At 40.6% G+C, this 111,062-nt stretch overlaps 3 protein-coding genes across 4 annotated transcripts; 1 reads left to right on the top strand and 2 right to left on the bottom strand.

The window, feature by feature from the left end:
• Positions 1–6,305: 6,305 nt before the first annotated feature.
• Positions 6,306–13,675, bottom strand: cnmd (chondromodulin). Its single transcript, XM_089002684.1, has 7 exons — positions 13,551–13,675; positions 13,339–13,464; positions 10,272–10,412; positions 10,053–10,166; positions 9,793–9,946; positions 8,166–8,341; positions 6,306–6,728 (listed from the first exon to the last, which is right to left on the bottom strand). The coding sequence occupies exons 1-7, from the start codon at positions 13,611–13,613 to the stop codon at positions 6,483–6,485; spliced, it is 1,020 nt and encodes a 339-aa protein (XP_088858810.1). The 5' UTR covers positions 13,614–13,675; the 3' UTR covers positions 6,306–6,482.
• Positions 13,676–16,095: 2,420 nt separating this feature from the next.
• Positions 16,096–20,103, bottom strand: pcdh8.2 (protocadherin 8, tandem duplication 2). Its single transcript, XM_089003359.1, has 3 exons — positions 17,433–20,103; positions 16,804–17,002; positions 16,096–16,734 (listed from the first exon to the last, which is right to left on the bottom strand). Exons 1-3 carry the CDS (start codon positions 19,866–19,868, stop codon positions 16,421–16,423), a joined length of 2,949 nt encoding a protein of 982 aa, XP_088859485.1. The 5' UTR covers positions 19,869–20,103; the 3' UTR covers positions 16,096–16,420.
• Positions 20,104–21,140: 1,037 nt separating this feature from the next.
• On the top strand, positions 21,141–80,313 carry pcdh8.1 (protocadherin 8, tandem duplication 1). 2 transcript variants are annotated; one of them, XM_089002742.1, is made up of 6 exons: positions 21,141–21,186; positions 26,080–26,172; positions 76,512–78,806; positions 78,890–78,960; positions 79,261–79,391; positions 79,851–80,313. In XM_089002742.1, exons 2-6 carry the CDS (start codon positions 26,128–26,130, stop codon positions 80,189–80,191), a joined length of 2,883 nt encoding a protein of 960 aa, XP_088858868.1. In that variant the 5' UTR covers positions 21,141–21,186; positions 26,080–26,127; the 3' UTR covers positions 80,192–80,313. The 2 variants fall into 2 exon arrangements, with proteins under 2 accessions (XP_088858868.1, XP_088858866.1); XM_089002740.1 differs by lacking the exons at positions 21,141–21,186; positions 26,080–26,172 and having other exon boundaries at positions 76,402–78,806.
• The last annotated feature ends 30,749 nt before the right edge of the window (positions 80,314–111,062 follow it).

Genomic DNA, 111,062 nt, shown 5'->3' with positions numbered 1-111,062 from the left:
TCAAGCTATAATGGTCACTGCGTAGAGGTGAAGTTGAATCGTGGACTTGTCGCTTCAACCCCAAGTGTACCTCCTATGAATGTGTATGCTGTTTATCAACCGACTTCAACTGACAGTGAGGACCGCAGAAAAAATCAGTGGCGGCGCTCTACCCATTTTCGAGGACTTGCACACTGCAAGAATCAAGACAAGAGCCTGGAAAATCATACTGGAGCTTCCGCACACCTTTTCCATCTACTCACTTGAGGCAGGCGCTATCGATCCATGCGCACCAAATCCACCAGGCATTTACACATCTCTTTCCCACTAGCCATTACCTCTAGTCTAAACAGTAACCCAAATATAACTGTATAGTGCCTTTGGCAGTTTTGCACCAGCTCTGTACTCACTTGAACCACTGTCTGCTTGATACTTTGCACATTGTCTCACAGTTGTTCCTGAGCGGTACCACTTACATTCAGGAATTCGATTAGATTAGCCTTTATTAGTCTCCTCCATACTTATTTGTCATGTCTTTTGTATGATGATACTAATACAGTGTGTTCTACCGGAGACAAATTCCTTGTGTGTTCTGCATACTTAGCCAATAAAGATGATTCAGATTCTGATAAGGTGCATATAGATACCGCACACCAACCAATTGTGTTTCATCTCTGATAGCAACATTGCCTTCACTGCGTAAAGTTGAGGTTATTGACACTTGGCTCCAACGTGCCAAAAAAGCTTGCATATTAGATATCGGGGATGAGAGAAAACTGCAGGGGAGAAAGGGGGACAAGGGGAGTCTCGAGTGGGCTCTCCTGCAGATGTTCAAGAAATACAAAGAGCTCCCAATGTCAGACTCATTGGCCGGGCTGTAAATGGTCACTCAACCATGGGATTAAAAGCATTTAAGCCTTGTATCACACCCCATCTCCTTTTTTTCCTTTTTATTTCGGACCATTCAGGGGAGAAGGAAATGGAACAATCATTGGTGTTTGTGTGTTTATTGCTGGTCCAAAACGTGAGTCGCTGGGAATCTCAAAGTGCACCACGGTGTCTTCTTGCAGGAAAAAAAAATCATAATGAGCAAAGCTTAAAAGGGTTTCTGTGTTGTGGTTAAGGTGCAAAATGGACTGTCACTACTGTTTATTTCATTCATGTCTGGATGTAATGGAAAAACATGCAATCAAATGTAGGCTGCCGTGACTAGCTGAGTGCCTCACTTCACACTTCTAATACCTCCTGGTCAACAGCGGGCATATTTATGAGCAACTATTGACATTTTTATAAGCACCTCGAAAGTATTGGGGGGGGGGGGCCTTGATTGGAGCCTGCCACAAAGTAAATCCTGACAAGAGGTGTTCAGATTGGCTTTTTTAATTCAGTTGTCAGCTGCAGCAGTCCCCCGCCTGCGTTTTCTTGTTTCACAGTGATGAAAACGCAGGTGGAGAGTTGAGCGAATTCTGCCCTGCCGCAGGTTTTTTTTTTTCATGCTCTCTTCGCACACAAGTGGTGGTTTGCAGTGTGGCCGCTGGGCACAGTGGGTCAGTGCTCACAAAGCTTTATTTGTTCCGTGGGGCTGCAGGGCTGCCTGGGTAAGCGTGGCTCCAGAGGGATGCACCGTCTCACACGCTGAGCACGATCTCAAACGCATTCATCTCCTCTCCTCAATAGGGGTTTATATGTCTCCTCTTATGAGTCGAAGAAGGGAAAACAAGAGTTTCTGCAAACAGGGCCTCAGGATAACAGATTCCAATGTTTTTGCTCCCTCTTTTGTTTGTATGCCATTTTGCAGTCATTGCTTGTGGTGAAATGGTGGGCTTTTGGTGTGCTGTTGTTGGTTTTGTTCTGTCTTTTGTTGTGCTTTTCATCTTCTTTTGTCTTGTGCCGCTGTATCAACATATTCCAAGAAGGTGGGAGATAGTGCTGAGATGAGGAAATAACTGACAGTAAAAGGCACTGATGCTCCGTAAAGCCACCACAAAACATGCCACTGCGTTGTTCATTTCGCGCATGGGTATTTTTCTCTATTTTCTTCTCTTTCATGAACAAGTCTCATTTTGATATTTTGAGAGCAGTGCTTATGGTATACCCCGCTGTACTGCCATGCAGTCACACGGTTCCGAGTTTGAATCCCATCTCACAGCTTTGCTTCTGTTCTTTCTGTCACATTGTATGGGTACCCATACAATCTTCTGTCAAAGTATGAATTGGCTTTGTGCACAGTCTGTATTTTTCAAAACATTGTATCTTTTGGTTTCTACTTCGTGGGTCATTCAAATCAAGCTTGCTTTGACAAAACCTCTTTAACAGATGATTTTGTTGCTGGGCAAATGGCCTTGGGCCACCGAGTCCATCTGTTTGTTTAATTTGACAAAAAGAAAGACTGAGTAAATGATTCCTATCTTCCCAGCCTGCCAGGGCTACCAATTACATGCACGGCAAGTTTGAGCTGTGAATGTGATTGCTTGTTTTTCTTTCATTATGCTGCAATTTCTTTGTCAACCATTCCTGAGTGGACCAAGCTAAGCTGGCAGCGTCTCGAGCTCCATCACGACCAAAATGACAGGAAAAAAAGATTAAAACATTGATTTCATGGTTGAGAATAATCACTGAGTAAAAAAAGAGGATTGCTAGGTTAGCTCCTAGTGCTAATTACTATGTAGCCACCACCTACCATGGCAATTTATTATTGAACTGTTGTGGGATTTTTTTAAAATCATCTGACTGTCAAAATTCCAAAAAAACATTGATTTTAATGTTATTGAATCTTCTATTGTCCATAGTATTTTAAATGTGGGCATTCATGTATCCAAAGTTTTAATTGCTTCAACATCACTGGGGTAGCAACCCGAATATGGACAACAGTATCAAAAATATTTTATTGGGTACCACAATCAACATGAATTATTTCATTCATTTGACAAGCACAATCTGTGACTAATGATACTTAGAGTATCACTTCTTATCCAAGACGCTTCGTCAGCGAACGTCGCTGACGAAGGCTCTTGGATAAGAAGCGAAACGTCCGACAACTTCAAAGAAGTACAGATTACGGCTGAAGAAACATTTTCATCGATTGACCACTCCTGTATGACTGAGAGCTTACACAGACGATACTTAGCTGTCCATATGTGGTCAAAATATGTAAATTATTTAGTATCAGAATCAGAATCATCTTTATTGCCAGGTATGTAGAACACACAAAGAATTTGTTTCCGGTAGAACATGCTGCACTGGTATCATTATCAAAAAATTGCAAAGAGGCACTCTTATCTGTCGGATTGTGGTACAACCGTGTTGTTGGGACACTACCAAGACTTGACCCTACAATTCCATTTGCCCTAGTTTGGGCAAGACATGATTTCACCTTCCGGAACACCTTTGAAGGGATCCCCTCACGTTGCTCAGGTCCGAACAGGACTGTTGTTGTGGGCGATTTCAATCTCCAGTCCGCATATAAGTCAGTGATTGAATGGAGCCGCGTGACACTCAGCGGGATGATTTAGTTTAATGACCATGGCAGTGACAGTGCTGTGATGGAAATTGGACTCCCCCTACAAATTGACATCACTGGAGGCTACTTCGGGGGGGCTTGTTTGGCCGATGCCATGCAGAGCACGAGTCGTCAGGAGGTCCTGGATATGTCACACTTGTCACCTTCCTTTAAGTGTATGTGCAGAAGTGGGAGTGGGATTAATATTATATAGCCTACAGAAGCACAGAGGATGTCTTATCGGCAGCGCAGATGTGATAAGCACCTCTACCCCCATGAAAACCTGCACAAATCTCCCACAGAAGAGACAAGCATCTCTGTGTCGTTTCCTCACACTGCTGAGTTTCAATGTGTCTCTACGTGTTGGCTGATATGATGCAATTTCACATCTGTTGTAGTTTGATGTGCCTGGATCACACTGTGTGAAATCATCCTGATCGCAACACGGCTCCTCTCAATTATTTAGAGACGTGGCATATGGCTTTGGAGATCCTAATCAGATTTCTTTAGATTTTTTTGGTGTGTTACACCTATTCAGAATAGCCGAAAAGCTAAAACAACAACGGTGAAATAAAAGTCTGTGATCATATTAGTGGGCCTCTCAGCGTCCACACCCTCTTCTCCTTTCACCGGGTGAAGAAAAGAAAAAGGTTTAATCAAAATGTCAATGTTTTAAAGAAATATTTTCCATCATCGCCACGACACTCATCTCACATTAGTTCACATCAATACAGATGTCAGCATGCACAAATTGTATTGCCTTCAAACACGTTGGAAGCTATGAATGGAAGCTGCAGCAGACCTCGCTGTCACTTCAGTTTTATCGGAAAAGTACAGAGTGGAGCCATGGAAACAACATGCGACACATAAAAACACATCAAGGCCAGCCAATACTTTGATGACAATCTATTGGAAATGCTGCCCTCACAAAAGTGACATGATGTCATGCACATGCCTGTCGGTGCAACACTTTTTTTTTCAGGCTCACTAACAACAGATTGATTAGTTAATTGTGGAAACTGTTCTATTATGTTAGCTTAGCGCATGAAAAAAGATATACTCCTTTAAAAATAGATACAGCAATACAAATGCTGGAGATAACGTTTCCCTCCAAAGCTACTCATGAATGCTGAGAGACAATTCAGCGAAGCTAAAATGTCAAGAAGAAAAAAAGAGATCACAGTCATGCAAATGTAACGATTTGTCAAGGCCTCAAATGGTATCCACCAATTGTTCATCCACCCATGCAACCTGTTGTCCTTTCTTGTGTCCAGCTGTCTTCCCGATTGCAGTTTTTTGCCTCTCCCTTCATTCTGATCGCAGCCATGCAGTTGTTTGCAATTGAAATCGAGCGTACAAAAATAACCCCGGGCGATGAACCACCTGTATCAGAATGCTAATTGCAAATATAGATATAGGTTCACTTTAGGTCGTCTGCATTAATAAATGCTGCGAGCTGCAGTTACTTTTTAAATGTTTCATGCAAAGACTTCAATGATGACTCCTTTCGCAAGCAGGCATCAATGGAATATGATGGGACACTTTGGAAGTGAAAAAAAAATGTCTTCTGGAGATGTCATAAGTCAAGCACACAGAAGGTGAATGATCAAATTGCTCTTTTTGGATTCATCAGTGGAAATCTATCAAAATGTTTGAAGAGAAATTGAACTAACATTTTGTACTGAGCTGAACAAACACGCTTCTGCGAGTCGACTAATTCACAGTTTTAGTCGTGGTATGTGTTATTACCCAGTTAGTGAAGAAGATCAGCGTGAGCGGATTTATTTTCACCACCAGCTGTGAGGCAACATTCAGCTTCAAACCTGGTGCCGGCAGCTGGCATGACAAGACAAGCCTGGGAGTTATTTTATGTATTTTTGAGAGTGCACAGTTCCCACTTTTACAATAAGTACTGCACACGTGTCATAATTGCGCAGTGGTGAGCTGTGTTTACAACCTTTATATTTTTTTAAATGACTAGGCCATCAAAATGGGTCTGACTGGGTGACTTTGTGACACGAGAAAGTTGGCGGCCACTGATTACGTGAAGACATACTCCCTTTTTTATTGATTGACTGTGGCTCATTCTGGCTCGTTGGAGTCCAAATTGGCTGCTTCCAGGCAAAATGGACAGTTTGCTGTTGAATCATGGGCATGTATCCTGTTACTTTACACATCCAATTTCTTACTAAGGCGGTGTGCTAGGGGCTGAGTTTTGGTGTGTTCATGTAAGGAAGGGGTTTGGAAAAAGATGGTTTTGGCTCACTTCGGAGTTCGTATTCCCTTGGGGGGGGGGGGCATTCCATGACAGTTGAAAACACAAACATTTCTAATCGACTCATTGCATTATTATTTGTGCACAACAGATTATTAGATTACCAGCTTTGAAATTGGTCAACTAAAATTTTATTTTCAATTATTGTTCACGTGAGTGTTAACATGAGAACAAAATGATGGAAACATCTCTTTTCTTATTTATTACACATGACTATTTACACATATTAGAAAGAATCATGCCAGCTGACACACATGATTTGCTTTCACGGGCCACATATAATGATGTGGCAGGCCGGATTTGGCCTGCGGGCTTTGAGTTTGACAACAGTGATATAAGGGGAATCCTAAAATACCAAACAGTGATGCAAGGTAAAATTGACTTTTTGGGGGGATGGTGTCACCTACATAAACAACCAGTGAGCTATGGGTTTAAATAAAACAATAATAACAACAATAATAATAATAATAATAATAATAATAATAATAATAATAATAATAATACACTTTTTAGGGGGTGCTACTAAGGGATTAGTAAACAGACACTTTTGAATTTAAAATGTTTATTCTTTATTCACTGGTTGTGTAAAATTAGTTTCTCAGCAGTTACGGTATTTGCATATCCCGCTTGCAAGTTGTTCTCTGCTCGCCTAACTGAGATAGGAAGTGTTGCTTCACGCAAGCACAAAGTTTAGAGCCCTTTAGGGTCTTGGTTGCGTTGCGTGCGTGCCTACAAGATGCCCAAGATGCGTGCCATCCACCAGCGACAGGGCATAATGACTCTGCAAGCTACCCGGCATCCTTGGTAGTTGTATGGCCAGGGCCAGTAGCCGCGTAGAGGCTCGCATATTCTCTGACAATGTGTGTAGCCACGCTGGCATTCGGCGCAGCAGATCCCCTGGTGGTCGAGCATGGAGTCAAAGGTCATGGCCCCTTCCTCTCCGGCACCATCCACCGTCCCAGTCTCTCCGCCGCGCTGCAAGTTTTTCAAGCGGTGTTAATTTTGATGAGCGATCTTTTCTAAAATTCATGCTCATTTGCAATTTAGATTGTCTGAAAAAGGAAAAAAAGCTCTCATCTGGCCAAACATATGACTGGGGTGCTCTTAGGCAATATGAATTTTTATAAGCAATGGGAGTTTTTGCATCACTTTTATAAGTTCAACAACTTTGGGTGGCAGGGTTTCCCCAGGTGATCTGGAGTTTAGGTTGCTTGCACCTCACTATCACCCACTTGATGCTAAGTGACATACAAAATACTACACTTTGATTTATTTACATTCTCTGTAATTTTGTATCTTGCTTTTTTTGCTGGTTGTTGCCACTTTCTGTTGTTAACGCATGTTCCTGTTTGTGCCTTGCAACTGAAACTCATTTGTCTTCTTCAGACGGGTTTATGATCTGTCCACCTACCTGCCTATCCAATCTGTCTGTTGTCTCACCATTATGTCCTACTCACCTTTCATCATGTGGATCCCACCTACTTTCCCCCAACTCAATATATGACCAAACCTTTGCCCGTTTACCTATCCAATAATCAACCTCATGATCTGTTTACCTGCCCCTGTCCACCCTCAATCTTCCGTCACAACCACTCATCCCCTTTTCCATACCATATGTACTACAGTCCTTCCTTCCATCCTTTTGTCTTTCTGTCCGTCCGTCGGTCCCGCAGGGTTGTCATTCAGGAGTCTATCCACACATATTCTTGCCTGGCTTGCTAATCTTTGTCAGTTTGTACTAAGCCATCTTTTATTATCCATCCATTCTGTATGTTCTTCTATCTCACAATCATCCATATAGTTTGCACCTGACCCCGACTAACTGCCTTTCCATCTGACCGCCATTTACACGGTGCCTATTGTATCAAGGTTATTCGATGAGAAGGTTTCTTCAGCCGTCATCTGTACAAAAGTGAAGGTTTCGGACGTTTCGCCTCCTATCCAAGAGGCTTCGTCAGCCGCTGACGAAGCCTCTTGGATAGGAGGCGAAACGTCTGAAACCTTCACTTTTGTACAGATGACGGCTGAAGAAACCTTCTCATCGATGGACCACTCCTGTACGACTGAGAGCTTACACAGACGTATCAAGGTTATTGTTCCATCCAGCCATCATTATATCTTTCGTCTCCCTTGTCTTTCCACCATCCATCGATGCATCCATCCCTTTCATTCCCCCACCGTTCTGTCTCCCGAGTGTTTTGATAACTGGGCTATTTCTTTGACAACATTCTTTGTAATGAGGCAAGACACATGCAGAGCAGTCATGTGAAAAAGTGTTGACAAAACAGCAAAGTTTCATTGGTTGATGTTGGTTTCAAGGGTTGCTGCAGGGCTCTGTAAAGGCCTCTTTGTGGCTCATGTAAAATTCAGTACCTTTGAAGCCTTGTTTCAAGTACGACGTGCTCGACTCACATGATACGGATTCTCAGGGTTGAATCCCGATCCTACATCCGACTGAATCCCCTCCTCTCCTCTGTGTTCCCCCAATCTGGAGGAGTCCTCCTTTCCCGTCACTTCCAACAAGTCCTCGCGGGATTGCCGCTTGGCCCGCTGTGAGTCCCTCTTCCTCCTCTTCCTCCTCACCCCATCTGTCAAGGCGGCCACAAGAGGCGAGAGTATTGGGTCAGTGTTCATAAGACGCCCACTGTGTCCTCCCAAGTGCAATCGTACGTGGGCCCGCACTTCCTCAGACGTGGTGAATAATTCAATTAGCAGCAGTGATATGAAGTGGCCATGCATATTTTATAAGTATTCTTTTTTCATGCATCAGACTTTGTCGTTGTGTGTTCACATGTGTTTGACTCATTTTGATTTCTGGCACATGTGCGTCAACATATAGCATAAGGCAATCCACCATCACAATCCATCAACCACTCAGGTAGAGCTTCACCCGAACAAAACTACAATTCAAATGGAATAAATCGTGTGATTATTTTGTTTTTTTATTTCAGCAGACAAAGAAGTAGAGATCAGCCAAACTGTGTGGATTGCTATTCCTGGCTGACATTAGCTGGGGGTGAGTCAATTAATGAGATTCACATCATATTAAAAAGTCACGTCAGTCATTGTGTACATGAATGCATAATTTATTTCATTTTGGTTTGGTTTGATGTGTTGCTCTTGTACGGTGAGTGATATAATAATGTGATATTTACACACACACACACACAGATATATATATATATATATATATATATATATATATATATATATATATATATATATATATATATACATATACATATATATATATATATATATGCCCACATTTGTAATTTCTGTAAAGTCCACTTTCATCTTTGGGTATGTGAAGAATAGAAGAATATGAAGAATGCCAATCATCGAATCAATTCATCATGGTTGGCAAAGGAATTTTTATTGTGCTCCAGAGTTGAAATGCGTGAGGTCAGCGTGTCACACAAGCCATTGATGCACCACAGAAAACCTCTTTTCACACAAGATTAATGCTTCATTTTTGAATGTTTCATTTTACTCGTGACGTTTATGTATTCTAACAGAAGATAAGCATTTGAACAAACAGCAGAAACCCATCAACAAGGTTACCAAGAAATTACTGGACTTACATTCTCGGCAGGAAAAAGACTGCCTCATTACTTTTATTCTGTGTTTCTGAGCTTCGATTCCTGATTTTATTTGATTAGTTGTTACTTCCTATTTTGTTCCATTACTGAGACTCAGTGGATCCTAACCGATGCGAAACAAGAAATTGAATTAGGATCTTCCGTCATTGCTTCGTTGCACTGTTGTTTTATGAGCAGGCTTGAATGGGAAGACAGACCTCTCGATTAACTTTGAGCAAAACCCGTCAACAAAAATTTCAGATTGCAGTGTGGTCCAACGTCTTAAATGCCAAATCAAGAAAATAAAAACTAAAAACGATCTAATGAGAAATTTCCCCATCCAAAGTTCAACTGGGATAAACTATGAAAGACTTTTGAAATAGACCAAAGTCAGTCAATATCAGGTCAGTTTTTCCCTTGACTGTAGAATGTTGTGAGTCACTTTTCTGAAAGCAAACCTTTGGGAGTAAGTGTTTGGAGCCAGTAAATAGGTAGCTCTCCGCACAGAGCCAGAATCTTGGGGCTCAAGAAAGTGATGTCCTTCAGTGGCTGCTCCGAAGAAACCCAGATGAGGAACTCTTCATCAAACCTCACTGGAATTTCTTCATCAGTCTGCCAGGACAAGCAGAAGAAATCTCTGGGAAAAGGCGGCAGGACTGAAAATTGTCTGATAAAAAGTGGGAATTGTGACATTTAAGGGAAATCGACGGGCATATACCGGGTCAGACATCAGTGAGTCTTTGTTGTGAGCTCCCAGGCGAGGAAGGCTGCCTTTGATTTGGGATTTTATGTAACATTTGTCTCCCCCGAAGAATCGGATTGCAGTTATTCCCTGCGCCAAATCACAGAGATGCCATGTTTACACTCACGGCTCCACAAAAGCACACAGACTGAACGTCGGCTCATCCTTTTTCCCTGACGGTACAAAGTCACTCACACTATGAAAGTCCCGGATCTCCACGACCTCCTTGTCTCCGCTGCCCATTTTGAACTTCTCCACATTGTCGGCAGAATCGATTTCGACAGAACCCTCCCTCACCTCACCGTTAATGTTCATGCTGTAATGAGTGCTGTACACCTGTGAGGATTCAAAACAGGACGTTAAACGACTCATTAGTCGAGTGTGAAACGGTTGGAAATGCAACAGGGCAGGGAAACAAGCACAGTGCTGCATTTACTTTGATCGCGTTGGCTTGGATTCTAGAAGTGTTGTGTGCTTTATGCTCAGCAGGAACTGAGTGAGGGGGCGCAGTAGGGGGGGGGGGGGGTGAAACCTGCCACTGATCTTTGCCTTACAGGTAAGCTCATTAAGATGTGAGTCAATATAGAAATATGTGGTGGGATCACAAGCATTTGATGTGCTTTGACAAACATTTTATAAAGCACATTTTGCATTTGCATAGATGTGATTGACAGGCAGGCCTCATTATCATTATTTTCAAGAAACATTGCGATCTGCTGCGTTTTACATTGTTGGTCTGGGACGTGCCCGACTAGAAAAACAAATATAGATGACGACAAGGCAGTTGGAGCTAGCACCTTTCCATGTATATTTTTGCAACACTACTTATCACCAAGGAAATGAATGTGTATGTGTATTAAAAAATTACATTTGTGATTTAGCGGCACGTGTCTGTCTGGGTTATATTCTTGGGATTGGAACTCATTCATTCATTCGTTTGTTCGTCGTTCGTTCATCTTCCTGACCCTAACCCTAACCTAAGACCTAACCCTAACCCTAACCCTTACCCTAATCCTCACAAGGGTTGCGGGGGGTGCTGGAACCTATCCAAGCCGTCTTCGGGAACTAGGCCGGGGACACCCTGAATTGGTTGCCAGCCAATTGTAGGCCACACAGAGACAAACAATCATTCCCACTCACTGGAGAAAACCCATGCGGGCCTGGGGGGAAGATGCAAACTCCGCACAGGGAGAATGGAGCGGGATTTTAACTCACGACCTCTGCACTGTAGTGTGAGTGTGCTAACCACTTGACTACTGGGCCACCCTAGGATTTGAACTCATTTGGGAAAATTCGTTAAAGTTGGAGGTGTAACATTTGGCGTGTGAATGGTAATCGAAAACCATTTTGTGTCTGTTCACAGACGGACGTAATAATCTAATGTCACAAATTCCTAAAAAAAACAGAGAGCAGCCATCTTATATTTCCACTGTTATATCTTCTCTCAAATAATGATGTTCAGTATATTATCTCAGTTTCCTGAATTGTCACTGACAGATGTTAGATTTACATTTATATCATATTTTTTGGGTTAATGGGTTTTGCTTCCATTTATTGATGGCTCTGAAATCAACAAGCAGACAAATGTGTAAGTAGCACTCACTTATAAATCATTTTGATCGGAATGGAATGCCCACATAGCGCTACTAGTACTTGTACAACCACATGCCATATACGGTGGCATTTCTGCAGTAGAAAGAGAAAATAACGACAGAAAAATCAATGTCTTCATGTTCGGCAGGCCGACGGTGGCATAAACTCTGGACAGCGAGTAAGTGGCATTGTTAGTCCAAGCATATATTGTTCCGTAAACTGGTGTTTGCAGTTAATTTTGAACTTTCCAAAGAGTGCAACCCAAAAAAGATAAACATTTTCACAATTTTTGGGCATTTTTGGTAAATTTGGATTTTCGGAAAAATCAAAATAAACATTGATTTGAAAAGGACCTTGTGCCCTGAGAAGCCTTTTTTCTAGCTCAAAATGTAATCTCACCTTCAGACTTGAGTCAATGTAGTGGTAAGGAGTGGGTTGGCAGCACTTGAAGCAAGTCAAGGATTTGGCCCCGTGAACAAAAGGACCCGCATCATGGGTCTCATCTGTTCTATTCAGTGCTGAGCTTTTTGTGGCACCGTATTTCATGGTCTTTTTAGCAGAGTTGAAATGAATAAAAACAATTCTGAGTTTGGCTTGAACATCACACTGTCCATTCATTGATGAGAAGGTTTCTTCAGCCGTCATCTGTACTTTTTGAAGGTGTCGGACGTTTTGTCCGACACCTTCAAAAAGATAGACCACTCCTGTACGACTGAGAGCTTACACAGACATATTTCTGTCCATTCATATACACAAGCATAAGGCTAGTGTTCTCAGAGGTGGAAAATGATACCATGACTTTTAAAGTGTCTATTGTGAAATGAAGGCAACTGTAAAACTACCAGCTAGCTGTAGTCGATCCCAGCTGATTTGGGGGTGAGAGTTCAGGTTTTATTTTATGAAGAAATTGTCCTTTTCCTGCATTACATGGAGCTACATTCTCCTTGTTACTTCTATTTTTATGACTCCATTTTTGCTAGTGCAGTTTCAGAGTTTCGGATTGTCATAGTCTTTCAATTTAGGTGCTGACCCGATGGCTTCACTGAGCCAACTGACCTATTATTGACATAAGACTCCAAGTGAGCAATTAAACGGAGCCAATCAATCACAAGTGCACCCAAAGGATGCATGACTTCAAACAGAAGTTATTAAAATGAGTAGTAAATGAGTTCACAAAATTTGGTCAAAACGACTGAGAAAAATGAGACATCAAATATCTCTCTTGAGTATCATTTGTAGCAATGCTACTCTTGTCTGACTACTATTATTAGCTGTGCAATTGAGACCGTTTCTCGATGAATTTGAGTCAATGTCAACAGTGTTTCATCTATATTAAAATCAGTACTGTATGTTTTGATATTTTCTTCTGCAAACATAGTTCAAACCAGTGTTTCTTAACATTTATCGAACCAAGGCACACCTTTTACATAATGAAATATCTCACAGTCGACCAAAATTCTGCAAAATATGGACAGTATTTAGGTACACAAATTAGTCATGTACCGTAGGTTTATTCTATTTAATTGGTTTGGATGTCACTACACATAAATGGCAATGATTGATGTAGAAATAAATAAATGGAGTCAATACATATTTAAAGCAAGCTTTCCCTGCGTACTTCAGTTTCACTTAGCTTTATCGTTATTGAAATGACACAGTGAACACTCACGTTCCTCTCGTTATCCTTCCTCAGAAGGAGAGCAGTCATGGAGGCGCAAAGCATCAACATGGCACCGACGGAGAAAGCTACAGCTCCATATCGCAGCAGCCGACCGGTCCCAGAGGGAGTTTTGACCTTTGCGGATTTCCAAAGAGCCAAGTGAGACACATCAGTTAGAGTCTTACATTTGTAATACCCATGAGGGCTGCAGTGTGTCTTACCCAGTGTGCGAAAGGCCCATAATCATCACTTTGTTGAGTTTTTTGGTGTCCTTCCATTGTCATCCTGCTACTTAACTCGACAGCGCTGAAAATTCTGCTGCTTTGCTTTGGAGACCCGCGCTGAGCTCCACGGTTCTTTTTGACACGTCAGTGTGATTGACGTGCACAGGAATTCTTTCCTTCTTGATGTTACCTGTGGGTTTGTCGTGTGGTAGTGCTAAATAAACTAAAACCTCTTTTTTTGGTGGGGTGGCAAAAAAAAGGTCTGAGCTGAGTGATAAGTGTCATCAATGTGGAGGTGGAAAGCTTGTTTCAGTTTGTGTGCTCCATTGTGATTAATGCTGCCTTTATCCTCTTAATAGTTTAATGAGCTCTGTGATCCGCAGCACTGCGTCGTAGCCTCACCACGCACAATCAAACACAAGCACAGGGCTTAATTCATTAAGGTGGCACTTGGAAAGCCAGCTTGGCGGTCGGGGCCAATCACATGATCTCACCCATGCTTCAAATGGAAAAAAAAAATAAAAAGGAGAAAAAAAACAAACAAACAGGGTAAGGGAGTCAAATATGCAGTGCTGCTGTTGCTTGGAAACAGATTGAACCTCATTTTCTGGATAATTGTTATGCTGGAAGGCAATCAGAAAGGTGATGGAGTTATTTGACCTTTGCAAAGAAAAAAAATCTGCAATTGTGAAGCGCATTTGATCAACAACACAGTATTTGCATGCAAATTGAAGGCGGCGTACAGAACGACGATGACACTGTTTTATGTATGTTATCAGTTTAGCACAAGACACAGTCAGGAGCCAGATGAGGTTATTTAGCCTATTTTCACAATCATTTTATGGGATTTCTAATGCAAAAAGTAATGAACTGTAATCGTTGGGAAATGGACATTTTCAAAATGAATCATTACTGCAATAACACATTATGGCATTAGTCATTCGTCACTGGGTGGGAATTGCATTGAATTGAAAAAAGAATGTTCAATACGATTCATTTTTGTTTCTTTTTTATGCATTTAGGTTAAGGTATGCTAGAGCATTTTTGCTATAATTGATATTTTTGGGCACCATTTCCTCAAATGACATATATTACAGTGTACGTAACATCTCCCTTTATAATTACTGGTACTGTAAATGGGATTGAATTGATCACTGTTTTTGCCAATACATCGATCCAGAAGCAGCTTTTCCTGTAATTAGTTGAAAGGTTTGTCCATGTAGCATGAATCTCATAGATATGTTTTTCATGTTTGAAATAAGAAGCGATTAATTAATTAAACGAGAGAAACACCAATATCTTTTTGGTTGCACACTGACACATCCATACGCGATCAGAATAGAATAATTATCATGATGTATTTTTATTCTGTCATATAATCTCGATGTCTCACGGTATATAATCTTGGATTACTCATCAAATTTTCGACAAGTGTCAGCTCTCTTCTGTGTGTTTTGCATCCTGCTCTCTGTATCGACTTTGTATTTCGTAGATGAACAGTTTTACTTTTCAACTTCAGTGTCATGTCAATTCCTGGGTGTTCATTCCACTACGCACATGACGGGGTACAAATTTGCACAAATATGCGACCCATGATGCGTGGGTCTTTTTTCTGACAGGCACCAAATTCTTGACCTGCTGAGTGCTACCAACCCACTCTTTACCACAACGTTCACTCAAGTCTTTAAGTATGATAACTGTACACAGGTATTTACACCAGTCTCATGATTATTTGGTGGGATACAAAAACCGAACAGGCACTTTGGTATGTCAATTTTATCAATGTTTTGGCACAGGATATGAGCCATATTTGAGGGATTTTAATGAGATTTGGATGAGCCTATTTTCGAGAGCAGTGGGTTAATTTTTTTGTTCAGAAAGTGTAACCATTCAAACATTTTTAAAGGTTTGGCAGTCAATGTCAAGGAACATTTAAACTGATTTAAATTCATGGCCATCTTTCGTCTTTTTTTTCATTATTTTTGTCTTTTCAATGCCATGTTTGAGGAGCATGTTTGAAAGAAAATTTAGGAGGATCTTATACAGAAACAAACTTACTGTAATGACTGTTATATTGACAGGCAGGTTTATTTTGTAATTCATGAAAGTAAACAAATAAAAAGAATTTAGATTAGATGAATAATAATAATAATAATAATAATAATAATAATAATAATAATAATAATACATGTTGCTTGTGTCGTATGCCCATTTCTTGAGATGAGAATTCAATTTTTTATAGATGTGTTGGGATTGGTTCCAATTTGGGTGTGTATTGTTGTTCACTTCTGCGAGTGCATTGGCACTGGTTGGTGACCAGTTTATGGTGGAGTTCGCCTTTTGACCACAGTCTGCTGGGATGGACTCCAGCACCCTTCGGTGAGCCTGTTTAGGATAATTGGTTCCGTTTAAATGTCATAAGATGAATAGCAGTGTGGCGGTCATATTCGGAGAGTGTTTTTGGGTCATTTTGAAAAGAATATGATTAATATCTGATTGTGTAAATATCCCAGAAGACTATATTGACCAGTAGGACAAACACTAATTTTTCGATTTTTATTTGTGCAACAACGTGACCAAGAAAAAAAAGTACCACTAACATTGTTCATATTGATTGTTTTTCACAGCAGAAAGAGCCCACCTGATGCCCCATGTCCCTTTTAAATAACACATGCTTTTCAAAAGTCATAATAAAAGTCAGCATAATTTACACTGAAGCCTTATGAAAAATATATTATTAATGTACAAAATTTTTGCATAATACACATAGTCTTACACATAAAACAGGCCCACGGACAAATGACACACAGCCAATCACAAAACACGGTCGAGTCATTTCATCAGATCTACTGTACAATGAAGAGGTTTTAAGAGTTTGTGTACTCTGGAATGGAGATCTCATCAGTTTCCTGTATTCTGGCTGGTGTGGGTGGGCCGACAAGAATATAATCAAACTCCTGGTGTTGGACTTTTTCGTACACGCTTTGCAGTCCATTGCCTTTGGTGACATGCGACGGATAGTAGTGTTCCCTCCTGCAGTCCCGGGGAAGCGAAGCTGTCTTGGAGAAGGTTGAGAGGTTGGACCCGGAGGCGATGCTTGTGTTGGGCCTGGTGGCTGATGGGCTCCAGCATCTGTCCGAGTGGCCCAGCACTTTGCACTCACTCGTGCATGCCCACAGAGCTGCTGGGAGAAGGACATTTATTGTTTGACCTTGATGCGAGATAATTGCCACGATACCACGATGCTCACCGTTTGTGGGGGGCGAATCTTTTTTGTGCACTTCCCCACTTATATCTGAATCGCTGTCGTTAAAGTCGCTGTCCCCTTTGCCGCTGTCCTTGCCGCTGATGTGAGGGTCTCTGGCTGAGATGGTCGTGAATGAATTACCCTTCCATATTGTTATTGGTCTGACGCCTTCCTTCCCATAGCCAGGAAGAGTTGAATAGCCCTGAAAATACAAAGAGAGAAGAAATGATCCCAGAAAAAATAGCAAGAAATATTTTCATTCAATCTGGAATCCAGTGATTTAGCCAGTGGTAATTTCAAGTTGACTGGTGATCTGGATATATCTCAGCTGGGTAAACCCTCGACTGGTCCCAGCCAATCGCAATCCCATATAAAGACACATTATAATTCACAGAAATCAGGGTAGTTAACCACGACCAGTGATGCCGTGCATGTATTTCCATCCACAGTTCAGAGTTGAGGGGAAAACTGACCCACACACTTGACTTTGAAGTCAACTGTGCAGGCCTACTCACCAGTCAATCATATACTGTCAGGATAAAAACATCACTGAGTGGTAACTCCGCCTACATCAAAGTCAAGCGAATGTACCACGACCCAATCAAATACTTAATGTCCCATCACTGACTAACCTTTAATTTGCTCTCCACGGCCCTGTTGTTGGGATCAAAGCCGCCGGCCGCCTGGTGCCTGTCCTCGCACGGCATCTCAGTAACGTTGCTGGTGGCCACGGGCGGCTGCTCGGGGTAAGGGTGCGGCTCGAAGGCTTTGCCAATGTGACCGGTGATCAGGGTGTCCACGTGAGCACTTTCCACGCTCTCTGCCTTTTTGGGCGCCTCCTCTCTGTCATCATAAGACTCTCTCGTCTCCTTCCTCCGACGGCTGCAAATGGTTGTGATGAGAATGATAGCCAGCAGAAGGAGGGAGCAGCTCCCTGCCAGGACGATGATAACGGCGACGGATGTGTCCCACTCAAATAGATAGTCGCCGTTGTCCTGAGAGGATGAGGGTACACTGGGTACGGTACCTTCGATGAAATTAAAATGTATGATTGCAGTGGAGGTTAGTGAAGGGGAGCCATTGTCACTGACCGAAACCACCACTTTGACATTGTCCGTGAGGTCATACGTCAGCTGTCGGCTCACGTGGACCTTCCCAGTGTCTTTGTCTACAGAAAAACCCAGGAGTCCCCCCTCTGTGATCTTGTAGAACAACTGTGCGTTCAGGCCCTCATCTGCATCTGTGGCCTTTATGTGGGTAACCAGATAACCCGCAGGGGCATCTTTAGGCAGGAAGACATCAGCAGAACCTTTGTAAAGAGGCGGTTCGATGATACAAGGCTCATTGTCATTCTGATCGACTATTTTTAACCTGATGACAGCCGTACTCTGCAGCTGTGGAGAGCCACCGTCGCTGGCTTGGACGTGCACATCCAACTGCCTCATGACTTCGTAGTTGAAACTACGTAGGGCGTAGATGGACCCCGACACCGAATTGAGTGAGACAAAGGTGTTAACAGGGGACCCCATAATTAGACTGTCCAGAAGTCTGTAGTTGATTTTGCCATTGTGGGCCAAATCCGCATCTGTAGCCTCCACGGTGGCCAGGTAGGCGCCCGGAGCGTTGTTTTCCGCGACCGATACCTCATACACGGGTTTGGTGAAGTGTGGGGTGTTGTCATTCTCGTCGCTGATTCGGATTGTGTACTGGGTGATCTTTCTGAGAGGGGGTGACCCAAAGTCCTCGGCCATGACTGTGAGATTGTACTCACTGATTCTCTCACGGTCTAATGGGGCAGCCGTCACTATCATATAGCTGTCCTCGTAGGCTTGCCGTAGTTTAAAGTGTTCATGGCCGTAGAGGGTGCAGTGGACCTGGCTGTTGACCCCAGAGTCCAGGTCCGAAGTGGTGACCAGGGCCACTAGGCTGTCCTTTTCTGCTGCTTCGCTAATGTGCGCCGTGCCTGTGGTGATGGAGGTCATGGGGGTGATGCTAATGCCCGGCGCATTGTCATTGACATCGCTGACGTGGATGACGATTTTACACACCGAGGGGGTCGGGTTGGGACCTAAGTCGATGGCCTGCACGTCCAGTTCATACGTACGCTTGTCCTCAAAGTCCACTGGGCTCCTCAAAGTCAAGCGGCCCAATTTGGTATCCACGTGGAAAAGATCCCGGATCTGTTGCGAAACCTGTTTTCCAAAACCGTAGATGACTTCACCGTTTGGACCCTCGTCTGCATCCACCGCATTCAGGTCTAGTATCACGCTCCCAACCGGCGCATCCTCTGGCAAACTCACAGAGAAACTATTCTGATCAAAAACAGGACTGTTATCATTAAAGTCCATCACTCGGACAGTTATCTTGGTTGAACCGGACCTGGCTGGGTTCCCACCATCAGTGGCCATCAGATCCAAAGAGAGCGATGCCCGGGTCTCCCTGTCGAGCTCTTTCATCAGAACCAATTCTGCATATTTTACCCCGTCTGCTCTCTGCAACACATCGATGGTGAAGTGACTGTTGACGGAAATCTGATAGCTTTGGATGTAGTTGGAGCCCACGTCGGCGTCCACCGCCGGGTCCAGAGGAATATGAGAGCCCACGGCTGCATTCTCGGAGATCTCCACCACAGACTCAGCGCTTGGAAACTCTGGGGAGTTGTCGTTGATGTCTTTTAATTCCACCTCGACATGAATCAATCTGTACCGCTCTTTGGAGAAATTGACCACATCAAAAGTGACGAGACACTGTGGAGTGTGACGGCACGTTCTCTCGCGATCCATCCGCTCGCCGACACTCAGCTGCCCGTCGCTCTCCCTCACCCGGATGAACGAGTCATTAAACTGCCTCATCATCCGAAAATTGGTCCTGGAGGAGTGGGGCAGGCTCAAGGACATGTCCTTGGCCAGGTTTCCGATAACGGTGCCTGTCGCCTCCTCCTCATTGCACTGGTAGCGGATCGTATTCCCCTCGGTCCGAGCCAGAGAGGTGCAGAGGAACGGATGAAAGGAGAGCACAAATATCCACCAGTGGTAAGAAGTCATAAACAACATCTTGATAGGTTCCATCGGGACGGCAGAGACAAAAACCTGTCCACCTTTGGAGCGAACCCGCCGTGTACTGACTCTGAGAGCTCCGAGCGGACTGCGGGGACAAAGTTACTTTGCGCCTTTACGCACACGCAGCAGCCAGTCACGGACACGCGTGTCTACGCGCCCCCGACACCTCCAATTCCTGTACTGGCGGGGTTCGGAGCTCTCGTCGTGCTAATAAGACCAAGTGTGACCAATCCGCGTCTTTAGAATTATATATTTATATTGAAGGAACGCATACACTCGAGCCTGTTGTTGGGGCGCAAGAAGGTAATTTAAATACGAACACAATCATTGTGCGCCGCTTTGTTATAGTTTCAGTCCTCGTTAATCGCCTCGTTGCAGCTTTTATTTTCTGAGAGAAACACACACACACACACACATTATTTCTCTCTTTTGATGTGCTCTTATTGTATTGAACAACGAGCGATCGCGCTTGTGTGCGCGTGCGTGTCCGCGCGCCCTCCATTTCACGTATCTCTGAAATGAAAACATTAGCATATTTGACCAAAGTGAAAATAAATTATTGTGGAGCTATTATGTTGGTTCATACTTTACTACCGTGCTATATCAATTACTTTAGATTTAAAACATAAAACGAAAAAAGAACTAAAATAAGGACAGATACATTTTATTGAAGGGACAGTCACTCACAAGGTACTCATCAACACAGAAATTCAATACTGTATGAGAAAACTTATAAAACCAATATCTTCATATACTCTGTCTTCATGATTGTATATCACAGTGTTGTTTTTTTTTCATGATAAAGCAGCGTGTTCTACAGGAAACAAATTCCTTGTGTGATTCTGATTCTGATTCTGATAAAATATGTTACAATAAATTGTGGTGTGTGGTTGGAAATGATAAATGGGTAACAGTTCATTTCAGTCTGGAAAATCATAATTGAAAATGCTTGTTATTTTGGTATAATGCTTTAACGATCAAAAATAAAAACACATTAACACATGTAATAACTTCTATTGTCTCAGTCTTTTGTTTTATTGATTCGTGTACTAAGTGAGTGTGTCCGAATTCCGATCTTAACTTCATATACCACGTGGATCAGGAGAGTCCACTGACCCTCAAGTTGTCATGGTAACAACATAGTGGGCAGCGCTGACATTTGTGAAATAGCCATTCATATGATGAAAAAGCTATAAAATCATATTTGGGAATTTTTACTATTTATTTCAGATTCATCAAAATGACATTGCGGGCAATGTGTGCCTCAGCCAAGTGGAGAATGTGGAGGGTGATACTGCAGCATCAAGAGCCAAAGCAAAGCCACAAAGTAAGCATTTATTACTCTGTTTATATTTCTGTCATTACAAGCCACAAAACAGGTATTAATCACAAACAAATTAATGTCAACAAACATCCACTCAGGTCTGTTTTTGAATATAAGGTTAAAAAATGAGTACAGTACTGTTGGGCTAAAAAAATATCGGGCAATGGAAGTTAGAAACTATCCTTGCCAATTTGATAAGTAGTGGGCAAGGTCTTCGATTGAAGACATGTTTTTATAATACAGGGGTATGGTTTTTACCGCCATAAACAAATGAAGAACATGTGAATTTATACAGAGAAATGTCCAGACTCAGGGTATTTTTGTTGTGAGCCATCAGTGCCAACCACACAGTCCCCGTGATTAACCTTTGAACAATGAACACTTCCCACGCTTTCTTTTGGTCATGGGACTTCCGTAGCTACATATTCTGAAAGAAAGAACATTTTGCATTTTAATACAAGGTCAGGCTAGAAAAGTCAAAAGACAAAAGTTGCTTGTATTTTTTTAAGTTCAGTTTGAAAACCTCTGCATATTCACACCTCGTTTCACAATTCATTATTTTTTTTCTGAAAATGCTTGAGATACCGAATAAAAGAATGCCAGATGTTGTGGAATACGATATATAAAAATTAATATATCTTATGAATCTACTCAAGGCTGTATTTACCAAGCATGTATGGTGTTCCCACATTGAATGCATTTAAATTATTCTTTTGGACTATATACAGGAGTAACTCTACTAAGGAACGTCTCTTCATATGAAATGTTTAAGTTAGGAAATGCCTCCATGTGAAAATATTGCCCCAAGTTACAAAAAAAATCCAAGTTGCAAAAGGTAAAAACACATTATGGGCAGTGAATCGAAGTTTCTGAGTTTCCTGAATGGAACATACTCATAACTGCTCTGCCATTGGCTACTGTCAACCATCATTCTGGCATTCCATAGGCTAAGAGGGACCAATACCTAATGTGCCTTTGTGTTTAAAACAGAATAAATGGGGATGTGTATATTTAAGTGCCCTCGACATTCACCTCATGAGGTGTTCCGATAGTTTTACGTCAATGTGAATCATCTCAGAAAAAGTTTTCACCAATTGGGCATTTTCGCTCACTCTGCTGATGCTCACTTTGGACATTTTAGAAAGATTGTCAAAAGACAACAAAAGCAAACGTCCTTGGATAAGTTCTTAACCAATCTCCACGCAAAAACCACTTTTGAGGGAAAAAAAGAAACCAAAAAGGGCAAAATGTTGAAAACTCAGTTAAAAGTTAAATAACCATCCAATATTTTCATTTGTTCTTTGTTTTTTTACACTGTGCACAACTCTTATTAATTGTGCAATAATCTATCTGTAATTGTAATGTGTATTTGTTGCAAATCTTGATACATTTTTATGCTTTTGAGAACACATATGTCTGAATTTTAGGGATCTTGGAATGGAGTAGGATATCATGGAAAATATGTTTCTAAATGGCTGTTTACAATTTAGTTTGACATTCATCCACACTCTCAGATTCACAAATTGCATCAAGATGTGGTCAGGTCCATAAATGTTGACACATCATCTTGTAAAAAACACCACCATGGATTTGAAATACAGTAAAGTCTCGTTATATCGATATCGGATATATCGATAGTCCCGGTTATATCGATACTATTTCTATGCACGCACGGAGAAAATTACATGCAAACAGGGTCGGATATATCGATAGTCCCGGTTATATCGATATTTTTTCGGACTCCCTTGAATATCGATATAACGAGACTTTACTGTAAAACAGCAATAAAGGCTTTATAGGCAGACATGAAATTTTAATTTTTGGGATTCAAATCAGGTGAATGTGTTTGGAAGATATGCTTCCCACGACTTAATATAAAAAAGTAATGGAAAAATGAATCATCATAAAGCAGCCTGGTAACAAAAGCTGGCGTCTCCATTGGTCCAGCAGTATATGGATTGGGCTGTCCAGTCGCACTGAGCTGCCATTGCAAAAAGACAAATTTAAGCAAATCAAGAAATGGAGCATGGCAAGTGTAATACAATTCCTGAACTTTGGGGTAGGTTGCAGTCATTTTGTAGAACACAGAAATGCAACACATATGACAACTAATCAATATTCACACATCCTCTCTTATCAAATGGGATCATGTTCCATTATTCACTATCTGCTAAACTGGCAGGGCCCGGTTATTACCAGTAATTCAAAAAATATTCATTGACAAGGTGTTTTACCTTTTTTAAGTTCGCAATTGTGCTTGTACTAAAGCTGGTTTTTTAGGTTTATATAACTGTCCATAAATTGGACACACAAGCTCAGCTCATGTTTGTAAGTGCACACTGTCATATCTGGGAAATGCACCGATATTCTGTCAAATACTGTATTTTTCACTCTACCTCCTCTGTTTTTTTTAATCATTTTGGACTTATGTCAGAGAGATGGGCTGAAAAGAATGGCAAACAAGAAGCATTTTTTACCCCTTTAGCCTCAGCTTATTTGCTGCCCATCTTTATTCACACATTTTTTTTTCCCACGTCAAAATCTTTGTCTGCTATACATCTGAATGAAAAGATGTTGCGGATGACAGATTGTGTCCATTTGGCTGCGAGTGATCCGCCATCAGTCACGGCGCATGCACACTCACCACGTAAGACAAAGACTTTGACAATAATGAAGTGAAACATCGGGAAAAGCCCAGAGAGGCACAGTGAAGTGGAAGAGGATGCAGCTGACAGCCGTGTGTACGAGCGGTGTTACGCTCGCAATCTTCATGTTCCTCAAAGAAAATATCACACTGGGAATAAAAATGTTTTTGGAAAAGCATTTCACACTTGTGAAGTCCTACGCAGAATGTCATTAATTTATCACCAGCTCCAACTATACAGTGTTGGGATGTATATATTAATTTTAAAAGGGGACTCTAGTACCATTCTTCGATAGTATGAGTTGAGACTGAATCAACAGCGCCTCTGCTGGCTGCAAACAAGTAATGCATTCTATTTTGGCGTACAATTAACCATGTACTTCACGCAAGCAGCAGAATTATGAGAGTTGATAATTCTGACTATATTAAGAATTCACCAGCGCAGATGAAATTAAATCAAACACAGCAAGTACGTTAACACAAATAAACAGTCTTAACCTTCACGACTCATTACAATGTGAAGGAAATGTCAAAGTTGTTTTGTAGCAATTACTGATAATTATCAAACAAAAGCTTTGTGTGTTGATGTTATTTTTCTTATAAACAGTGATGGACCATTAAGGCCTGCAAACCCTTCTCTGCTGGCTTAAAAATATCGTAATAATAATAATAATAATAATAATAATAATAATAATAATAATAATAATAATAATAATAATAACAATAATAATAATAATAATAATAATAATACATCGAATTTCTAAGCGCCTTTCAAAACCCTGAAGGACACTTTACAGTCACAGGATTTTTTTTGTGTGGGTGAGCAGCGGCATGGACTAATATTACTTATATTTTGTCAATGAGTTCTTATTCAATAATACCTAACTATTTCTCAGATTCCTATCATTACTTTGCCCTGTTGCGCTGCTTCCAGACGTGTGTTTTCGTATCCACGTATTCAACCAATCACATTTCGGCTATCATTTGTTACCAGGGTAAAACAATCTACCTGTACGCCTTCACAATCAATTCTGCGGGCCCTGTCGCATCAACTGTATCGATCAAAACTGTTACTTTAAACAATCGGATTCCAAGTTGGCACCCGAAAAGGGGTACCAGCGCCTTCTTGCAGGCGCTGCGCAACGTCAGATTGGCTCGCCAATCTGACGTTGCCAATCATGGCTGGCAAAAACTGCTCTTATCACTAGCGGCTAGTGACAAGAGCATACTGGTCAAAGCATACTGGCCAGAGCTAGCACACTGTATCTGTAGCGAGCTGCATAAGCAAATATTAATAGCGGTTTTGTCAACACATAATGGCTGAAGGAGGAGACATAATGGATTTGGATTTGGTTGCCAATATACTGTGCCATTTTCAAGAATAGGTGGACCTCATTAAGAAAGCTAGCAAAAATAGTAGGATTACTGGGTAAAAAAAATTGAAGAAAAGTCATATTGTGTGGGAAGTTCTTTTTGTATCACGATGCAACACAGGGAAGCAATCCAAAATTATCTTTGCTCACTTCTGCATGAAACGGCAGATATTGTACTGTACAGGGCAGGCACACAAGGTCTTCTGACAAGTGAACAGCCACTTGGCTTATAACACTCGCTGACAGTTAGAAGAGAACTTGAGGGAATAACCTTTCGCAATGAACTACACGCTGCTTCTAAAGACAAAAACCTGATTTGCTCATGTTCCACTGGTTCAATTTCAGATTGGGGTGACGTGTCAGAGGTTTCCTAGTACGGGCGAAGCTATTTTCTGTATGCTTTTAAAATGAGTTTTGATTCCGATCCTGAGGTGAAATTAATTAATTTGTCCAGAGGGAAGCTTCACATTGAATTTAATCAAAATGAGATTAAAGTTATAGTGGTAAGCACATGCTTACGCAGAAATGTGAACTCCTCAGTTGTTGGAGGTAATTTTGTGAAGCTTAACTGTGGGCAAACATTAAGAGGTGATGATGATGACATGTTTTATATTGAGTTCATTCGCTCTAACACACTGAGGTCACGTGTCATATAAACATATTATTCTCACGGTAAACACGATCCTTTCACATCACATGATTTTATCTTCAAATGAACAACTGGGTGTACGATACAATGAGACAGCTCCAAGGTCTGACTGCAGCCATAGTATATTCAACCCTGGAAACTGATCCTATTTTGAGAATTGGCAATTTATTGGTAAAAAAAAACAACAAATACGAGAGTCTCATTTTGTTTTGTTTCCTTTTTTTCTTCAGTATAACAGATGTCCTTCACAGTGAGCTGTCCTTGCTTTTGAAAACACAATGAAGACCCTGGCCCACAACATCTACAGTTACCTTTTTTGCAAGGTAAAGGAAAACACACATGTACACCGGGAAAAGGAGTATTGCATTTTGAGGAGTGATTCAACAACAACAAAAATGACATTTAAAAGCACATAAAATCGGTGAGAGGTATCGTATTTTTACATGATAAGGCGCTTTGAAGTTACTGGCGGACTGTCAAGGCCTGCAAAGACTTCTCTGCTGGCCGAAAAATATCTGAGTCACAGACTGATGTTAATTATATTTTTCTAAATTTGTCTTTCAGCTTCCTTTCATTATTTTTCCCCTGTTGCACTGCTTCCAGATTTATGTTTTCATATTTAAGCATTTAATCAATCACATTTCGGCTATCATTTGTTACCAGGGTCAGAAATCTACCTGGACGCCTTCCCAGTCAGTTTGCGGGCCGTGTCGCATCAAAAGTGTCGATCAAACTGTTGCTCTAACCAATCTGATTTCGAGTTGGCAACCCAAAATACGTACCAATCAAATTTGGTATCAATGACGTTTCAAGGAAAGTGTTCTTTGAGGATTCTTCATGTATGTCGGGGAGATATTCTTCGAAATGAAAGTTGTGAAATTTAAATCGAGGACTGAACGTTCTCAAAATCACAGCCACTCAAGCCAGTTTACCAAGGTGTTGTCTACCACTGAAAAATTTCATCCGGATCAACACACCTGCCAGATATTATGAGGGAAATAAAGCAAAACAAAGTAGGCACCAAAGATACAAAACAAATTTGCACAGCATACTTGGACCTTTTATTAAAAAACTCCTTCACTACGACATGATATACAAAAATGTGTCCATTCCACTGCCAGGGTTTCAGTCATTTTCACCCAAATTTCAGAATATTGAATTTTAGGAGCACACAGACATTCAATGCAACGTAAGAAACCTTAAACTCTCTTCTTTCATCTGAAAAAATACTTCATGGAGTTGCAAGTGGGGGGACGGCTGTACAAAAGGCAAATGCTGCCCCCTCGTGGAAGGGAAAAACATTGCCAGAGGTCTGACCAGCGCTTGATTGGCACCCCATTCGCAAGAAAAACCAAAACCCGAACACATTTGGGAATGGTACTGTACAACTTATTTTCAATTCCCAAATAAATTCGGGAATGGCAGTAAGTGAGATAATGGTAAACATATTACCGGCAATCATTTTACATCTTCCCCAACGTTGTCCTGCAACGGAAATATATGGACACCGCACACTACCTGCACAAAGTAGCCTGCAAAAAAGTGTTTTTCAGGAAGTCTATGACTTCTTGTTGTCCGTATTTTCTACTTAATTCGGCTTCCTCATTATAGCTGCGGGTCAGGTGAACCTATCCCAGCACCTTGGAGTGACTGCCAGTCAATCTCAAGGTTCACACCGTATAAACATCCAGCAATACAGACCGATAGCCAATTTGGAATCTGCACTGAAGCGAACAAGCATGTTTTCCGAATGTGGCAGATAGCACTGAGAGAGAATATCGAAACGACACACAGTTAGGCTAGTGCAGCGATTCAAACCCTGAGCCTCAGAATTCAGTCAGCCATGCGAGCCACTAAATCACCGTACTGCTAACTGTCATTCCATACATGAAAAACAAATCCTATAAAACCGACCTGCAATAGCAAGAGCTTCATGTAATGTACTTTTAATGATGTAAATGAAAGAGCAGAGTGCATTGCGGATGGCTCATTAAACAGGCTGATAGATACTCGCTGCTTGTTTCACCGCCATTTAAAGGCATACGTTACGTAGGCTGGTTTTTATTTTAATGAGAACAGCGGTGATTATAGCTGCGGCGTAGCCGCGTAGGTGTTCTTTTTCTATGGAACACATTGAACCGGGTCAAACGGCGCCGGCGATGGATTATCACACAACAATAAAGCATTATTGTTATTTATCTATTTTTACCGGCACCCTGAAGTAGTTGTGCATGGGAATTTAGGATGACGGCATGACTGTTTTCGGATGAGGAGAAGCCGTTTATCAGATGGTGGTGTAAAAACGGAGTCTTTGACATTAGCCTTATTTGCATATTACTTTTGGACTCTTGTTGCTCAAAAATGCAGATGTTGAGTTTTTTTATTTTATTTTTGAATGCTACAATGTTCATGATGAATCGTGACTGAGTCTGACACAAGCAATAATTACAATGTGGGGAGAAAACACTTATCATAAATCATTAACCGAGTGAATGTGATTTTTTTCTTACTTTCTGTATGCAGCATACATTAGGCTTCATTATGATCACTGAAACCATTTATCCAAATGTTTAGATTGTTCCTGGGAGAGGCAGCCGTCCTGAAAATGAATCCAGACATAAATGTGCCAGAAAAGAATGTGCCAGTACTTGCAATGATCCTTCATATTTGATTGCACAACTTGTCGCTCTTTCCTTGAAAGTGAGTCCGATCAAGACACATGACAGAACTAGTTAGGGAGTTAAGCAGCTAATGGAAACTATAGGCTAATAAAGAAGAAAAAAATATCTTTCAAATATACAGTTGTCTCACAGACACTATTCCACATTTAATAGTATTGTAAACGCATTCGGTTTCAAGGGCTTTGCCTTTGCATTTAGAGTTGTCTAATCACAGCGGTCCGTAAAATGCCTGAAGAAATGCTGTGATCGTCTGCGCTTGTGGAGGGCACTCTGCTGCACGCTCTCTCACTGCGATTAGAACTCAGCAGCATATTACAGTGCAGGGGCTCAATTGAATATTGCTCCCTTGGGAGTGTGCTTGCTCTAAAGAACTCAATATTCTGGCTCTTTGAGGTGCTATAATGCTCTCCTTTTGTACATCTGTCTCCCACTTACGTGCCTCTGTATGGGCCTTCAATACTACCTCTTTTCTATGCATTCTATAATCCTTTATGGTGTTCAGGGTAAGGGTAGCAGTGTCTATTGTATGGTGCAGTCTATGGTATAGGCCAATCTTTTATTTGTGCAAGGAAATTCTGATCAAAACTCACTCATTAAGGAGCACTTAGGTCTTTATTTTGTTTTTCCTGCTGGAGGAAACAACAACATGGTCTCAAAAGCATCCGAAACTCGAGGCCATCGTGCCCGAGCAGCAAATAACATACGGATTAGCTAAATTAATAAGCGTCTGGCTTGTCTTCGTACAACGTCTGTTCCCTCCAAAACAACTCAACTTTAAACACCAAAAGCTTCCCATTCGCACTAATGCAGTGGGACATCCAGAATTGACCTCAGTCTGTCTCTTAGTGCTGTTTGTCTTGAGAGTTGTTGGAATTAAAACAAAATGATTTCTCGGGCCACGTGGTTCATCACTTCCACTGAACATTCTGCATGCTACCGCGCTGCTCATCTTCAAAAAAACGTCTCAAAACTCACTTGTTCTCTTTGGCATTTGACTCAGCAACTTGATCTTGGTTTCATTCTCTCGTATTTTCGACTATCTTTGTGACTGCTTTATTTCTTGTATTTGATAGCTGTCCATGCTATGCGCTTTGTTACAGCTTCAGCTGATGTTGAAGCGCGATATAAATCAATATGTATTGTATTGTATTGTACTGTATTGTACTGTATTGTATTTTACTGTATCTGTCTGAATCACAGTTGAGCCAAGGTTGCTTGTAGGGCCCGACTGACACATAAACACACCAATTCAAACAACCAATATTTGCTCTTTTAAAATTATCCATCGATCCATCCATTTTCTGAACCACTTTATCCCTACAAAGTTGGCGGTGTAGCTGGAGTCTAGGCCGGCTGTCTTTGTGCAGTAAGGGGATGACACCCTGAACCGGTTACCAGGAAATCGCTATGCACTCACACTCAAACCTAGGGACAATTTGTAGGGTTAAATTAGCCAGCCACACATGTTTTTGCAATGTGGGAGTAGAAAACTCACACAGGCACCAACAGAACATGCAAAGTCCACACATGAAGACCAGAGCTCGAATCAAACCTCGTACCTTTGCGTTACGAGGTCAACTAAACAGTAATCACAAACCGCCCTCTTTTAAATATTTTTTTTTTGCTATATGTATTTTTTTGTTACAACACAGAAAGAATAACATTGAAGTGTTTTTGTGTTGTTTTTGTGTTTTCTTGTGTCACTTTGTGTTGTTGTGCGTCGTGGAAGAGATACAGATCGTTTCTGCAGCATTTTTGGCCACGGCATTGAACAAGGAGGAGACTGTGCTGAGTGGTTGCCCCTTTTCGGCAGCACAAATATGCACTATTTTTGATTGGTTGGTGCCATTTGACTGTCATCGCTGGACAGCTCTGGGGCGATTGTGCTTTTTTTTGCGGCTGTAATGGGCAGCATTTTCACAGCCCCGCTTTGTTCAGCAGAAACGTTGACGCTGTTGGACAGTCTGCATGCAGTAGCCGCAATGAGAAGAAAGAGGTGTCAGCGCAGAGCGCTGATGCGTATGTGAAACTGTCGCAGCTTGGAATTGAAGCAGATTGACATAGGACAGGAGATGTGAGACAATTTCTTTTTGTCAATGGATGCAACAGCTTCGCGTTTGCTTTCAAAACTTTCCTTGTAGCAGATGTGCACATTCTGCCATTATCGAGTGGGGAAAGAAGGCTTTGATCCTCGCCTCTTTCATCTAAAATAGCTTCATGCAACAAAGAGGGTGCAGAAAGTGTGAAATATTTAAAGGACAACCGACGTCACTTTTTTTGTTTCCTAACTGACATCAGAAAAACGTTTTATAGCATCTAAAATACCCAAAACACGCAGTATGATATTTTTAGTCAAATGCAAAACACCAATAAAAATGACTTAAAGTTTCTAAAAAGTACTTCAATTTGAAACCGGAAGTGGCCAGTTTCAGAAGGTCCCGCCCCCATGTTCGTGGTGTCACGGCAAGACATCTTACCTTGCTCGAGAATCAAAACAATGGCTTCAGATTCTGTGAATATGCTCTCTTGTTACTCATCCAGTTATGAATATGATTCAAATAGTTCTGGAGAGGAAAGCATACATGTTTGGAATCGATTAAAGAATTTATTCCGTGTCATTTTGAGGCATCAGGGGTGGGAAATGTCGCACCGAAAAAAGGCAGAAAATGGTGACAAAGCCGTGTAAGGAATTAATCAGCCCGTTTCCACAGGCTGATTAATTCCTTACATGGAGCTTTGTCCTCCTACATGACGTTTTCAGACCAAAGTACAGCAAAATGCATTGACGTGATGGAAGGACTGCTACAATGTGTCCTTTTTTTCGCTCAGGGGAGTTCCTTCAATGACGTAGGGTGAGGACTCGTCACCAACTCAAAAACAAGACTTCTGGAATATCCAGCGCGAGTGTTATAACATAAAATATAACTATATGCGGTGGAATCTTTGTAAAATACGCTCAGTAGAAGTCATTTTAAGCCATTTTACAAATTATGGACACAACTTGTCCGGAGACGTTGGTTGTCCTTTAAGACTGTCTGTGTGTATTACATTGTGTCACATTATATATTTGTTCGTTTTTTTTTTTTTTTCGTTTTTGACTTCAAGATGGCGCCATGAGAGTGGCTACCTTTCCCGCATCTATTTTGTTTTTGCTGCTGCGAAATGTGAATAAATCCACTGTGAAACGAGTAAAGGCTCATCCAATCTAATATAATTTCATTTTTGTTTCTGTTTTGTGGAACAAATAATAAAGGACAATGTGCTGTAAAACAGCCAAATGCTATAATAATCATTCTGATCTTTTTGGTGCAAGTATTAAATACATTAATTCATAAACTTTTTAAATTAATTGGTTATTGCAATTGTATTGACCAAATATCCAAATCTGCATCGGCCTTATATAAATCGACCGTGCTCTAGTTGTTGATCTATTTGTGCATGCGATGGTCCATACACAGAGCAACACATTAAGCATTTACACTGCAAAGGTCAGATAGCAAAACATTTTCCTGTGTCAATAAATTACAAGATACTAGGACGTTACTGAACTGAAAAATAGCCTCTGTTGTTAATTGTGTGATAACCTGGGGTTGTGTAAGAAGAGATGTTGCTTGCACTTTTCAAGGTTGAAATGAGAGAAAGTTTCCCGTGGATACAAACCTTCGAGAAGGAAGGCATCTCCAGGTGCCGGCTTGACAGCGGTGACCTGTTACTTCCCTGGCCTACTTTCATCCATCAATCATCTGCAGGTGGAAATCTGTTTGCAGTTAATTAGAAAACCATCTGTACCCACTCCAGCTCATCTCAATATGCATCCGGAATGTAAAAGACAATAGTGCGCACCAATCTTGCACTGAATACAAAGGTAATGAGGAGAGCCACATCCACTGGCTGGGAAACAAGGCGTCTGTGTTCACTCTCACAACGGTACTCACTTCTGTTTTTCACACATTTCCCATGCCTTGTGTTTGCATGCCGGCAGAACATTTTTTCAATGCAGAAGAAGTTTGTGGAGAGTTCTTTGGCAAAAAACCACTATGAGTTGCACTACACTCTTTGCCTAAATCAGAGGTGTGCATAATGGCGACTCTGATACGGGCAGGTACCCAGAAAGACTACATCGGAATAAAAAGGGATTTAGTTTGTTTCAGTCTAAAGCGACTTACGTAGTTAAAGTCTGCCAATTAATCATGAACATAAGAGAATTACAACAAAATTCAAGACAACTTACAAATTCAAAAAGAATGGGAAGGTGTTTGCGGAATCACTTAGTAGCCTTTTATCAGTCTGGATGGATTTAACCGAGGCTGTGATGTCCGAGTAATGATGGTATTTGACTCATTTTGTAAAATGTGTGAAACAACCACATCCTTTCCAATATGGAGATAAAAAACAAAACCCACTCTGACTTCATTTTTATAGTATATCGTGCCCTTGACTTTATATGTTAATGGTTTGAACTTCAGGCTTCATTCGACTGTAAATCGCTACATGACTCTTGTGTGTCTTGCCTAAGAGTCATCTTTTCATTGCAAAATGTAATTTGAATCCATTTTCTTCCTCGCCCCCATTCTCAATCTTAAAACAACACTTTTTATTTGCAGTTTCTTTGTCGATCAGGAACATAAAACTGGTGCATAAATGAGGTAATGAAGATTTATTATAGATTTGTCTCTATAACAGTTCCCTGGTGGCTTGATAAAAAATAAATAAATGAACATTCTTCAATTTTTTTTCTGACAAATCTGTTGTTTTCTTACTCATGGCATAGACACGTCTAATTTAAAAATATTTTGTTGCGCCCTTCCTGTGGCACATTGATGCCGCATAAACCATGTTAAAATTGAAGCGAGCAATTTGATCCTCTCCTCTTTCATCTAGAACTGCTTCATGTCATCACAAAGAGGGTACAGAAAGTCGTGAAGAATGAATGACTCTCTGTCATATTGTCTTTGTTCTGTCATATTATTTGTTATTTAGGTTTTTTTTGTTCTTTTGACTTCAAGACGGCGCCGCGAGAGTGGCTGCCTTTCCAGCAGCTCATGTATTTTGTTTTTCTACTTTCATTCCTTTCATCACTTTGCTGCTGTGAAATGTAAATTTCTCCACTGTGAGACTAATAAAGGGAAATCCAATCCAATTTCATTTGGGCAAGCCAATGAATGTCATGTAATACATAAATAAATAAATACATACATAAACAGATAAATAAAGCCATCATTTCGTGTCATTTATATGAAATTCAAAACCCTCCAGGATTAACGGAGTCCTCATCAGTGACTCCTGGACTTTTTCAAGTCTAGAATTAACTGATTTATCCAGAAACAAAAATCACTTGGTCAAAAATGCCGTTAGGCTAAGAATATTTCACTCGTTTCACTGACTGTTAAAGCTAACATATTATTTTTGTTCTCGGACAGTATTCGAAATGAATTCAAATGTCAACAAGTAGTCGAATTGGTCACAAGTCACTTGATATTTTTTTTCAATTGACATTAACTTTTGTCATGCAATTTGATTGATTGACTGATTTATTTATTTATGATTATTATTTTTAAATTCAGAAAAAGAGTTTTCAGTTTTATTCTCTTCTGAACTATCTTGGAATAATTTTATTTTTCTGACTCCCTTCTTTTCCTTTCGGCTTTTCCCTTCAGGGGTCGCCATCTAACCCGATTTTGTGCATCTTTTTCTCTTACACCAGCTCCCTTCATGTTCTCCTTCTCTTGGACAACATCCATAAACCTCCTCTTTGGTCTTCCTCTCGGTCTCCTGCCCGGCAGTTCAAGGCTCAGCATCCTTCTCCCGAAATAGTCACTCTCTCTCCTCTGAACATGTCCAAACCATCCGCCTCTCTGACTTTCTCTCCGAAGCCTTTAAAAATATGAGTTGTCCCTCTGATCATAGGATCATTCCTGATCCTATCCAACCTGGTCACTCCCAAAGAAAACCTCAACATCTTCATCTCTGCTATCTCCAGCTCTGCTTCCTGTCTTTTCGTCAGTGGCAGTGTCTCCAATCCAAACATAATGGCTGGTCTCACCACCGTTTTATACACCTTTCATTTCATCCTACCTGAAACACTTCTATCAAACATCACACCTGACATTTTTCCCCAGCCTTTCCACCCTGCCTGGACACGCCTTTTCACCTTTTTTCCACACTCTCCATTGCTCTGTACAGTTGACCCCAAGTACTTAAAATCCTCCACCTTCTTTATCTCTTCTGCCTGTAGCATCACTCTTGTACTCGTGACATACCTGTTCCCGGCTCTCACTACAGATCACAATGTCATCTGCAAACATCATCGTCTAAGGAAATTCTTGAATAACATTGTCTGTCAGCATGTCCATCATGATCGTGAATAAGAAGGGTCTCAGAGCTGACCCCTGGTGGAGTCCCATCTCCACCTTGAATTCCCCTGTCTCTACGACAGCACACTTCACAACTGTCATGCAATACCACAGTGCTTCTCTGGGTACTTTTCTGATCCCACTGTTAATAAAACTGTTCATATCATACTGTATCATCTCCCCTAATTCCCTGAGTTTTTTTTTTTGTCTTCTACTGGTCACCTACTTAGCCAAGCCACTGTTTTAAAAACACGGTCGCCATTGTTAATCATCACCATTTGGCTTTGTAAACCATAATAATGGCCAGTGCTGCTCAAATGTAAACACGTTAACGCAGAAGTTAAAGCACATTGTCTGTCAATACTACAAATATGTGTGTGTGTGTGAAGTTGCCCTGCGGGCGCTCTGATCAGTATGTGGTGCATCTAACAAGCGTAAGTGTTGTCACCTTTTTAAACTGCTAATTCATTGCTATATAATCTGTGGTTGCTTGTGTCAAAATCCATAAAGAGGAACATAAAAATAGTGGCAAAGAATTCCAACCTACAATCTGAAAATGATCACATGCAGTGACTAGTGAAAATATTATTTTGCATTCATTCAGCCGAAGTATTTGGGCCCGATTTTATATCTGGTAATGGAAAACAACATTTAGTCCAGATGAAATGAGGTCACATCCCTCCGCCACCATCGCTATTTCCTTTGTATTTGAGTTGCATCTATCTGGTGGGGGCATTATCCCCTATTGTACTCTTGCATGAGGATTTGGCATCATAACACGTTAAAGGTTTAAAAACTTGCTTGTGTAGTTACTTAAGTCAACATTCATATATGTTTTTTTTCATGAACATTTCATGTGCATTTTACATGCCAAGGGCATGGATTGGGACATTAAAATTCAATGGTGCTTATAAGAAATGGGGGCGAAAGAAGGTTTTGCACAGTCAAAGCAAACATGATACACTGCCAAATTGCCTCAGCTTTTTATGGGCTGTTGAAGTAGTCTCTTCAAAACATGCGTTTAAATATGGACTGTGAAATCTCCGATGGCTTTGCATCCCAGAGGCAACATCAGATCTTTTTGTTCTGAAGATACACTCGGCTGATTAATTCACACATCAAAACAAAACTGCAGTTTTTTTTCCCTTCATTTTTTTTTGACTAAAGCCTTCAACGTCACATGAGGGATTCAAACCCCAATGGAAGTCTTAAACTCAGAAAGAAGCAGACGTTATGTTTTATTGATTCCTCTCCAGGAGTTTGGAGACAATAAAAGATGGAGGGTATTTTTTTTTGTGTGTGTTAGTATGGAGAACCGTGTTTCAGTGTTCAAGGTGTGTCTCTAGACATGTCCCGTAGCTGCCATAAACAACCTTATCGGCGGAACAAAACAAGACAAGCATGTGTTACAGCTAGCGGGGTCCTTTTGCTAGCTGTGAACGACAGATGCTCTGTAACGATTGTTGCAATTACTCTCGAAAATATCATGAATCTCGCAACAGTATGGTGACATATAGCGAGAAAGTCTCCCCCAGAGACTAGAATGATGGATAAGTCAAACAACACTTTACCTGGGTTCCGCAGTTTATGACTGTCCCGGCATACGGTCGGTGTAAGGATAAAAACTGTGTGTGGTGTAAGATTGTTTTGTCATTGTCATCAGGCATAAGAAGACAGACTAGATAATAACATTTGTTTTATATTGACACCCCCAAAGGTTTTTTTTGTACACATACACTACACACATAAAGTCAAGCATATTTGGCTTACTGGTAAGATTTCCAAATGAACCTAAATGCAATATAATGTTATTACATTTACAGGTAAACATATTTTGACCTTCTCGAAACTCTTCAATTCGAATATAACTTTCTCTTTGCTTTTTTGCATAAATGGCACTTCCCTAATGTGAAGCTGAATAGCAATATTCACAACACGTCTTTGATCAATTCAAAATTCCAAGGACTTCATGCAGCTTCTGTGACTTTCTGGGACTATTCTATTCTCTATGTCACATTAAAAGCTAGCTCAGTAGGCACTTCAGTCTGAGAAGTCTCACACAATTGTTGTTGATCAATTGTTGTATTGGGCTAAAGATGTCAAAATTTGACCAGACTGATGAAAAGGACTGTTTCATATCCATTACAAATGAATCAGAATTTTTATTCACGGCTCGCACTGCTGTTGTGACTTTTGCCATTTTTCAGTTTTTCAAAAAGGGGAACCATTAAATAGTTAGGCATGTAGAGAAGGTCAAATTTGGTTAGTCTTTTTTTGTGGGTGTGTGTATTTTAGAATCATCCAGAATTTCTACCAAATTCTGACTTTCCCGCTGTGTCACACATACGTACACATTTGTGCTGTATGCCAAAGGTTTCACATTTGCAAAGCACTTTCCAATATTTAACATGACTTGACTCAGTAATGCAAGTCCACATTTTCTTGTCCAGAACCACGATTATTTTAATAGCGTCACTCCCTCTACCAAGGTGATAACAGTTAGGCCCTAGAGGCACTGGGAATGGGCCAAGGAGGGGGGAGGATCCCCATTACACAGTCTGTTATGCTTGGCTTTTTCTTTTTTTCTTTCATGTTTTCCCATTCAAACCATTTCTGGTAAAGTGTCTGGTGTGATGTATAAAAAGCAAGAAATGTTTTCAACACAACACTGCAGAAGAAGTGGGCACTGGGTGTTCAACATTATTCACCTGTCCTGGCATTTCATGATCCTGTTTTCGGTTCAAGTCAAAGTCAAAGTCAGCTTTATTGTCAAATATGCTAATATGTATGACATACAGCACTGATGAAATTACTGTCCTCTCGGACCCAGCATGCAAGGCACTTATTATCACTACTACTACTACTTATATTCTGTATACACATAGGGCGAATCGGACAGTGTTGGTACTGGTTTTTGTTTTCCACCCTCCCAACCAAAAATGTCATGCGCCCTACTAAGTTATAGTATATCATACCAGAATTTCTTATATGATTATGTGAGGTGTGGATGATTGAATATTTCCTGATAACGGGATCCAAAACAGGTCAGGTCCGACAGTCTTCAAACATGAAATGTGAATAATTACCACCAAAAATCTTCATATGTGTTATGAATCAGTGAATCATTGTGGTAAAATAGAATATAGCACCCTGAGACTGACAAACAGGGAAGCCACAAATTGATACATACTTACATATTGTGGGTTTCAATTAATTCTCAATTTTTTTTAATTGGTTTGTGATGCAAGGAAAGACAACAAGATTATTAACTCATTCACTACCAGACGATCAAAAATGTGTCCACTCTAGTGCCAGGGTTTTTGTCAATGTCACTTTAACTCCAGGACCCATAGAATATTGAGTTTTAGGACTACATAACTATTCAATATAGCGTTAGAAACCTTAGGCTCTCTTCTTTCATCAGAAAAGAGTTACTTTCTTAAATATATGGGTCTGAAGTTATATGATCTTGAAATGAGGGCGGCTGTCAAAAATACAATGCAATACATGCAATACAAAGCGCTAACATGGACGAGCAGGAAAGAAAAAAAAACAACAAGAAATTCGGGAATGGCGCTCTACGTCATATATTCAATTCCCAAATAAATTTGTGAATGGCAGTGAATGACTTAAAATGGCATATGCCACCGCATTCAAAGCCTCGGGGCCGTGGCTGGCCCACACAACATTTTATGAGGCCCGCAAAAACAGTTCAAGCATATCAACTTCCATGATGCATGCAAAAGTCTGCATCAAAATTTCAAATTCTAATATATAATATTGACAATGTGAATAAATAATCCATTATACAGATAAAGCTTGGTTTTTGAAGCGTCTCGGTTCTCGATCAATTCAATTTTCATCCAAAAGTTTCAGGTTTTTAAAGCCTCGGTTTACAATCGAAAATCTGTTCGACCAAAGTGAGTGCACCACTTGACTACTCTGCGCCTCCTTTATATGTCACTTCCATGTGTGGCATCTCATTGTGACCGACGCATTATCCTCATGCTGTGTTCCATTGTGAACAGGTGTGTTTGTTTTGTTCCATCACGATAAAAAAAAAGACAAAAATAAAAAAAAAACGGATATTGATTATAGTGGGAAATGTTGAGGTTTTTGACCAAATGTGTTTTCAAACAGGTTTCTGGAACGAATTATGGTCGAAAACAGAGGTTTGTCTGTCCTTGACGCCTGATGTCAAAACCAGTTAATATATGGAGGTGGTTAAACATAAATGGGTTCACAAAACTCACCGTCATAACAACGCTCTAAGGGAAACCGTGACTCCAATGTGATCTGCGAATGTGACAATCCTGGCATACACTATAAGAATTTGAGCGACATCCGCATCTCGCCCTGGGGGGGCGAACAACTCACACGGAATCAAGAGTTTGGAACATTGACATCGTTCATGAAAAATAATGATTGTCAATCATAGAAATACCGTATATTAAAATACCCATCACTATTATGAATTAAAATGTAGCATAATTGAGCCTACATCAAACAAATAATGTACAGGACGTCCAAAGCTCTGTTGGAATTTAGGTCTTGTTTTTTCAGCTTTCCTTGTGTGTGTGGCAATGCTATATACTTTAAGAGCAACCCAGGCAGTTATGTGTGTGCACAGATTGAGGGCTGGAGGTGATCGCCATTCTATTATCATCCTTCCCCAGACTTCATCAGTGATTGTTGGGAAGTTATGTGCAATAGTGACACATTGCCCTTATAAGCTTTTTAATTCAGATTGCAAGTAGGCAGATTTTGTAGGAGTTGCTCAGTCATCAGATCTCTTTGTATTTATGCGACGGAGGAAAATTCGTGAACATTTCGCATTGTCACTCATTTTAATACGCCTCCATGCACCTCACGCTACTCTGTGGCTAGCAGCAAACATGTTAAACGCACGTGCGTCACAAAACCAAATGAGATAGAATTATGCAAATTGCATTCAAAGAATTCCGCACCAACTCAGGTGGAATGGATGTGTCAACAAGATGTCCGTGTAGACAGTTGACAATTTGCTAATTAAACCTGCCACAGTTTGTCGCCTCCACACCTTGAGCTTATTGAGCTGTTGCGGGATGCTCTGTGGGGCAAATCACATTCTCCACTGGAAGATAATCTTTTGGGGAATAGAGGATTTCGCTTTGCCCCAAGCAGGGTTCAAAACAAGACTGTAATGTTTTGCACAGTGTTGACTTGTGTGTAATGAAAGTGGCTCAACTTCAAACAACGTTTCTGCACGGCCGCCTTGTCGATGCACCACTGAACAAAGAAGAATGATTTATTATGCCGGTTATTTGTCTGCCTCCCTAAATGCTTGAATTCCATCTGACAGCTGGAGTAGATAAAGTACTCTGGGCCGACACATGAAAAGTGAAGCACCATACCTGCAAAGTAAAGATTAATCAAGTCCATCAGGAAACAACTGAAACACAATTTGGCCTATTTTGTGAGCCATATTTCCCCCCACTCAGCCAGCCAAGCTATTGTCAACGTCAACATGCAGTGAACGGGTCGGGCCTTCGGGATGAAGGCGGTGGTAGGGTGGTAGTGGAGGGGTGCTGAAGTTCCATGTTCCCCAGATGGGGTTGAATTTCTACCGTGGGTAAAGAACAGACACAACTAATGAAGGAGAAATGAGTGGTTGGAGGGTCTGTGAATGACACTCGGGCACTGGTGAGAAATGAAAAAAATGAGTTTAGAAGTTTTCTTTTACCCCCACCTCCTTATGTTTGCCCAAGATGAATTGGCTTTTAAGATTTAAGAAAGTCTGCGGCAGAAATACAAAGAGGGGCTCATATATCAGCCCCTCGAATAGTGAGAAAATCCGCTGTCTGAGTGTGTGAAAATGGGGAGGAGGGGTAGCGGGCTCAGGCAAGGTATGTTGTTGGTCTCTGATTAGACCTTGGGCAACTTCTACGTCGGGGCTCACAGCACAAATATTACTCCTCACGTCTTCCACTTCAAATCCTTGGGACCACTTGAGACACGCTCTTCACAGTAAGCCTCCCTTTTAAAGATTTGCTTTATCGAAAGTGCCAGCAAGCGTGCGTCCACCGCAGCAACGTATGCACTTATTGTGCAAAAAAGTCCCGTTTGACTCAGTTAAACTTTTAAGTATGCTCCATTAAGGTTGGCATGATCAAAAGAAGAATTCCAAAGATGGCGCCCGAGTAGGCAGCCGTCAGCAAGTGCTCTCATGAGCCTTGCTTTTTGTTGTTGTTTTTGTCTTGTTTTGTGTTTTCTTTTGTTACTTTGTGTTGTTGGGCGTCGTGTGGAATGGATACGGATTGTTTTTCAGCATTTTTGACCATGACATTCATCAAGGAGGAGACTGTGCTGAGCGGTTGCGCCTTTTCGGCAGCATGAATATGCCAGTACTGTTTTTGAATGGGAGGAATGTCGGTGCCATTCGACTGCCATCGCTGGACATCAAAGGGGCCATTGTGGGTTTTTTTTGCGCCTGTAATGGTCAGCATCTTCACAGCCCCGCTTTGTTCAACAGAAAGGTCGATGCTGTTGGACAGTCTGCGGCTGGATGGATGCATGGCTTGAGGAGCCCGCAATAAGAAGAAAGGAGTGTCAGCGCAGAGCGGCAATGCGTATGTGGAACTGTTGCGGCTTGGAATTGAAGCAGATTTATGTGGGACAGGAGATGTGAGACAATCTCTTTTCGTCAATGGATGCTACAGCTGCGTGTTTGCTTTCAACATTTAGCTTGTAGTCGACGTGCACATTCCACCATGATGTCCCTGATCCACTGGTGGAAAGACGCTTTGATCCTCTCCTCTTTCATCTAGAACTGCTTCATGTCATCACAAAGAGGGTACAGCAAGTCCTGAAGAATGAATGACTCTCTGTGTCTTTGTTTTGTCAGATTGACTCTAAGCAGTCATATTATTTGTTATTTAGTTTTTTTTTGGTTCTTTTGACTTCAAGACGGCGCCGCGAGAGTGGCTGCCTTTCCAGCAGCTCATGTATTTCTTTTTTTCTACTTTCATTCCTTTCATCACTTTGCCGCTGTGAAATGTAAAATTCTCCACTGTGAGACTGATAAAGGCAAATCCAATCCAATCCAAAATAGCAACACCGATGTTTGCGGTATAAGGATTCCACATGTAATCTATCATACCCGTGAGAGCAAAGCAAATCAAATGGAAACAGAAATGTCCAATTTCACACAAACATTAGCAAGATCAAAGACAACAAACATCAATACAAAGAGAGAGAGGAACACAAACATTTATGACAAGATCAAGACTTCTAGAAAACACTTGCTCAGGCGCAGCAACAAGGTCAATAATCAGACGGGGACATGGAATCTTGCCATGGTTGCATCATGATGATCAAATTGGTAGTGGGTATGCATGTTGGAGGAGACGTCTTCCACTTCCACCTGCTGAAGAGACACAAACGTGGTCATGAGAGTTACACCATTTAGTCGGGGCTTTTTTATGCTACGATTTTAGATGATTTTTTTTTGGTTTTCCATGTATTTATTGATAAAATGTCTCAGTGGAACTGATTGTGTGACTTGTGTTTTGACCTGCAACATGGGTGGGATTCAACATAATCCAAGCCCCCAGAAAGAACACCTAAATTTTCACAAAGACAGTCAGTTTATCTATCTGTGGGTGTCTTTTATTCAAGGTCAAATTTTGGATGGAGCCACAAGGCTCAAGTTATAGCTCAATCTCTGGTGTTAACATTGCCTTCATGCGATGCAAAAAAAAATATTTGAGAAAACACACGTGTGTTTCGTGTTGAGGGAGCAAATTGCTTAGTAGCACAATGGAATGAAACCGTACAGTTTTTCTGTGTGAATTGACTCCACCCATTTATTATGTCGCTTATTCAATTGACGGTTGCAGTGAAGCTGATCCCAATCACACACAGTGTACAGTGTCACATTGCTACTTAAGTAACTTTTCACAACTGCTTTATTGCACACTAACTTTTAAAGAATTGTTTTTGGTCCGAGCAAGCAGCAACATTATTCTATGAGATTGGGGCACAGTGTGCTCACTCGTTTCATCTTTATTTATTTTTGCTTGGGTACATGTTCGACTCCATTTGACTAATCAAACAGAGCTGGACAATCATATGAACGGACACAATCCCAACACAGTACGTTTTAAAAGTGCCAACATTTTTGTAAAGCTCTGAAGAAATATTTGATTACCACTGTGTGTGTGTGTGTGTGTGTGTGTGTGTGTGTGTGTGTGTGTGTGTGTGTGTGTGTGTGTGTGTGTGTGTGTGTGTGTGTGTGTGTGTGTGTGTGTGTTATGCTATGTTTTCTTTGTCCGCCTATAACGTTCCACATTTCAGCTTATTGAAGTCAATTTGTTACTTGGGAAAATACTAAAGGCTGTCTTTGTCCACAATGGCAAAAATGAATACTCTGTGGAATAAAACTAACAGGTCAAACAGAGCGTTAATTGCAGTTCAACCAACACTCCCAGATCCATTGATGAGCAATGTGATTGAATCCACTTTTTCGTAGATGAATATAATTCACATGTATAAAATGACATACAGTAAAGTCTCGTTATATCGATATCGGATATATCGATAGTCCTGGTTATATCGATACTATTTCTATGCACGCACGGAGAAAATGACATGCAAACAGGGTCGGATATATCGATCGTCCTGGTTATATCGATATTTTTTCGGACTCCCTTGAATATCGATATAACGAGACTTTACTGTAGTTAATCAACTCTACCCTGAACTTGTTTTGCTGTTCCGTGAGCGTAAACCAACAAGTCACATTTTTGGCTTTTTTTTCTTGCGGTTGAATTCATGTTGAAGTTGCACATGCCTCTTTTAATGTTTTTTTTGTGAAGTTTGATGTTCGAGGCTCAAAATAGAAAGAAAAAACATGGAAAGAAGTTAGTCATCTCTTAAGTACTAGTTTCTCTAACTCTTACTGTCACAAAGGGAAATTAAACCCAGGCTGTCTTCATACAAGCATAACGAGTAGTCTAACCTGCTTTACCATCAATGACTTGGTTGGGAATATATTAAGTGCTTAACCAATCATGAACATTTATTGACTCCAACTAAGATCTATTGCCTTGATTTGCTGATTGGAAACTGTTTGCCTCAGTTGTTGGTTGACCTTCATGATGAGGACTTTATTTTAAGCAAACCTCGGGCTTCAGTAATCACAGGTAAAAACAAGTGTGCGAGCGCACTTGCATCAATCAAACACAGAGTGAGTCATTCCTGATAGTGAGTTGGAAAAAAAAATATGGTGTTAAAATATAAATTGCCTGACGTACCTATGCCCTCTCCACACACAAAGACAGCATAGCCAATTACACCCCAAGCAGTGTAATAGAAAGCTTTTATGGTGTTTCTGGGGTGTCAAGATCTTAATTTTTGATGCCTCTATGTGTGCATACGAGCCGCTGGAGTTTTTTTCTTAAGTGATAAGAAGTAAACACCAAAAACCAATAACGATCAGCCTGACGTTAAATCAAACTGACACTTCTCCAAAAAGGTAAAGGCATGAAAGATGAATGGGCGGGAAATCTAGAAGAATTGTGCTGCATTATCTTTGCTGGCATGAGCAGGTGTTTGTTTACACCGCGGTTCCCTTGAGTTTGGGCCTCTTCGCAAACAATTTAGGCAGGAAACTCTTTACTGTGGGTAAGTGAGAAGCCTATATGAAACAAGAGATCAATAAAATATTCAACAACACTACTATACTTCCTTATTCTGCAGTCTGAAGCTTCAACATTGAAATAGCTTGTGCAGAAATGCCGGCGTATTCTGATTTTGTCACTGAATAAGCTCTGTGGACATATTTAAAGGACAACCGACGCCTCCCGACAAGTTCTGTCCATAATTTTTAAAATGGCTTCAAATGACTTCTACTGGATTGGATTGGATTTGCCTTTATTAGTCTCGCAGTGGAGACATTTGTGGAGCGTATTTTACAAAGATTCCACTGCATATAAGCTATATTTTACGTTTTAAGACTCGCGGTGAATATTCCGGAAGTCTTGTTTTTGAGTTGGTGACGAGTCCTCACGTCACGTCGCTGAAGGAACGCCCCTGACCGAGAAAGGACATACTGTCGCAGTCCTTTCATCACGTCAATGAATTTTGTGGTACTTTGTTTAGTCTGAAAACTTCGTGGTGATCCGTGTTGATGGCGAAATTAGAAGGAAAACACATAAATAACGCGATGGTGAATCCTTGTGTGTTGCACCGAACATCTATTTGATATTCGCTGACAAAAATTGTAAGGAATTAATCAGCCCGTTTCCACGGAGCTTTGTCGCCATCTTCTGCCTCTTTTGGGTGCTATATTCCCCCTTCCAGATACCTCAAAATGACACGGAATAAATTCTTTAATCGATTGCAAACATGTATGCTTTCCTCTTCAGAACTATTTGAATCATATTCAGAACTGCATGAGTAACAAGAAAGAGAATCTGGAACCATTGTTTTGATTCTGGAGCAAGGCAAGACGTCTTGGCGTGACACCACACAAGGGGGCGGGTCCTTCTGAAACTGGCCACTTCCGGGTTAAATTTGAAGTAGTTTTTTAGACACCCAAAGTCATTTTTATTGTTGTTTTGCATTTGACTAAAAATATCATACTGCGTGTTTTGGGCAATTTAGATGCTATAAAAGTTTTTCTGATGTCAGTTAGGAAACAAAAAAGTGATGTTGGTTGTCCTTTAAGTGACCAGACTTGCACTGGTCATTAAAACAAAGCCCTTTGTTTTGAATGGTTTTGTTCCTCTTTCGTTTCATGATTCCTCCATGCATTTTATTTAGTCCAAAATATATTGTTGAAGAATATCAATGGTGTCATATTTTTTTCTACAACCACAAGGCACACATTTGCAGATGTTTTCTTTCCACTGATGCATATGAGGAATGTAAGGATACTCACCCGGACAACGGGAGGTTTTTCCTTCCTCAGAGTTTTGTGCTTGGTAGTGTGGGGTTTACTATATTTTCCTGTGTGCGACACCTTGAGAATACTTTTGCAACAAACTGCCGCTTAAATAGAATTGGCTTGACTTAGGGCAACCGCTAAAGTGACAGTGATTTGCAGTACACATTCAATGAATTGTACATACTCAGTGAATTCTCTTTTTGCTTTCTCTTTTGAATTTACGTTTAGGTAGTGTTGTTTGTTAAAATATTCGATGCAGCTAGTTCAGTGTGTCATTTTGCACCCTCGTAAATGTTTTTGAATTTGGGGGAAAAAACACAAAGCATTCTGTCCATACATGTATGAAACTTGTAGGGTTCATGGCTCTAAATTATCCTAATGCGAGTGTGAACAGCTATTCCCGCAGCACATTGAATGGTCTTTCCTGACCTGAAATGGAAATCATTGGCCAAAAAGAAAAAATGCATCTTTAAATCCTGTATATAACCTCTGGTCACACTACCTCCCCATGTTTTAACCTAAAGACCCATGATTGGAGAGTTGAATGATTTTTAATGGCTCAGTTAGTCTCCGCAGTAGCTTGGGTTCAAGTAAACGGAGACAGATCCTGACAGAGCCGGATTGACACTAAATCCTTAATAGTTATTGGGTAGATTTTAAAGGATTACACCACTATGAGTTGCTGAGCCCAAATGATCTGTCAAACTTCCTCTTTGAGATTATCACGTTACATGCTGATGTGTCAAACCGGCCCCTCTGTACACACTGTAATTCTCATCAAATTGTGTGTGTACATTGCTGGTCTGTAAATGTAGTCGAAATTTGGAGAAGGGGGCACTTCATCGCCCTGACACATGTAGGTCTTGAGTGGCTCGGCTTTACCTCGTTCTCGGAGAGCAATCGCGCAGAGATTGAGCAAAGGTGCGTCCGCCTTAAACAAGTCAGCCAGTTTGCGACGTGTGAAGCAACAGAGTGCTGCGGCACCGCTCACAGCTCATGGCCTTGGGCCTCGAGCTGTCGGAATCGGAAAGTCACGCTTGAGAGCTCACCCGGAGATGGAGATGTCGAAATACTTGATGTCTTGCACAATGAGGCCATTTCATAGTAGATCAGGGTAGAGTCTTGCTGGTGGTGAAGGCAGTGGAAAGCCACTTTGACAGGCCACTGAAGAATTTATTGAAATGTCCTGTGGTGTTGAAATATTTGCATGTCCCTTCAGAAAAAAGTAAGCTCTGTGTGTGGGGGTTGGGGGCAAAGGGGGCAAAAAAAATCAGGCCAGCCTTCCTGGTTTGACTGCACAGCAACAGATAATTCATGTTGATGTTTCTGAATATCAGTCTGAACTCTCATTGCGATTGTTCATGATCATCGCTGAAGTGTGCTTTGATTCGGAAATAGTCTTTATTTTTCTTCAGATGTTGAGAAGGGGAGCAAAGGACAATTCTCGCAGGAATTAGTAACACATCATGTGTCGTCGCGCGTGACGACAAAACATTTATTCCCCTTCAGTTTTGAATCCTATGACCTTACTTTAGTGTTTTGCCTGTTGCATCTTTATTGAAAGGCTAATACAAAGAGTCATAAATTAACTTCAAATGTGACAAGTTCATGATAGATTTGCAAGTGGACTTGGTCATTATCGACTGATGACTTCACTTACACTTCGGTAGACTCGATACTCAAAATGCCCCAAAATGAAGCTGTAAGACGCTAAGAGACTGTCAGGCGCCAATCAAGTGATGTGAGCAGTGGGCAGAGAAGGAATCCTCGTTTTGGGGCGGACAAAATGATGCCTGCAGCATTCAATTGCGGAAGCACCAATTGCCTCCTAACATTATAACCCTGGCATACAAAGATTTAAGCTGCAGGATTTAGCCTGTTAATGTTACGTAAAGCTCATACAAGAGGGTTTGCATAAAGATGAGCTGGCTGCTGGCCAAGTGGCAACATTATTTAAGAGAGGAAACAAAATCAGACTTTTCAAAAAGCCTTCTTGTTTTTGTCTGCTTTAAACCTGCAATGACATTGAATTTGTAAAGAATACATTTAGGCTGGGGCTTGAATATTTGCAGAATAGTAAATGGTTTCTATTCCGCCATGGTATTCTTACATAAAATAGGTCTGGCAGATTGAGTAGTAGGTTTATAGTTGTTTGTTTACTATACCTCTACAAATAGTGGCTGGCATAGTCATTGGGCTTTTGGTGAGGTGTTGTTTCGGGAAGGAGCACGGCTTTATTTCATACAAACACATTTGTGTCATGATATGTGACTGCCAGACTGTGTGGAACAAATAAATTGCACCATAGCTCCCTGGATGGCTGGAACATAAAAAAGTGGGGGAAGGATCGAGGAGAAGATGCACACAACATAGTAAAGTGACCACGTCAACGTTTAATTTCCAGGGCATTGGATCAATCTTCATTCCGGACTGCTGTGTTTGACTTAGAAAAGATTTCACCTCTCATCTGAGGAGGCTTCTTCATTTCAGCCAAAAGGGCTGTTTTAGTCCAATTAAGCCAACCACATGCACTCCATAGATGAGATGTGAAACATCTTCTCAGACAAGATCATTTTGTTTTTGTCAAGGAAAAACAAAGTGAGGCAAACTGGGTGAGAGTTAGTAAGTCTGCCGCACAGTTTAAAAAACTAGCATGTCTGCTTTGTTGAACCCCCTAAATCAGAGGCGGTGGCCCTCAAAGGTAAATCTTTGTATCAACTTGCATGATCCTTGCTATAATCTTGACACATGAAGAATCGACAAAAAACACAAACAATGTTTACGTGACTAATTTCACAATTAGTAATCTGGCAATAGTTTGTACAAGTAATAAAATAAATAAATTGGATTGGATTGGATTTATCTTTATTAGTCTCCTAGTGGAGAAATTTACATTTCACAGCAGCAAAGTTATGAAAGGAATGAAAGTAGAAAAACAAAATATATGAGCTGCTGGAAAGGCAGCCACTCTGGCGGCTTACACATTAAACATTTAGTTGGTTCCACTGTCGTAACTGCAAAAGACAAAATGTGTTTTGACACCCCCCCCCCCCTCCCAAATAAAAACTGGATGTATGCAATCTGTCGAGTGACCCTGGTATGGTTTTTTTGGCGTTGTTTTTTTCTTGTCACTGTGTACCGGGTGGCTAAATGCTCAGTAGCCACTTCAATCCATCTGGGAGCTGAGAAAGGCAGCATTTCTCGAACGTGCTATTGAAATTGCATGTCTGTGAGCTTTTTTGTTGAGTTTTCAGACTGCAATAGGACCTCAAGGCCACACAGACCTGTGGCTGCCTCGACTGGGTGAAAATCTGTGAAAGTGACAGTATGTACAAGCCAGGAGGCATGTGAAATAATTTACTTTCATGCTGTACTCCTGTCTAACAGTCACTGCCTCTTAATTCCGCTCTGCCGCATATTATAATCTTCTAAATAGTTTTTAAGCATGGTGCTGGGGTCTTTAATATTTTAAAGCCTGCTCCAATGTTGGGTTTCCAGTTGGCACACTGTTGGTTCACTGGGGAGACTTTCCATTTAGGGCTTGCACACGATATTGACTCGCGGGGACGTGCCTGTGTGTGTATGTGTGTGTGTGCCTGTCTTTGTGTGTCTGTGTCTGTCTTTGTGTGTCTAGATGTTTATTTGCACCAATCATTCAACCTCAGCTTGTTGGTTTTAGTCCTTGGCCTTTGACATTACCTTCTAGGTTACTGGAATGGAGAAACATACAGTAAGTTCCTTTAACCCTTTCAAGGACAGCGTGGTTACTGGAGAGGTCAACTATTCACACGTTGTTTTCTGTTATATGAATTCATCTTCATGTCGCAGTTGTGCATTAACCACTACAACGGACCCTTATGTGGGTTGCCATTCATTGCCATTATTTTTTTTCATGGCTTTTCACTAAGAAAAAAAACACACTTGAGAAAAGAAATCCTGATGTAAGTTATTATTTGTTCATGAAATGGTTGAAGTGAAATTATATCATACAGTACAATACACACGAGTGCAAGCATATTGCAACTCTGTGGAAAGGATATTAAGTACTTGCTACTTAAGTAGAAGTGCATATACGAATTGTGTCCCCTTGGATTTAAAGCCTCCACTTTATATATGGACGGCGGATTCCTTTTTCATTGATTGGTGTTGTAATGTAGCTACAACATGTATGGTCGTGTCGTATCGACTGTTCATAACAAATATGAAAAAAAAAATTAAAAAAAATAACTCGCCCTTTCAGTGAATATTAAAAAGTACTGCCGCTAAAATACATTTAGCTATGAAATTAAAGTTTATTCTTCCTGTCATTTAAATACACCACCCATTTTCAAAACATGACAGACACAGAAAAAATGAACTTATTTTCTGGCGCACCCAAAAGCCTTGATTTTCTTCAAAAGATGTCCCTGCGCCTAATACGAAGATTCACATTATACGCAGGTGCGCCTTATATGTGAAGTAATATTCAGCCACAACAGTTCTCGCAACTACTGTCAGCAGCCACAGACTCCATTTCCCCTGTAGAACAAGGAGTGCACAACCCCAGCCTCTATTGTATTGCCTCATAATATGATGTGCGCAGTATTTGGACACAATTTATGTATTGATGTATTATATTTGGAAAACGTTTGTCGTTCGTTGAAGGTGCATATTATACTCCGGTGCGCCTTATACATCGGAAAATCGGGTAATAATTCTCAGGCCACAAAATAGTTATTCTGTTTTACTGAGTTGAATCGATTACAAACAAAATCACTCCGACACAATCTAAACATGCTCCCACTGCTTTGCGAACATTATTAACTGTCTAATAACAACACACAAACACAAAATTTCGACAACACTAACACCAAATGACAGGCCATAGCTCTTTTTTTTGTTTTAGGCAGTCACAAGCCTCAACACACTGTGTCTATCACAAATCATTCACAACATCCTGCATATACTGTATCTGTCCATTTCTAAAACAATTTATATAAAATACATCATCAGGTTAAGTACAAATTGTTGGAAAACTCAACTTGTTTGCCTATTAATGAAAAATGCACGCGTGTTACAGTAAAGTCTCGTTATATCGATATTCAAGGGAGTCCGAAAAAATATCGATATAACCGGGACTATCGATATATCCGACCCTGTTTGCATGTAATTTTCTCCGTGCGTGCATAGAAATAGTATCGATATAACCGGGACTATCGATATATCCGATATCGATATAACGAGACTTTACTGTATTTCCTTTCACTGCCAGACGGAAACTGCAAATGTTATATTTAACAATCGCAGACGCGCTTGCTTGGTCCCCGAGCATTTCTCCACACCCACTCGCTCCCACAGGTGTACTTCAATGACCTGCTCGGATGGCTTGGAGCGTCTTCTGAAACTCAGCTTGTGTCCTGCTAGCGACGCATCTATGGCCAGATTTCAGCTAGTGGCAAACAACACGGGCAGCCAATGAAATTACTCCAAACAAACATCAGATTGTCAAAAAAAGTACAAAACAAAGTCGCCCAGTGCAGCAGTAGACCAAGCCACTGAAATAAGACAGATTGTACAGTGCTTCTCAGTTGTCCCTTAAATCTCGAGGTATCGTCATCATCACAATATCGGATCATACTGCATCACAGTAAAACAAAACCATGCGATGTGCATGCAAAGTGTTGCACATGGGCGTTCGTCCCTTCTCTTCTCATGTCCACATTCTATTGATTTGTCATTATTGATCGATTACCTCGAGCAGCAGACAGATCATGTAAATATTCAACCAAACCTAATTTTCTGTTGCTGAGAATGTGAAAATGATTTCCCATTTATCACCATTCCTCCATATTGGTTAAATGCATTCATTTGAGCGGTATGAGACTGTTCTGAAAGCGGATTCACCAATTAAATCCAGAGTATTTAAATGACACCTTTTACATATTTACATTTACATATTTTCCACACACTCCAGATGAGAGAGAGAGAGAGAGAGAGAGAGAGAGAGAGAGAGAGAGAGAGAGAGAGAGAGAGAGAGAGAGAGAGAGAAATAAAGAAAGAGAAAGAGCTTTGCCTGTGATTACTTCATTGTCCCCGTAATGCTTACTGGTGTACTGTATATATTGGGCACTGGAAACTGCATTTCATGGAGGGGAACCCGGCATACTGAATTTCAGCACTTGGGTGGCAACTATCCATCTAGAAATGAACAAATAACTTATAAATTGAAGCCCTCCACCAAACTCGATAAGTGAGTTGGAAAAATGGGTGGCTGGATGTCCAGTGCTCTCCTCTACACGTTTGGGCTGAAGAAATTATTTCAGCTTGCCCTACATTCGAGGGTCTGTGTCCAACAGAGATGAATACTTCCCTTAATGTCTTCTCTCCCGCTCCTTCTTCTAGGAGTCCAGGTGTTTTACTAGGGCAGAGCTGGCCCCCTTTCATCAGCCTGTCCAGTTTTTCATGAAAAACGACTTATGTTACTTTGGAGTCATAAAACGACACAATGAAAAAGCTGTGAGCAGGTTGTTGAAGTCATACCTTTGGGGTTTGGCTCTTGGACAACAACACTGCCTTCCATGTTGTTTTTCTATCCCTTCCATATGCACATTTGAAGTAATGAACGGATGTGGAGAGGCTTGTTTGCACTTGGACTCATTACAAAGTGCAGTTGTATAGAAAATATATTGAAAGAGGTTTCTTGTTGGAATGTAAGGCGAACAGCAAAACTACCATATTTTCTGGTGTATAAGGCACACCCAAAAGCCTTGATTTTCTTCAAAATATGGCCCTGCGCTTTAGATGTTGGTGTGCCTTGTATGTGATGTACATTGTACAAGTATTACTTGTACAAGTACAAGTAGTTGCAGGTCTGCAACTACTGTCAGCAGCCACGACTCCATTTCCCCCGTGGAAGTCGTGTGCAACCCCAGCCTCTACTGTAGCGCCTTATAATGTGGTGTGACTTATATTTGGAAAAAAATTATATATTTATATATGCTATTTAGAAAACAGTTTTCATTCATTGAAGTTGCGCCTTATAGTCCGGTGCGCCTTATATACTGAAAAAGTTTGAAAATAGACCATTCATTGGAGATGCGCCCGATACTGCGGTGCGCCATATACACTGGAAAATACGGTATTTTAATGTCGGGACAAACAAGGTTTTGGATGTGTTTTTATTTTTTTTCTATTGGTTTGGATGAACTGATCTCACCTTGGATGTTTTGATTGGATGTCAATCAATCAAGTAGATTGCGAAAAAGAAACAGCAGCCAGTCAAAGTCAAAAGTCAAAGTCAGCTTTATTGTCAAATATACTAAGATGCATGACATACAGCACAGATGAAATTAATGTCCTCTCGGACCCAGCGTGCAAGCCACTTATAATGTGGCTAAAAGAGACATACAATTGACAGACAATACATCTAATTTGTATGTAAAGTGAGGTAGTGTCATATGTAAAGTGAGGTAGTGAAGTATGTAAAGTGAGTTAGTGACGTATGTAAAGTGAGGTAGTGTCATATGTAAAGTCATGGTGGTCTGTGTGCCATTTAGTGAGTAAGATTACAGTGCACTTTTGCTTTTTTTCCCTCAGTATATATTTGTTAACAGCAATGTTTTATGATGGGGGTCTGATGAAACACAAAGGCAAATCTTGACATCAATATTCGTAACATAAAAACAGTTTCATTATATTTAGCCTACCATATTTTCCTGTGTATAAGGCCCACCAGAGTATAAGGCGCACCTCCAATGAATGGTGTATTTTCAAACGTTTTTCCATATATAAAGTGCACCGGAATATAAGGCGCACCTTCAATGAATGAAAACCTTTTTCCAAATACTGTATAATGTTGTACTGACAAGTTTTCAAAATATAAGGCACACCACATTATCAGGCGCTACAGTAGAGGCTGGGGTTACGCACTACTTCTTCTACAGGGGGAAATGGAGCCAGTGGCTGCTGACAGTCGTTGTGAGACCTGTTATGGCTCAATATTGATTCACATATAAGGTGCACCGGCGTATAAGGCGCTGGGTCATCTTTTGAATCAAATAAAGTTGTGCCTTATACACCAGAAAATACATACTGTACTTTTGTAGGCATTTAAGTAACTATCATGTAAAAGAATTATCAGTCTTTTAATTACATCCACATAAATTTTAAGTACTATTTGAATACATCCAGCAGCATTTCAGTCACATTTTATATGGACACTTGAGCCTTTCAACACAGCTGTAGTTTAATGTCGGTCATTATGGTGGTACTCGATGAGCAAACATCATTTGAAGTGGTACTTGGTGTACAAAGTTTGAGAAGCGCCGCTTCAAGGTGGGCCAGGGGAGGGCTAGCTAATATTTTGCGACGCCGGCCTGTATTGTAACCTCATTTCTGACGTTGTTGCTTCTTTTTCATTATGGATGTTGTCATGCAGTAACTAACTTTCCCTGCGCTCCGGATTGTTGTCACTCCTGTAACTGTGTCACATTACACATTCAGATGGAGTACTGCAGATAAACTTGATTGCGTGCTGGGAACAAAATGTCATGGCGGCGAGATGCAGAACACATTCTGCTTTTTTCGTTTGCCCATTTTCACTTGCTTTGCATATCAAGCCTTGGCGGTGTCCGCCACGTCTTTTTTTTTCCAACAAGAAACCAAAACAAAAAAAAAACAAAACGTGGCTCCATTTGTAGATTTGTTAAACACAGTGTTTTTGGCTCCAGATTCAACATACTAATTAGCCCCTAGGAGATTCGACGAATAGTTTGTTGTCCCCACCCCTCCATCCTCCGCCCTCCTTTCCCTTCCTGAGTTTTAATCAGCCTAATTTCTCTCGCCAGCGCGCAGGCACGTTCGACGGTATATGCGAGAAGCCTCTGTTTGCATAATGTGCTCGCGGTATGCTCCTCGGAGACTCAGCCCTGTTTGTGCATCTATGTGTTTTTTTTCCATGTGTGTGTATGTGTGTGTGTGTGTGTGTGTGCATGTGTATTTGTGTGTACAAATTCATTTGTATGTGTTTGGGGAAATAGGTTTCGCCACCTCCCTCCCTCCCCCACCCAACCCGAACCCTCATACCCTCCTTTAGTCTGCCGCCCTGGCTGCGTCTCAGCTATGATTGCTCTTATAATTCATCAGGAAGAAAAAGAAGGAAAAAAAAAACACCTTCTGCCAGAGTGTTTCCTCTGTTCTCTTATGGAAATGAGATTTTCCATCTCACTTCATCTTCAGTACTTGAAAACCTCTTTGCAGCGAATTGGACTGTCTCATGTGTTAACACATTTCTTTCAATGGAGGGGCTTTGTTGTTGGACGCAGTTTGGTCGAATTTAAGCTCGTCCGCCTTCATCCAGAAATGTGATTTTCCGCAGATCATATAAAATATGTACTATTCTATTAGGCCCGTGTTAAATGCTCTCTAAATCAAAATTAGTGTTTGTTGTTTTGACGGCTGCACGTCCTTTTTAATCCTTTGCAGTCACATCTTATCATCCTCGCCATTCACTTACGCATACTGGCACATTATGTTTTGCAGCCTTCAAAGTAATGCCCTAGTATTTCCCATTCCCACTTTGTAGTTTAAAGTTCCTCACTGACTTCGGGTGACAAAAAAAAGTGAGCCATAAAAGTTAGAACGCACAAATAAAACATAGGCTAATAGAAATGTGTCCGGGGCAATCTTACATACCCGATTGTGACTGATTGGATTTCTCAAATGGTTTACATGCAAGTACACTGCCTTTAAATCAACGAGCAACCTTTTGCCAGCCTCCTCATCTAAAAGATTTACAGCTCTGTGTGTGTGTGTGTGTGTGTGTGTGTGTGTGTGTGTGTGTGTGTGTGTGTGTGTGTGTGTGTGTGTGTGTGTGTGTGTCTGTGTTACTGTGCCTCTTAGCTAGGGTTTTGTTGAGTTTAACCCGCCAAACTTGCAGTGCAACATGCAATGAAGCACGCTATTTACGATGTCTACACAGTAAAAACGAACAAACAATCAAACAAAAAGATAATACAGCAAATAAATTAAAGTTCCATAAATAAACAAATACTCTTAATGCTGCATACGTCTGTGTATGCTCTCAGTCGTACAGGAGTGGTCCATCGATTAAAAGGTTTCTTCAGCCGTCATCTGTACTTCTTTGAAGGTGTCGGACGTTTCGCTTCTGATCCAAGAAACTTCGACAGCAAACTAAAGTTTTCCTGGTAGTTTAGGCCCTATATATATATATATATATATATCCCTACTGTCCAGACATGGCGGTGCCGGACTCTGCTATGATAGGTCCCTGCTCTCAGGTTGGGGTGAGCAGAGGACTACTGCCTGCAGCTGCTCCCCTGATAGTTCCTGTCGTTCTGACTAACGACTGGCCTGATTGCCCCATTTCGACCGGTATCACTTTATCAGTATTACTAATCCTATGCTGCCTAAGAAGGTTATTGTATGAACGATCCAAATTGAACCTCACCCCACCAAACCGGTTTAATGAAGGATTTAGTTGTTTTATGAAAATCGCTTTTACTCCCCTTTCAAACCATCTATGTTCTTTCGCTAAGATTTTAACCTCATTGTTGTAAAATGAGTGGTTGCTAGCTTTTACGTGCATAAAAAACAACACTGCATTTAAAAAAATAGTAAACAAATAGCCAAATATGTAAATAAACGAATAAATAAATAAACCATCTTAAGTCCCAAGCACCTTCAGAGCGCTCAAATTGACATCAGTGGAGAATTTTTTCCACTGTCTTTCTTTAACTTACTGTATATTTACTTTGCACCAGTGGCGGACCGTCAAGGCCTGCAAAGCCTTCTCTGCTGGCCTAAAAATATCTGAATCACAGAGTGAGGACGCCTTCACAATCTGCTCTGCAGGCCCTGTCGTGTCAAATCTGTTGATCAAACCGTTGCTCTAATCAATCAAATTTCGAGTTGGCAACCAAAAAGGGCTAGTCACCTGATTGGTTAGTCACTAGCCAATCATAGTTTGCGAAAACCTCTCTGATCACAAGCGGCTTGGGAAAAGAGCATATTGGCCAAAAATAGAACACTGTATCGGTAGGGAGCTGCATAAGCAAATATATTGTGTTGATTCAATAGCAGTTTTGTCAACCCACGATTGGGGAAGGAGGAGAAAAAATTGACTTGGTTGGAGATTTACTGTTAAACCCCTTTTCCAGACGGACTTTTCAAGAAAAAAATGGACATCACTAAGGTCGGTAGATTAGTTCTTGGCTAATGGCACCCTCTAGTGGACTTGTAGTAAATCTACTACTGAAGGCCTAGCGTGGAAATCCGCGGCCCTGCTTTGCACGCCCCAATTTGGCGCACAGACGAGACTCATGAGTCTCTCTGTGCTGGATTTAAAAGGATTCAGAATCAGAATCAGAATACCTTTATTCGTCCCACAATGGGGAAATTTGCAGTCCACAGCAGCAATTGAAAAGGGATGGGGTAGGGGTGGGGGTGAAAGGATAGAAAACAAGATAATCTAAGCATAACAAAATAAAGTGTCAACTGTATACTGTGCAGATGTAAATGTGCAAAACCGTTCCATAAGAAAAACTGTACATAGTGCAGAATCAAGAAATGCATTTTGATATATTGCATAACAACCCATATTTACAAGTGTCCAGTTTTTTTTTTCTTTTTTCACATGTGATCATTGAGAATTGTGAAGCCTGACAGCAGTCGGTAGGAACGAGCGGCGGTACCTCTCCTTCTTGCAGCTCGGGTGTAATAGTCTCTGGCTAAAGGAGCTACCCAGTGCTGTCAGGGTGGGCAGGACGGGGTGGGAGGGGCTGTCCATCGATTTTAGTCATGTGCAAAACATCAATAATAGATCGATTGAGCTTCGATTGGCCGGGAGTCACATGCACTTCTACCTACAACTGTCCTCTCATAGCTATGCACGACCGGCAAACTATGAAGACTAAAAGCTCCACCTATAGAAACAGTACGACTCCACGTTACGCTACATTCGTGATCAGCAAGAAAATAGGGCCTGTCAATTTTACGAAGTCCTACTCTTGTTATACAATGCACACGTCTTCGTGCAAATCTGTCAAGGGCTCAACCACTGTGAAAACATCAGTAGTTTCTCAATGTGGCTCTTCCGTTGAACATCCTCAATGCTTGATCCCCATTCCTCGACTCACATTTAAGACAAATGAGATGCTCCTTGATTTGGTAGAACGAGAACAACTTCCAAGTTGCGATTGAAGCATCAAGGCACGAGGAGAGAAGGGACGTCGCAATTAACGGAAATGAAATTCGCTCTCGCTATGAGTGTCTGGGCATGGGCCGACAGAACCTTGTGTGTCTCAGTTGGCATACCGTAGTTTCATATAATGTCAAAGTTGACAGTGACTGAAGATACATTTGCAAAATATTTTAGTGGAACAACAACTTTGTTTGCAATGAGCAGTAGTTGACAGAACTTAAATATAAATAATTAAATAAATAAATAAATAAATAAATAAAAAGGGATTCAATGGGAAAAAAATAAGTAAAAATCAGCAAATGCAGTGAAAGGACAACTTTCAGTTTCAAATGTGTTTTATTTCTGTTAGTTCAATAAAATATTCTTGATAAAAATACTATACAATACATATATTAATATTGATTAATATAGCACTTTAACAACAGCTGAAGCTGCAACAAAGCGCTTAGCATGGACAGCTATCATCTACAGGAAAGAAAGCAGTCACAAAGATAGTAGAAAGCACCATGGAGTGAAACCAAGATCAAATCAGAATCATGCTGAGTTGAATGCCAAAGAGTACGAGTGACTTTTGAGACGGGTTTTAAAGATGTGATTATATGCTATAATTAGAATGCTTTAAAAACAGCTCAAATTGATACAGAAGGACTTCTTTAATTGATTGCAAACATTTATGCTTTCCTCTTCAGAACTATTTGAATCATAACTGGATGAGTAATAAGAAAGCATCTTCTCCGAATCTGAACTCTCTGAAGCCATTGTTTTGATTCTGGAGCAAAGCAGTTTGTGACCCAAGAGATGTCACGAACACGGGGCGGGACTTTCTTAATCTCCCCAGTTTCGGCAGTTTTGGGCCACTAAGTCATTTTTATTGGTGTTTTGCACATGACTAAAAATATCAGCCTGCGTGTTTTGGGTATTTTTGATGCTATAAAACGTTTTTCTGATGTCAGTTAGGAAACAAAAAAATGATTTGAAGCTACCGTATTTCCCGGTGTATGAGGCACACCCCAAATAATGGTGTATTTTCAAACTTTTTTCATATATAAGGCACACGGGACTATAAGGCGCACATTCAATGAATGAAAAAAGTTTTCCAAATACAGTATAGAATTTTTAACCCATTTCCAAATATAAGACACACCACATTATAAAGCGCAACAATAGAGGGTGGGGTTACACACAACTTCTTTTATAGGGGGAAATGGAGTCTGTGGCTGCTAACAGTAGTCCCAAGACCTGTTGCGGCACAATATGACTTCACATATAAGTTGCACTTGCGCTAAAGGCGCACAGTCATCTTTTGAAGAAAATCAAGGCTTTTGGGTGCACTATACACCGGAAAATATGGTACTCGCAAGTCCGGCTGAGCGTCCATGTTTGAATGCAGCATTTTTACAGTAAATGAATTGGGTTTTTTTAAGTGCAGACTTTGTCAATCATCTTATTATGAATTGTCTATTGTTTTCTACCTACAGGTTCTTAAGTGCATATAAATAAAGCCCGAACTTTTATTTTCATGACAAAACAATAACAGAATCAGAATCAGAAAACCTTTATTTGTTCGACAATGGGGAAATTTGCAGTCCACAGCAGCAATTTGAAAGGGGATGGGGTGGGGGGTGAAAGGACATAAAACAAGATATTCTAAGCATAACAAAATGAAAATGTCAACTGTATACTGTGCAAATGTAAATGTGCAAAACCGTTTCATAAAAAAAACTGTACATAGTGCAAGTATCAAGTAACAGGAGTGTATTTCCGTGACAAACCTGCTGCACCTTACCTAATGTAGCTTGACGTAATATGAAACAAGATATCTATACACAACCTAATTAAAAGGCATAGTATAATCCAGTATCCCTGAGTATGTTGGTTGTATTGTTGTGTCTTAATTGAAAAGCAAATGATAGCATCTCGGCAAACAGATGTCATTGGCTCACGACATGAAAATGGATTTCAAAAAAATCAATTACACTAATCTGCCATTCCAAACAAACAAAGCAGACACTGCAAAACGTCGCAGCTGCGCTGGAAAAGAGAATTTCTTAATCGGAGATAATTAATAACCAGGGCGCTTTAAAACATTTTTCGCTTCCTAGTGTGTGGAATTCTTTGAAATGCACATCGACGCTATTCTTTTACTTTGCACTGTGCTGTAAAAGCACAAGGGTGATTTTCTTTTCATTGAAATAAAACGTACAGTATTCTATTCATCGAGACCCTTTTAGCAGCATTCGTAATGGAGGTGGCATCTGATTAACCTCATCGCATGCTGTTACAATGGCGGCCTACTCTGAGACTCAACGCCTAATGGAGTCCACTATCACAAAGCACACTCCAAAACATTCTGTGAACCGCAGGACTCAACAACCAGATTTGAGTCCCTTAAATCCAAACCCACCACCACCACGCACACCTCTCTGCCAGCCCTCCCCCCACCCCTGCACTCAGCAGGCTGAAGAAGGAAACAAAACTGCCTCCCAGCTAACACCCCCCACCCACCCTACATGAATCTATCTCCCAGCCTCCATCATGGACTCGCGCACGCACCCCGGGCGCCCTCTTCAGCGCCTCAGTTTGCAACTTTTTATTTCTAATTAGAGATGCTGGTGTGTTAAGTTTCCCACAATAAGACAGCTTAAACAGCTTCAGAATTATCTATAAATGTGTGCTCATTAGGGGGCCTTTTACAAAACACTGTTTTTATCTGTTTACTGTTGAAAATAAGGTCACATAAATGGTCCTCTTTTACCATCTGAATGATGAAAACGGTAATCTGTGAAAACAACAGTGCTGCTGTTGTTAGCACATTACCGTGTGCAACACATGAATTGCATCTATCCATCCTTCCATCCATGCATTTTCTGTAGCGCTTGTTCTTAAGAATAGCGGACTGGTTGCCGAGCAAACACAGCGTAGATGGAACAGAAGAAGAATGCGCATTGAGATTCACCTTGTGCAATATTGAGCGTGTCAATAACCTAACATGCATGTTTTTGGAATGTAGTAAGAAGCTGGAGTACCCTGAGTAAAAACAATAGTTTGAAAGCATGCAGAGAAGATATAAATCCCACACAGGAAGGTTAGAGCCAAGTTTCAAACTTGGTACCTCAGAATTAATGCGGCAAAGCACTGTTCAATGGTAATACTTGAATACTTCCATGCACACTGCTACCTGATAACAATACAATAAAATAAATAATATATATATATATATATATATATATATATATATATATATATATATATATATATATATATTGATTTATAGAGCGCTTTAACAACAACTGAAGCTGTAACAAAGCACTTCACATGGACAGTATATCATATATTGGAAATAAAGCACAAAGGCTCACAAAGTTGGTAGAATACACCAGGGACTGAAACAAAGATCAAGTCGGAATCATGCTGAGTCGAATTGAGATGGGTTTTAAAGATGGGCAGCGAGGGGCCTTGCCGAATGTTCAGTGGTAGGTCATTCCAGAATGTGGGACCAGCAAGGGAAAAGGCTTGATCGCCTCTGAGCCTCCCTTGAGTTTTTGGCAGATCTCATAATGTCTGGTCAGCAGACCTGAGGTGAGGGGAGGGTGTGTAGGGGTGGATAAGCTCTGAGAGATAAGATAGAGCGAGGCCCTTTAAAGATTCGAAAACAAATACAGTGAGACCTCAACTTACGAACTTAATTGGTTCCCAGACAGAGTGTGTAAGGCGAAAAGTGTGCATCTAAAAAAAAATCCCATAGGAAACCATTAAAATGGGAATAATCCGTTCCCGGGTTTCCATAAATACTTTTCAACTAAATAAGCCTTAAAACTACACACAACATACCTTATTCTATGTATAATAAATGTGTTATTGTATTGTAATGAAAGAAATACACTGCATTGTATCAGAAAGTCACTTTATTTACATTTGTGATGGTCATTTATGGCTTGATGGAATGGCGTTGGAGGTCGAAGGTCAAAGGGAATTGCTGTTTGGAAAGAGAGGCGCATTACATGAGGACTGTAATTAAAGAAATAAACTGTTCTGTAAAATAAAGTTTTATTTACCTTTTTGATGGTCGTTGATGGCTTATGGAAGGAGAGTCACCTTCCATGAGGACTGTTGGTAACTTAACCTCTGGTGCTGTTCGGTCGTGTGCTTCCGCCGAAGTTCACTGCGCCAGCCGTGGTGGGTGTGTATTATGAAAATAGTGCTTATTATAAGGTTTAATTTTCATAAATTTGACGTTTGTAGGACAAAAAGTTTGTAAGTTAAGGTGTTTGTAAGTTGAGGTCTCACTGTAATAAGATCTTGAAAAGAACTCTAAAATGTATAGGGAGCCAGTGAACGGCTGCCAGAGTTGGAGTTATGTGCTCCCTCTTATGAGTAGTCGTCAAGAGGCAAGCTGCAGCATTCAGGATCGGCTGGAGACGCTTCATGGAGGATTGGCTGACTCCAAAGTAAAGTGCATTCCAGCAATTGAGCCGAGATGTGACAAAGGCATGAATTACTGCTTCAAGGTGCTCATGAGAAAGGCAAGGTTTTATTTTAGCAAGCTGTTGATTATAAAAGTCATGTTAACCTGTCCACTGTCGGAATCGCTTTGCCTGGAAGGGTTCATATTTCTAAGTTATACATCCTTGTACATCCTTATACTAGCTAATTTGAAAATGAATGATGGATCATACGAATAATTACTGCAGTAATTGCGTCACAGTAGTTGTGATAGTCCTCTTTGTTCCTGTCTGTGTGAGAGTTTTGCCTTCCAGTGGGCAAGGAGGGCTTGAACATCATAACTCACTCACTGCGAGACATGTGCAAAAATGTGTCCACTCCAGTGCCAGGGTTTTTGTCATTGTCACTCGAATTCCAGGACCCACAGAATATTGAGTTTTAGGACAACATAAACATTCAATGCAGCATAAGAAACCTTAGACTCTCTTCTTTCATCGAAAAAAAAAAGAGTTAATTGTGAAATTAAATGGGTCTGGAGTTATATGAGCTTGAAATAAGGGTGAATGTAAAAAATACAATGCTATACATACATATTGGTTTATATCGCGCTTTAACAACAGCTGAAGCTGTGAAAAAAAGCGCTAACATGGAAAAGGGGAAATGCTGCTCCCTTGTGGAAGGGAATAAACATAGCCAGAAGTCTCGCCAGCTCTTTATCGGCACCCTAGCAAAAAAAAAACACAAACCCGAATAAATTCGGCAATGGCGCTCTATGCAACATTTTCAATTCCAGAATACATTTGTTAATGGTAATGAATTAGTTAATGACACGTTTATCTGTATCAATGAGGAAATATGATTTGGGATGTATTGCTTCAGTTACATTATGGTCATAACTGTACTATAGTGACTTTGTTTTATTGAAATATGTCGTCACTCTCAGAAAATGAATGTAATGCCTTGAGCAGATGAAAGTATTTCACTTAACTATGTCAGATTGAGCCATTAAACTATGGATTGTGTTGCTTTCAATGTCAACCATCCAATTTTTGATGACATTGAGAGATTTGCCGAGACATAATTTGCTATAAGTTTTGAGGAACATCAGCAGTTATTTTTTTTCTCACGAATGTCCAATTAATATAATGTGTCATTAATATATGTGCACGTGTGTCCTGGTTTGGCTTTAGAACATTTGAAAACGGCATACAGGGATGGCTGCGGAAAGATAGATTTACGTTATCGGTGCTAAAGCCACCTGATAAAAGGCCTTTGTGGTATGATTTTATGAAATACTTTGCTGTAAAAGATTTTATGGGTAGACCTCCTGGGGGCCTAGGGGAGAGGGTGGGGGGAGCGAAAGGTGGCGGTTATTGCTGGACGGCGCTGATAAGGTAGTTTTTATTTATTTAATATACTCTATTGATTATCTTTCCACCTTGTTATATTTTGATCCGCAAACAAGGAACAGTTCAGAATCAGAAGCATCTTTATTGGCCACGTTTGCAGAACACACATGTAATTTGACTCTGGAAGTATCGCCACCACTCGCATCATCAATAACAAGCAACTACGAAGAACAAAGTCAAATATGGAAATAGTATCCGTGGTGTAAGTACTCTATTGTGTAGATGTAACACCTACTGCCAGCTGTGCAACAATTTGCAAAGTCATCGAGTAGAGATGAAGCGATCAGTTGTGCAACACGATCTGATGACAGTGGTTGAATGGGTCACGTCAACCGTATAGCAGATTGGTGGTTTGGCGACTTCCTCAAAAAGTTTAAATCACAGCTAAGTTTGACCTCTTTATGACATCTGTGATATTTTGACGTTTTCAAGCAAAAAAAAAAAAACTGTGAATTTTACTGACATTTACACACGGATTTTACAACATTTATGCAAATTGGTTTGCATCGGTCCACATGGGGAAAGGATCGTTTGCAGTCTGAAGGACCATCAATTTGAAATGTAACATCATTTTGCTGTCTTACAAATTGCCATGACTCAGACAGATCTTCACTAGCTGTCTCTGCTCTGAGCCAAATGAGGATGAGACTCTTCCCCCACCTCAATGTTGCCATCTCCTGGCCTAACAGGATTAAACAACATGCTCGCAGAGGCCTACCATGCACAGCTTGAAGCCAAATGAGCAGTAATTCCACTCCTCACTTGGCCTCAGAATCCTTTCCCGGCAGCCAGCCCGCTTTGGACCGCTCTGACCGGGCAGAATGTCTCTCAGTAAGGAGCCAGTCCTCTCATTTTTATTTATTTCATTTTTGTGCTCGGCGCCTTCCTGGGCCGTGCCAATGGGAAAACGTCCTCAGCCATCAGATAATGGCTGAGGGGAAATTGCTTCAAGGACAGTGACATTCTGGAATGGCAATATGAAGATGTGAAATATATTCAAAGTGGAGTAGGAGAGCGGCCTGGTGCTTGAAAAGGCGCAAATTAACGGTGACACACACACACACACACACACACACACACACACACACACACACACACACACACACACACACACACACACACACACACACACACACACACACACACACACACACAGCATCACTTTTTTAATGTGCACACACACACACTTGCATACACGCAGTCCATACTTCATCTTCCCTGCTTTGAATAATATAAATGTCCAAGTGAGAATGCAATTATTGCCATCCTGGAGTAGCGGGCAAAGCCTCACCTGATATAATAACTGCAGGCACGGCGCACTAAAGTGTGCATGGTAAAGACACCCACACCCCAGCTGCAGCCACCCAGGGCATCTTTGATATTCGCAGGCACAGTTCAGCTTTGACTTGGAGAGTGAAAATCAAAGTGAAAGTTGGTTAGGGATCTGTCAAGTCAAATATGTGCTTGCAATCATCACACCGGAGGAATCTCAGTGGAGGTTAATGCGCGGGGCCAGCTGATCTTTTGGGGCCCTCATTCATGCACGCCGGAGGCAAAGAAATTCAATATGAGGCATGAAATGGGAAGTAGTCATCCTAATTGTATTGAAAGCCACGCTGGAGCGGGAGGAAGTGAAAAGCAGGGAAGACGGATGCAATCATTTAAGTGCACAGACTTCTCAATTTGTGCTCTAAATTTGCCTGTTTACATCTGCTGGAGCTTCAGTAAACGGATGATTGTGAAATGCATTTTGGAAACAACCCGCCAACCCCCCTAAAAAAACACATGCTCCAAATGAGATGCTTCAAGTGAGTGTGTATGTCAATTGACATGACAAAGCTTCAGCCTGTAGATGGCACTCTCATCCCTGCTTTTTATCCCATGAGCTCCAGGCAGAAAGAACTCCACATTTAGAATAAACATGCTCTTACTTATTAAACCTGTCGGAACAATTTTGTCACCCCAACCCCGCTCTGAAGCGTACATTTAGCTCCGGCGAACGTATTCTTCATTTGCGGTCAAAGCTTGTTCAGGAATGTGTAAACATGAATGAGTGCGGGAAGCAAGTGTTGTTACCGGCCTGCCAGCGTTATTTGCACAGTGGGCTATGTTGCTGAGAGTGGAGAGTGAGGAGAGGAACCTGAGCCAAACGTGATTTGTCTGTGAATACTAATGCCCCCTTTCAATCCGCCTCGGCTTTTGTGAGATTCAAACAACAAAATAGGTCTTCCTAAATGTCCTAATAGGCCAGGGCTTGTGTGAGCATCATGTTAGGAATGCTAGAAAATATGTTTACACGCCATCCCTATTAATGTCCTGGATTTTTTTAAAAACATGTGCATGGGGGTCCACTGAGATCTAATTACAGGGAAGCGTGTATTATTCATGCTTGCTCCTAATAGACTCAATAATTGATCATTCAAAAAATACTTCATGGTTATTCATATGTCATGCATTTATTTGCTCAACCCATCGTTGTTTCAAAAATATACCTTTTTAAGTTTGCATAACATTATGTGTTCATGGAAAAGGATTTGGAAAAGATGGAATATACACGCCAGACAAATTGTCTATACTAATTTTGTGAACTGTATTCCTGCTATGTAATTATGCATAAATACCATGATATGGCGGAAATACCTTGAAAACAGGGATGATCTTCAACTACCAGTGCCATGCCTCCAGCATTTACACAATCATGAACCCATAGAACACATGGCTTCAAGTCAAAAAGTCTGAGCAGTTTATTTCATGCCCCCCCCCCGTCATCAACTCGAAAACAAGACTTCATGAATATTCAAACATAAAATATAGCTATATGCGGTGCAATCTTTGTAAAATGCACTCAGTATAAGTCATTTGAAGTGATTTTACAAATTATGGACACAACTTGTCCTTAGGTGTCGGTTGTCCTTTAAAGTTTTCATAATGACAAAGGTATATGTGGTATATATATTTTTTGTTTTCTTTATTTATACTTTGGAAGACGTACTATATTTTCCGTACTATGAGAAACAGCAAAGCCTTATTTTTTTTCAAAAGTGGACCATATGCCTTATAATCCAGTGCACATTATATATGGAAAATATTTTACAATATGTCATTCATTGAAGTGCACCTTATAATAAGGTGGACCTTATACTCTGGAAAATACGGTACTCAACTCAACTGTATTTATAGAGCACTTTCAAAAACACAAGCTGCATACAAAATGTTTTACATGGAGAACTATCATACACAGTACAAGCAATATGATAGCCACAAAGATAGTGGAAAGCACCAGAGAGTAAAACTGAGGTCAAGTCTGAGTCTTGCAGACTCAGATTCCAAAGAGTACAAGTGAATTCTGAGGCGGGTTTTAAAGATGGTAAGCGAGGGGGCTTGCCAAATGTTCAGTGGCAGGTCATTCCAGAGAGTGGGACCAGCAACGGAAAAGGCTTATAATTGATCCCCTCTGAACCTCCGTTTAGTTCTTGGTACTTCTAATAATGTATGGTCAACAGACCTGAGGCACCGGGAAGGTGTGTAGGGGCAGTTAAGGTCTGAGAGGTAAGATGGAGCAAGGTCCTTCAAAGATTTGAAAACAAATAATAGGATTATTTAGTTCTTCGTACTTCTCGTTTAGTTCTTGGTACTTCTAATAATGTCTGGTCAGCAGACCTGAGGCACCGGGAAGGTGTGTAGGGGCAGATAAGGTCTGAGAGGTAAGATGGAGCAAGGTCCTTCCAAGATTTGAAAACAAATAATAGGATCTGGAAAAGAACTCTAAAATGTATAGGCAGCCAGTGAAGGGATGCCAGACTAGAATATATCAGAATCAGAATCATCTTTATTGCCAAGTATGTAGAACACACAAGGAATTTGTTTCCGGTAGAACACGCTGCACTAGTATCGTCGTCAAAAAAAAAAAAAAAAAAAAAAAAAAAAAAAAAAAAAAAAAAACTTCTAAGTGGCACTATACAGTTCCATTTTGGCTACTGTTGAAAGAGTTCAAAGAGTTAATGGCTTGGGGGAAGAAGCTGTTTAAATGTCTGCTGGATTTGGTGCGCATGGATCGGTAGCGCCTGCCTGAGGGGAGTAGCTGGAAAAGGTGGTGGGGAGGGTGCGGAGGGTCCAGTAGGATTTTCCGCGCCCTAGTTTGGATTCTTGCAGTGTGCAAGTCCTCGAGAGTGGGTAGGGCAGTGCCAATGATTTTTTTCCGCCGTCCTAACTCATTATAAGACTGTCTCAAAATCAAATGTTCAATGGAAATTAATTTCTTATCATAATGAGTGCTCCCTCTCAAGAGTACCAGTCCAGAGTCGAGCAGCAGCTTCTGGATCAGATTGCGACGCCACTTGGAGGATTGGCTGACACCAAAGTGAAGCGTATTACAAGCATCAAGCCGAGATGTGTCACGGGTATGAATTCCTGTTTTAACGTGGTATTGAGAAAGGAAAAGTTTTATTTTAGCCAGCTGCCGAAGATGAAAGAAACTGGATTTAACAACAGTACCTATTTGTCGGTGAAGTTTAAAATTACTGTCCAGTTTAAGACCCAAGTCTGAGACTGTTGACTTCAGAAAAGAAGCCAGGGTCTACAAGCACAAGTCTACAGAAAGGGACGTGCACAGGCCACTGGAACCAAACAGTATCATTTCTCCCATTTTTTCATTGAAGTTCAAAAAAAAATGTGCCATCCAAATTTTTATTTCCTCCAACAGGAGAAAAGTGGCCTTAATGAGAAAGTGTCTTTTATTCTCAGTGGGACATAGATCTGATAGCAGTGGAAGGAAACACAATTTTTTTGTGAAGATGGAAGCCAGTGGGAGCAGGTATAGTGAGAACAGCAGAGACCCCAAATATAGCCCTGTGGGACACCACACGAAAGAGGAGCTTTCAAGACAAACATTATTTTTACTTTTAATGTGAGTTAAAAAGAAGACTGTCTCAAAATCAAATGTTCAATGGAAATTAATTTCTTATCGTAATGAGTTGAGTCACATTCTACTTTTGCAGGATCATAAACCCATCCGAGTCAAGGGGTACTCATGGTATAACAGAATTCTTTGGGGTACGCAAGGCAACAAAGATTTAGGAAGCACTGCTAGAGAAACCACAATACTGTGCTAATGAATGGCCTGAGAGCGATTTCTGACATTTTTGCAGATTCTCATGAACAACATTGATATGACATTAACATGACATTGGATGTGCCAAAAACTAAACGGAGGCTCAAAGGGGATCAAGCTTTTTTTGTTGCTGGTCCCACTCTCTGGAATGACCAGCCACTGAACATTCGGCAAGCCCCCTCGCTGCCCATCATTAAAACCCGTCTCAAAACTCACTTGTACTCTTGACTGACTTGATGTTGGTTTTACTCTCTGGTGGTTTCTATTATCTTAGTGACTGGTTTATTTCCTGTATATGATAGTTGTCCATATTAAGCGCTTTGTTACAGCTTCAGCTGTTGTTAAAGTGTGATCTAAATCAATATGTATTGTATTGTATTGTATTGTATTTTATTGTATTGTTTTGTATTAACAAATTAATCTGGTCATGAAAGTTTTCACGAACATCAAATGAAAAGAATCTGCTTCATTTGCATCAACACAGATGTCAGAGTTCCTTGACATAAATCAAGCTTTGCACTTATAAGCTCCAAAATGCTGCCATCATTCTTCCGAAATGACCATTTTATTCTATCCGTTTTTACTTTTCATTTGTAAACGGAATTCAAGGTGGCCATGGGGCATCCAATAAAAGTAATGTTTAAAAGATGTGACTGCGTCACCTTCAAGCGGTGAGGTAAAGAGAGGAAGCACTTGAAAACGTGGGTGAGGTGGTGGGGTTGTAATTCAACAGGAAGCCGAGACAACTAAGCCCAATAACAGCAAGACTGCAATGCGATTTATTTGGCCTTGAAACCCATTTAAGAGCATATTGTGACACGATGTTAAGTGCGATTAAGACCAATATGTTAAACATTTGGCTTTGTGGATGAGCGTGGTCGGGAGATGGCTGAGTGGAGGTGTCAGGGGTTGTTATCTGGGCCTCTCGCACCCCAGGAGGTGCCAAAAGCAACACGGACCACCAGCCCATCTGAACGTTTTGCACCTTGGCATCTGCCGCCCCCTCACATACTTCCACCCTCTTGTCTCACTCTGGACTCACAGCAAGTGTGGGATAATCGTATTTTATCTGCCTTTCAGACACCCCAAATGGCTGAGATTAAAGCCTCCACATGATCCCGAGCAGTGACATGTACACCCCCAGTTTAGTCGAGCATTCCGGGTCAAAGTGAGATGCTGAAATTGATAAGGGGGTGACCTGAAAGGACCGCTTCAAGATTGCTGCCTCTGCAAAGAATCCAAATCTAAATTGAATAAACGCTGGCAGAATGCGTGTGTGTGTGTGTGTGTGTGTGTGTGTGTGTGTGTGTGTGTGTGTGTGTGTGTGTGTGTGTGTGTGTGTGTGTGTGTGTGTGTGTGTGTGTACAACAGGCTTTCTTCAAGGTTGTTGCGATGCTGTTGTTAGATATTCAGCTGCAGGCGGTACGCAAAAATGTTTCAATGCCAGAATGTTTGATTACAAAAAAAGTGAGGCGGTCCGACGAGCTCACAATCATGATGGAATACAAAGATTTAAATACTGCAGCTTCAATAAGAAGTCGAATCAAAATATACCAACAGCTTGTCACATAATGATGTGATGATCCCTTTGAGAGTAAATGTACAAACATCTTACGACTGAAAATGTCATTGTATCTGTAACAGCAGGCAACATTCATTCTCTTTATGTGTATCCTAATGATGCCATACAACACGCTATACATATTTTCTTTGGGATCAGATCATACTTTGTACTTTTTCTTATTTTCTTTTTCCTTTTTGTCTCAGGTAGTTTTGCATTTAGTAGGAAATTGTAACATAGTTTTAAATATATATTAAGGTGTAATGGGGGGCTAACAGAGAGGCAAATGTATGGATGGGTATTTGTATGTATGTAGTTTGGTAGATAGGTATGTAGGTAGGTTCAGTTCTTCAATACAAGCACAAGCCCAAATATGTTGTGTTCCCAAGCTGCATGCTGAAAACTGAAACACTTTAATAAAGGGATATTCGTAGGTAGGTAGCAAGCTAGGTAGGTAGGTAGGTAGCTAGGTAGGTCGGTAGCTAGGTTCAGTTTTTCAATATAAGCACGAGCCCAAATATGTTGCATGTTCCCAAGCTGCATGCTGAAAACTGGTACACTTTAATAAAGGTGAAGAGAAGCCAAAATTACACACATTTTATCTAAAATTATCCCGGAATCTGGGCAGGAAAACAAAACTGGGGTGACACTTTGTCAGCAGTAGGTGTGACATGTCGGACGCACTCCAAAAGGTGGGCTTTTGAGACATTTGCTCCCTGTGGCATATGCCAGGATTTCTGCCTCGACTGTCAACAAATGCTTTCCCTCCCTCGCTGTCTGCCTGCTTGGTGACTGAGTGGGCGGGTGAGCAGGATGTGAAGGTCCGCACTATTGGTCTTCCAAAAGAAAAAAAACATGGCAAAAATCTGACATTTGACAGGCTAATTTGTAACCACTCATCCCAATTATTATGACTGTAAAGCAGTCTTCTTTTCATTAATTAAAAGCACCTTGATGAGAGAACAGATGGGCCAAGCCGCTGAGCCGATTAAAATGCTCTTACTGTCACCACACACGTGTCTTAATCAACCCGTGATCTGCATTAATCACAACTTAAAGTGGCAAACAGGTATCATTCCTTTGTTAGCCCTGCTTTGTTTTCCGTCAGACCTCTGATGACCTGGTTGTGATGCACAGCTCGGAGAAAAAACACTCTTGATGTAAGCTCCCGGTTTTTAACGAGAATGCCATTGCCTCAATCAAACCGTCAAATTCGCATGTGTACAAATTAACCTTTTACAGTATAAAGCACTTGCAAATCACTTCTTAATAGCGAAAAGTAGATTTACCGTATAGCCTACTATTTCTAATGCCTGATTCATCATCAGATGAGAAAAAAAGCCGTAAAAACTGCCAACATTAGCTTAAAATATATATTTTTTTAAATTTCTGGACTTTGCACAAACTTCAATTTGGAAAAATAATTAAAAAAAAGGCTCAAAATAAACTTCTCGTGCTAATGTTAGCTTCAAATGTAGCTTTTTGTAAGACCTGGACTCAATAACAACTGCAGTTTCTCATTCTATAAGGAATGAAATCCTCAAGGCCCTCAATAAACATATGCTAATGTGTAAGTTTAACATGTTGCTTAAGAAAAAAGTATTACCAAAAATGAAGAATTAGTCTTCTGGTTACACAATGTATTGTTTTTAATCTACAGCTGTTGCTGTTGCTCTGGCAGAATCACCACATTGGTTTGCTCTTGAGACATTTGATCAGATTAAAATGCAAATCCTATTACTGGCAAACAACTAATTTGGCTAATAATTATGTATTAGCCACAGAGTCATCATCACCATCAAATCCTGGGTTTTAAACACCCAGTCAACATCGGCCTGTTGCACTAAAAAGCTCGATGTGTCTGGTAATGAGGGACACAAGTAACTTAAATGCTGTTTACCCCCAATGGCTCGAGATTTATATGTTCATCCAGACTTCATTTAGAGGAGGGAGCTAATGTAAAAATAACTGAGATTAAAAAAAAAAATGAGTAGACATTAGGGAACATGTCATTTCCTGTGATGTGCACTCTCAACGTCAATATTGTGCCTGTCTTGAGTGGTGCAGCTAATAATACCATTACCATGTTATGCTTCCAAAATAATCATGCATCATATTGTGTGCTATCATATTTGCTTGATAAAAGCTAACAATACATCGGAATATGACCTTCAAATAACAGCTTTATTCTGCCGTGTTTCAAGAAGAATGGCATAACATAAAATTACCTCATTGATTGGTCTAAAATATTGACGGACCAGTTATTGGCTGGTAACCGGTTCAGGATGTCCCTCGCTTACTGCCCGAAGACAGCTGGGATAATAGTTGGAAAAAACATAGTTTGTTGTTGTTGTAGTTGTTGTTTTGTTTTGTTAATGTGCTAGCATCTACACTACCGCCATCTTTATAATCCGTTTTTATGCAAATTTACAGGTGTTGTTTATTTAAAGATGATGTGGATGTGATGTAACTTCTAATTGGTAGCATCTCACATAAATCCAACTAAGTTGTGTGTTAGTTACATGCTAACACGCGGGCTCATGCTCAGAGATGTCTCTGGTTCTGATACAAATTTTGACACACACTGTTGAACACTGAATTACATTTATGAATGTTAATTCCAATGCATGAAGAATAAACAACTTTTATCGGAGTTATCAGTTTCGACATAAGATATCATTCGTGTTGTGGTGTTTTCGCACCAGCAACAAGGATAGAATATTATGCATTTATTTTTTCGTTTGTTTATTTATTTTTAATAACATGACAACATTAGGTTTATTTTGCTATGAATGACAGCACCTTAGAGAAAATAAAGAATATTTGGTGAATTAATTCAGAAATAATCTTTTTTCCTACACAATGGTTGCGCCGCTAACCTGTGTGCTAATGCTCAGAGTTGCGGTCTGTGCTTGTACAAAATTTGCCACACTTTAACTGAACATTGTTTTCCTCATTAGCTTGACATACAAAAAGAAATACATTCATTCATTTTCAATGTGGTTCTAGTTGTTAGCAATTAAACATTTGTGTTGTGGTGTTTTGTGAGCACTAGCAATGCCTCTAAATGGTCATATTAAGATTAAAATATGGTGCTTTGGAGAGAAAAAAAATGGTCTTTGTTGCCTGAATTCATGTGTCATCATAATAAAAATAATTTATTGATGCATGCCGACATCCATACACCATTGATTGTTGTGTTTAGTACCTCTTATTTCGCCATAGAGCAGCTGTTTTTAGTTGAAAAGACATTGAAAGGACAATAAAAGCGGTTTATAGTCAATACATCTTCATCAGATCAATGCAGCTTTTAAAAAACAAACCAAGACACGTGGCCTATTTGCGTTTTGTCTGAAAGAGGCAAATTAGATTTTCACATTTGGTGTATAATACGCTTGTATAGCACCTATCACCTCAATATTACAATCATTCTTGTGCCGTCTGTGTCTCCCCCTCTCTTTATTGTGCGTTTTTTTAACACCTTGATGCCCCATCGGGGGAGGCTCAGACAGATTTAACGCAAACATTTGCGAAGGCGTCGAGGGTCCTTTGAAGGGCCGAAGATGCCTTTTAATCAACGTGGGCTAATCACCCATATGCTTGACAAATGTCTGCTTGAGCTTGACTCATGCTCTTTTGTTTGTGTGTGTGTGTGAGAGAGAGAGAGAGAGAGAGAGAGAGAGAGAGAGAGAGAGAGAGAGAGAGAGAGAGAGAGAGAGAGAGAGAGAGAGAGAGAGAGAGAGAGAGAGAGAGAGAGAGAGAGAGAGAGAGAGAGAGAGAGAGAGAGAGAGAGAGAGACAGAGAGATGGGAGGCCACATCAATAGCTGCCTTTTCATTCTTTTGTCATGCTTCAAATGCACCCTCCTAACCCCCACCCAACCTGTTTTTAGAACTATTGTTTGAATGAAATGTTGATTTATTAAATTGTGGATTAATTACAGGGCAATTAGCATGATGTGTATCCCTGCAACAACACAACAGAAATGACACTTTTGAGGTCTGAAGAGCTGCATTAATATTCCTCCCCTTCTATTTGAAAGAGGAAGGCAAAGGCACATTCTTGCTCATCCTTTATATTACTCTCACACACTGTTTGCACAGAATGATATGACTCGCAGAGAGGCTGAACTCTTTATGAATGTCAAGAAGTGGATTTTTTTTCTTTTGAGATGATAAAAAGCTGCATTTCTATGTGGAATCCTTAACTCTCCTCTTTAGCTAACTTTTTTAAGCCACTTTGTTTTTGATTCATGACTACGTGTTGGGTTATTGAGGTCTATTGATTACCTCTGCTGCTGGCGCTGGTTTTTAGTGGTGAGGATACACTGCATTGCTTCATGATATGCAGGAGAGGTGATGAATTTTTAGTTTTGAATAATGGAGCTCAGCAGAAGAATGCCACATACTGTAAGTTTAGGGGTAAACATGAAGCCCAACTACATCCTACAGTCAAATAAAAATGATTAAGAAGATTCAATAAATATATATTTGTGAAATTATAATTACAAAACTAAATTTATTGTTTTCATATTTTAAAACGACAAGGTCTTTTTCACTGTTAAAAGACGAGCACATGCATGTGCATGTATGTTAAATGTTGTGGCTAACTTTGACAATTGCATAGTATTTTGGTAGATTTTGGTTGTAATGCTTCTTGTGCTAGGCCCATTTGACAACCCACCCAATATAATATGTGGCTCAACAAAGGCTTACGGCATTCAAAAAGCTGTCATGCACTTGTACTTTTACATCAGATAATTGTTGATTTGACCTGAAAGCTTCTTTGGCAACCACTGTACCCTTTTGGTGGACTGCTGCCAAGCCATCAATGGATGGGTCAGTGCACATTTGCATAGCAGCCTATGAATCACACACATACACACGTACACGACACAATATACTGTGATCGTGCTTTCCGTCTGTGTGCAGCAGCATCATAGAATTTCAATGTATCTGAAACCTATTCACTTACTGGAAACCTGCCCACCTAATTGAAAGCAGCAATCAATAATTTTGTATTCATGAAAGTTACTCAATTGGCAACATGTTTTTCATTGTGGTTGTAGTGATGTGGAATTGCATTGCCTTCCATAAAGAGGTTAATTATATTTCATTTACCTGAAGCAGGAGACCAATTGTTTGTCACAACATTCTGTATAGATGGATGGATAGATATATCAGAATCAGAAAGCCTTTAAAGTCCCACAATGGGGAAATGTGCATCTACACATACGTACACACACACACACACACACACACACACACACACACACACACGCACACGCACACGCACACACACACATAATGTATATATAAAATCAAATACTTCCGTAAACCAAAACTTGGCAAGAAGGCAGAATTGAAATAGTCTTCTGTTGCATCTCTGTTGCACGACTATGCATTTGAAGACAAATGCCATTAGAAACATTTTCATCATCCAAGTTAAAAATGCATGCTGTTAATAACCAAAGAACAAAATAATAAAAAAACATGAGCAGACAGGCAAATATTAGGACAATATTTGTGAATTATCTGTCATTTATACTGTTTGTGTCATATAATTACCAGCAAACACGTCTACATTTATTTTCATGTGATGACAAATGTTTACTTTTCCCGACAATGTAAAACGTAATTTGTGTAGCAGAATCCTTGTTAAGACTACTTTGGGATTGATAGTATGTCAAAAGTAAACCATTTGCCCTACAAACAGCCAGCAGCAGGTTATCCAGAGCCAAAAGTCCCCCCTTTTGGTGGTCTGTGGTGTCAGGCTATTGGTGGACGGACCAGCTCATTTGCATACAGCACTGTTTATAGTCTGCTTGCAAGTGTGAAGCCTCCAGTTATTCACAAGCTGAGGTCTGTGTGGGTCCTTTGTAATTTACATGAGCTGAAGAACTCTCTTTTTTTCCCTCCCTTATAACAAGATGACATCACTTGCTCGCTGTTGCTTTGTGCTTTCTTTAATTATTTACAAGGTCAGATGCACCACGACAAGATACTTCACCTATGAGGAAGATGCACCTGGGACAGAAATAGGCAACTTATCAAGAGACTTGAAGATTGACCCTGCCGAAGGCCATGACACATCCTTCCGCTTCATGCAGGAAAACAACTTCTCCATTGTGTACATGCGGGAGGCCGACGGGCTCTTGAGTGTGGCCGAGCTCATCGACCGCGAGCTGCTGTGTCCTCGTACCCCGCGGTGTTTTATCACCTTTGATGTGGTGGCTCTCTCCAATGAAAAGTTTCAGCTCATCCACGTTGAGATTGAAGTGCGGGACATCAATGACCATGCCCCAACATTTTCCCGCAATGAAACCACCCTTGAAATCTTGGAGAATTTGCCACTGGACTCTCGTTTCCCACTGCCGGTCGCCGTGGACCCAGATGTGGGCGGCAACTACATCCAGAGTTACAACATTTCCCGCAGCAGCCACTTTACCGTGGAGGTTCGTCAGCGGGAGGACGGTGTAAAGTCCGCCGAGCTGGTGCTGGTAAGGGAGCTGGATCGGGAGATGGAGGACTCCTACCTGGTGGAGGTGACTGCCACCGATGGAGGTGTGCCCACCAGGTCGGGAATCACAACGGTTCGGATCAAGGTGCTCGACTTCAACGACAATGGGCCAACTTTTGAGCATGGCTCGCTGAAAGTGGAGCTCAAGGAAGACGCTCCGGTGGGCCACCGTGTAGTGCGGGTTCATGCCTTTGACCCTGATGAAGGTGTCAATGGTGAGGTGATGTACGCCTTTGATGACATCTCACCAGAAGCTTCCCGCGTCTTCCACATCGACCCGCACACTGGTGACGTGACACTAAAGGCCCTTGTGGACTTTGAGAGGCGGAGATCCTATGAGCTGCGTGTAAAGGCCTTCGACCTTGGAGCCGATCCTTCGTCGTCCAGTTGCAAGGTGTCCATTGAGGTGGTCGACGTGAATGACAACGCACCCGTGATCAACATCAAGCCCATGACCGCCAGTGCGGACGACGTGGCCTACATCACGGAGGCTGCAGCGACAGAGAGCTTTGTGGCCCTCATCAGCACCTCAGACCTAGACTCTGGCTCCAACGGCTATGTGCGAGTCAAACTGCTCGGCCACGAACAGTTCACCTTGCAACAAGCCTATGGGGAGACCTTCATGATCATCACCACCTCCGCTCTGGACCGAGAGAAGATACCTGAGTATAACCTGACTGTTGTTGCTGAAGACTTGGGCAGCCCCCCTTTTAAAACAATGATGCAATACACCATCAGGGTGACAGATGAGAATGACAATGCACCCCTCTTCAGTAAGTCAACATATGAAGTATCAGTCATAGAGAACAACATTCCGGGCTCTTACATCACCACAGTAGTGGCCCGTGATCCTGATATGGGCAAGAATGCAAAAGTCTCCTACACGCTTCTGGACTCGGCGTTGCAAGGTGGGTCACTCGTTTCCACCTATGTGTCTGTAGATCCCCACACAGGATCTCTGTACACAGTCAGGTCCTTCGACTATGAAAGCATCCATGAAATAGAGCTGATCATCCGGGCTGAAGACAAAGGGTCCCCCTCACTGTCAAGCACGTCAACAATTAAAATACGCACAGTTGACCAGAATGACAACTACCCATATTTCACCTTCCCCGTGCTTTTTAACGATTCGGCTGATATCCCGCTGCCCTTGAACGCCCCTGCTTCATATTTAGCTCTGCGCCTCTCTGCTGAAGACACAGACGACGGCGTAAATGCAGAGCTGTCCTACCACATGTTGCAAGGAGATCGAGATATTTTCATTGTGCACAAAGACACCGGGGAGATCGCCCTCAAGCAATGGCTGACGGCCCAGATTGGGGACATCCTGGAACTGGTCGTAGCTGTTAGCGACCGTGGCCGCTCGCCTCTCTCCAGTAGCGCCACCGTGCGCTTTGTGGTGACCGACACGGAGCCCGTCGGAGACCAGGCCGTGGTGGTTTTGCGTTCAAGTGATGAGGAAGGCCTCGTGGCGGGCTTGGATGGCTCATTGGTGGTCATCATACTGCTAAGCAGTGGGTGCGCTTTGCTACTGGTGGCCATCGTGGCCGTGGTGGTCACGTGCAAAGCAGGACGTGGCGGCTCAGGTCCTCCTAAAAGGGAAGGCCGCCTCAACTTGTTTGATAGTAGGCCCCCTCTCGGGTCTACCCATGGGAACATATACTCTGGCCAGAGAGACTTCTTCCTGGAGCGGACCTCATCAAGTTTGGAAGACTCCTGCTCGTATGAGGAGCGAAGCAATGACTCAGAATCTAAGGTGACTTTTTCACACTTATTTGAAAACAATTTGTACATTGCCTGTATCTGAAAATGAAATGAAACAAAATATTTTTTTTTTAGATCTTCTTGCCTTCGAAGCACTTCCAAGCACCATCCAAATGGCAGCCCGACAAGTATTGCTTGCAAGTGAGGTAAGCGTCACAAGGCACAAAATCACCAATTCCCTCTGTTGCAAAAAAAATGTCATTCTTGTTTCCACTCAGTCAGCAAGGTTCATGGATCCCTCAAATATACTATCCCATTGGCGGGAATGTTTTTGGCCCAAATGTATTACACCCAGATGCGTGTGTGTGTGCATCTGAATGGGTTGGCAGGGGGTGATGGCTTGTCTCATGTGAAATTAGGTTATCAGAGGTTATATTGGGAAGGCATCGATAATCAAGCCAATGTGTTGGACCGGTGGCTTATGATGTCTCTGTGCTGATTTACAGCACGAGCAACACTGACCAGCTGAGCGTGAAGGACAGCGGTAAAGGAGACAGTGACTTCAATGACTCCGACTCGGACATCAGCGGAGATGGGGGCAAAAGGAGCTTCACCACCTTTCACCCAAGACTTAAAAGTAATTTTTTACCACCCTTATGCCTTTCTCAAAATAAACCTGCACAGTGTAATAACATTTAGATAAAAGTATGTCAAAAAGTCTGCAACTGCAAACAGTCCCCGCACACTGAGTTGGGAACCAAATATGAATTTTAATTTTAAAAATGTTCACTCAAAATTTACTTAAATTAATTATAATCTAATACCAAGACAAAGATTCAAATAATTATAATTCAATGAGGTGCATTTGTAAAATGAGTTAATCACAATTTTATATTGGTATAATTAATACAGGCTAAGTGCAGACACTTGGAAACAGCGTTCAATTAATAGTCCTAGAAAGTAATCATGATTATCTTTCAAAAGAATGATTGTATCTCATTTGATGGTGTAGCTGTCCCCAATGAATCGTTAAGTTATTTTGCAACTCACGCATGCGAGAGCCACTCCAATCGGAATTTCTCTTATTTTTCTCCAGGTTCATCTAGCACTGCTAACAGCTTAACGGGGGATTGCCAAGGCACCTACTGTGCGATACCGCCGCAGTGCTTCAAGAACCCCAGAGACCTGGCGTACACCATCGGCTTCTCCCCGGCGACCTTCTTCAATGAGCTGCATGGCTTCGCCCATACTTGGAAGGAACCATCTTACGCTACCAATCCCAAGAAAACACACAATGATGGCATTCAGACTTACCCCAATAGAACAGGAACCCTTCCACCTTACCGGTCCCAGGTGAAGAATGGGCCCTCTGCCCACAAACCAAGCCAAAATATTATCACAGTTGCGACAGAATCAGAAGTGGCAACTATGTTTTGAGTTTGAACCTCATATAAACTGTACATATTTGTAAAAGAAAAAACAAAAAAAACAAAAGAAAGTCCTCAGTGTTGATCAACCTCTGTTAATGTTAATTTGTATATTTTTAGTGGTACTATCCCAATAAATGTGCGACTGTAAAAACTCTTGAAGCATCATTCACATACTTGTAAATTCTCAAGGAGAGCCGTTTCTTCTCAGTGTTTCATTTGAAGCAATAGATACGTTCATGACCGGCTTCAAAACATCACATACATAGTCGATGCAGTCACATGCCGAGACAATTTCCTGTGAATCTTTCTTCCTAAAACTGCAAGACAAAAGTAAATATATTTTCATTAAAACGGCTATGAGACATGAATACATTTCCATACCGGAAAAACACTTTAAATGGGATAAAATGCTCAATATGCCTACCGTTGTTTTGAAAACACATTTCAAGTTGTGTCCTCCTGAACACAGCTGGAGTCATGCTAGTAATGGCGTGGGTGATAAGTGCTTTGAGATGATGTGTGTATTCTATCTTGATGTGATACACTATCACCTTCGAAGACCCCAAAAGATGAAAAAAATCAAGTGAGCTGAAATGGGAGGCCACTCCACAAAACCACACTGACAAATTCTATCATCTGGCAACTGCTGATTTTAGCAATGACGCATATAAATACCATAAAGAGGGAGCTTGATCTTTTTTGAAGGAAATTGGGAATTTTTATATATATATATATATATATATATATATATATATATATATATATATATATATATATATATATATATATATATATATATATATATGCCTTACAGCAGGGGTGTTCAAAGTCATTTTTTTGCCGCGAGCCACATTGTAGTAACGGTTTCCTCTTGAGGGCCGTTATGAATTTGGGGAACCCATTAGAATGTTTAAATCACTTCAAATATTACATATAGAGCACACAGCAAATTAATGAATAACTCGTTTTCAAATCTGAAGTCAAGAATAATGACTTTTATTGTGGTTTACATCCAAAAATATGAAATTTTGGCTCAGATTTTAGCAATCATCATGGAATTTAACAAGTTTGATTTGCTTTCGCGGGCGGAAAAAAATGATGCGGCGGGCCGGATTTGGCCCGCGGGCCTTGACTGTGACACCTGTGCCTTACAGGGACCATTACACACTACTAATGTTTATACTGAGTTCCATGAACAAGACCTGTGTTGACAAAAGATTCATAGAACATACGCCATCTATTAGATCACTGGAAGAGGAGGTTTCACCTCACTTTGATGCAAGGACCTTTGTAGTTTTTTTTTTTTTTGAGTCACATTTCCTCACAGCCAGTTTCTCTGAAACAGACGCATGTAATGTTTATCAGGGGCTTTCAAGGACCAACAAAAGGTAAGCTTATCCTCGACTGTTTGCAGTCTCAAGAAGGCTCAGTGTGCAATCTGTCATATGCTTCCTAGAATTTTTTAGGTTTAGTTGATTGCTGAAGGTATAATTTTGTGGACAAAACATTATTGGTTTAAATTGTGGCTCTGGGTGGGTTTCAACTTTGTTTGGACAAAATACTCAAGTATTTACAATTGCAGAACTGCAGTACGCCGGTTTTGCAAGATGCCGATTGGTTTGTAAAGATAAACCATGGTCCCTTCATCCATAAAATATGAGTATTTCAAGAAAAAAAAAGATATTTGGATTCTACACGCGAAACTAGCCTAGAAAATGTTGTTGATTACTTTGTTGATGCATTTGTGTTTTATTTTGATACAGACCAGTGTGATTTTGACGACGATACTAGTGCAGCGTGTTCTACCGGAAACACATTCCTTGTTTGTTCTACATACTTGGCAATAAAGATGATTCTGATTCTGATTCTGATTCTGATACATGCTGGTGATTATTATGTGTGCAGTTTGCATTTGGTTTTTACAACTTTGTCTTACGATATCACTTGTACAAAGGTGACTCCCTCTATATTGATGTTAGTTGCGTAGCTCATCTATGTCATTTCCCATTATATGTTGGCATGAGGCTAGTAGACTTTTAGCAACATAATGTGGTTTCGTTAAAGGAAAACCAAGATCACTTTTTTGTTTCCTAACTGACATCAGAAATACGTTTTATAGCAACTAAAATACCCAAAACACACAGGCTGATATTTTTAGTCAAATGCAAAACACCAATAAAAATGACTTAAAGTGTCCAATATCTGCAAAAAATTGAGCTGCGAATTGGACATTTTCAGAAAGTCCCGCCCCCAGTTCATGACGTCACGCCAAGATGTCTTGCCTTCTCGAGAATGAAAACAATGGCTTCAGATTCGGAGAATATGCTTTGTTACACATCCAGTTATGAATATGATTCAAATAGTTCTGAAGAGGAAAGTAGAAATGTTTGCAATCGATTAAAGAAGGGTTTCTGGGTCGTTTTGATGGATCAAGACTGATGTGTAGTGTCACAGAAAATGCAGAAGATGGCGGCTGAGCTCCGTTGGAAATAGTTTTGTTTTGAAGCTTGGCATGTTTTTCAACGAATATCAAAGAGTTGTCTCTGTGTAACATACGATTCACCATTGCATTATTTACGTGTTTACCTTCTCATTTCGCCATTAACACGGATCAACACGAAGTTTTCAGACCAAACAAAGTACCGCAAAATGCATTGAGGTGATGCAAGGTATGACCTTTCTCAGTCAGGGGCGTTCCTTCAGTGACGTAGGGTGAGTACTCGTCACCAACTCAAAAACAAGACTATTCAGCGAGAGTCTTAAAACGTAAAATATAGCTATACGCGGTGGAATCTTTGTAAAATACGCTCAGTAGAAGTCATTTGAAGCGGTTTTACAAATTATAGACACAACTTGTCCGGAGACGTCGGTTGACCTTTAAATATGAAAAAAAAACACAAACACTTTTGCAAATGTCCTATTTTTACTCGCAAGAACAAAAAAAAAAAAACATCTCCCCTGAGAAACTTTTGATTTGGGGCACATTTATATCAAGGTAACCAGGGACTCCTACTCAATGTACAAAACACTGTTCCTTGTCACATATATTTCTTTGTCCTGTACAATGTCCTGTTCTATTCGAGAAAAAAATGAAGCAATGAGGTTCACGCTTCAATTTGTCAAACGCAAGCGAGTGACTCGCCTTTGGAAGAAAATCTCTTTTCCACATGAAACTCTTGCTGGAGTTTGCTAACATGCAGAACTCTTGTCCCAGTTGGAATTGACATGATCAAGACGGGAGTCAGTGATGATCAGATGGAAAATCTCATGCTGCTCCCTTACCCGGGAGACGGCCTTTGAAGACTCCCAGGTTACGCGGATCAGCGTCTTGCATGCAAATGAGGCCGGAAAGTGCGAGAAAGAGTTGTAATAGGACTGTGGTTTAAAAAAAAAGCTCCAAGCTGTCACTCTTGCTTGCCATCTTTTATGTCATTTACATTTGTGTACTCAACTATGAGGCGAAAGTGTAAACCACAGCTGGGAGTGTGTTGCGGTTGCTCTTTTATATGTGCAGGTATGCAGACGAAAACCGCATAGAATGAAAGTGGCAGACCATCTCAATCATTTGGGGCTTGAGTAAGTGCGCTGAAATTTTAATTTGTACATGACTGAAACAATTGATTGCTTCCACTGTTGTGACAGTTCGAGAATATGAACACATGACTTGGCAAACATTTTTCTTATATTCATGTTTCCTCGTAAGACTGAAACTTTTGTCTCTCTTATTTTTGTGTAAATAAATTAATGGCTTGTTTTATGTAACGGCATAACTCCTTTCTGAAAAAAACAACACTTGTCACTGTCGGTAGAACTTAAATTATGCATGTTTTAATTACACTTAAATTATTTCTAAAATCATACATTCTTTGTGTTTTGGAATTCCCAAATATGTGATTGTTACATTTTTTTTGCCCAAAAAATATTCAAAACAAATTGATGACTTTTCATGTGTGATCCAAACTTTTTTTTAAAATAACATTTGTTTTTCTTGGAAAAAAAATAAAAACATTTTTATAAATACTTCTCAAATGTAGTTGTTTGTGTAAGCGTGTGACGGCCCATTTTAATTTTTTCTTCTATTAAGAAAAATAATAATATTGTAAATTTGAGTCTATTTCATCAAAAACATAATGAACTCATGTAAAATATATTACTTATTTTTCCTCATAGATATTTGACCATATGTTAATATTCTCCTAAAATTTTGATTTTTTTTTAATTCTTGTATTACACCCTTTCTTCTTTTTTATGCAAATATGTACAACTTTTACTCTTGTAATAAGATTCTCTTTGCAAACTCCTCCGTCTAATGTTATCGGACTGCTCGGGAGTACCTAATGTTGCCTCTTGTGAGTTCACGTTCAGACAATTCAAAGACGCCATTGAAAACCTGAACAGTGTGTCAGTGTGTTCTGTCCTCATTATCTTTTAAGGTCACTTCCAAAAGGTGCCTGCGAGGATAACGAGCATCAAACAAGCATTGTCACAAATGACATGATAGCTATCTGAGGGCCACTCCAGAGGAGATAATCATTTCCAGAACAGCCGCCAAGGAGCTGAAATTGAAGACACATTCAACCACTTTGCTTTTTTTGTGGGGGTGGGGTGAACTAAAATGGGCAGAGAGTTGCGTTTCATTGGCATAAGCATAAATAAGCAAAAAGAAGCTGCTTTTCTATCTTTCGATAGCAGTGATAAAAGCACGGATGTAGCGGATTAGAGTTTTTTTTTATGAATAAAGCTCCAAACAAAGCTCCCATCATTGCAATATGCCTCATTGAAATATATCATCACCGTATATATTATATATTTCCTTCACTTCCTGCATGCAGACTCACTTATTTATTAACTCTCATCATGTCAAGGTTTGCAAGGTGGTGTTGGTGGTATCCCAAAAACATGCAGGAGGGAGCAGCAGGTTGTATTTGACAAATTGCAATACAATAAAGTCAGCAGGCACAAAATCTAAAACATCAAAATCATCAGAAGAGAAAAGTACAAAGTATCAAAGAAAACCTGGTGTAAAAATCTGCCAAGATGAAACAAACCTGACAGGGTGAAGCAAACACATACACAGTACAATGACCCGACACCGAATGGTTGTGCCGGGAGTCCTTTTAACTGCCACTGATGAAGACGACGAGCACCTGTGCAACTGAGGGCAGGGCCGACGGCACTACCCGTTGGTCACCAACCAGATCGTGACACATCCAGGCTATGAAAGTGGATTCAGTACGTGCACACACACACACACACACACACACACACACACACACACACACACACTGGATTTGCCTTTATTAGTCTCGCAGTGGAGAAATTTACATTTCACAGCATATATATATGTATATATAGGCTCCAGCATCCCCCGCGGTACGGAAAATGAGATGAGATATGAGATGAGATATATATATATATATATATATATATATATATATATATATATATATATATATATATATATATATATATATATATATATATATATATATATATACACACACACACACACACACATGTATATACTCACACGGTATATACAAGTACACTTTTTAAATCAACTCTGTAGTTAATTGGTCACAATGTATTTTACAAGCTGCTATGAAGATAGATACCCACAATACACATCAATACAATCCCTCACAATATAGTTTGCTTGCATACCTGACTTGACGCTACAATGAATATGGGCTTTGGACTCATAATACACACAGTCAAATCCGGCTTCCACAGCAAGCCGAGCAAACATGACATACTTGTTTCTGTCTCTGTGAAGATGAACATGGCATTATTACTGTGGCACTCCTTACCAATTCATGAAGCACCGTTCTTTGTGAATATATATATGTATAAAATGGCAGACAATGAGGAAGCAGGTCATTTTTGCGCACTCTGTGACATGTGGTCATCTGACAGATAGCCAATTTAACACAGAGAAAAAATGCATTTATCAATCAATACAACGCACTGGCTTTCATTATACACTCCTTGTAGGTCAAATAGTTGTGCACTGACCTGTCAAATTGAGCTATGGGGCTGCGTACGTCTACACATTTACTTTGAAATGTTTGCTTTTTTTGGTTTGTTTGTGGTGATGTGTGTGAATGCAGAACAACATTGAAACGCAGAGACAGACAGTCAGCGTAGCGTCGCTCAGGCTTTGTTCGCAACTAATTGACACCATTTTGTTGTGATAACAGATGCAGCAACTCAAAATCCTGGAGTCTTTATCTTTTTATGCAATGCCAAGGTTTGAATGGTGACTCAGAATGTGCGCTGTTGAGAATTGAAGACTATTTATTCCAACACTTGATGAAGCGAGTTGAACAGAATTTTTATATTCACTTCTAAAAACGGTCGACTGAAACTTAACACAGCAAGAACAGAGCCACCACTGTCGGAAAGTTACATATGTTATATTGAAATGTAATAATAGATGAAAAATGTACATCTTGAAACAACATAAACATTTAAAGTGTCTCTGCAAATGCAAAGAGCTCAATAACACAGATTTTGGTAGATTTGTTAGGTAGATAGTGATTAGATGCTGTGTTTATTTGAAGTTTGGCAAAAGGTATCATGGTCCCAAGCAAACATCGGTGATCACATTTTGTTATTTATCTGATCTTGGTGACTGACAAACAAAATAAAACACTGCTGAAAAAGTCAATTAAAAAGACGATGGACTACACTAACTTATATCTCCTGAAGACACAATGCCACCAAAATAACTTTTCAGACTTTGTGGAGGAACTTTGTACTCAATTATTTTTTTTTCGTGATGCGTGCATCACCTCTCAAATGCAAAGTTTCTCAGAAACTGTTTAGTGCTAATCGTCCACTGATTGTATACGTCCCACTGTTTATTGTTTCAAACTCTCAGACTGCGGTGGACAAAATGTCATTAAAACAAAACAAAAAAGTTCTGACTTTCCAAAGGTACTGCATGCACGCTTGGTAGGAGTTAAGGAGTGTGCACATAATCACCACACGCTCTCGATCACCTGACCTGAGGCAATCATCATTCCAAGGCAAATCAAACGTCCTAAATGAAACAGCAAGTCATTATTTAGCGGTGTGTGTGTGGCTGAGCAGCTTTGCTTAGCCGTAAATGCAAACTGCCAAGCGAGAGGGGAAACAGGTATCTTGGCTCTTGTGGAGCTCTATGGTGCCGTTGCCCGGCAACCGGCACACAGATACCACTGGTCAAGAGACACTCGTGTGGCATCACCTCTCTTCATGGCACACAGTGGCATTTGTGCACCTCAGTTCTTATAAGAAATTCGCCAAATGGTGACTTGTGTCATGTTGCCTTTATATTGTGCTTGTATTAGGTAAATCCTTGTAATGGAGAAAAATGAGAGTGAGATCAAGTTCCAGTGAGAGAACAGATATTTGCATTCCCCAAATGTCAAACAGGTCAATCCATCTATCTATCTAAGTTAACAATTTCTAACCCATCAGCTGATTTGTGGAACTCGAGATCATTCTTTTCATTTCATTTGCAAATTAAAACTTTAAAGGACAACCGACGTCTCCGGACAAGTTGTGTGTGTGTTGGCTTCAAATGACTTCTACTGAGCGTATTTTACAAAGATTCCACCTCATATATAGCTATATTTTACGTTTTAAGACTCGCGCTGAATATTCAGGAAGTCTTGTTTTTGAGTTGGTGACGAGTCCGTACGTGACGTCACTAAAGGACCGCCCCTGACTGTAAAAAAGACGCATTCTAGTGGCCCTTCCATGACGTTAATGTATTTTGCTGTATTTGTTTGGTCTGGGGACCTCGTCTTGCACCCAAAAGCCGCCAGAAGGCCAGAAGAGGGCGTCCAAGCGCCATATAAGGAATTTATCAGCCTGTGGAAACGGAGGTGGCCACAGGAGGTCGCCATTTTGGGCCTCTTTTTTTGGGTGATAGATTTCCCCCCATTGTTGCCTCAAAATGGCACAAATAAATTCTTTAATCGATTGCAAACATGTATGCTTTCCTCTTCAGAACTATTTGAATCATATTCATAACTGGATGTGTAACAAGAAAGCATATTCTCCGAATCTGAAGCAATTGTTTTGATTCACTAGCAATGCTAGACGTCTTGGCGTGACGTCACAAACTGGGGGCGGGACTTTCTGAAAATGCCCAATTCGCAGCTCAATTTTTTGCAGATTTTGGACACTTTAAGTCGTTTTTATTAGTGTTTTGCATTTGACTAAAATATCATACTGCGTGTTTTGGGTATTTTAGATGCTACAAAAAGGTTTTTCTGATGTCAGTTAAAAAACAAAAAAGTGACGTCGGTTGTCCTTTAATATCGCCTAACTTATCTGACATTTATAATGTTATATTTAGCATTACAAATAATGCACAAAGAAACAATTCCAGAATGCTATCCAATATACCATGTATCAAATGGCCTTTACAAAGTTAATACTGTCATGCTAATTGAGAGATTAGAGTGACATTAATGATAAAATTGTGCTATTTTCACACATTGTAAAAATGTAGAAAGGCACAGTTTTACACTTAGAGCTATTCCGAATATTTTGTCTGCCTTTCATTTGAATACATACATAATTACAATCCATAGTTGCACACAGTGATGTACAAAGTATGATGCTGTTTACGGATAATAAACATTACATTATGTATGGGATACTGTGTTGTCTGCCTTGTTCTTGCCGTCACGTAATGACCAAAAGAATGAAGAAACTAGCAAGCAGAGAATAATTAACAACAACACACAAAAAAAGACATTACATTTGACTACTGTCTATAATTAAAGCTTATACACACAAGGTTGCAGCCATCAGTCATCGCTATTTTTAAATAATTACTGGGAGCATTAGTGGATTTTATAAATGACTCAAACTGGGCCGCAGAAGTGAAAATGTCAGCATTCATTAATTATGAATTCTCCAGGTGATTTAAAGGGAAGCTGCTCATGAAATACATAAATAAATAAATTCCAAATTGTGCAAATATGCCCTTTGAAAAATCAATCTTCATTCTTGAACTGTTTAGACTTGGCTGCGGGATATAGAGGCGATGTACTAAAATGGAACAAAACACTTCTTCACGGCTGAGAAAACTTCGGGGCTTTTACCGCTAGGGGGCAACGTTATGCTGTGAGCACCGACACCTATTCTACCTACCTCACACCCCCCCCCCCCAACACACACACACACACACACACACACACACACACACACACACACACACACACACACACACACACGCACACACACACACACACACACACACACACATTCGCGCACAACAGAAAGAAATCACCCCAAGTCACACCGCTGAAATGCAATTTGAAGAATGTGATCAAAGAAACTAAATAGCAATTTATAGAGCATTTCATTATAATTCATTAGAGGGAGAACATTTCACTCTCCTGCAGAGAAGAGTCGTTTCATGAGCTCTTGCCATCACACAGGGTCACTCCTTTTCTTTTAATGGAGTTGTGTTGAACGTCCCCCTGCGTTGCCAATGCTACGTGCTCGTTGTTTTAAGCGGAGCTTGCTATTGTGGTGCAAATGCTCCACACGACGCACCTCCATCACAAGTGCGAAAAACGGCTGGGTGGTGGGAATTCGGTTTAGATTTCGGTTGGTTACCTTTTTGGGATCTGTCGCAGTCCTTGCGTGTCTTGCATCCAGCGGCCCATCCATGTCCTCCTTTGCGGATGAGTTGCAAGCTCTCTGCACATGATTTTGGGTGAGGGCTTTGGCACAACATGGCTTGCCTTTAGCATGTATTGCTCTGCTGTGAGTGATCACCAGCCGAATCCAATTAGACTTAATTGGTTGAAAGAAAAACATTTTTTCAGGAATAAGTGTTCTTATTCAATTATCGGGCGATCTATAATGATGGGAAAAACAATCCAAGGTATATAATTACAACCTGTGTTTCCATATTTTGCTTGTTTGTACACTGTGAGATGTATTTTGGGAAAATATGGCTTTGGGGCCACCATAGGTCATGTTAGTAATTCATCAAAACTCACGTGGAAAATGGACCACACACACACTGTGTTTTGGTGAGCTATACTCTGTATTTGTTGCCAGTATGGCCATACACATTTTCTTTCCAAGAGACAACCTGGTTTTAACTCATTCACAAATTTATTCGAGAATTTAAAATATGTCATAGAGTGGCATTCCCGAATTTGGTCTGCTTTTCTTTTTTTTCGTGCTTGGGTGCCGATAAAGCGCTGGCCATGGCCTCTGGTAATGTTTTTTTTCTTTTCCACAAGGGGGAACCATTTCCCTGTTGTACAGCTTCAGCTGTTGTTAAAGTGCTATATACCGTATTTATTCGAGTATAATGCGCAACATGTTCTACCTAAAAAAGAACTCAGTTTTGGTGCGCGTTATAAATGAGGCCTGGGGAAAAAAAATTCTCATATATATTTAATGCTTTAATTTTTCCAGAAGGGGGCAGCATTTCCATGTCTATTATCCATAGTCGCGCTTTGTTCAGCTGTTGTTAAAGTGCCCTTCAGTTTCGATTCCCGTAAAGACCCCGATCACGCGCATTCCTTTTTTTTATTGTTGATTACTATTTCTTTGGCTATGTTGCATTTCCTTTCCTCGCCACGCCCACACTGAAACGTGAGTTAAGCATTGCAGTTTTCGCACAATTATCAATATCCAGAGTTTTGATTTAGTGTTTTTCATATTTTAATTGATATCCTGTTAAAAGGTGAAACATTTCATACCAATTTTTCATTGAAAATTAGGGGTGTGCGTTATACACGTGTACGCGATATACTCAATAAATACGGTAAACCAATATGTACTGTATGTATTGCATTGTATTTTGGACAGTCACCATCATTTCAAGCTCATATAACTCCAGAGCCATATAATTTAGGAATTAATTATTTCCTTCTGATGAAAGAAGAGAGTCCAAGGGTTCTAATGCTGTATTGAATGTTAAGGAGTCTTAAAACTATATTCTGTGGGTCCTGGAATTCAAGTGACAATGACAAAAACCCTGGCATGTTTTTACATATGACTGGCAGTGAATGAGTTAAGGAGAAATTCTTGAAATGCACAAGTGATTGTCAAACTCAACGATGTACTGTTCTGATGTTACAGGATATGTTTTTTTCTGGAGTTTTGATTATTCTTATTTTTTTGTCCATGTCTAATGAAACAGAGACAACAAATGTTTGGTATTTCTTTCTGGAATTGTTAATCCCTGCTCCTCTTTTAAGACATTTAAATTATGACAAAGTAATACTTGCCGTCCGAGAGCCTGCTTTTTGTTATTTATTTAATTGTAAATGCAGCCCACAGCATGAATGTTTGATGTCAGATGACATTTGTGGAAGCATGCGTTGTCCAGTCAATTTTACAAACTGTACTCAAGGGGTCGTGAAACTGCTGTGGTATTAACATTGGTTCAGCATATTGGTAGGAAAAGTAGAAGTGCATGACTGTTACTTTTTTATTTTTTTACTGGCAGCATAGCACAGACAAATAATGTTTTGATATTAAAAAAAACATTCACACTCTTCCATTTGCTGTCCACAACCTGACCTTTCAGATAATTGTTGTTTGACAACCGAATCCTCCTTTTTGAGGGGACACATTAACGAAATTTCCAGAGTTCTACAGATTTTTTGAAAGGATGGGGGGTGCTGAAAAATTGTCTGAGAAGTAAAAAATATTACCCCCGACCAAATTGCAAAGCCCTCATAGCTGGCCATGACCAAAAAAGAGTTTTAGACGCAAAGGGGCAAGCAGAGGAGAGGGGAGGTAAGTAGAGAAGCTGCCAAACTTAAATGTGAAATAATAAAAAATATATAGTAAAAGAAATAATAATAATAATAATAATAATAATAATAATAATAATAATAATAATAATAACACTTTTTTTTTTCAAGGACACTCTACAGTCACAGACAAGCATAGATACAATAATAAATAAAATACAATTATAAATAGAATACAATAAATAAAACACAATTATAAATAAAAACAAGAGATAGAGCTACACAGAAAATACAATTTTATATAGGTGGGTTTTGAGATGGGATTTTAAGGTGTAAAGAAAATCGATGTTACGAATGTTGGGAGGAAGTGAATTCCAGAGTTTGGGGGTAGAGCAGCTGAAAGCTCTGTCCCCCATCGTGCTGAGACGGGCAGGGGGGGGGGCACACAGAGGTGGAGGGAGGAAGAGGATCTGAGAGGGAATAGAAATTTGAAAAAGGTCAGAAAGGTATGGGGGGCAATATTATGGATAGCTTTAAACGGATCAAGAATAATTTTAAAGTTTCTTCTCTATTGAATGAAATGAAGTCTACTTTGCCATGTTTGTAATATTCAGAAACCTTTCTTTGCATTCAACCCATTGTTGAGGAGCAGCAATGCAATAGCACGCTGAGGGACTATAGGAGACATTGAGGGCCAAATTCACTTGTGCACTTATCCCACAGAGTGGAAAACCATTGTGAGTATTTTTCAAAGGTAGCGAATGTCGCGTTTGCACATTTTTCTCTCTTTTCCAACCCATCGCAATTGTTCACCCCTCACTGGGAGATGGAGTGAAATGATCGCGGGGCTTTTTGCGTGGTGCTAACCGATAAAAATTGAGCTAACAGATCGCATTCACAAAGCACGCATTGACGCTTGCGAAATGCGTCACAAACTATGATGCAAAGCAGAATGCATTACAATGCGGCAGTGGTTTTTGTCACGATTTGCAATGTGGTGGTGGTGCAGCAGGGTGTTTTTGACAAATTGTATTTAAAGTCAGCAGGAACAAAATATCAAACAATGTCATCAGTACAGAAATGTCAAAAGTAGCAAACAAAACCCTGAGGACATGGCAAGATGAAACAAACCTGGCAGGGTGAAACAAACAATGACCCAACACTGAATTGTCGTACCGGGAGCTCTTTTAACTGCCACTGATTAAAGATACTAACACCTGTGCAGATGCAAGCGGAGCCCTACAGTGGCTCCCATTGGTTGCGAACCAAAACATGACATGCATGAGTGTGTGTGTGTGTGTGTGTGTGTATTAGAGTGCGTGTGTTAGTGTGTGTGTGTGCGCGCGCACGTGTGTGTTTGTGTGTCTGTGTGTGTCTGCATGTGTCTGTGTTTGTGGTGAGATACTGATTTGTTTCGTGTCTGCAAAAGCAATACAAATGAATGTAGTCTAATCTCATGTGGAGTAGGAGCTGCAGAGACTCCAGGGGAAAAATACCCCCCAAAAAACAAACCCAAAATAAAATAAATAAATGCAACGCATCATAAACTTACCTTAGGTTAGCTTTGTGACCTGTCAAACACAGCACAGAAAAATGCTGATCTCATCGTCCGCAACGTTGCTGACGTTGGGAGGAGGAATTTGTAATCTAGATGGTGAAATAAACTCATCCACTGCCAATTTAAGTTAGATCGGCCAGCATAACAGATTTTCAAGGGTCTGTGTACACAAGATTGACGCGGCTGTACTTAAAGACTGAAATATGGCTGGACAAACAAATACAAAAATAATCAATCCACATATTGTTGTGGATCTAGTGAATCCATGAGAGGTGATAAAAAAACAAAGATAACTGTGGATAAATACAAATTTGAGAAAACAATTATTGAAACATATTTTGGAAATTGGATTGTATTAGACTGGATTGGATTAGCCTTTATTAGTCTCGCAGTAATTTACATTTCACAGCAGCAAAATTATGGAAGAAAGAGGAAAGGAAGAAGTAGAAAAACAAAATACTGGAGCTATTGAAAGGCAGCAATTCTCGCGGTGCCATCTTGTAGATCAAAAGAACAAAACGAAAAACAAAATAATATCAGAATCAGAATCATCTTTATTGCCAAGTATGTGGAACACACAAGGAATTTGTTTCCGATAGAACACGCTGCACTACTATCATCATCAAAAAATTGCTAAGTGGCACTATATAGTTCCATTTGGGCTACTGTTGAAAATGAAAATATTGAGGAAAGAGATTGTCTATCATATGCTGTCCCACGTAAATCCGCTTCAATTCCAAGCGGCGACAGTTCCACATACGCATCGGCTTATGTGCATAAAAACGTGGCTTGTATGGATATTGATGGCCTCTATTGCCTACCACTTCGAAATGTACGCTTTAATGCAGCCTGTAACATGATAATCTCACCACTGGAATAACCGGTGTCACTTAAAATAAAACTGCATTTCAATCGTATTGTGATTTTTTTTTATTCAATATGAAACAAATCGTGAATACAATGAGCTATTCCAATTGTGAAACAAAAATGCGAACGCAAAAAGTAAAGCTCGCAAGTCTTTGACACGCAACCTTTTCAACATGGTGAGGAACTCCGCTGCAACCGTTGAACCATTGACACTCAAGTTAGCGCTGGTGTCCATGCTTGTTCCGCCTGAAGGTGATTGCGTAGGCTTGGAAGTGCTTGGGAGATAAGCAAAAGGCTTTTGCCAGGAATGACAGCATTGACAGGGGTCTTTATCGCTTGGAGTGCAGAAATAGAAAAGTGAGATTTAAACGCGTGATTTCTTTCAAATATTTTTTTTAAAAACGTGATTAATTAATCAACATTAACGCAGGATAATTGGCGGCGTGTACCCTTGCATTCCTTTCTTATCACCAACAAGCTAACCCAAGCTCACGGCTGAAGCAAATTAATATTCTCTGTTTCTTTTTTTTTTAGTTATGTTGCAATTAATCACATTCATGAGGCGTGGGACACTGGCGCCGCCTAATTCACATTCCCTATTGAGCGTATTTACAGTGGTGGGATGCAAATAAAAAAGGGACTAGAAAAAAAAAGAAAAGCAAGGGTATAATTCAGTATGATCTGTTATTACGACATCAACAACAACAACACAGGACATTTGCATGGGCGAGCGGGCGTGCCATATTTGAGCATGACATCAACGACAGCGAGGGAGACATGACATAAAAAGAAAACATAATAAATATTAATGACGCGGGCGCGTCACCTGCTTTAGGACCTTTTTGTTATTCGCAGACCGCATGACGGATGAATTTAGTTCATTAGGGGAGTCCGCAGCATTTGACCCCTGCTTCGACAGTGACTTCGCAATGGGAGCGTTTGGCTACTGATGATGATGATCAATCGCGGTGGAGGAAAGAGGCCCTTTTGTCTGCCGGTCTCCTTGGCGAAGGCGCCTGCCAAATGAAGCCGCGTCCTTATTCTATATATGGAAGAGCAAATTAGAAAGGGGAGGGCGAGACGGCGAGGCCAGCGAGAAGGCGAACGCGGGATAATAAGTTGCATCAATCAGTCTAAATGGCTTGCTTATGTAATTAGCTAACAATGTTTTGTTTCTCCAGTTCCCCAAAGTTATTAGCGGATCACAGTTAACCTTGAAGTAATTGCCGAGGCCCGCACCGATGTGGGCCCTCTACGATCCGTTTGCCACTGACACGCCATTCCTCTTCTGTGGGTGGCTTCCGTTCCTCTTTCATGTCGCTACAGTATTTAGGAATTAGTTCCTGTCACTGTACTCCGCAGCCCGATGCTAATTGAGCTGAGATATGTGGGTTAGTCGCATCCCACTAGGTGGCATCTCGTCTTTCTTGCTCCCTTGCTCCCTGGCGTTAACATGACTGATGTTCGTCAAAACGAATAACACACTGTTGCTGTGGTAACGGGAGTGTAGGGAGGGTTCACAAATCGCGACATCGCTGCGGCGAATGGCGTTTTGGAGTTCATGAATCACGTGCAATTACACATGCGGCGTATTTGCATCCGCTTGGTTTTATTTAGTCCTGCCTTCACTCTGACTCACTACTATTCGGCGGTGCACACGAGGCTCTCAAAACTTTGTACATGTATGTCTCAAATTTCAGATGATTGAACCCCAATTTTCCCTGGTGCTTATCAGGAAATATTTTTGTAAATTATTTTATCAGGCAGCCCATCCATCTGTCGTCTGGTGAAAAATTGCTAACTTTTTTTACATAAACATACTATTTTTAACACTGCCATTCACAAAATTATTCGGGAATTGAAAATATGACGTAGAGCACCTTTCCCGAATTTGTTGGGGTTTTGTTTTTTTCTTGTTTGGGTGCCGATGAAGTGCAGGCCATGGCCTCTCGTAATGTTTTGCCCTTTCCACAAGGGGGCGGCAATTCCTTTTTTTCCATGTTAGTGTTTAGTTCCAGCTTCAACTATTGTTAAAGCGCTATTGCATTGTATTTTTGACAGCCAACCTCTATTCAAGCTCATATAACTCCAGACCCATATATTTTAGGAATTAACTATTTTTTTCTGAAGAAAGAAGCGAGTCTAAGGTTTCTTAGGCTTTATTTAATGTTTATGTAGTTGTAAAACTTGATATTCTGTGATTCCTGAAATTCAAATGACAATGACAAAAACCCTGGCACTGGAGTGGACCCACTTTTTGCACATGTCTGGCAGTGAATGAGTTACTAATAATTGCAAAGGAGCCACTGCATTTTCCAGGCCACAGGGCACACCCAAAAGCCGTGATTTCCATGAAAAGATGACCTAACGGTCTTAGACACAGCGCCTTTTTTGTGAAGTTATAGTGAGCCACAACAGGTATCGCAATTACTGTCAGCAGCCACTGACTCCATTTCCCCCTGTAGAAGACGTAGTGCATAACCCCAGCCTCTACTATTGTGCCTTATAATGTGGTGTGCCTTATATTTTTGAAAATGTTTATCTATTTATATACAGTAGTCTCGTTATATCGATATTCTCGGGACTCGGAAAAAATATCGATATAACCGGACTATCGATATATCCGATCCGCGGCATGTAAATTTTCTCCTTGCGTTCAAAGAAATAGTATCATAATAAGCAGTACTATCGATATAACCGATATAATAATAATAATAATAATAATACATTTTATTTCAAGCGCCTTTCAAAACACCCAAGGACACTTTACAATAAAAACAATAGAACACAGCACATAACAATAAAACCATAAGTAAAATGATAAATAATAAAATAGCAGAGAGAATTATACATTGAAAGCAATTTTAAACAAATGGGTTTTGAGATGAGCCTTGAAAATAGGGAGGGAGTCAATATTACGGATGTTGGGTGGGAGTGAATTCCAGAGTTTGGGAGCAGAGCGACTGAAAGCTCTGCATCCCATCGTGGTGAGACGGGCAGAGGGCACATAGAGGTGAAGGGAGGATGAGGATCTGAGGGACCGAGAGGGAACAGAGATTTGAAGCAGGTCAGAAAGATAGGGAGGAGCAAGGTTATGGATGGCTTTGAAAGTAAACAGAAGTATTTTGAATTCGATACGATGTTTAACCGGTAGCCAGTGGAGTTGCTGGAGTACAGGGGTGATGTGGTGAAAGGAGGGGGTTTTGGTGATGATCCGGGCTGAAGAATTTTGGACGAGTTGGAGTTTATGGAGAAATTTCTGATTGACACCGAAGAGAAGTGCGTTGCAATAATCGATGCGGGAGGTGACAAGAAAATATAGAAGAAATATAGAAGATATCAATATAATGAGACTTTACTGGATTATATTTGGAAAACGTTTTTCATTCATTGAAGGTGCGCCTTTTAGTCTGGTACGTCTTATATATGGAAAAGGTTTGATAATACACCATTTATTGGGGGTGTGCCTTATACTCAAGTGCGCCAAATACACTGGAAAATATGGTAATCTGATGAAGTCGTGTGACATGACAGTGGTCCCAACATCAACTCCCATGATGCATTTTACCTCAAGTTAAGGTTTTAGGTCATCACATTTCAGACAGGATTGAAAAGAGTTTCAGTGACAGATTTCTCTGTAGAAAGAAGGCTGTCTCTTTACTGAATTAATCAGTAAAAAAAGCCAAATAGAAAAAAAGAAAGAAAGAATTAAAAATAAAATCCCAATCTGTTCGGGAACATCTTGGAGTGTTTGCTTTGCCGCAACGCCTCGCTCCGTTTTGTCCCATTTTAATTTCACACGCCTCCCTAAAAACTGTTACGTCCGCTTTAATTTTCTGATAGTCTGTCGTCTGTTTGCCACTTTGCTGGATAAATATCTTCCAAAGAAGTTCATTTAAATGAGATTTCAGACGGCTGACTGGACCGTTGCCTTCTGAATCACGTTTTCGGGCAGAGATAAGAGAGGATAAGGGAAGAAGTCAAGAATGTTTTTGAGCTTTATTGTCACCATTGCCAATCTCACTATCTCACCTTCGAGAGATACAACACGCGTGTATTGACAATGTATGTGTGACAGGGCATGCTGATAAGCTTTCCTGAAGACCTCACAACCAATTGAGAAGTACTATCCATACATTTTTTCAGCCACTTTATCTTTATAAGGGTGGTGGGGCATTTGGAGCCTACCCCAGCTATCTCTGGGCATTCGGACAGGGGCACCCTGAATCTGAAACCAGCCAATCGCAGGGAACACAGACATCAACAAACATCCACGCTCATATTCACACCGAGCGACAATTACTATATAGTGTTCAATCAGACGTGCATGTTTTCGGGATATGGAAGGAAATTGCAGTACCTGGAGAAAACCCACGCAAGCCTGGGAAGAACATGCAATCTGCACAAAGGGAGGACGGATATGAAATTGATTCTCTGCACTGTGAGGTCGACTTGGTATCCTAGGGTGAGTGAGATTGCACCACTTAAAATGGCGCTCAACAAGAAAATACAGTTTGCTACTCTACACAATGTGACTTAAAGAAATAAAAACAGTTGATTACATAAAACACAAAAAACGAAATCAATTGTTCATTCTTTATATTTTCATATATTTATAGTTACATGGATTTTTTTTCGCTTCTGGTTCCCGTGTTACAAAAACAAAATTAAGTGACTGATGGGTTAAATTGCTCCGCGAAAAATGATTTGAATAATTGTTGATAATCTCCACCTCCTCACCCCCCGCAAAAATGTATTTTGTTTGTATTTTCTTAGGGTGGTCAGGAGCCAGGCAAGTTTTGTTGACTCGCAGAGCATCACAGACTCTGGGTCACATTAGACATGTTGAGTCCTTTTTTTCTGAGGATGAAGTTGTAAATTTGAGCTTGCAGGATATGAAAGCTGTGGCGGCTTGCTGAGAGCAGACGGCGGAGTGATGTCACCTTGAGTGAGCGTTTCTCTCGTCTAGACTGGCAGCTGATATCGGAGGATAAACTCCATGTTGACCTTGCGTCACAACAAAAACACAGAGGAGGGGTGTGTGTGTGGGGTGGAGGGTTACAAAAACAGAGGGTGAGAGGAAAAAAATGCATTTCAAATATTATTGCTCCAGTCAGCTGATAATTTGCGTCTGGGGAATAATGGATGACCCTATCGTGATATGAGCGCCAATATAAAAACATTCAGAAAGTAACATGCGCAAATGTGATTGATTCCCAGTTGTTTTGGTGGCCGGTACAGGACCATCGGACAACATGACCTCCATTAAAATTATATTCACTTTGCTCAGCGCCGTCTGCATTCATTTTTCCTGGAGGAGCTGTTATATATTTTTTTCTTCCCCTTTCCAGGTTTTTTCATTCAGTCATGTGACTCCAACTCAATGCTGAACAAGAACCCGCCCCGTGCCTCTCCCTGAAAGAAAGTGTCGAACATGATATGCTGTATTTATTGTAATTCAATATGGGTCCTTGGCGGCACAAATGAAGTTGGCTTCTCAATAAACAGTTTATATGAAAGCCTTTTCACGTTTATATCGCTGTGCGAACTTATGAACTCGCTTTTGTTCCTCCGAGCGCATCTGTGTATTTAAGAAATGAGGGAATTTCCTCTTTCGATTGGATGTGGGGAAGCACAGGAGTGGCCTAAAACACTTGGCATTACATACGCACTCCAATGAGATCCAATTCAAAAGCTTATCAAACACATTTTTTCCGAGATCATAATGCTCCTTTTAATGACACCAAAGAGGTTTATTATTGCTGTCCCTCTTAATTTTTGAATTTTTGCGCAAGGGCGAGGTAACATCAATCAGAATCAGAAAGCCTTTAATAGTCCCACAATGGGGACATTTGCAATGTACAACAGCAAAATTGAAAGGGGTGGGGGGCATGAAAAGATAAAAACAAAGTATTTCATGCATAATAGAAATGTCACAAGTTTGAAATGTATAACTGCGCAAAGAATGATTCATGAAAAGACCTTTATAAAGTGCATGTATGAAAAAAAATCATAATTGATATATGTGCCTCACCCAGTACATTTTTAAAGGACAAACCATTTTATACATACATAAACCGCACTTGACTATAAACCGCATGTTTCTAAAGAAGGACGGGACACAGAAAATGTTTTCAAAGTTCTAATAATATACCTTAACTTTTCTTTCAGAACAGTGCCTGTTACGCGGCAGCAACACAACATGAATCACGGTAGTAACACAAAAAACAAGCCGGTACAAGTGAGCAAGCAACACGTTAGCACTCACTAAGAGGTTCTGGGAACAAAAACATACCAAGTCAATGAGACAAGGAAGAAATACGTTAGCAAAAGTTGCTCTTCGCATACGGCCAGTTTTGGTAAACAATTACTCGCCACTGGTTATCCAAGCCTCCGATTCAACTCGGCGGGCCAATTTAAATGCACGATTCACGTTTTCCTCTGCACATATATTCGCTGTGTCTCATTCTTACCTTTCGTGCTCGAGCGCTCCATGGCGGCCGTTAGAAAAAAATGCACAATTTGCCCGTATAATTGCATAAAAATGAAAGCTTGTGACAAAAGTCGCGGTTTATGCGGGGTCCGAATGCAGTAGACTCAAAAACTATGGGTGGTCGCCACATCAAAAATGGTTTCGTTTGATGAATTAGAAATTGAATTATATCACATCCTGTAAATTTCATGCATACACATAACTGGCTTTTTTTTTTCTCCCAACAAAAAATGTTCAGAAAATTCAGAACGGAATGAGATTATTGAGAGATTGATTCACATATGAAAAGCCATCCATCCATTTTCCCTCATGCTTGTCCCCATTAGCCTTGCATGTGAGCTGGAGCTTATTTTAGCTGTCTTCCAGCCAGTGGCTGAGTACACTCCGGACCGATTGCCTGCCACTTGCAGGGCACAACCAATCACAGTCACAATCACGCCTTTACAGTCTTCAATGAAACCGACATGCAGGCTTTGAAAATCTGGTCGGATCCAAAGTACCTAGAGGGAAAATAAATAAATAAATAAATAAATAAATAAATTGGATTGGATTTGCCTTTATTAGTCTCGCAGTGGAGAAATTTACATTTCACAGCAGCAAAGTTATGAAAGAAATTAAAGTAGAAAAGCAAAACACAGGAGCTGCTGGAAAGGCAGCCACTCTCGCGGCGCCGTCTTGAAGTCAAAAGAACAAAAAAAACTAAATAACAAATAACATGACAACACAAAGACACAGAGAGACATTCATTCTTAAGCACTTTCTGTACCCTAAATAAATAAATAAATAATCATGGCGTGAACATGCAAGCCAGGAGAATGAGGCAGACATACTCACCATTGGCCTGTATCAAGGCCATAAAAATAAATAATAAACACATCAATAAACACATAAACAAACAAATAAACAAACAATTAAGCAAACAAATCATACATACATACATACATACATACATACATACATACATACATACATACATACATACATACATACATACATAACTATGTAAATAAATACATAACTATGTACATAAATACATAAATATGTAAATAAATTGGATTGGATATGCCTTTATTCGTCTCACAGTGGAGAAATGTACATACATAAATACATAACACTTTTAGCTTTATAAACTACAGCATTTACGGTGTATAAGGCGCCCCCAAAAGCCTCTATTTTCTTCAAAAGATGTCTCTGTGCCTTAAACACCTTACATTTGAAGTAATATTGAGCCACAACAGGTCTTGTAACGACTGTCAACAGCCACAGACTTCAGAAGAAGTGCATAACCCTAAAGAGTTTGATGGTTCTCTTTAATTGTAAGTAGGATCGTTGTCAGATCTCCCAGGCAGGTGACGCGCAGGGCTTGATCGCGGCGTGGAGTCGAGCAAGTCGTGCCGTGATATCCGTCCGACGCCCGGCATGAGCCGGGCGTGAGTCTGAGATGATTCTGCCCCGTGGTTCGCCCCAATCTCTATGTCCCGCGACAGCTCCTTTTATACAATTTGCAAGCGTGTGCTATGCGTCAGGGTGATACGCACATCAAGGAGATCAAGGAATTGAAAGACATGAAAGTGTTGAAAAGTGCACTTCAAAATCATACACGCGTGTGACGCAACAACCCCAGCCTCGACTGTAGCGCCTTATATATATATATATATATATATATATTTATATAAATATATATATATATATATATATATATATATATATATATATATATACAGTAAAGTCTCGTTATATCGATATCGGATATATCGATAGTCCCGGTTATATGGATACTATTTCTATGCACGCACGGAGAAAATTACATGCAAACAGGGTCGGATATACCGATAGTCCCGGTTATATCGATATTTTTTCGGACTCCCTTGAATATCGATATAACGAGACTTTACTGTATTTGGAAAACATTTTTTCATTCATTCAATGTGCGCCTTTAAGTCCGGTGCTCCTTATACAGTATAATTCACCATTCATCGAGGGTATGTACACTGGTGCGCCTTATACACTGGAAAATACCGTAATTGTACAGCTCGTTTTGTGTCAAATTCAAAGACCTCGAGAGAGCAAACATAAGCCTGTCAAGATGTATTAAAGGCCCACACGGCCACTAAAGCCAAGCATCAGCTTTTTTTTCTTGCAGCTGGGAGAACTCAATGCTGTTCAGCAATCTTGCTCTTACAGTAGAAGAATAAGTTCTGTGCAAGTATCTTCTTTATGAGATAGACATTCGCTGTGTTGGAGTGAGAGGCAAAAAAATGCAACTTTGAGTGCAGCTTGACTTTGTCCATGGGAGTTGCTCACGAAATTGCACCCTTCATTTTTTTTTTTCCTTTTCTCCTCCAGCCGTCCACTGACTTCAGGTCAATGACTTTGACAACTTCCAAGTCGATGCCGTGATTGCTTTTGTCTCCTGTTTTGTGTCCCTGCCATCTCATCAATGCACTCACTACCCACCGCCCACCCTTTCACACACACACCGTAGCAGCTCCTCATAAGCAGCCGAAGCACATGCCCTCCACTGCAAGTGACAACTCACAGAGGGACGCATGAATCAAAATCTCATCTGGATGAGATTGTAATGTGCTTGTTTATGAACATGTGTTGTAAAAGGTGGGTGTGAAATCTTAGCGGCATGGTGTTGTTGGAGCTTGGTGACAGGCTGATGAGCACTCGAGTCTAACAGGCCGGGACATGAGGTCATTACTGAGATGAATAATCAATGAAATTCTCAGAGGCTGAGTCTTCCTTACGGCTGCAGAAACGGCGTGTTTCCAGCTCAGGCCATTTACAATTATATGACTAATTTGCAATGGAGGCGCCAGCTTCTTGAATAAAACCCACTCTTTTGGTAAATAGTATGGATCTGTCGCCGTGTGGGCCGGGTTACTCCCTCAGCATCTCTCATTTGCAACTTCTGGTACAGAAAACACTGACAGTAGACTTTTTTTGTAATGTGGCGTGGTGTCACTCTGTTTAATTGCTGCGAATAAACAAGTCAACAAAAGTCATGTGCTGAGCACAATGTAAAGATTGCCAATTTTATTTCATTCAACCAATCAGGCCCAAACAGAATTGGTTATGTGTTTTAGAGCGTATTGTGTCGATGATTGTATACGCAATTAGACAACCGTGACGGTATTTTGTTCAATGGTGTCTGAAAAGGGATGGCGGGGGAGTTAGCAGGATAGAGCATGTGTTTGCAATCTGGCTATGATGCTAAAGAGCCAGGTTGTTTGATGTCGTGGTCAATCTATACTGTTTTCAAGCCAACAAACGCTGGCTCCAATACAGATTGTGGCTTGTCCTTCTCAGAGGTCTGTGATAAATTAGCGTCAGAAGTGGGATGGCTTCGATCTGATGCTATCTGTGGTGCGGTAGGACAGAGAGACTAGTGAATCGTTTGATAGAATCCAAAAAGAGATTATGAACTACAATGACTGAAATTGGGTGCCGTTGAGGGCACTTCACACCGTCACTTGGCTTCTATGTAAAATCTAGTTAGCATGGTTAAGAGCTATTTGGTGTTCTGTCCAGTGGAAAAAAAAAAAATTCTTCAACATAAAAGTACCTAGATGAAATTTGAATTCAGGGTATATCCCCATGGGACTGTGACAAATTATCATCAATAGTAGGATGGTTGATCTATGATGCAATAAATTCCTGAAATTACGTTATGCATCCACTCAATTGAGTTACACTTAAGAGAATGCAATACAATACAGGTTTATTCATATGGGTCATTCACGACCACTGTAGCTTTAACTAAGCGGTTGACAGAACACTGAAAAAAAGTACAGGAAATATCGGATGATAAGGCGCACTGTCGGTTTTTGGGAAGATTGAATGGTTTTAGGTGCATCTTTGAATGTGGAAAACATGATAATCACAGTGCTTCTGTATCATTGAAACTGGATAGGCATTCTTTGTAACTATTCAACACAACTTTACACCTTAATAATCCTAAAACATTGTTGAAGGCCATGTTTTCTAATCAGACGCTTGCAAATTAGTCAAGTTTGTCGCTTTGGTCAGAGTCCGATGAGGAGAGATATGTGAATTGACGCTAAATTCCAATCTTGCTTGGTGTTTAAACACTCCAATCTACCACTTTGATGTTCAAGAGTCCTTCAAAATTCCGATTGTGAGGTACAAAAGGTGGAGGTTTGAGGTAGATGAGTTTGAAGGCCAAGTGGGAACTGGTTTTCGGATTATTTGTCCAGATTTGGCCCAGAAACTCATGTGTTTAGTGCACTCCTGTGAACCTGATTTGTTTTAAAGTCATCTGACCACCCATATTTTCTTCAGCACTCAACCACACGCCGCCATTTTCAACCCATCTTCCGAAAATAATGTGCTATTATCATTTGATGGCAGGCCAAGACTTACATTGCCTTTTTCTCTGTTCTCAAGTACGCGACTGCTGCAATTTTCAGCATATTTTCCTCAGCATCGCTGACGGCTTTGCCTTTGACGACACACAATGCGCCACGATCCCTTTTTTTCCGCTCTCGATTTATGTTTGGAAAATCCAGAAATGTATTTTACTCACCTTGAGCATCAGATATCGTGGATTCCTCACAACATTCCTAAGATTGGCTCTCTCAGCGCCAGTGTCTGATGTGATGTGAATAGCATGTGAACAGTCGAGAAGATGCAAGCAGCCTGTTGAGCGTGTACCTTGGTATGAATTTGCATAACTCATTTATTGGGTGCCTCTTTAACAGAGAGTGACACTAGTTATGTGCTGAAAAATGCAAATTAGTCAGCGCATTGTTGAATTTTACCAACCACTCAAAAAAAAGACAAAGATTCATCTTAAAACAATCACACGCAAAAACATCAAAACACGTCTGCATGTACTCTGGTGAGTGTGACTTGGAATTGAAACGTTTGAGAAATGGCGTTTTGGCCCCAGAGGATTGGAATTTGCATGCAAATCCACAGCTGGTCGCTAACAAAAATAATTTATTCTACACGTCTCCTGATAACAAGGCTTATGAGATGCATGAGGCCTCTTTTGTTAGATGCACCGTCGGGCCTGCAGCAACGCCAGTGGATGTGCTCGAGCGACATGACAAGTGTTCACCTCTGAGAATGCGCCGAGGAACTGCTGCTGGTGTCAAGAGAAATGTCAAGAGAAAATACACCTTCGTCCTATGTCCAATATCCTCCTTCAAACAGGCATTGAATTTTCAAAATTCTATGGATGAAACAAAGAAGATAAATCATCTCATTAGTAAGGAAATAAATGTCTGTAAATAGAATACTCATATCCGATGGGAGGCTTGCAGATGATTTCAAGGTTCTTCAAGGTTGGAGAATTATAATTTTCTCAACTGAACAAACCTCTCCAAAGTGGGATCCCTCTGCGATTGCAAACACAAAGTGAAATGCTATTTATGAAATGATATTTTATTATCTGCGCTCCCATTGCATTGGGAGCGCAGATAACTTGACACAACAGATTGTTTGTTCCGCAAAAGACTTTCACAACATCATCAGGGAAAGTATTGATTGCAAACTCTGAAAATTCTGTCCATCATCACCATAAAAACATGCATGGCAGTTTAATGCAATACTTTAAATTCTGAATTGTGATTGTGAGCGCCAATGGTTGTTTGTCTGTGTGCCCTCAGATTGGCTGGCGACCAGTTTCAGGCTGCATATTGCCATGCGGATAACCGGATTATAAAATGGATAGATGGATAAATAAATGTGATGGCGCTGTTGCAGAAATGTGCATACCCTTTGTAACTTGGGATGTTCCTGTGTTCAGTGAAGAATGAACCGATCCATTCAAAGTCATGTTAAATTGGAATCAACCCATATCCGCCACATATTTACCCCAAATTAATTTCTGACGTTCTGGAAGGCATTTCCTGACATTTGTTTTTTTCTACTAGGCAGAAGCCTGGATGCGTCATGCTAAGACCGATTGCGAATTAAAACTGTTAATAAGCCCCGCCAACTTGACTCAGATCCCAGTTCCAGCTGAAGAAAAAGAACCCCTACGCATGATTTTGCCAGTGCCTCGTTTCACTATAGGAAAGGTGTTCTTTTGGTGATGATCAGCGTTCTGTTATTACATTTCTGTAATTTAGGTTGAACAGTTCAACCTTAGTTCCTCAGGACATTTTCCACCACTTGTATTGCTAAATGTAATGACTGAGCTTTTGGAGACTTTGAGACATATGCCCTCCTCCTCCCCCTCGCCTCCTAAAATAGTTAAAATTTGTTATCATCTTTAAAGGTTTGTTTATATGTCAAAGGCCTTCTACGCCCCCATCGCTCAAAAAATATATATTCAGACACACATTCACACCTTTACAAATGTGTAAATTTAATGAACTTTTAATGCATGTTTTCCGAGTGTGGGAGGAAGCGACATTACTTGGAGTAAACCCACGCAAGAACATCTTGGTTTGGGGTAATCACGACACGCTGTGCCAACCTAAATGATTTTAAAAAGTCATGTTTTCGGATAAATTAGCTAACATGGAATAAGACAATGTGTATTAGGTACATGTGGTGGAATTGTACTGTTCTGCTCTAGTGTTCTGTGTAAACCTACACTTTTGAAATGTTTATTATTATTATTATTAATATTATTATTATTATCTTTTTTGGACCGTTCACATTTATGTGTAACCTAAAAGCACCCATTGCATCCATAAAATGCACCAGTCCTATCAAAGAATAGAAACTACGTATGCGATTGTCATTTAAGGATAGACCCCGCCTCTTGCCCAAAGTCAGCCCGGACAGGCTCAGCACACCCGCAACCGTAATGAGGACAAGCGCTCAAGAATACAGATGGGTGAAATTCCGACAAAACTGCTGTTGTGGCAACATCGGCAAGCAACTCTCTTTTGAGGGAATCTGGTTGTTTGCAAGGAATCAATTCTGCTTTTTGGGCCCATTTAAAGCAAGCCTTCTTTCACTTTAATCTCTTTAAAGAACTCTTGACTGGTTGTGTACAGTTTGAAGTTGGCCAAGATAGATTTGCAAGATTACATAGCCGCTTTCTGCTCGACCCATCTGACCTCTCAAGGATAGATAGCTGCAACTGGCTGGAAAGGGAAAGGCAGCATAAATGTTCACTTTCTCCTTTTGCCAGTCAAATTTGAACATTGAAACTCCTGTGCAGAATCTCAATGCATGCAATTCCCTCAAAAAGAGCGACGCTGTCACCCAGATGAAAAGGGAGAAATGATTCTGGGACAATCTCATATATCACAACCTGCATATGATAAGTCTGGAAACATGAGTTGAGTGTGAGGCTGGCTTGGTTCCTCCTGCAGCGTGTGGACAAGACATGAAAATAGTGCAATGTTACGACGGCACCGCGGCGCATAAATCGCCAATGAATCAAACAGATAAGATAAATGTGACAGAGTACAGTGGTGTGGGCCGACACTATCCATAAACAAAAAACACAGACAGATCCGTGCTATATTCAGCTGTTCTGGTGGTAAATGCTTCTCAGGTGTTGTGCTTGTTGGTTTTGTGAAGTCCATTGAGTTGGCTTGTGGATGAAATGTGGCATATAAATAAATTGGTCGATTTATTTATTATTATTATTTTTTTACTGATTAGTCTTTTTTTGCAGTCTAAAATACATGTATATTACGTTGGGTTTATATAAAAAAAATACGCATGCCGTCAGAAGCGCAGTTTGGTTCGCAGCTCAAAATGAATTATGTCTGAAAACATCCTTGAATGGGAAAAAAAAAACATTGTACACTCAACAATCGCACTCAAATGTATTATTCAAAAGGAAAATATTTGCTCCCCACATAACATTCAAAATCACACAAGCTGACCAAAGAACACAACTGAACCAAATGTTCTCGAGACTTATTTTTTCATCCATTTTGAGGATGTCTAAACTTCCCCCAAACCCCGAGTCCGAAATTACATTGTCAGCACAGCGGTAACAATTCTCCGTTGACCACTCAACAGGCATCAGCATGTCTCGAGCCAGTTTAGTTAAATCTGGTCTTGATTTTTTTCATTGTTTTTATTGTAAAATAGCCGACCACTTTTCAGCACATTTTCATCATCCTCAACAACGGAGAAAAAAACAACATAAAAAGACTACTGGCATATGTCTTGACAGAAATCATTATCGACACCATGTAAAAATGCCCACAAGAGGCTGTGATAGAGCATCAGAGCAATTCCATTGAACACTTGCTTTATGCTTTGAGGCAATGACATGGCATCGTCGCTCCAGCAGGAAAAACAAAACAAAAAACAGACTGTTTTGAAAATGTTTGATTCATAAAGAGACGGTGCTTTTTGGACCTTCAAGAAAGAACACAGGTCAAGCCTTCCCACAGGAAGGCTTGACCTGGGTTCTTTCAATGTTGGAATGCTTTTCTCAGTTTCCTCTCGCATTCGAAAAGCACGTGTGTCTGATTCATGAAAATTGACTGTGAGAAGTGTGCGTCGAAATCTGCCTTGCAATTGGACAGCAAGCATCTCATACAAAGTCAGTGACCCTAATGAGAATAAACATGACCGAAAATGAATAATCAAATGACATTTTGACACATCTGATCTCATCTCACACATAGGCAAACGTCCTTGTATTCATTCACCTTCAACTCAACCCTGAGAATAGTCTGACTTTATATGTGGTATTTCTCTACTTTCCTGTGCAGTCCTGATATTGTAATCTGGAGTTAATCCACATTGCTCATTCTGGGAGTTGATTTCAATGTAACGTGGATAATCCCATTTGATTTGATCAAAAACGTTATTGTATATGTCTGAATGTTTTAATCCTGTTGGTAAAATACTGATGGTCTTCAGTCAAATTCATATCTGTGGTAAAAGTGGTCTCATGACCTTTCAAACCTTGAAACACTTTTTTGTTTTGCTTTCATGATAGAAATCATGCTTCCATCTGTTTGGATGCCAAACCTAATTTTCCAATCTGTAAATATAGTAAATACCACATATAAACAAAAATAAACATCTAACTCATTCACCGCCATACGATGTGTAAAAATATGTCCACTCCAGTGCCGGGGTTTTTGTCATTTTCTCTCAAATTGCAGGACCCACCGAATATTGAGTTTTAGGACTACATAAATATTCAATGCAGCGCAGGAAACCTTCGAGTTTCTTCTTTCATCAGAAAAAAGTTAATCCCTAAATTTTATGGGTCTGGAGTTATCTGAGATTGAAATGGGAGTGGCAGTACAAAAGGCAAATGCTTCCCCCTCGTGGGAGGGAAAAACATTGGCAGAATTCTGACTCCCCCCCCCCCCCCCCCCCCCCCCACGGTGCTCCACGTCATGCTTTTGAATTCCCAAATAAATTCGGGAATGGCAGTGAATGAGTTAAAAAATGCATGACCCTCGTGGGAATAAGCAGTTCAGGTAATGCTTAAAGGGATGGATCTGTTCCAGTGTCATGCAAATGCTGAATATGGCTTATGTTACCAAGACAACAAGGGCATGACGAGGGCATGGTGGCTTGAATGATATTTATTTTAAGTGATCAACAACAAATCTACCAACGTTTTTTACTGAGACTTGTGGAGACTCTGAGAGCAGATATTTAGCCTTCCACGTCCAGACTGCAAATTAATGGCATGTGTGTAAAGCCACCCCTGACTAATTTATACATCTCCCATGAATGTACCAGATTCAATGCATTTTCACTTAGACATTTATTTCCCATCCATCCATCCATCCATCCATCCATCCATCCATTTTCCGTACCACTTATTCTTCATTAGGGTCGCGGGGGGTGCTGGAGCCTATCCCAGCTGTCTTCGGGCACTAGGCAGGGCACACCCTGAATGGTTCCCAGCCAATCGCAGGGACAAACAACCAGTCACTTACACACTCACACATTCACACCTTGGGACACCTTGGAGTGTTCAATCAGCCTGCCATGCATGTTTTTGGTATGTGGGAGGGAACCAGAGGACCCGGAGAAAACCCACGCGTACCCGGGGAAAGCATGCAAACTCCACACAGGGATGCCAGACCGGGTCTTTAACTCACGACCTCTGCAGTGTGATGCCGGCGTGCTAACCACTCGACTACTGGGCCACTTAATTACATTTTGTCAAATTACAGCAGTTTGTCGTATCTTCAAATTTAAAAACAACCATGGCTAGCTAAACATTTAAGAATGTGCCGGTCAGGAGAAGCTATCACAATGTTAGCAAACGCTTATCTGTGCAAACACTTGCAATTTTGCTTATCTT

The sequence above is a fragment of the Hippocampus bargibanti genome, linkage group LG08 (genome assembly GCF_051943395.1).
Source record: "Hippocampus bargibanti isolate YZ-2025 linkage group LG08, ASM5194339v1, whole genome shotgun sequence".
Classification (NCBI taxonomy): Eukaryota; Metazoa; Chordata; class Actinopteri; order Syngnathiformes; family Syngnathidae; genus Hippocampus; species Hippocampus bargibanti.
Note: the sequence above shows the minus strand (reverse complement) of the source record. Positions and strands in the feature narration are given on the sequence as shown.

What these genes read in the sequence shown, in the direction of transcription:
- cnmd (XM_089002684.1), bottom strand. Translation starts at nt 13,613, where the DNA reads ATGACAATGGAAGGACACCAAAAAACTCAACAAAGTGATGATTATGGG. An exon ending in ATGGGCCTTTCGCACACTGG is followed by an intron (nt 13,465 to 13,550) that starts GTAAGACACACT and finishes AAATCCGCAAAG; the next exon opens with GTCAAAACTCCCTCTGGGAC. An exon ending in GGAAGGATAACGAGAGGAAC is followed by an intron (nt 10,413 to 13,338) that starts GTGAGTGTTCAC and finishes GAATCCTCACAG; the next exon opens with GTGTACAGCACTCATTACAG.
- pcdh8.2 (XM_089003359.1), bottom strand. Translation starts at nt 19,868, where the DNA reads ATGGAACCTATCAAGATGTTGTTTATGACTTCTTACCACTGGTGGATA. An exon ending in CCGTGGAGAGCAAATTAAAG is followed by an intron (nt 17,003 to 17,432) that starts GTTAGTCAGTGA and finishes TTGTATTTTCAG; the next exon opens with GGCTATTCAACTCTTCCTGG. An exon ending in AGATTCGCCCCCCACAAACG is followed by an intron (nt 16,735 to 16,803) that starts GTGAGCATCGTG and finishes TTCTCCCAGCAG; the next exon opens with CTCTGTGGGCATGCACGAGT.
- pcdh8.1 (XM_089002740.1), top strand. Translation starts at nt 76,461, where the DNA reads ATGACATCACTTGCTCGCTGTTGCTTTGTGCTTTCTTTAATTATTTAC. An exon ending in GCAATGACTCAGAATCTAAG is followed by an intron (nt 78,807 to 78,889) that starts GTGACTTTTTCA and finishes TTTTTTTTTTAG; the next exon opens with ATCTTCTTGCCTTCGAAGCA. An exon ending in CTTTCACCCAAGACTTAAAA is followed by an intron (nt 79,392 to 79,850) that starts GTAATTTTTTAC and finishes ATTTTTCTCCAG; the next exon opens with GTTCATCTAGCACTGCTAAC.